The 135,219-nt window shown below is 29.4% G+C and overlaps 3 protein-coding genes and 1 pseudogene across 3 annotated transcripts; all 4 read left to right on the forward strand.

Annotated features, from left to right (window-relative positions):
* The first annotated feature begins 1,556 nt into the window (after positions 1 to 1,556).
* On the forward strand, positions 1,557 to 8,545 carry LOC113373535 (venom dipeptidyl peptidase 4-like). Its single transcript, XM_026613827.1, has 14 exons — positions 1,557 to 1,728; positions 1,792 to 1,886; positions 1,960 to 2,109; positions 2,348 to 2,400; positions 2,581 to 2,777; positions 3,037 to 3,206; positions 3,273 to 3,506; positions 3,562 to 3,782; positions 3,876 to 4,098; positions 4,155 to 4,392; positions 4,455 to 4,602; positions 5,849 to 6,009; positions 7,522 to 7,727; positions 8,438 to 8,545. The coding sequence occupies exons 1-14, from the start codon at positions 1,557 to 1,559 to the stop codon at positions 8,543 to 8,545; spliced, it is 2,376 nt and encodes a 791-aa protein (XP_026469612.1).
* A 2,121-nt stretch (positions 8,546 to 10,666) lies between these two features.
* On the forward strand, positions 10,667 to 19,942 carry LOC113373536 (venom dipeptidyl peptidase 4-like). Its single transcript, XM_026613828.1, has 16 exons — positions 10,667 to 10,786; positions 12,376 to 12,527; positions 12,848 to 12,942; positions 13,741 to 13,872; positions 14,311 to 14,385; positions 14,461 to 14,513; positions 14,671 to 14,867; positions 15,277 to 15,446; positions 15,742 to 15,975; positions 16,107 to 16,324; positions 16,399 to 16,606; positions 17,264 to 17,492; positions 17,715 to 17,862; positions 18,567 to 18,727; positions 19,379 to 19,584; positions 19,853 to 19,942. The coding sequence occupies exons 2-16, from the start codon at positions 12,377 to 12,379 to the stop codon at positions 19,940 to 19,942; spliced, it is 2,367 nt and encodes a 788-aa protein (XP_026469613.1). The 5' UTR covers positions 10,667 to 10,786; position 12,376.
* Positions 19,943 to 28,642: 8,700 nt separating this feature from the next.
* On the forward strand, positions 28,643 to 119,930 carry LOC113373537 (inactive dipeptidyl peptidase 10). Its single transcript, XM_026613829.1, has 18 exons — positions 28,643 to 28,677; positions 90,117 to 90,260; positions 91,999 to 92,105; positions 94,564 to 94,762; positions 96,793 to 96,867; positions 104,236 to 104,288; positions 105,381 to 105,595; positions 106,548 to 106,700; positions 107,830 to 107,971; positions 108,958 to 109,087; positions 109,382 to 109,563; positions 110,712 to 110,934; positions 112,828 to 113,019; positions 113,519 to 113,619; positions 115,439 to 115,624; positions 116,976 to 117,133; positions 117,237 to 117,442; positions 119,799 to 119,930. Exons 2-18 carry the CDS (start codon positions 90,147 to 90,149, stop codon positions 119,928 to 119,930), a joined length of 2,568 nt encoding a protein of 855 aa, XP_026469614.1. The 5' UTR covers positions 28,643 to 28,677; positions 90,117 to 90,146.
* Positions 32,998 to 33,581, forward strand: LOC113373245 (annotated as a pseudogene).
* Positions 119,931 to 135,219: the final 15,289 nt, after the last annotated feature.

Here is a 135,219-nt window from a genome sequence, read left to right on the forward strand (position 1 = left end):
TCCATTTTGAAAAACTAAAAGGTAAATAGACAGGTGAAATAGACAAAGAAAAGTAGAACAAATAGTAGAATAATTAATATATAATACATTACAATGTTTACAAATATATATAAATCAGATTATTAAATTCCACTAATTACGTAAAATTTTTACCATTTTACGTTAAATTTTGATAAGTTTTAAGAGGCATTTGGCCTTAAGGCAAGTCACACATGTGTATGTGCACATACCGTGTACGTGTAATTAATATAATCAATACAGATTAAGACATTTTATTGCAATTTTTGTTTTCATTAAAATCTAATCAGTACGATTTCCAATTGATATTTATCAATATCTGTAAATGTATTAATTATACCTCACAAAAGCACAAACCGCGCTTAGAACATACAGGTAATCCCCGCATAACACGGTACTTCTATAACATGGATTCGCTCTAACACGGTTTAAGAATTGATACCATCTTTCTTATAACACGGTACTTTTAAACAAGGATTCATAAAAAGTATAGTAGAATCTATGAAAATCAAACTTTATTCAATCTAAAATTAGTAAAATAGCAGTTCAATAGCTCAATAAATGTGATAAAACTAATCCAAAAACAATTAATTTCATACTTATTATTCGAGCGCGCACGTTCTATAGAAAAAAAAAACTCTGGGCTTATCCGAGCAATTATTCAATTAGTCTTGAACAAAGATCCTTTGAATAAAATGAGCACAAAATTTTAATAACGGTAACTTTGCATGTAGTAAATATATATCTTTTCGCTAAAAGCAAGTACATAATTGCAAAAATACTAATTGTTTTTGAAAAAACCATTGGTTCCCAAGCTATTGGGGACCGATAGTTTGAAAACTACCGATTGGACATATTTTTTTTAGAGAATTTATTTTTAGAAGAAATTTACATATTAATTAATTAAATTCAAAATATTAATTACAGAAATAAAGCAAGCAATAATTAAATGTTTAATTATCAATATTCGGCAACAATTTTGTAATGTATAATCAAATTTCACGACTCGCAGTTAATGATCTACTTTTTAATAAATCTACTTTTTTTAGTTAGAAAATTGTTATAACACTAAGTCTTCAATAAGCAAATATGGTTTAATTGAATTATATACTAAAGTTTTGTTTTATTATTTGAGAAATGTAACATTAAATTCGTAGGTTTATATACTCCTTTTTTAAAAAACTCTAAATATATATGAAATATATGATGAATGACTAGATTTATATGACAAAAATAACAATAAAATTTTCATTGTCAAAACAAAAATAAAAAATTTCAGTAATAAATTCAAAATTTAAATAAAACCCACAAAAATATTACAAATAAACAATAATGTAACACTGCAAGAAAAAACTTAGTATCCTTCTGACACAGGGATGTTTTTTCTTTTAAAATTTCAACTTTGGCATTTTTTGAAGTTCCAGTTATAAATTGTATTTAAATCTCCATGATTGTAAAAGAAAAGATGCTTTTTCTTAAATTTTTACTCAAAATTACTGTCTAAATAAAAATGTGTTTTTTAAATCCATATAAGAAAGATGAAGAATCTAGTAACGACGTGTCTTTTAGTATGTATGCTTGGGCAAAATTATGGCTCGCCAATGCCTCCAAGGCCTCAGAAAGTACAAGAGGAACTTCTTCCTATCGAAATGGACGATATGATTAAAGGTCGTTTCAGTCCAAAGGGATTTAATGGATCGTGGGTTTCGGGTAAAATTCAATAATGGGGTGCTTTAAATATTCTGATTATCAATTATGTTTATATTTATATAGATACAACATTGGTATTTAAAAATGAAGAGGGCGATTTGCAACTATACGATGTACGCAAAAAAACGCAGAAGAACTATGTTTGCCAAGAAGATATTGTAGGATAATTTTTGCATATGCCTACTTTTTTATTATTTAGACTACAAACTGTTATTTTAATTACATTTACAGAGAAGTGCTCTTTACCTCGAACAAGAAAGAAAAAAAGCTTCTTGTAACAATGATCTGACACCGGTAAAAGCTACGATCACAGAGAAAAAATCTACAAGCAGTTGCAGACATCATTTTTGCAATTGTTGCAAAAATGAAACTAAAGATGCAGTAAATATTTGAAGTTTATTGGAAAAGATCATACATTTATTGCAATATTAATTTGAAATGCGTGTTTCAGAAAGAATTCAATATAACAGCCTATGCCGTTTCTCCTAACCTGAAATACATTTTGTTTTATAAGGATTCAGTGCAGGTCGTAAAAATATGCTTGTATATAAAATAGATATTTATTGAAGTTCAATAGATACAATTTATATTCATTTAGTTAATTACTATATTATTTTAGGGATTTAGATATTCTTCGCTCTTTAGATGTTTCATATACCATGTTGAATCAAAGTAAGTAATTTAAAAATTTTTCTAGTAGATTCATATCATAGTATTTTTTGGTAAATACCGTCCCAAAGAAAAAAATCTAAATCTTAAATTCATAAACGAAAAGTATATTTTTTAACTTAATCTGATTGCTCCATCATGTAATTATATAATTATAATAGATTTCTTGTTTTATTTCTCTAGAGAAATTGTGCCAATAGCTTCAGATAAGCATGTTCAGTTAGCAAAATGGGTTCCTGAGAGCAGTTCAATAATTTATATAAAAGATAATAACGTTTATTATCGGCGTGGACCAGCAATAGGAAATAAAGAGATTCAGCTGACTTGTGATGGAGAACCAGGCGTAAAATATAATGGTGTCACAGATTGGGTGTACGAAGGTGAGATTGTTGTTAATGATTAATAATTGGTAAAATATGTTTATTGGCAATCATAAGTTTATATCTATTATTACAAGTTATTAATATTCGATTATTTTATGTTTTTTCTACGAATTAGTCAGCGCTTTCAAAAATACCGAAAGTATATAATTTTATATGAGACTTGTGTCTTCTAGAATAGCTGGCTTTTATGCTTTAGCTTTATTTAGAATATTAAAAAAGCGTTTAAAAATATATCGAACATCTTGTAAATTTACAGAGGAAGTATTTGCATCGGGAAATGCACTCTGGTTATCAAACGACGGTTTGAGACTTGCAATTGCATCATTTGATGATACTGCTGTCGATGAAGTTATGCATTTTCAATACGGAGACGCTGGGTCCCCAGAAAGCCAGTATCCAGAACTTGTGGAATTGCGCTATCCCAAAGTATGAAAATTAAATATATATCCTAGCATGTAGATAGTTTATTTATTTGTTTTTCTTTATATTTAGCCGGGAAGACCAAATCCTAAGGCAACCGTACGTGCTTTGCGTTTGTGTGATGTCAAAGACAGAAATGTTAATTGGGTCTCTATGCTAGCTCCTGTAGAAGACGTTGGCAAAGACCATTTAATAGCTGATGTAAAATGGGCAACTGATATAGAATTAGCGATCACATGGATGAGCAGAAAACAAAACGTATCAGTCCTATTGATTTGCCACGCAGATACTGGTTTCTGCCAAATGGTAAACGGGACTATAAATCATATTAATGAAAATTTTTTATATGTATAATTTATAGGAGCACAAGGAAGTGGCTCAAGTTGGCTGGGTAGACGTGCATAGTCCAACATTTTATCCTGATGGCAAACATTATTTAATCGTGCGGCCGTTGAAACAATCAGACGGAAGGTCGTGGTCGCAGCTGATCAGTGTGGAACGTGGAGGTGTTGCTACTCCTTTAACCAGTGGCAGAAGAGCTGTTTTATCGGTTCTTGGCATAGATTCAGTACGAGATCATATGTAAGTATAATGTGAGATTTTATATGAATTGATTATTAGAGCATATTTTTAAATTTACATATTTTTTCCTGATCTCTGACCTTTCTCTATTAGATTTTACGTAGCGACTTCCGCAGAAATGAGTTCTCATAGGGAAGTCTACATCGGTGGAATGAAAAACTTGTGTTTGACTCAACTTTTAAGCAATGACGATGGTACCATATGTCGTCATGGTGGTGCAAGTTTTAGTAAAAACTATACATACGCCGTCGTAGCATGCACGGGTCCTACTCCACCGACCATCATGATATTTGACGTCGTCGTAAGTAAAACTTGGGTAATATAAAATTTTTGCTTATTTAAACAATTTTAATTATTATTTTTATGTTGTAGAAAGAACGCAGAGTGCTTATTTGGGAAGATAACGCCAGTCTTCGCGAACAATTAGCCAAGTACAAGAAGCCACATGTCCGTGATATGAAAATTGATGTACCAAATGGTTTCCAAGCTGAAGTCAGACTCCATCTGACGCCAGATTTTGATGAATGTGATAATACCACTAAATACCCCATGATTGTAGGTGTTTATGCTGGACCAGCTTTCAAGAAAATAGTCGATGTCTATACATTAGGTGAGATAGAATTTCTGTTTAATCCGTAGAAAATTTAATCGAACTTTATTTTATTTTAACAGGATACAACAAGTATTTGCTGACAAATAGAAATTTTCTTTATTGCGAAATCGATAGCAGAGGATCCGGTTACAGAAGCAACGAGATGCTTTACGAGATCAACAATGCTCTTGGGACTGTAGAGATAGATGATCAGATCTTAGTTACCAAGTAATGAAATTTATGTATTTTTATATCTTTTGTTACACAATTCGATTTAAAAGAAACGGATTAATATTTAATTACAAGCACCAATAAATAAAAATAATTGAATAAATTTGAATTATATTAAATTTAGAAAATTAATTATATTTGAAATCATGCGTTTCTTAATATTATTTTTTCTTAATATAATATAACCGAAAAAACTTAATCGTTTATGCTACTTGTGAATAACATGCATTTTATCTTTTATTTGTAAAGTTTGATAGATTTAATCAGTAAACATATTCGATTCGATTGATTCCTCGCAAATAATGATAAGCCCTTTCTCACTAATCAATAGTTTGAAGTATAATTTTTCGTGATTCAATACATTTATAATTTGGCATGTCATATTCATTATTATTAAAAAAATATTTATTTATAAATTTCGTAAGTATAATAACCCTAACCCTATTTATTAACCTAACCCTAAGTTATAATTATGAATTAAATCGATAGTTTCATAAAATTATTTATATAAGTGCTACACGTTTATTGATAATTATGATTTTTTCATAAACATAAACAAATATTTGTAATGTTAATTTATTGCCTTCAATAAATAAAAGCGGATATAAATGGATTTAGGTATATCTAGGCTATCGGTTATGTCAGTAAATCACTAATAATAAACAATATCCAGCCATGATTATTTGAATCAGCAGATTAAAGTATTTCAGTTGCTAAATATGTACAAGATATTAAAGATAAAAGTACGCCAATTTCTAATCATCACTCATATCATAAAAAACTACGAAATATAATCATTAGATAATATTGAAAAGATACAAAGATGTTAGAAATAAGTATCTACATTTATTATATTCGCATAAAATCGATAGTGTAATAAATTTTATATTACATTTCTGTAATAGGGCGAATATTTTACTGATGCAGCAATGCCGGATGAGGGCTGTTTTCACTTGGAAACACATTGTTATCTATCTTTATATTACTAATAATATAATCGATAGTTAAAACGAATTTAAAGTTATTTCAATTGAATAATTTATACCATATCACAAGTATTAATTTATTTGTATGCCTAAATTTAATAGTATTAACTAAATAAATATATTATTAATGATAAGATTGCTTTCGACAATCAAAGTAAGTTTACCAAATATATTTGGAAGGCGGCTACTTACTGCACTTCTTTTTGTGTTTTGATTTACGGATATACCCCAATTACAATTTTTGTACTTTTTTATAGAAAATTAACCGAGATGTTCAGTTTCATCGACGCCAAACGTATAGGGATTTGGGGTTGGAGTTACGGGGGATACGCGGCTGCAATGGTACTTGTTCGTGACAAAGAAAACGTGTTCAGAGCTGGCGTGGCAGTCGCTCCTGTCACCTCCTGGTTGTATTATGGTATAGTTATAAAATTATATTAAACTTGATAAAAAATTATATTTCATAAATATATAGGAAAAACGAATAAATTAATATTCCTCAGAATATAATCATGATCCATTATATTATGTAAAAAATTAATTCGCTGATATTCTGATATAATGGCTTTAAGCATTCAATTCTTAATAGCTGTCTTACAAATTATATTTTGAAACAATGCGTTTGAAATTATGAACGTTTTTTAAAAGGGGTATAAGCTACAATGGTGAACTTTAACATAATGAATATTTTAATCATCCAATTCTTAATAGTAGTTTTACAAATTACATTTAGAAACAATGCGTTTGAAATTATAAACGTTTTTCAAAAGAGATATAAGCTACAATGGTGAACTTTAACATAATGAATATTTTTCTGAAATTTTTCACTATACATTTTTTAAATAATAACGTTTATTAAGAGACTTGAATAGTATATCTATATATATATATATATATATATATATATATATATATATATATATATATATATATATATATATATATCAAAACGAGTGTGTTGATTCAGGCACTATCATCAAGTAAAAAAAACTACTAGCTAGTAGTACTGATAATTGTTTTAATTAGTGTAGTGTAGTGTTTCATTGTTTTGGTCTGTAAGTACCTATTTTTAAGTCCAATATGTTGTATCAATTTTCTCTTCTAAATTAATAATAAACAAAACTTTTTAGTATTCCACTTATGACGGTCTCGATGAAGACTGAAACGTGTGGATTAATAAAGCTGTTTTCCTAATTACTTTAGTTTTCTTCACTTGGTGATATTGCCTGACTCAACACACTCGTTTTAATATATATCATCACCAAATTTACATAGTCCAATATATATATATATATATATATATATATATATATATATATATATATATAATTTAAGGAGAATTGTTCCTCAAAGAGAAGTTGAATTTGCTAGTTTTGTTTTCTCGACGTTTCAAGTTATCCCGAGTAGTTTGACCCCAAATTTGCAAAAAATGTGTGTATGCTGTAAGCCACAATTTGACATTTCTTAAAAAACGGCTGCACTGATTTCAAACCGATGTAAGCTCGAATAAATCTATCGAGCCATTTCTATAGAATTTACAGATGGGTGCAAAAATGTTTGTCAACGTTTTCGTAGAAACTCTGCATTTTGAAAATCTAAAAACTCTTCGAAAGAAATCATTTGGGAATCATGCTGATTGTGTTCTAAAAATGAATTTTTAGAATCTAAAGTATAATAAATTATATTACATAAATTGAATTAGTACATTCACAAATATTTGAAATTTGAAGTTATTTCTGTTCGATAGATATCAATCTAATGAATAGTTCCATTAGTTTACCGTTGAAAATTTTATCGTAATTTGAAAACTTGCTAAATGTGAATTCTTATTAAGTCGATTAATTACACGTACCGGGAAGTTCATGCACCTTGGCTTAAGCATAAAATTATGAAAAATTAAACATTCTGACTATATATGTTTTCTATTTAGACACGATTTACACTGAACGTTACATGGGAATGCCATCGGACAACCAGGCGGGGTACAACGAAAGCGACATCGTTCTGCATGCGGAAGCGTTTCGGGGAAAAAGATTCCTATTAATACACGGAAGTTCCGATGATAATGTACATTACCAAAATGCAATGCAATTAGTTCGACAACTTCAACTGTTGGATATACCTTTCGAGTGTCAGGTAACAGACATAAGATAATAATGCAGCTTAAATACAAGATTAAGACGATACATCTCTGCTTCGTCAGACTTTTCCAAACAAAGCATTAATAACTAAGTTTTAAATGTTTTTATGAGCCACTTATTAAGATATAAATATAAGGTGTCCCAGAACTCAACGTGAAGCCGAAACGGGATGATAGTAACGTAACTCACCTGAAAAAAATATCCTCACGTTGTTCTAAATTATTAGCTGTTAAGTACAGCCTAGAGCTTTGTTGAAATTGTGATCCATTTTCGGTTATTGTAGTTAATTTTGTTCATTTGAACTTCAGATCCGTAATTGTAAATTACATTTCTAGGACCACAGGCAAAAATAATAATACAATTGCACCCAGTTTTCAAGAATTAAGACCATTCGTAGAACTATAAATTTAATTTTTGCTGAATCATATATAGCGCTAAGGCAGGGAGATTTTTCGTAATTGTTTGTTGATGTTTTTTGATGATTTTGCATAGTGATAGAATCTTATTGATCTTAATGATCATGTATATCGGGATGTTCATGCAGCTGCAACGTGCAACAAAATGCTACTTGCACTTAGTTTTGTTAATTAATTTTTGTTACACATTTTTATTTATTAATTAATGCGATTTAATAATCAGTTATGTTGCCATATTTTATGTAAATGTTTCATGATATTACAAAGATTCAGTTAATATCTATTTCAGAGTTATCCGAACGAGAATCATGGTTTGAGATCAGTTCTTCCTCATGTTTATCATACAATCGATAACTTTTGGACGAAACATTTTTCATACTGCAATTTTACTGTATGATTTGTAAATAAAATAAATTGTCAGACATTAAAACTATGTAAATAAACTATATAAAAATATTGGAAATGAATAAAGTATAATACGTTGTATCAATTGTGTGTTTATTGTATATTTTATTTATATTATATTTATCATTAGTTTGTAATGTGATAAGGTTTTAATATATTAATTATTTTATACGTTTTATGTCAAACCTGACATTTCTAATATATATCATAAATCACTTTTGTTGCCGAGAAATTACTCAATCTGAAAATACAATTAAAAAAATACAAAAAATTGCGATTAAAAATATATCGGCGCATTATGCAATGTCAAATTTAATTGAATTCTTTCAATTGTTTCAAAATGAAATAAATTAATAAAAATAGTTAAAATGATGTAAAAATATTAAAATTCTAAATATAATGGAATAAATTATCATTTTCGTTTAATAAAATGAAATTTTAAAAATCAACTTTATGCATCGCAAAAATAATAGCAAGTGACAGAATAAAATTCCAGATTAGGGAAAACGACATCTGAAGATTTTTCTACAACTTTACATTTTGAAATAAAGGTAATTTCGTGATATTTAATTTGTATTTAGAAGTATGATAACAGAGATCAAATGCTCCAAAACGCTGGTTTGAATGAACGATTAATCTCATGGTGGTAAATTACTTACTCTTATGTATTTAATGGTGAATATTGAACTTTATTGTGCACTTTTGTCGCACAAAATATAATGCCTAGTAACAGAATGGGGATGCATATTCAAAAATAATGCATCATGTCTGTAATAATCTAGGACGAAATTAATAATTAAGAAAACGTGTACTTTTACCATTTAAGTAAGCCGATATTCCTACTAATAATAATCTCAATGACCCAAAAGTTTCAAAAATGTCAACATAATCTGCGCCTGTATTCAGAATTAATGGAACGGAAATAGGGACCGTCTACAATTATCTAACCATTTTTTCTAAAATCTGACTTACATTTAATTCTCATACAGTAAATAATATAATATATATAATAAGCCGAGCAGATAAGATCCGATCAGAGTTTAAAGTAAACGGTCAATCGCGTATATAAGTCGTTGAACTACGATCGGTATCAAAAACATGCATACAATCGATATAAAAACTATTTCTATATATATATATATATATATATATATATATATTTATATATATATTATAAATTATATAGAAATCACAGAGCTAGTACGACAGAAAATATTAAGACTTTGATGTTTAATGATTATATGATTTAAATGTCGTCTAGTTATATTCTTTTTAATTTCACTCTATTTTACAAATCGAATTAAATTATCTGATGATTATCGAATATGAAAAGTCACAACAGTTTTATAAATAAAATTTGTCCAAAATGTTCTAAGAGCCACTATAAATTTTATAATTAAATAGAACGGCAAATGTATAGTCAACTGAAGAAGTTCTTCTAACAAAGTTTGTTAAGACAAAGGTAGATAATTTCTTGGTAAATATATATGACCATTTTAAACCATAATTTTGAACTAAAAATATTTAAATTTAGCTTCATTCTCATTATTTACTTAAAGTTGTAGATCTTGGTATGATTTCAAGTGGAAGTTGCCCATCGTGGTCATAGTTGCAACATTCAATCATATGATATCTATTAGACGTAAGAGATAATACAAACCCTACATCGGAAATGGTAAACCGATGGGTTGCCCCTCATGAAAGATTAGGTTGTAGGTTTTTAACAAGTAACTTATAGAACGTATGAGGTAAAGCTGTCCTGATTGCTGTTGAAACAATAAATAATATATATTAACAATTATATTGAAACAATAAATAGACGACCCTTCCGATGGCGACGTTGCCATTCGCCTGCATAGTAAAAAGGTTATCAAAATAACGTAGTGAATGTTTCTCTTATGTGAGACTTCAAATATTTATGAGACAACTACAAATGTATATAAGAAATGTGAATGATTTGAATGCAAAACTGTACATGCATCTAGTACGGATATCTATATATATCTAGTAGACGTAATAATTCTTATCGAGCTCGTTGATTGTTTGATAATATTTTAGATTAACTAAAGAGCTAATAAATCGCCTATACTAAAGCAGTCCGTTGAAGTATTTCGTACGAATCTGACGCCGCCAGTAGAGCGTCAGTACCGGTCAGTGTGTGCGATAAAAGACAATAGATAATAGTGCAGCGGGTTTATCGCGGCGATAAATTAATTGACACAAACAAATTTAGGTATTTTAAATTATAATTAACAAAATAGTAAACAACATACGTAAACTTTAAAATTCAAAAACAAAACGCCCAAGTGTTATTACAATAAATGTATTAAAATCTATATGTATAAACTAAGTGTTTTAACTTGAAAAAAATGTTATTCCTTATAAAAATCACTTTTGCTGTCTGCACGTGATATATATATATATATATATATATATATATATATATATGGGTGTTCCTCGATGCAATGGTTAAGCTCACGGACTCTTGTGAAAGGGGTCGTGAGTTCGAACCCCGCGCTGCACAACCTGACATCGTGCTGTAATGTCCATTTTTACTTATAATAAAGATCAAAAATATGTTTGCAATTAAAAATAGCCTATTTTAAGCGATGTGAAATGGCAATGGGAAATCTCTAACACAAATTTTTCCCTGAATCGAGTTGGAGTTTAATTCAGCTCACAGATCTGTTGCACTAGCGTAGTACTACCCATTATTTAATTTAATATATTATATAAACATATATATTATTTTATATATATATATATATATATATATATATATTCAGAATAAATATTATCCTTCAAAACTATCTATGACATTGGGGGTGTTTATTCTTCACCTTTGTGCTTCAAATCTTAATGCTATTATTAAATTTAACAGTACTCATAAACTTAATTTACTTGTGCATAATTTTTATATTTATTCAATTTTTAACATCTCTAATTACATTATTATTAAACCATTTTGAATCGTTAGGCATCAAATTTGGAGAAAGTATTAAAATTTGATCTTTCGTGAACGTTTTCTTATCGATTCTGAAAGTTTAAAATCTATTTAACAAAACTCGATAAAAATTGTTGTTTAATCTTATGCATTGATAGTCTAAGCTGTTTTTTTACAGCTTTTACATAAGATTATTGCAACCTTTTTTGCAATATTTTCGCCGATTTTAAAATAAAAAACTGTACCTGTCGATAAGTAAGGCAGGGCGATTCTTTGTAACTGTTGAACTTTTTTTCACGATTTTAATGAAGCTTGGTACACTGATAAAGTATCATATATACATATATCGGAATATTCATGCAAATTGCCTTAAAGAATAAGTGCTACTTATACATAATATTGTTAATAAATTTATCCTATAAATGATTTTTTAATTAATGTGAATTATTTACTAATCAAATAAAACAGAACGGTTCAGTATTAATTTAATTAATATATAAAATCTATATAAGCTTAGTAAGTATTTCAAACTTGAAGAAAGTTTCATACAGATCAGTTTCGCTGCTTCTTCTTTCGTGCTTTATTTTAACAAAAGTGAAAGCAAATGAAAGTATTTATTGAGAAAAAAACACATACACATACATGCATATACATATATATATATATACACACATATATATATATATATATATATATATATATATATATATAAATTCAAATTTTCATTTCAAATATGAAAACCTAAGATCTATATATATATCCAAAATTCATTGTTTGTGTAGAAAATTAGCATTAGCGTTAATTTTTCTTATATCAACTATGGCTATTTAGTTAACCAAAACAATCGTGAATAAACCTATCATGTGTCTATTTTATAGTATGAGGTTTGCGGTGTTGTTTTGCCTGGTGTTCGGCGTGTTAGCCAAGCCTCCACCTGGACCGGCCCAGGAGAATCTCAAGCCTTTCGACTTGGTCGAGGCCGTCACCGGAAAGTTCAAAGCCAAAGGTTTCAACGGTACTTGGATTTCGGGTAAGATAAGAGTTAAAGTTTGCTATATTCAAAAAGCACCAGAGTCAAAATCATTTATGAGATAAAACCAAAACTTTGTAAAAAACTAAAAATTTGATTCAATGAATTAATCTCTCAAAACTCGATACAGCTATAAAATACATATTATAGAACTAGATTGTAAGAAAATTTATCTATCAGAATATTACAGTTTTTAGTATAATAAAAATTAACGATAATTCCAGTTTCATACATTTGAAGTAATAAATCGAATATATTTTTTAATTGTATTTCTCATTTATACAAATATTTAATAAATATTTTATCTATTTCTCTTACAGATACCGCTTTTGTATATAAAAATATCGATGGCGATCTGATGAGCTACGACGCCAAAGATGGTGTTGGCAAGACATTTGTAAAAGTCGCCGATATTGTAAGTTTAATGTAAATGGTAATTGTTTGTTACATTCTGAATGACTAAAGTGATTCATTAAGTTAATAGTATATTGATCAAATATTAACATCATAAAATTACAGGAAATTTATATTACTGAAAATTAACAATCATTTTCTTCTTTTATACTTTTTCTACTATACACCCAACCCATTCAATTTATTTCATATATTAATTTCAAAGCCTCACACATGTATTTGTATTATTATTAATAATTATTTAAGGCATCTACTCAAGAGATAATTTTTTTAATGAATGCAGTGTAACTTGTAAGCTTGGTTTTCAATTTATAATTCCATACACATCTCTATAACCTACTATAAATAAATAATGCATGACATAATCTATGATAAAACACTACTAATTCGTTTATTATCGAAGCACACAAAATAATGCAATTCCATGCATATCGAACGACGATTTAATTGCGATAACCAGAAATTTCGAAAACACATGGCGATAAATTTTAAAGTGCAATTAAATATTTATGACGAAATTATAATTATGAATTAGCATTAATTTGCAAAGGCATAATGTGTGAATATGTTTTTAATTATGACTCAATGGCGAAGTAGAAAATATTTAATATTGTCACGTAAACATAATGAAGTAGTAACTTTAAAAGTGAATTGATTCACGATTTATTTTAATCTAATTATTTCACCTATTTCGAATCGTACGTGTTATAAAAGAAATGTTAAGTAATCTAATTTAGTGATCTCAATAATTGTTATTATGAATGTGTGTATGTATGTAGTAAATATTATTAATTTTCAGCGCGAAAACTTAAAATTTGCAAAGGAAGGTAAAGATGATGTTGAAACAGAAAATGTGCTATGTAAAAAGAAAGCTGAAGAAGGGACGAGTAAAATTTGCAAATGCCATAATAAAATGAAATCCGCAAATACGGTATAAATAATTAAAAAATAAGTAAAATACATAAATTAATAGAAAAAAGAATAAGTTAATAGTTCATGAAAATAAAGCTGCATATATAGTCAAATAAATAAATAATTAAAACAAATAAATAAATGAATACGCAATGACTGATATTTTTTTTGAAAAATTCAAGAGTGTGAGAATATAATTAATTTATTTAGAGATGAAGTTGATTTTTGAATAATCATCAAATTTTGAAAATGATACGTTAATTCCTTGGATTTGTAAATGCGATCAATTTTTTTATCTGCAAGTGGTCACTAAGACAATAGAAATTAGATAAGATTTGATATATCTATAAAAAAAACATCTAGTGATGATTTACGGGCTAATAAAGAAATATTTTATAGAATATGTTTATGAATTTTAAGACTTATTAAATTTAGCACTTACAAATTATATTTTCAGAAAGAGTTTAACATAACAGGATATGCAGTCTCGCCTAACCAAAAATACGTCTTATTCAAAACGGACCCATTACAGGTAGTAAAAAATCATTAAAAACAATTAATTGAAAAACAAAAATAATATTGAATAATTATATGTATTTTATCTTAGGGATTCAGATATTCTGTGCAATTCAAATGTTTCATATTCAATGTGGAGACAAAGTAAGTAAAAACATTAATTTTTGTATAAAATTAATTTAAAAAGTAGTTTATAATTAATAGAAAAAGTTTATTTTCACAAAAAAGTTTAAAAATAAAAAAAAATTATATTTTTATATTATATTTTTCATCATATATTATATTTTTTTTATATCTAAAGGGAAATCGTCCACGTAGCAAGAGAAATGCACGTGCAGATGGCCAAATGGATCCCAGGAAGCAGCGGCCTGGTATACGTGCGAGACAACAACGTGTTTCTCAGACGGCAGCCAAATGGTGGCAGCAGGGAAATTCAGCTGACTCTGGACGGAGAACCGGGGGTCAAGTATAACGGAGTCTCGGATTGGGTTTACGAAGGTAAAATAATGGAAATTGTACCTGTGGTTTATTATGTGCCCTTGAAGACAGAACTAAACGATTTAGAACCACTAAAAACTCATATCCTGATGAAATTTTTATCGCAATTCATTAAACACATATTACTTTGAAAAGATTATGAAATTATAAAATAAATTCCGAGCAAATTTCTGAATTTTTAAGACAACATCTTCCTGCAAGTTTTATGAATATTTAATGAATTAAACTACTTATTAATTAATTTAAAATGTTTAATAGACTGTTGTACTTTTTATGAAACTGGTATCAATAAGTATTGTCTATATTTTTTGACATAATTTTGTGTTGTTAGAATTCTGTTGTATCTATTATTGTCATAATTCTGTTTAACTTCCAATTCCTTGTATCTTTTATATCAAATTCATTGCAGAGGAAATGCTTGGTTCTGGCGATGCGCTTTGGTTTTCTCCGGACGGTGCATATATCGCGATCGGTTGCTTTGACGATTCCAACGTCGACGAAATGATGTATTTCCGTTACGGAGAATCTGGTACTATTGAAAGCCAATATCCGGAATTGGTAGATCTGCGATATCCAAAGGTAACAGGAGAGAATTTATCATACAATACATAATAATAACCATGTGCTCAAAAGCATCTCACGCTGGTCTAAGATGTGATCATATTTTACCATATATTCTTACAGGTCAATTGGTCAACCTCGTTATTATAGCCTAACTATATATCATTTGCATCCTTCATCTTAGTTTTTTTTTCACCTATTGAAAATAGCTCCTGTTGGCCTTGTTCGGAGTCCATTCAGTATCAGACTACGAATAATAACGAAATATTTTATTTCAATCAGACTATAGATTCAATTATCCTTTCTCTCTTAGCCCGGTAGAGTAAATCCGACAGCCAAAGTAAAAGTTCTCCGTCTGAACGAAGCTCGTGGTCGTAATATGCCCTGGACGGAACTGACAGCTCCCGAACAGGATGTGGGCAAAGATCATCTGCTAGCCGCCGTCACCTGGGCCTCCAATAACGAGGTGGCAGTCACCTGGCTAAACAGACGCCAAAACTATTCTGTTATGCAAATCTGCAATGCAGGGACCGGAGAATGTAAAATGGTAAACAAGTGATAGTAATAGACATAAAATTTAATACAATACGTGAATACTTATTAACAAAATAATTTTCTATTTGTTTTTTAGCCTGAGTTCTGGCATGCTTGATCAATGTGTATTCTCTAATATTTCAGGAACTAGAAACTAGTATGCCTGGTTGGATCGACGTACGAAAAATCTGGTTTACTCCTGATGGAAATCGTTACATAACTATCAGATCTGTGCAATACACTGATGGATTTACATATCCTCATATAGTAGGAGCCGAAAGAAGGACAGAACCGAAACCAATAACCGGTGGAAATCGTACTGTCACCAATATTATAGGTTTCGATGCAGAACGGGATCTTATGTAAGTCAATTCAAATTGAATTTTACGCATATTCCCAATTATTTTGCTTCTACAAACTTTTTTTAATTATTAAGATATTACTCAGCAACATCGACTGAGAGCAGTACCCACCAAGAAATCATGGTAGCCGGCTCCAAAAGCTTGTCCTTGACCCGTCAACTTATGACAGAAAATGGTGATAAATGCAGATTTGGTAAAGGTGATTTTAGCAAAGAGTACTCTTATGCTGCCTTGACTTGTCTTGGACCAGACGCACCCTTTGTCGTACTTTATGACACGGTGGTAAGTAAAAGAAAGTCGGAACTTGAATCAATACTATTAGCTTGTATTTTTATGTTTTTTTGTTATAGATTTATTGTACTTATTTATCACATTCTATTTATTCATCTAAATACCGTTTATTTGCAGGTTATTTTTTAATAGATCATTATAAATAAATTAATCAAAAAATAAATCAATATAATATACTATAGTATAGTACGTATATATATATATATATATTTATATATATATATACATATATTTAAATATTTCTATGTTTAAAATAAACAGGTGTGACTAAATGCTTCTACATGACTAAAACATTTGTTTCTGTTCCGCTAAATTCTCGGTCGTGATTATTATAAAACATTGAAATTAGTATTACGTAATACCCTATGTGTTCATTCTTTATTTTTTATCACAGTATTGTACGTAATAATTTCGAATAACAAACATTTACAAAATATAACAGATTCAGGTCACGTTATAGCATTTTACATCGTTAGCAATTAAAATCTATAAAAAAAAATATTTCCAATATTAGTTGATGATAAAATTCATCAGTAATCCATATAAAAGCATTTACATTTAAGTGCTTCAGTATATCCAGAATTACTATTATTATAGCTATTACATCAACTCACTGTTTCTATAATTATTATCAAACTCTCTATTTAGAATGATGAAATACTGTCAACATGGGAAGACAACAAGGAATTGAGAGAAAAATTATCTAAACACAACAGACCGATCGTACGAGATTTGATCGTAAAAACTGAAAGTGGTTTCGATGCTCTTGTTAGACTCCAACTGCCCCCTGATTTTGATGAAAACCTTAAATATCCTATGATTGTGAACGTATATGCAGGCCCTGGTTCTAAAAAGATAGTCGATGGATTTACAGTTGGTAAGTAATTGAGTGATTTATGTAAGTTAGAAGTCAAACAGCAATCAATATTCAAGTACATCTTAATCTAGCAATATTTTTCTCATGGGGCAACCCAGTGGTTAACCACTCTTGTTTTTGTATTATTAGATATATATGTGGTAGTTTTGGCGTACCGATAACGCCACCGCTGGGCCCAAATTTTATATTAAATAATATTCTTTTGGTATTTTACCCTTTCAGGTTATCCTCAATATGTAACAACGAACAAAAAATACATCCATTGCGAGATCGACGGACGTGGCTCGGCTTTTCGAAGCGATGAGCTGATGTTCCAAGTAAACAACGCACTTGGCACCGCGGAGATTGAAGATCAAATCGCTATCACCAAGTAATTTATTTCTATTTTTAATTATATTATAACTAATATGTATTTATGTACATTATCACTATATGATTTTGCTTCATAATGCTACTAATTTTTCAAATATCAAAATTTTTTAAATACGTTTCAGTAAGCTGCCATACTTCAAAAAATTTTCACCTTCCCACTTCCATTGACAGCAGCTAAAAGTTTTAACTTTGGACCACTTTTGCACCATTCTTAAAAAAATGATCCACATATTGCAGTATCAATTTAATGTTTTAACCTTAAAATATGGAGAAATGGTGCAAAAGTGGAACAAAAAGAGAAAAAGTGTTCATTTTTTCATTCTTACTTCGCTGGTAATTAAGTAACAGTTATGCCATTCTCTGAGACGCATATGATGTAGGTTTATTTTTAATTTTTGAAAATAATTTAATTTTTTTTTATGGAGATTCCTATAAAATTTTTATTATAGGCTTTTACATAGAATGATTAGACTTTTCTGACACGGGTAAAAAATAAAACTATGTTAAAGTAAATTATATGCAGATTTCTCATCTATTAATATTGAAGTATTGGTTTTACAGACCCCGTTTAATTTATATCTAATTATGCACGCATGCAACGTGATTTCCAATAGCCCCTACTTTTCGATTAATGCATTTAATGAACCAAATTGGAACCGAGTCTATTTATTCTGTTTACTAACCAACAATCGACATTTGCAGGAAATTAACAGAAATGTTCCAGTTCATAGATTCTAACAGAGTATCGATATGGGGATGGAGCTACGGTGGTTACGCCACGGCCATGACTTTAATTCGGGACAAAGAGAATGTTTTCAAATGCGGAGTATCTGTTGCACCGGTCACCTCCTGGCTGTACTACGGTAGAGTAATTTAAAATATATTGGTTGCATAATTAAGAGCATGTTATGTAACATAAATTGAAAATTATTTTAATAAGAGAACATTAAAATTAATATTTGACTTATCGTAACGTGACCAATTCTAGGGGACAGAGTTCTATTCCAAAAAATTCAAGCGTAAGTGTTGGACGTGATCCAACTCCAGGTTATCTTTACAATTTTTCTGGTGAGAGCTTATGCTGATCAGAGTGTCCTGGCATTGCTCATTTTTTTTAAATCGCTCAGACAAACACATATATAATTTTTTACCTTACTGGGCAAAATTTATTTTAAATGCATATACATCTAGCTCTCAAAGATGCACCTATCCTTTGTGCCAAATACTTGTGCTGATTGAAATCTCCTGGCAATTTGTTTTTTAAACTTCTCAATAAATAAACAATACCGTGACGAATTATGAAGCATACAGAAATGATGATATGTAAGCATGCTAGGAATCATCAGTACAATTTTTTTTAGCCTTACAGGCCCACCGTTACCCACATGGTTGAGTAGCTCTTTGTTTATTACACGATTCATTATTTTGAATGGAGTATTAAAAAGTATCCAATTTACAAAATATTAAATACGATCTTCAAATTAAAACATTTCTCTAAATTTCAATTATTTCAGACACAATCTACACCGAACGTTACATGGGAACACCTACAGAAAATCCCGAAGGTTACAACAATAGCGACGTAACCCTTTTGGCCGAAGGACTGCGTAACAAGCGTTATCTATTGATACACGGAAACGCTGACGATAACGTGCATTATCAGCATTCGATGCAACTTGCGAGGACCCTGGAGTTGAAGGATATACCTTTCCAATCACAGGTCAGACGATAGAAACCTTGTAACATTATGCTGTTTAACCCTTTTGCTACAAGTGTCACCTATAGGCGACATCCGTTTCACGACCGTATTGCTTCAATATGAAAAACTCTGAGTTAAATTATTATTAAAAAAATCTAATGATAGAAACCTTATATTCCTGAAATTTTTTTTCTAAATGTATTACACAACTTGTAACATTTTCATCTATCTCATACCTTGCAGATATTTCAATCAATTTTATTGAAACAAATCATTTTCTATTTTCCAGAGTTATCCGAACGAGGCGCACGCTCTGAGTAATGTCCTTGCTCACGTTTATCACACCATTGACAATTTTTTCTGCAAATGTTTCATATGAAACAATTACAAATAATTTGTTAACAAATTTTCAATTTAAATTTATAATTTAACGTAATAATTAATAATTGTTCACATATACTGCATAATGATCACATAACTGTATACAAGTATTATTTTAGTTGTAATAAAAAAAATCGTATTTTCTTTATATATATTGGTTTTTCGTAATATGTGTTATTAATGTATAGAAAGTATATACTCTATTTTAATTAAATGTTAGAGAACATGTTAGACACAAAAAAAATAACAAAAATTATGCTAAGTGAAACGACACAAAAGTTTATGGAAAACGGTAAATGATATCACAAAATAGCATATGTACACAAAATTATAGGATTGGTTTATTTGATTATTATATTAATTAAACTAGAACGGTAAAAAACATATTGAATCGATTTGAAGTATAAATATACATCAAAATACCCAAAAATGCCATGTCTGAATACAAATCGAAATGAGCAAATATGTCTTTCGTCATACAAATAATACATTTAAATCTAAAATAAACAGAACGATTAAATAAATAAACATATACTTTAATTGAAATTTCTAGCAAATTCTATGATTATAATTTTCGTTCCATGCATTTCCCATTTCATTGAAAATAAATCACATTACCGACGTCATTTATCAGCTTTTCCAGCTTATGAATAACAATTTTAATTAGAGCAATATGCAAAACGTGCATAAAACATTATCCACCGGAAATTGTACATATTCTACGCATTTTGTGAATAAAAAAAATATTTATATGAAAAATATCGTTGGGAGCTTACTAAGCCGTCGGTTTACAAAATAATTTTCGAAAAATAAACGAGCAAATGTGCTATTGGTATGTGCCTTTGTACTACATATATTTGCTATGTGCAAAAATATCATTGGAAGCTTAATAAGCTGTCGGTTTACAACAGCAAAAATAATTTTTGTTCATTTTGATAGGTAAAAATATTTGTATATTATCATGTGCACATACAAGGATAAAGTAGTATAGAAAATTAGTAGTTTGCATATGAAATATTAAAATAAATATTTGTTCATTCTTGATGTTTTGTTTGCAGAATATTATCGCGTGTTCAAAAGATTTTAAAATTCATTAATTATGAAACTAAATTCCATTTACTGCAGTGGCTTTGAGTAATACGATTCAAGCACGTAATGTCGCCTACCAAAACTTCAAATATAATATGACAATGTTTTACAACTTTTTGCCATACCAAATTCAAAGTTTTGCTTCAACTTTGGACAATTAGTTTGCGGCATATAATCAATGCCACCGCAGGGTAATCTGCATAAACACGTACACAACAATCTGGAACGATTTTCTTGAAGAAAAAAAAATTGTGGGTGAATAATGATTGCTAGGTGTGTAATTATCGGCTATGAGTCGTTCCGCCGAGTTTTATTTTAATAAGAAATGTTTCACACAAAAATTTGCATATTAGGTCACGGTTTCTGTTTTCGTGAAATCAATAAAGGGTGTATGGGGATACCTAGATATTATTTCGGGCAATAAAAATATTCATTAAAATAAATTAAAAGATATGCAAATATAAGGAACTTGTAAGTTACAGCAAATATGTCTTTGTAATGACTAATCATACGCTTATGTCTCCTAATAAGTAATAGTAAATAATATCAATCAACGCCTGGGCCAATCTTTGTCAAAAACTAATCAACACACACTGCACACACATACACTTTTAAAATATGCCAGAATGTTCAAAATCTTTTTGAAACGTAAAGATATGCAAAAATGTTCATTTTTTATTTTTTTGCGATTTCTATATATTACCTAAGAAATTTTACATATATGCAAGCAAATAATATTTTGATATATACATATAAAGGTTCACAAGTTAAATTATGAACTTATATACACATATATCTAGATAACCACGCAGCACATAGGCACACATTCACGATAGGGCTCCCCCGTGAATAAGTAGTTAGAACTATGGGATTACATCAGAGTTCGCAAGTTCGTTACCTGCCTTGAGCAGCATGATGAAGTAGTGACAAAGGTTTTACTTGGAAATATAGATAGTTATATGTTTGCTGCATCGATAAAAAATTATTTCTGAATGCAGAAATTGTTTCATCTTTAGAGATAGGCCAACTGTTGCCATCTCTAAAACCGACGTTAGTTAAGACGAACCATCACAACATAAATGATCCGTAAGTTCTGATCTCTGTTTAAATAATATGTATAAAACACGATTATATAACTTATGAAACTGATAAATTCTTTGTGAATTACATCCACTCATATCATTTTTACGATCATCAACCCAATTTGTTTACGGCGCGGCTAAATATCGTGTACAAGCCGCTTGTTAAAACGAGAATAGCGCAATAAACACTCGAGGTGATTAAGACACAGAAACTGCTAGAGTATAATTTTAGAGTGGAGACATGTTCTATTTGAGTAAGAGTCCTCTAAAGAAGAATTAGTCACCACAAAGGCATGTTACTATATTAATAAAAGCCGATACGACATACGACACAGGATACAACCGTTTATATATTGACATAGGATGAGCTACTAGATGAAGTAATTAAATCTTGTAGTTAAAAAGAAGAGTATTTAGAAAAAGTAATTAACTTGCAAGCATGATATCATAGAATCATAAAACATCTAGTGTTTACTTTTTTTTGGTTAAATGTTTATTGAATTCACGGTTATACGATTGTAAATATTAGAGATTAAGAATGTATCAAAAACTTAGAGCGCTGTAAAAAATATAACATAAACCGAACAATAGTTACAGTCAAGCGCAGAAGCATTAGATTTACTTCGAAAGTAAAATAAATAAAAATAGTTTTTTTTCAATAATGGTTAAAAGTTTAACCAACAGAATCTAATGATAAAGTGTTTCCTAGAAGTTATATACAGTAATATGGTGAGTAGAAACTTATTTAAATGCGTTCTCATACAAATTAAATTACATGAGTATGTCCACATTTTTTACTTTCACAAGAAGTTCATACTCTCGCCAGAAAGTCTGATTTTCCTATTTCATGTTTTCTCGACATTTAAAGTTCTAATTATTTTGAGACCAAAATTGAAAAAAGTTCGTCGACGTTTTCTTAAAAACGGCTGAATCTATATAAAAAAGTTTGATATCGCCATTCGATGAAATCAGTTACTTAGTTTTTTCGAGACATCAGCCAACCGTGTGAAAATTTATGATATCGGTTCATGATATGGATAAAAAGCTGAGCTTTTAAAACATAAACGTATGTTTGTGAATTAAAGGTGTTACAAGTCTGTATTTAAGATTTAAATTAAAAATCGGAAGATTAGTTTTTATCGAAAGCAAAATTTTCATTTTCGAAATAAACAGTCAAAAAATTGATCTGATTATAAAAATCATTTCCCACTGATTGAGTCGACCAACAATGGTCATGGCATGATTAACATATCTAAAAATCTGTTTTTACAATTATTTTAAAAAACTATTAATCGTCAATTTCGTAACTATGTGTGATATTAGTATATACTTAAATATTATGAAGAATTTATTATAATATAATAATAAAAAGATAGACAATCAGAAAAACCTATGTGCGAGCCAATAAAATTATTATATTGACTGGCGCAAATCATATTATTTTTACCAATGATATGGGTATCAATTTTGGGTATTTTTATCAATGATATGAACAATGGGTATTTTTATCAATGATATGAGTATCCTAAGTACCGCGTTGCAGGTACATCATAGCATTTTTAAAATTAACTCTGGTTATCTCTCTATTCCAATAATAGACGGTTGCATATGAGGTAAAGGTGATCAGAAATAACCTTCTCGCCTGTTCGCCGTGGTCGGGGAGACCGACTCGACCTTTCGCAATGCCGAAAGGCTGCTCCCATCACCTACGCGAATGTCAACTGCACCATTACACAAGGTCAGAGTTCACAATCTACATTATTCGATACGATACATTACCCGATCACTTTATCACAGCCATTCTTAAAAGGATCAGTCGTGATCGAGAAGAGTAAAAGTTCAAATATTGAAACAGATTCGATAAAATTTCGCTCGATAAAATAGCACTACAACTTTTGTTTTGAACCATAACTACAGAAACTAACAGAAACCCCCTGAAGAAATAAATTTATTTATCTTCATATATATTTTCATAATACTGTCCCAATATTATAATACTAAATTTAAAAACTTTTACTACAAACGTCTTCTAATTTGATGTCCAAATCTTAAGTTTATGCAGCATTGTTGTTACTATTTATTTTATCAGATTTTTAAATATAGAAAAAATACATTTCTTTTGAATATTGAACAATTTCACTAAAAAGACGTTGATGCTTTACTTTAATGAATATAATATTAAAAGATGATATGCTATTGACGATACAGTAACCTGCAAATATGAGACACTATCTGAAAAAAAAAATGTCGAACATTTAATTTTTAAATTAGATTAACTCCAGGTACATCAATAAAATTCTCAAGCTGATATGCTCAAACAGAATGCAACGTGACTACGTGGTGCTGAAAAAATGCTACGTAGAATAAATATTGACTATTCATTTGCATTTTTAATAGAAACTGTGTAATTTCTGCATGGACAAGCGCTTCTGAACAAAGCATTTTTTGCATATATGTTGAACGAACGACGTCAAAGTAAAGTAGACATTGAAATTTGATTAGAATAAACGTAAAAAATGATTTTAATTCCCCTTGTTTAGTGTAGAACAGATTGAAAACGAATAAACTTGACCATTCGCCTACATGAAATAAAACTAACATGATTTTTTAAGAATATAATATTATAAAGTATATAAAAGTATTTGGAGAACAGCCTTTAAATATATAACTATATTTTATAAATAAATACTTGTTATATACGATTGATAAGTGAATACAATTGATAGCAAATTAAAAATTTCGTAGCGCTAGGCCAAAGATTTGAGATTACTCCCTTCAAGATACGTTTTACTTACATTTTTTATTAGAAAATTTTAGATTGTGTGAATGTTCAATTCATAAGCTAATGTTGTCAAGATATCGTGTTTGTAAATGGTTTATATGCGAAGCTTCATGTAATAATACAAAAGGAACTAAGGATTTATTACCCATTGCAATTATTGACGTGTGGGACCCATAAGTCACACGTCCTTTTATGACCGAATCAAATGCCTATGACAGCAACAGACAGAGAATATATATATATATATATATATATATATATATATATAAAATATAATTCAGCTTTTCTGCATTTATTAAATGTTCGCAAATGTTTACAAAAATGTTCGCAAAGATTTTTATACATAAGATTTCATTCATTCTTTATAATTGACATGATACATTAACTATGATTTGTGTCCTTATAGCACAAGATAAAAGTATAAACCGTCGATCAATTTTTTCTATTGTTTGCGGAGAAATAAATTTACATAAACCATTTTTCTTAAAAGACATTAATACATCCCCTTTCTGAAGAATGTTTTGCTTTAAACAACAGATCGATTTCACTCGTCGAAGTAACATAAGAGGAATAAAAGAAATCCTTGAGAAAAACAAGGCGGAATCATTACCAAGCAAATCCGGCATTTCCATTTCAAGCAGCACGGCGCGACGTCTTCTATTCGGATGCTTTTTTATAATAGAGCTTTTAAGATTTAATGCTTTCTTTTTGATTATTATTTATTTATCTGTTCTATAGAATAAATGATAGTATTTGGACATTTATTTATTATTTATTATTTACGATCTATAATTTATTTATTATTATTTATAATACCACTATTTCGCACAATAAATAACAATATAGAAATTCATTTTGGAAATAGAGCTTTTTAGTCGACTTATCGAGGCTTTATAGGGCGTTGCGTTATGAAAAGAATAAAATCTCAATTGTAACTTGCACATTTTTATTCAATATCTTCCAATATATTTTATTCATAACACCCATTCCTCTATAACACAAATTTGTCCCTTTTCAATGGTTCGTTTCGGAATAGAGCAATTCGTCGAATTCGACCGTTTGATCAATCATATGCAATCAGCAGCATCGGCTCGTGCTCCGCCTGCAATTGCCGGCCGGCCGGCTTGCGATTTATCGAGGTGCAACGATACTAGGTCGTGTCAACATTGACAAATTTCCTAACTGAGATTACTTAATGATAAGTCTGCGAACTATCGAAATGGTAATTACAGGAGCCATCAGACAGAACGATTGCTATAAGAATTTAAAATTTAACCAGCTCATGAAAATTACATTGAATTCTTAACACGATTTTGCTTTATCAATGGAAAGAGTAGGAGCGAATAAAACTTCGCTCATTTGAGATAAGTAAATTTCAGTGCAAGAATTATAACATTCTAGATCCTTCCCCCACGAAGTAATGCCTTATGGCAGTTTCCGTGTGGACCAGAGGCAACAGCAAAGCGGAGGTTTTAGTCGATTTTATACCCACCAGGAGGTATTGAGTTCAACATATCCAAACAAAAGATCAGTCTGGGATACATAAACGCATTTCCTTCGCTATACAAAAAATCCTTTTGCTTTTGTAAGCCGTTAAAAAAGTTAAATACTAATGTGTAGTCAGTTCTATACGTAAAATAAAGAGTTTAATAATAATTAAATTGATAGAATTTAATTATTTGTATAATGATTTACCATATGACTTTTGAAAAAAATTTATAATTCATGATTTATCAATAAAATATAATATTAACAGAAAGTCTATTGTTTGTTAAGTACATACTTATATTTTTTGCAAGGTTAAATTTTTTTTTAACTAATAATAGCCCTTCCCGGACATTTCTGTATCAAATTGAATAATACATAATTTTAATAATACTACCCATAAATACGACGTAATAACAAGTTTGGGGTCAACAGATCATAGGACGCAAGATTATGATTGTTGTTAAATGAGTATAAAAACATTATATTAGAGAGCTGAATGCAATGAGCCATAGAATAAACTGTGAGAAGAGATTTTAAACCACAACCACTGTATGTCCACATTGACAGTGTTTTTTAATTGGATAATTATTTTGGTCAAAGGTTTCCAAAATTTTTTGTGTCGTGAACCCCTTGGGCTCTGCCATGGATTCCAAGTGTATATTCAATTAAAAGTACAAATACTTATTACTTGTATATATTTGTTAATTGAATTTAAAAAAAAATATAGTTAAGCAAGAACATCTAATTATCGACGTTAGGAAACAAATTTATGAGGGATGATTTCTTATATCTGATGATATTCACTCTACATTTTTTATTAGTTAGGAGATCAGTAATGACGCCAAACTTTCTTTCTACCATCTATTTTACAGAGTATCCAAAAATTCTATGACAGTTCCAAAAAGCGCATATAATATTACCAAGCATTTCAATAATCAGCAAATTGGGTCTTTACAAGCTCAACCATATAGCGACCACAAATCGCTATTATGCCTATTTATGCTACAACCTATATGCATTTTTGTAAGTAAAAACCATATTTTTATTTCCATTTATAAATATTGTAATATACAAGACTTTTTATTAGAGATAGTATAATATAGGTAAATAGATATCGTGAACACCCTGGATGTTGTTATGGACCGCTGGGATCCATGTGGACCATAATGGAAGTCACTGATTTAGATAGATTAGATAGATTAATTAATTTTATTGTGTTTTTTATATGGTGTAGAAGTATGAATATATGCACATGCCTATTTATTCATTTTTAACAAATAGGCAAAGGGAACTAATTGGAATGATTAACTGAGTTCAATATAGCAAACGTCATGATGAATGTAAAACAGTATTTTATTTATTATTAAATCCGTGCCATTCATTAGTATTGGGTACAATTCGCAAATAAACAAGTGTATGGTACATAGAGACAAAAAGCAGAGAACAGAGAGCAAGAGAGCAGAGAGAGAGTGCGCGCGTAAAGAGCGGCTCGCGAAATGCGCGCGCCTGTTCAGAATAAGGTACCAGGCAAAGCGAAACAGTGCATGGAGAGAGCTGCCGAGTTCTAGTGTCTATCCGGGCGAGCCGGGTCACGGGTATTCGTGCAAAACTACATCCGAAATACAAAAATGATCTTCAGTTAAAAGATACCTTAAGACATCCCTAAAGACGCCGGTATAAATCAATTTTAATAGATTTAACAACAACAAAAAGTGTGATAAGTGTTAGTAGGAAACTTCTTGCATATGTTTATTACTAAGTTTTATTAATGCTTGTTTTGTGTCAGTGACTTTGTACAATTAGTCATTTGTTCTCTTGTTGTGCTGTGAATATTATCTTATAGTAATATCAAAATTAACACTGCCAAAATAACTGTTGCTTTTTAACAAAAAAAAATGATTACCCCTAAATAGATATACAAAACATCAACAATCAACGACAGTGTTTTACATAATTTACACTATATCCATTACCCATGTGTGTTTTATCAACTCCCGCGCTTTGTGTGACAATGGACCGCGAAGTGTTTCCGCCTGTGCCGGTTTCAGAACGAGTGATTGGCGACAATCACGGCGTCTTCGGCGTCGTCTGGTAGTGCAGGAATTGTATCGTGTGCAGGAGGAATATTGTTCTATTGTTTTGTTGTTTTGTCCACTCGGGGGACTTATCTCAGCTCGTCAGATCGGAGCGGGGCTTAGCCGCGAGGCAGCGAGTCCCGGGCGGAACTGTGCGACGGACGCCCGAGGGAGTGGAATGTGACGCGAAGGTCGAAGTTACACGGAAGCGATCCAGGTAAGGAGAAATAAGGGATAAATAACACATAGCATTTTATTTGAAAAGTATATGGTTTGTATATAAAACAGTCAATTTCTAGATGACATCAATAGAAAATGGCAACGTAAAACAGTTTACCTTAACTAAATTTGTAGAAGTTTTAACATTATAATACACTTTTACAATAACCTCGACAAATCACATGCACCAAAGAAAAAGTTTCTTAAATTTCCATTTTTCCATGTTTCAATGTTTTTGAACAATTTAAAATAAAAACATGACAAAAGTGTCTTGAAAAATAACCAACAAAAATTTTTAATATTTTGAGATAAGAAAACGACTGCATATGAAGCATATGGTGTACAAAACCCAAAGAATTGATATGATTTATATAATGACGACAGTCTTACCATTTTCATTTATTAAACCAATTTAAAAAACAAATAACTGCAATTAAACAAAAAACTCAATAAATCATTTAATTAAAACTCTTAAAATTAAAATAAAAAAAAAAAAAATAGAAATCGAATTTTTGAGTGAACGGAGCATCCAATTTGAATGATCTTAAAAACATTCAATTAGTAATGATTGGGAGAAGTGTTTATTAGTTTTTGGCAAAGGCAGGCCCAGCCATTTCAAAGATACGGAGCTAAATATGTAAAAAATAGCTGTTTTTGAGAGAATTAGGCATCCGATTTAAATGATTCTGCTTGTCTTAACAAAATAATTGATTTTGGAAAAAAAATTTTGTTTCAACTTTTTTTTTTTATTTCTTGTATATCGAAAATAATTGAGATTTTATTTTTAATTCTGACTATAGTTCTAATATACTTTACAAATAATTTCAACTTTGCAATTCAGTTTATATAATTCTTATAAATATTAGACAATGTTACAATATTTATAATAATCTGTTTGGAAACATTCAGTATTCCTCGAACATTTCGTTACGGCACGGGAGGTTCCAGCAATTTGCCTTAAGGCTCGATGCCACCCACCCCACTAGTTAGAAGATTCAGTCGCTTTTTTAAATTTTTCACTTTTTTGCCATTTGATTCTCCTTTTTGCGCCCAAAACCACATTTTTTGTAGACCTGTGTTATCTCATACACTTTTTATAAGATTGTCTATTATAATTAAAAAATTATTCTAGTACCTTTGTGAAATATGCATATTTAGGATTCAGTAGAGAACATATATAGGATGATATAATAGTTATCTAAAACATTAATCTTCAATATTTATCTTGAACTTTCAATTGTATTAGTTCAAGTACATGATATTACTACAATTACATTAGTCTCACAAATCATACGAAGTTCGAACAGAACATCTTGATCAAACATACGCCGGAAGACAAATTGAGCATATGTGCTGTTACTAATTATGTCATTAAAAGCAAATTAATTGCCAATATGAACAGCAGATATAATATCATTTAGAAATGCACAGATATGTGGATCAGAATAAATATATACTTCGTATTTTTGAGTGTTATTTTTATGTTTCTGAATATGAATAAAATCATTTTTTTCAAGTACTAACAACCAAATAGCAAATCTAACGAAACCAGAAAAATATTAAATGTATTTTTCATTTTTAACTGTATATATTCAGATAATTCAGTATGTATTCAAAAATTTCTAAGAGGATACGAGAAATATTCGAAAGCGTTTTGTCAGGAAATAACATCATAGATCGCTATTTGGAAAGTGACACACGACAGGCAGCCCAAGTGATTTTTTCTTATCTGTAAGCTGTAACAGTTGTTCGATAAGAGTTTCAGTAGACTTCCAAAGAGAATAAAAAGGGACTTACAGAATTTTTGGCGAGTTATTTAAATATACATACAAATCGAAATTCTTTGGGAGTATCAACTTTTTCGTACTTATTCAAATAAATGGCATATTTGCAAACATGTAAACATTGTGTTTTGAATGAATAAATAACAATAATTATTTTATCCATAATAGCAAATTTTAACACTAATATAAAGTGGGTAGTTTATGGTGCACAAGATTTTTCTAGCTAAATTATCTTTTACAGACTAACAAATAAAATCACAACGTATGATTTAAATTTAAGCTAATGAAAACATCAAAACTGTTAGTATTAGTTTAAAATCCTTCAAACCCCAGAAAGTCCAATACGTACACTTATATTTTATTAAAAATATTCGTTGATATTCGTTTTTCTACGCACCCAAATGTAATTATCCGTGTGTGGTTTATAAAAAAATATAAAATTCTTCCTGATAATTTATTCATTGGATTTTGTTGAAGCCAAAATAGGAGAAAAATATAGATATAAAATGTTCATTTGATGATGTGATAGTCGAAAATTATATTTATTTAATATGCAGTATATTTATATGCTAATTTTTCATATCGCAAAACATGAAACACCCAAATTTGTTTGTAAGTTAAAATTGTATATATTTTTATTTTATATAAAAATAATATGCATATGAGGTTTGAGCAACTATTCACACTATTCGATATTTTCATAGAGAAACCATTTAAAGTATTATACATCAATAGAAAGACCTCAAAATTCTTAATTTTGCAACAATTTGCTTCAATACACTACTCCACACGAATGTTTTCACAATTTTCCGGTCCTGAATTTTTCCGGTGATAAGTCCAGTGCTAAGGTCTACGTCATTTCACATATTTCGCGCGTTCGTTTCATGCCGGGATTACGTTATCTGATGTGAGTGGTTAATGTTTCTCTGCTATTTTTTGCACTGCATTTAAAATGTATTAAAAAAGGTAACGCCGCCTGCTTTTATGGAGAGCCATCAATCAGGTAGGCGATAACAATCGCTATCAGACCGAGTTGGCAAGGACGGAATTTTCTGATTTATCGCTGGTCTTGATTAAATGTACGCTTTAAATATATGATCAATTAATTTATATACATACATGTACAAATACGCATGCACATTAGACAAATTTTTGTTTGTTTGATCCACAAAGTTGCAAAAAGTATTTTTATTCTAATTTATAATTAATTCTTAGAGATGCCGATGATAGGCAACACACTATTTAAGTTTTTAGTTCACATCTTTTGATATTTAAATAAGTACATAATTAATAAGTTTAGGGTGCATTCGACTTGGACGCTTACGCGCTGTGAGCGCGCCGTGAGCGCGCTTTCATCGTTCGACTTGGCGCTGTGAGTGTGGCATAAGTACGCTCGTAGCACCATCGTAGGATGCTCGTAGCACATATTTTGCGCTCACATACGCTCACGCCACAGAGGTAGGGCAGCGTGAGCGTGAGCGTCAGTTGTTTTTACTATCTGTCATTTCATTTGTTTATTAATTGTCAAATTCATTATAATTCCGCAAAAATAGCAAGCTGTAGATCACAATTATTTCTTAATATTAATATTGATATTAATTAATTTTAAATTTAATTAATTTTAAATTTCAATTTTATTATTACTATTAATTAAGCATAAGCTAACCAAATTTCATTTATTTATTAATTGTTAAATTCTTTATAATCCCGCAAAAATGCCAAGTTGTATATCACATTTATTTTTTATTCATATTATTTATTTTATTTTATTCATATTATTTATTTATTTTAAATTCAATTAATTTTAAATAATTTTAAATTTTAATTTTAATATTACTATTAATTAAGCATAAGCTATCCAAATTCCATTTATTTATTAATTGTTAAATTCTTTATAATCCCGCAAAAATGCCAAGTTGTATATCACAATTATTTTTTAATATTAATATTAATATTAATTAATTTTAAATTTAATTAATTTTAAATAATTTTAAATTTTAATTTTAATATTAATATTAATTAAGCATAAGCAAACCAAATTTCATTTATTTATTAATTGTTAAATTCTTTATAATCCCGCTGAATGATCCAGAAAGTAATAAAATTTACACAATTACCGTTACCGCCATTTTGATGCTCATTGACGCTCACAGTTTCCAAAACGAACGGAATTTAGTTATCGATTCTGAGCGCTTATCGGCCAAGTCGAACGCTAAAAATTCGTGCTTATAAGCGTGAGCGCTCACAGCGCGTAAGCGTCCAAGTCGAACGCACCCTTAGTGTTTCCTAAACAAATGAATTCATCAAAACTAATAATGCTGTAAACAAGCTGTCAAATATTTGTAGTTACATTGTGAATAAAAAATCAAATATTAATAGAAACAATAAAAGCATTATAACTACTGCCATCGCTATAGAAATCAAATTTTACAAAATTTTGTAAAACAGATAATACGACGTTATTAAAATTATTTTGAAAAATTTTGGTATCTCGTAGATCTAATGATATACAGTTTTTAAGAACTGATAACACAATGTCAGCCGCAGTCATGGAAAAATATCTCTTCAATTTGAAATTTGCTGTAAAAGAATTGGCGCGGAACTCAAAAAGATGTGAAAAAGAAGAAATCGCGGAAAAAGCAAAAACAAAGAAAGCAATTCAAAAAGGCAATATGGAAGGAGCAAGAATACATGCTGAGAATGCAATTCGTCAAAAAAATCAAGCATTGAATTATCTTCGCATGAGTGCCAGAGTTGATGCTGTTGCTGTTCGAGTCCAAACTGCCTTAACTACCAGAAGGGTTACTCATTCTATGGCTGGTGTTGAATGAATTTGGAAAAGATCTCTTATCTAATGGATAAATTTGAATCTCAATTCGAAGATTTGGATGTACAAACTGGTTACATGGAAAATGCTATGCATACCACAACAACAACCACGGTTCCTCAAGGTGATGTTGACCAACTTATGCAACAAGTAGCTGATGAGGCAGGCCTTGAACTAAATATGGAACTACCTCAAGGAATAAGCTCAACTGCAATGGGTGCATCCACACAAGCTTCGCAGGAGCAAGAAGAATTGAATCAAAGATTGGCTAAGCACAGACAATCAAAATAACTGAATATATGAATTTTATAAAAAATTACGAAATATATAAACACAAAAATTAAAAACTAGTTTTAGTATACATTTTAATAGTTTTACTAAAAATGCATATCAGAAATATATAATTTGAAATAAAAAATCCTGCATAAAGGTTCATCAAGAATCATAAGCGTATGTTAAAAAACCAAAGATTAATTATGAACAGCTTTAACTTCATTATCAAATATTGTTGTATTGTTATTGGGTTGGTAAATTTATTAAGAACCACAGATTCTTTAATATTCAAATATTCATCAATAATTGTAGTTTCACTTTCTTATTATTAATCAAGATAAAAATATTATCAAAATTATTATTTTCCATTAAATGCATAGAATGCATTTTGCAATTTGTCAGCTTAATATCAACTTATCAAAAACTATATTAAAAACGACTTTGCTACAAGATTGAAACACGGATCTTAGTGTAGAAACTCATAACGATAAGAAAACATAATATATTTTCGTCTTGAACAAGTTTTCCGATGTTTATGCGGCAATAAATTTATAGAGTGCACGTTTACTCCGTGATACCCTCCACCTGCCCTCCCCAGAACCTCCATTGATCCTCCAGAGAACCTCTGCAATGCATATAATGCACATACGCGCCACTTCAGATCCTAATATGAATTTAATCCTCGCTACTTTCGAAAGCACAGAGCTCCATAAAGCATACACAGTAGCGTAGCTTTGTGAGCTTTCGTATTATTCGATAGAAAAGAATAACTGCCAGACGCTTTTGCATATTGGAAAACCTTTGATGTAAATATTGTATCAATTAATTATCATTTATAAGAAGCTGTGCATAAATTGTAAATATTCTGTCCAGTATGTGAAAAACCGTTTTAAAATAATTGAATTAAGTTTTGAATAAAATAATTTCTTATCAATGCATCGATGTCCTTGATATTTTCTTTACCAAATACTTTTGTTGACTCAAAAACTATCGATGAAAATTTTATTCAAACTATATACGTGTCATATAAATCCCGCACAATTCCTTGCACGAGAATAATCTATCATTATGAATAATGATCCTGCATCGCGAAACATATTGAATTTGCGTTTTGAAACTATTTACAAGCTAGTCGACAAGAAGTCTCCGTGTGATATATATTTACACATTTTAAAAGGTTTCAGGCACGAAACAACATTTTTTGTATATTTATTATAGAAAAATATACAGTGTAAAAAAGGGCTCCAAATATATAACCTAATGAATTATAGTACACAGGTTGCAAATATATATATATATATATATATATATATATATAAACATATTAACAAGACTTTCATTAAAAATCCTTTGAAAAAAGTCTTCATTAACTACTCATATCCTTTTACCTAAAAACTATGTGTTGTTATGCAGTTCTTTGGTATTGAAAGTGCAAAAACAGAAAAAAATGAGGAAATAAAACAAGTTTCTATTAATTACACTGGAAAATAAGTCACTATATTAGAAAAACGGTAAAAAACTAGAATGAGAAAAATACTTACTGCACGATAGAAAACTTACCACCGAAGAAAAACTAAATGAATTAAACGGACTAGTACGAGATACACGAGAAATAAAATAAAAGACTTAAAAGCCGAAGCATATTACATTGAAGCATAAAATCAGAAACAAAAAATATAAAATGTCGGAGAATTATTACTGAAAAATGATTGAAGCTCGAATCCACATATACGATATATGCATGTACATAACAAAAATACTGGTGTACCTGCAAGTATATATTTAGAACATTGAAATCTTCTAATTTATTTTAATTTATTATGATTATGATTTCAATATTTAATTCAATAATAAATTTATTATTTCCTACTTTATAACACTAAAATTTACAAACCTCTAACTCAATATAAATCAATGCGAACAAATCGTAAAATTTTTATTATACCAAAAGACACACACTTTATCACGGAATATAAAATTAACGCCTTGGCGACTTGCTAGAAATAAAAAAGTTTACGTCGATTTTAAGAGAAAGATTTCTTTGTCGATTTTAAGAATATCGGAATTTCAAACAATCACAATTGCACAAAAGGCGAAGTGGCCGAATTGGATATTTACTGGCGTGGAAGAGGACGTGCTTTTTAGATGCATTTTCCTAGTTGCCAACTGACGCCAGTGGCGTCTGGGAAAGATTAATGAAAAACTGGAATTGGAATGGAAATATCTGAAACCATAAGTAGTATCCAAAATTTTTATTAACAAACACACACAGACAGATGTATATATATATATATATATATATATTGTATATATAACATTCTTTTCTGATAGGTATCTATCCAGATAATAAAAATTCAAATTATTCTAACAAATATTTTTGGTCGATACCCATACGTTTCCAGTCTCTATTTGATTGTTTTCAGTGTTTAGGACCACAAAAAATTATGAAAAATAATATAAAAAAAACTAAAACTATAAAAAACTTTATTGTAAAATAATCAAAAATATTTTAAAGAAATATAACATATAACAAGCTGTACATGTAAAATTGGTTTTTGGTCAATGTAAAATGGTTTTTGGATTGTGTAGTTTTTTAACACTAGTTTAATTTTATTTTACGATAGTATACCTTCTTATTAAATATTTTATAATATTGTTGATTTTATTTTTTATATAATCTTTTGTACTTTTATCCACTAAAGTAGAGTGAAATTGGGACTCTAAGCGTATAGAAATTGATTAAAAATATTTTTCAGTAACGAAATTTAGTTTTCTTTCCATATCTATTATCTGGAAGTATGCCTGTTTGAAAATGATTTTGTTTTTATCATCATAATTATCATCTAAAAAAATTATGTATAATATATAATCATATTAATTAGCAAATGAAACCAGGACAAAATGCGAATTGATAAAAATTGAAGAAAGAAGAAATTGATTAAAAATATTTTTCAGTAACAAAATTTACTTTTCTTTCCATATATATTATCTGGAAGTATGCCTGTTTGAAAATGATTTTATTTTAATGAACATAATTATCATCTAAAAAAAATTATGTATAATATATAATCATATTAATTAGCAAATGAAACCAGGACAAAATGCTAATAAACTTAAAACACTAATAATAGTTAGAGATTTTTTTTAAACTTTTATATGATAATAATATGTAACTAATAATTTGAATGATAAACTAAAGGAGAGAAAACAATGCCCCAAGCAAAAACATGCTTATAAGTTGATAATCAAAATTTAAAGTTAATTGTAAGTGACTTAGTGAATGATGACACACATCAAGTTTCGAAACATGTTTTTAAAAAATAGTTACTTCTTTAAACTTTTTTTTAATTCAACAAATGGGCTGCTATTTATTTTATATATATATATATATATATATATATATATATATATATATATATACTAGCAAACCCGACGAACTCCGTTTCGCCATCAGATGGTTTCGTGAGAAAGATGAAGAAATTTTTTGTTTGTTTTATATTTGAAAAGGAAAAATTTGATCAGGAAGGAAAACCCGACTTATTTTTATATATATAGAAGATAATCTATTTGCAATTATTTAAAACAATTATTGATTATTTTCATTACTCGAATTTTTAATTACGCTGCGCGAAGTTGCAGCAGTTTGCATTAGCTATAAACCTTGCGGAGCCCGAGACCTTTCCAAAGAATGCAAAATTGTCGAAATCGGTTCGTGCGTTCTGGAGTTATTTTGTCAGGAAGGAAAACCCGACTTATTTTTATATATATATAGAAGATGAATGACATTTATTGCATATATTTATGCAATCTAGCACGTTAGTATAAACCTGTAAGATGTTTCTACAACAAGTACACGGTTAATTGTAGGTATTAATTATTATACACATTATATAAATCTGTCCTAAACATTGTAAGATAGGCGCAAAAACATAAAATTTATCCTTTGCATACACCAATGCTTAGGTGGCGCAAGGTAAAAACACACATGATATATGACATCGCTGCATTCCCATACACTCATAGAAGGTTCTACGTGCTCGTAGCCTGGCTACAGTTTACGAACTACCGACTCCCAGATTCAAGCTACGGGCTACAGATTCCGACTCTTCCGGACTACGTCATGATATCGAACTTACACAGGTGCACTTGTGCACTTTTAGTTTTTTTGTTATTATTCTGTGTACCTGCGGGTCACATCGCTTGCTCGGGCTTGTATCTAAATAACTAGGATCATGAGCTTGTTCTGCGTATTAAGTTTTGTTATTTTATTTATGGTTCGTGGAGTTCCAGGAATAGCACGGATGTGCACTAAAAATATTGCATAGAAAATATTTGATTATTTAGTGCTTTAGACGGTATATAGATATTTTGTTTATTTTTATCCTTAATTAAAAAAATTAAAAATATAAGATATTCTGTTATATCGACAAAATAGTTTGCCTAAATATTGTAATTCAAAAAAATACTGCAACAAAGGGGCCGTTCAAGTATTACGTAGGCACTATAGGGGGGCGGGAGGGTTGTTGATTTGCTTATTTTGGGTTGACATGGGGGGCAGGGGAGTCTGGATGATGATTACGTCGTAGGTAGTATTTTTATTTTTTTGCATTAATTGCAAAATGTTTACGTAAGCATGGGGGTAGGGGGTGAGAGCTTTGCTTATTTTTGACGACAAGGGGGTTGGGAGGGGGTAAATAATTGTAATAAATCTGCTTACGTAATACTTGAACGATCCCAAAAGTATAAATATTTTTTTCACGTATTGTAAGTATATATTTTTCAAAATACTTTCATTAATGACAATATGGTCATTTATCTCATAAATGCAATGTTTCGCGATTTAACTTGATTGCTAGTTACACTTTTGTGTCATTTATTTTAAAATAGTATTCTTAAAAAACACCATACTCGTTTTCGAGATTTTACTAGTGGACCTTCTCACCCGTGGACCTCTAGAATATTCGTATATGTATTGATTCTATCCATTACTTAAAATTATTATACTATATATTTATATTATTTTTGTACATATTTACTTAAATTCATAAAATATTAATGTTAAAACAAATATATGCATACGTAAAATGCATTTTCACATCTAACATTGAGAACCTCAGGTTTACTCCTCTGGAATTTTGACAAAACTTTGCATGCTGATAATGTTTATAGTCAAACCGAATACCTTGAAATATTATAGGGCTATGAGATGTGGTTTAATTATAAAAATAAATTATAGTTAACAATATGAAGTAAAACATGTGCTATAATTATATGCATGAACAAATATGATAAAGAAAAATATATAAAAAAACAATAAGAACAAGATTAAATGACTGGTTGTTTATTTCATTGATAAATGATTATATAATATTTCAAAATAAATTAAAATGAATTATATATAATTAAATAATAGCAGTATTGAGAACTCTGGTACGTATCTGTTTGTAATACTAGATTGCATTTTTTACCCCAATGTCTCCTCGTACACGTCGTATCAGATTTTAATGAAGGAATCTCTAATTTGTTTCGTTTTAGCCATTTTAATTATACGAGATTTTCTTTGGTAGTGAATCTTGCAAGCGATATCCCATATAAATTCTCGTTTGTCATTATCGTGAAGGGCGGAAAAAAAAACTAAACATTGATGTTTTTTGACTAATAAATGAATGTACTACAAAGTTCGAAGTTTGTAAAAGTTTATATTCTGGCAAGACAATAATTTTATATAAATAAAACATTATGAGTTAATTTCAGGAAAATTATTTGCAATTGAATAATATTTTAGTTCACTAATTACTGCCTTCCAATAAGCTGGATTATTAACACCCCGAAAGAAGAAGTTTATGTTTCAATTCATTCTGAATTGTAACCAAAACTGAAAATGGTGTGCGTAAGTATGTGCATATGTAAGCCAAATTTTGGCATTTCATAGACGTTTTCTCAAAACGTCTGCACCGATTTTAAACATGTAAAGCGACTTGATAAAAATTTGTTTCAAAAATTCAAATTCAAATTCAAAAACTGTTCAAAAGATGCCATTTGGATATATTGTTGATTAGTTTTTGATTTCGAAAATTTCAACCCTATAAGACGTTAAAGATATTTTTTTGGAGTTTTTGGAGATTCAATATTAAAAATTCATCAAATTTTGAAGTAATGGGCTGTATCAAAATTACAACCTTTATCGTAATAATTTTAAAAGCTGCTAAATCATAATCTAGTATTGTTAGAACTTGCATTAATAATATCGATAAATTACACATATCAAGATGTGTTGCAACTTGCCTTGATACAAAACGCAACATACAATTAGGTTTAGGTATTTCAATCAACTAACACGGTAGAAATTACTTTTTATATCAATCTACTAAAATCAAGTATTTTCAAGTCTGACATTTAATATTTTTATTATCAGCTCTTGGACTATATTTTTGCGGATATAATATCATTCAGAATCCACATCTCCTCATGTTCGGGGAGAGAAATGATAAAATGTATTTGATGAAAACGCAAAGACGTGACAGGAAACATGCCGAAGGAAATTAGTGGTCGTTCGGCATCATCGAATATAATTCCATATTCGAATATCGGAATCCGCATGTAGATAAGGATACATTTCCTGGTTGTTTAGAGTAATGTCGAATATCAATTGGATGCAGGAATGCGTTGCGGTTGCAATTGTAATATGGGGATACGGATATTGAAACATTTGTATAAAATCATGAATCACACGTAGTTATTTTGTAATTATTAAATTTAGTGCGCAGAATATTTCACTGATTTCATAGTTGATAAACCACATATGTAAAATTTAGTCAATTTGCCAGATTATTAAATTGTATACAGGCATTTATTACGTGGATAATTAAAATTAAATTATCGATGAAAAAGATTAACACAAACAGTAATATATTCGGCAACATGCGTAAATTGTGGTAAATATATGCAGTTTTTTTGGCTTTTACTCATCCAGATAACCTAATATCGTGCAGCATCGATGTTTATTTTCACTTGAAAATATAGATAAAAAACATGTTCCCAATTGAAAATAGCCTATTTTGGGTACTGCGGTGTAAAATGGCAATGGCAAATTTCTCACACTATTAGGCTTGCCTTAGGATAGTACTACCCATTATTATTATATTATAGCATTAAACAATTTAAAACATTTTTTATTTTTATACCATGTACATTTTGCATCGTATTCTATCCAATAACTATCCAATAACAATGTACATTATTATATTATTATTGAATTAATCATGTTATTATTACATTACCTACGTATTGATTTTTATTTACTTTTTGAATTTATATTCTTCAGTATTACTAGCACAATTTATCGGTATTTAATTCAAACTAAAAAAAAAAATCATTTAATCAATCGATAGAATACAACAACATTACTTGTCTCAGATCATTTTAAAGAGTATAAATAAAAATGACAAACTATAAAATATATAGCATAAAAATAATATATAGCATAAAAAATGAAAACTAAACGAATGTTATTAGTAAGCATCCTATAAAACATTACAGTAAATATTTTTTTATTATTATCTTTCGCTTACTGCAAAACTCTATGCTATTACTTTCATAATAAACTTCACTATTAAGCTTTTACTTTTTTCACAAAAGTACGAATATATATGGTAACTAACCTCTTAACTTTTCATCTCATTTAAAACACCCTCTCTTTTTAAATCTCAAAGACAGACTCTTCACTGCCAACGCTTCTTTATAATTCAAGCAAAAAAATCTGGGGGTTGGTGATAATTACAGACGTTTGTATATAAGAAAATAAAATACGATATACAAAAAAATATATTCATCTTATTTTTAATTATGGTGCACTTGGGAAAGGTTAAAGTAATGGAAATTGGTTGGTGAACAAAATCTTGCGCTAGAGTTCTTATAAAAATATGCACAAAAATCATATTAATTTTCAACTCGGTATGTACTATTAGTAGTAGTTTATTATGAATGTATAGCATTAAGGAAAAAATTAATGATTTTTTAAAAACTATGATTGTTTTTAAGAACACAAAAGATTTTAGGAATAGACTAGAGACAAATAAAGCGACGACGAGATAAACAAAACTATACAGTAATAAATTGATATAGGTTTGTATCAATTGCTCATACATAAAAATTATAAAGCATTAGTATTAAAAGTCAAGAATTTGAATATAATAATAATAAAAAATATTCACAAACGCGTGCATGAAGTAATATAAGTCTACCAGACCCTGTCCTATTTTTTCTCTCGTCATCCCTTTTTTATTCATTTAACTTTTTCATGTACTACCTAAAGGTCTCTCTAGTTCCATTTAAAACGTATAAACCTGAAAGCATATAAGACGTTCTCCGAGGAATTCACTAATGGAAACATGCCACTATCTTTATGTATTATGCAACTGCCAAGAATTTGCATATAACAAGAGAGAATTTAAAATTAATTTTGAAATTTATTAGGTTTCATTTTGGGATTCTATAAGGGCAAAATGTTTGTAAACTTATTGTATTAATCTTAACGTATTATGATCGTAAAACAATAGAGTACTTTGTAGTCAAAACTTATGGTAACTTTTTTATTTTTTGTTATATACAATATGTAATTGTGATAACATGCGCTTATTTTTATCAATTTATATTATAAGAGTATTCGTCAGTAACACTAGTTTAAATATTAGTATAAATTTGAAGCATTTAAATCTTATGTTGTGTCGGTGTATTTCATTTGATATAGAAGTAATAAGTTTTATTCCATTTATCATCTGCTGACAGTATATCAGAAGTTCAAACTAACGATATTGAAAATTTGAAAGTTTCATAATAAAACAATCTTAAAAGAAACTTTCGAACGAATGCAAAAGTATTCGTTTGAGATAAAGTAAGTTCAACTTTATTGCGAGCACGCTTGTATTCCGGTTCTCTATCTTGGGAATAACTTCTAAAATACTGAGATAGAGATGAATATTTTATATAAATTACAAAATATTTAAATACCTAATTGATAACTAATAATTTCAAAATAATTATCGTTATTTTTGTAATTCTGTAAAGTCTGTAAAAAATCCATAACTTCGACATGGCATAAAACCGTTGCTATATTTTTCTCTGTATTAAATTTAAACTAGTGGGACTAAAACTAGAAATATATTACACTTTAACCAGAACATAATGATCGTAATAAATTTAAAATGACCGACACAAGTAGGGACTTTATTAACCTTATGAAATATTATTTAATGATGCATACTAAATTTATAATGTCATGTGGTTACATGTAATCATTTTATGACCCACAGTGGCTTTCTCGGTGGGCAAATCGTAAAAAGCATTTAAACGTTCAAATAGTTATAAAATCATTCTAACTATATACATATATTCGAAATAAAGAAATAATGATTACTTTAATATTTCACTTTGTGTTTTCAGAATAATCAATTTCAAATAATTTTATATGGTACAGAAATAATAGAAATATGTCTTTTGAAATAAATGTTAAATCAATAAATAAAAGAAATAATAATAATCAATAAATAATAAAAATTAAATAAATATGCATAAATAATAGTAAAAAAAACTAACCTGAAAAAATAACATCGAAAAATAAAATAAATAAAACAATAATGTCGAAACAACCTGAAGAGTAATTAGAGGAACTGAAGAACTAAAAACAGATCATAAAACTAAAAATTGTTATCGAAATAATCGAAAAGCCATATAATTAAAACATAATTTAAAACATGAATGTGAAATATTTTACTAATGCAATTTTAGATGTAAGTGGCATTTTGCCTTAAAGCAAGTTATATATGAATGATAATATTTTACAATAATGTGCCTAGGTAAGCACTCGTCTATACAACTGCACAAACACGTTTATGAAAGTTTCATTCAAAATGCCAAATTTCATTTTACTATTTGCGCTGACTATCTATTAAAAACTAATCAGCTTGATTCCCAACTGGTTTTCGAAGTTTTCAAATTTTCCAAAAAAGTTCTGGATTTTTGGTGAAAATGTTGACGTGGAACTTTGCATTTTTTTAAATTGTAGAAATGGTTGTAGCGGTTTCCGGAAACAAATTGACAAATAGAACAATTTTAGCTTACACACACATGTTAGACAGAAGAATCACTCCAGATACTATTGTAGAAGTGATGCTGACAACTGAGTCTGGGTGGAACGCATGGACACATTGGCTACCAAAGTTACCAAGTCATTAATTACAATAATTAAGGGATAGAATCAAAGCATTCTAGATCCTACCCCAAGATAAGACAACAGGCAAGAGATAAGCGGAGGCTTTAGTCGGTATTGGCCCCGACATACTCAGACAAAAGACTCAGTCATTACATTTCCCAAAATTGATGTCAAACTATTCAAAATTAGTTGAAACATAAAAATAGCACATTAGATTTTTTGGCACAAATATAACCTTCTATAAAAATTGAAACTAATACAATGCTCTTAATTATTTTTTTTATAGTTATATATAAGACATAATTAGAAACTGTATAGTATAATGTAATAGAGATGGAGAAACCTGAGTCTGATATTGCATATGAACACTTTTAGTCTCAGGAAACCAGGAAACACAGTCATACCTCATGTGATTTAAATTAAAATCGATAGCATTACATGTTCAACTTATTCACTTTTGGCTCCTTTGATGCAAATAACGAATACATAATATGAAATTCGCCAGGCGGTGCGCGGCGAGTTCATCACTCACAAAAACGAATGCGAACAAAAAGAAGGAACAGAACTGTGAACAGAAAGTTTTTATTTCGTGCCCCAATGCGGATGGAGGGTCGTCGACCAAGAGCTTGGGCGTGGCCCCCATATGATCATTTTATGGAAGATTTTCATAAAAGAGAATTGTTATTGATTTAAATTATTTTTTCTTTTTTTACACATAGCATAGATTCAATAGAAGAAAAAACTCAAACCATAATATTTAATAATAAATGTTATTTGCTTTCAGTAAATATTTTATTTGTCGTGTCCACACTTATGTCAAATCATTTTTCAATTCACAAACCATTTTCTTATAAATTTTAAAGTAATGCTTTAACTTCCAAAGGTTTCTTCGTACTATATAGGTAGAAAACCATAAATGCCAACATGAAATATAAACTAACTATTAACGATCAGTCTGATTTTTTTTAAACTAAATAAAATTTTCACGATAGAACTCTAGATAGAAGAATGATAGAGCCTATAATTCGAAACTTTAATGCATTTACATAATTTTGCATTTTGGTAAGCCTCATAATAATTTAGAATGCTTAGTAGGCCTATAATAATTTAGAATGCTCGCTCAGACCACAATCATAAAAAATTACATTCAAATTACGATATTCTTCGAACCGTTTCTAAATTTAAAAAATCAGTACTAGATTTTGCATGAAAGCCAACAAAAAAATTTAAAGTTTACTGCAAGTCCTAGAAAAACTGCTCGGCCGATTGTGCCACAAACCTGAGTGTACCTATACACAGTCTATCCGTTTTCTAAGAAAACGTAGACGACAGGTCAATAAACGCACATATACTTTTTCCAATGCTCTCTCCGAATGATCCGAATGACATTAGATTGAAAAACTGGATATTCTTACGAAACCATAAACTTCTCATTTACCTAAAATATGAATTTACACTGCATTTTAAAATCATGAATACTAGTAAAATTATTCCTCATGAAAATGTTAACATAAATGCTGAAATTGTCTAAAATGTATTTTTTCCCCTATTACTTGTATAATAACTCATTCTTCTCTTGTATCGACTAACAATTGAATGATAAAGTGGCGCTTTATCAAATTAGTGACCTATTAAAACCCACTATAGATAATAGATTTATCTAGTGATAGAGCAGCAGCCGCAGCCACCTATTACAACAAAGCAAGCTCAGCCGTCGAACTAAACGTTCGCACGATGTTATTGCATGTATCTCATCGCTTTGTATGCAATTAGTATGATTTACGAGCTAATCACTGCCAAAGAGGATTATTCGTGTTTTAAACGATAATAGATGCAATTAGACCGATAAGGTTACAAACAGTTTAATTCGGGAATAGATAAGCTTTCATTACCGATAATAAATTACAACGATCGAGGTAATAAAACATATCGAAAGCGCGGTTCAATTTTGGAACTTGTAATAGCAATTGATAGTTTGGTAAATTGTTGAGTACACACTATTAACAATATAAACGCATTTTACTCATTAAATTATTTAACTATCTTTAATTAATTTTTGATCTTGTAATATTCAAAAATATCATAGCTTTTTATTATGAAAATAATTTTAAGGGTAAATAACACAACCTGTCACAACCGTTTTGATTTTTTTGATTACCAGTATTTTAATCAAGAAGATCTATAATAACGTATTTATTAAGAAAAATTGCAACCCATTACAAAAACTATTTTGTCGATATTGTGCAGACAAAATGATATACAGGGTAAGAACACACCAAGATGCTAATTTTTAGGAGTGCGGTTTACAAATATATTTTTTCCTACTCTTTGGGACATGAGCACATAAATCATGAACCAAAAGGGTAACAAATCATACATAGGAACCAATTTTAGCCAGGTTTCAAACGGGAAAAGAGAGTTTGCGACAAATGCAGGTCTCATCTTCTCACCGGTGGATCTTTTGGTCTGCCTTAGCAATTATTTTTGCACACATGGAGTAGAAGTTAATAGCTAATCACCTTTGATACGTTTTAAGAATTAAACAACAATCAATAATTAATCGAACCTCCACCAAGCACCTGATTATTGCAATGAAATACATCGAAGTTACTGGCGCTGGCATAATTTTTAAATGCTTTAATAAATATTTATATCAATAAATATGGCCCAAAACATGAGAAAAATACCCTCAAAAGCACTTTCAAGGCGCGAAACACAATTGAATTGATTACTGCCACAAGACTGTGGCAATGACTTTCAACATCTGACAAGATTGTTATTATGGCAATTGATCGTTATGTTATATAGTCCAATTTTTAATAAAACAAGCCCATTTTTAAATAAAGCCATTGTGTCACTTGGTCGATTACTCGATATATACGACTTTGTCCATCTTCCCTCTATAACATTTTAGCACGATAAAGGACCTGTAAATACTAACTACATATTTACTTTTAAAAAAATACTAAAATTGCGTTTTTTAGAGTATATAAAACAAGAAGGAAAAGATCAAATAACATAATATTGATGAAAATTTTCATATACCAAGAAAATACTATAATACTTCGTGAAGAAGTCAGGTCCACGTTTTTAACGTATGTCGGTTTATATAGATTAAAACAATATAATAATTAGAAGAAAAGAAGAAAGTAAAATTGAGTTTATATTACTACATTTGGTTACTAATTCTATTACATAAACGCTTATATTATACACAGGTATTGTATAGGACGATAAATTATGTTGTATAATATAGTGGTCAGTTGCCGCGGACGTAATAACTGACGTAACATTTGCGTCAGAGTTGGACAATGACGCGAAATCCTGGGGAAGCAAAAAGTACGAACTTTGCAAATTAATATTCCAATAAAAATTGCAGTAAAATAATATTAGTACAACAATTATTCATATAACATAAACCATACATCCAATTGCCGTGAAAATTTGGGTAAACGTTAGGTATATTACCGGACAGGTTTTCGCAAATTCTGATTGCAACCAAGTGATAGGGGTTGGAGACATTTTTTAAATATCTGGCTCAATTTTTATTTTTATTTTTCATAATGCTTAGATAACACTTGAATATTACAAACCCCTATTTTATATGAATAAATATAGTAATTACATCATTCTTCAATTCGATTTCTGAACGTTTTAGACTAAATTCGAATGAGATTTTTCAAGCTTATGAAAAAAATAAATGTCACATAGGAAAAAATTATTTCATCAAAGGTTTTCCAACACAAACTTATTTTTTAATATTAATTTAGAAATATGAACAAACAACACTCTTTTTTGCACTAATTTATTAAATAATAATTTCACAAACATTTCGAGACTAGGTTTGTCTCATTATCAGTGTGTTAAAAATTTAAAATCTAAAATATGGAAACCTATATAAGCATTATGTGTTATCAGTTACACGTCGTTCACTGTTCTCACTGTTGTTTTATTTTTTAATGTATTGGATCAATACGTAGATATAGTTCATTTCCAACATCAATCCCCTTACACCGTGTCATCTAACCTTTCGTCTTGTCGAGAAACATCATTTAGAGGTTTATGCCGACTCGAGAGGCAAATTACTGCGTCACAGGTACCCCCGTAGTCGGCCGAGAGTTCCCGCATTACGTAGGTTGGCCGCGGGTCCGCACAACAAGGTGCGGCTGACGAAAGCCGCGCTGCGTACTATTCATTTCCTTATCGACACAGGAGGGAAGAGCGGCGGACCGAGATTATAAATGAAATTACTTAAATCGGGTTCGTGATAAGATTTATATTCGTTTTTTATTCTAAATGTAATTGAGTACTATTATACTTTGTCGATACACACACAACTTAACGTTAAGCCAAAGCAAGAAGTATAATAAAAAAAAATCCATGAAAATCTAAGCAGTTCAAATTTCTGAGCTTTCAAGTACATCCTAGACCTAGAGCATTGGTCAAACTTGGACCATTTTTTAGTTATTTTATTTAATTATAATAATTTATAAATTAATTATTTTTTATTATTTTTGTTCATTTAATATTTGCCCGTGAAAACAAATAACATTTCTAGGACCAGAATGAAAAATGACATAATTTAGACTAGTTTTCTCACATTAATACTATTTCTTAAACTTTGAATTTAATTTTTAAAAAATAAATCGACTATGAGGAGACAATGATAGTAGGGCCTTAGTAAGTTCTATTGAAAGTTTGCGCATTAATTCAGGTTTGCAACATAGTAAAATACTTATCAGGTTCGTGTGAGAAGAAAAGTTTAAAAACAAAAATCTAAAAATTAAAAAAACTGCTGAAATCGGAATAGGTGTTAATTCTCTGGAATTGTACCCAAATTAAATTTTATGGAGCCTATCTCCACTCCAAACAGCAAATATTTGACACAGAAAATATAAATACAAATAATGTGGAAAAGCTTCTGCCATAATTCTAAATTTTTGTTATATTTTTTAGATTTTCAATTATAAAGGGTTTACGTAAATACATTCGTAGACATTTGTATATGTGTATATAAATCCGTGTAGTTTTATTATTAAATAATATTCCCAAATCAACATTACATAAAATAGGGTTAAAAGAGTGACTACATTTGTAAGAAGGGTAAAACTTTATATATCTACAATTGTACTGTGATCGGTTTATATTTTTTAGTATTTATACAATATTTAGCTTAATGTACGTTTTAATACTGTTTCTTAAACCTTGAAGTTAATTTTTTAAAAATAAATCGACTATGAAAAGACAATAATAGTAGGGCCTTAGTAAGCTCTATTGAAAGCTTGCCCATTAATTTAGAATTGCAAAATAGTAAAATACTTGTCAGGTTCGTGTGAAAAAAAAACAAGTTAAAAAAAACCTAAAAATGAAAAAACTTTCTAATTAATTTTACTCACAATCAGATCAAATCAGTTCATGATCAGTATTGTCTCGATCATTTCTCTCAGCGAATAAACCCCATTATTTCAAACCTTAAGAAATTTTTATAATTAAACCACTTTTTACTTTTTGTTGGTCTATTAATTTAAGGTACAAAGACTTAGCTCATATATATATAATATTTTTAATATATATTATATAATAAAACCAATATTTACGAGAAATAATAATATTCTGAAAATATAGAAAATTGTGTCAAGTGTAACAAAAATATGATAAATAATTATCAATATTTGATGATGATATAATAATAAAATTTTACAATCACATCTATAATAAAAGTCATTAATATACCATTAACCAACTGACATATATTTTCGTTATCATTGTCTATTATCCCTCAGTGGATTATCGATTAAAAATTTAAATATGGAAACAATAAACATTCAGAAAGTATCCCTCCGGCTTGCACAATGAAAAGAAGCTCTTTAATATTCTTCTTCTATAGAGAAAAGCTTCATTGTTTCAGGTTAATAGTTTCCGTGTCACGAAGCCGGTGATAAATCGACTTTTGCCGTACGTGACGAGTCCTAGGGTTACGTAACAGTTTGTAAATTGTTAGGGGCACGTGTTTAAAAAGAATTAAAAAAACTCAGAAGGCAGTTATAATGAATATAGTTCATAATGCCCATGAATAAGTAATATAACAAGTTAGCTAATCAACGGAATTTCAACAAAATAAATAGTAATATTTTTTGTATATATTAAGCATGGCAAATTAACCCCAAAGACGGTAAAAATTGAAAAGAAAAATAAAGGTAAAGTAAATTTATGTAAAAAAAGATTTTTTCAAAAGTATTGTTCGGTTGTTCTCTAGATTCTTAACCAAACTAAAAGTAAAAGCATAACAAATAATATTTCTAAATATAACTATTATCCCCAAGTAATCTCACATTTTTCTGATAACATCACAAGTTTGCGATTTATTTCTATTTCAAATGTAAACTTGTTGCGAAGGCAGTTTGTAAAGAGTCAGATCAAGACACCCGATTTCTCGACAACGTCGGGTGAACATTCTTACACGTATTTCATATGAAAATCCTACATTGATCTCGAGATTTTTATAATTTATTTAGGTGACATCGGATAGAAAGGAGATATCGAAAGCAATCGGCATAAGCATCAATAGTATCAATAAATGTATTGAGTTCGTGATAAAATTTAGTACGAATTTGTAAAAATCGAAATCCGTGATGAGTTAATCGTTGTTTCCAAATGATATTATTGTTGTAATTAATTAAGCAAATTTTCTGCTTCGATTATCATCATGTACATGTATGTATCAATGTGGTTAATGGAAAATTCCAAATTTGAGATGTCGGCATCGAATCTTGTCGATCGCCTCCTAATGGAGCGTAATATTAACGCATCCGTGAGGAAATAAACATGATGTCCCACGATGACGACAAATTTGTTCGAAAGGAGGAGTTTGGTTACGATTTGTCCAGATACACCTGATCACACAATTGAGGGTTGAAAACGTGACCCCGAACACAAATTGCTGGCTTTAAAAATATAATGTGGAGAAAACCGTCTATGATCTTCCAAAACTATCTTATTTGAAGCAACCGTAGACAAGGTTATCCAAGAATTATGTGATAAACTAAATGTTTTTATATCTGTTTAAATGTTATTTTAATGTTTTTTAATTACATAACAATGTTTATTTAAGACTCTACTATCATATATATATATATATATATACACCTAAGTCTGTTTTTACACGGTCTTTTTGTACACGGTTTTAATATAACACGGTTAAATAATTGAATATTTTTAAATTTTTTACACGAATTTATTCCATTTAGCACGATTTGAAATTTTATGTACCTAAATTTTTTTGTCAAATTAAATTTTTGCGAAGTATGTTCATATCACAAAAAAGTATTTATGAAAGAAAAAAGTCTGAAACCATCGATAGTATCGATAGTTTGCAAACACTAGCTTAAAGATTTAAGTGAATTCCCCTTTAGCGCGTACAAACAATTTTTACTGGTCAAAGCAAATGTGAATTGCACTAATTTAATTCTTGTTCTTAAAAAGTCTTGTTTTTCACCAATTTTAATAGGTTTTAGAGATTAGGAACAAATCACCCATTTTTGTATAAGATCAATGTCTTTTTTTACACGTTTTTTTTTTACACGGATTCTTCTGGAACCAATCTCCGTGTAAAAACAGACTTAGGTGTATATATATATATATATATATATATATGTGTGTGTATGTGTGTGTGTGTCTTCATGTAAAAATAATGAATAATTTTGTATTTGCTCAAAGATACGTAAATTCTTTAGTGGCATCATCATCTTTATTATCATTTTCATTCATTTTCATCCTATTCATATCTCCGAAAATAATCCTGCTTGAGCTATATTTCAATTTGCCAACAGAATCCATTACATAATTTGCCTCGAAATGAGATTTCATCTTATTAGCATATTTCTATACACGGTACTTTATTTCGACACTGCATATTAATTTTATTATGTAAATGCACTAAAGCTTTATTACTTTGCATTATATAAAAAATTTCATCAAAAGTTATTCGCATATGACAAATATGATAGAAATGACTGTATATTTATATGTACAATATATTTAGCAAAAATTATATTGTATTCACTTTTTAGGAAATTGTACTTTGCAATTGATTCCACTTATATATGCAGAACTTTTACAAATTTAGTTCATCTATATGTAATAGAAAATAGAAGTAAAGGAACTAGTAAAATTCATCATATGGCATTGGTTAGATTTTATACTTTAGGTAGTAAGTTCTCAAGTTCTCGTAGTGATTTCTTGATATATGCAGAAACTTTACTCTGTAGAAATTGGAAATAATTTTCCACGAGTTTTGAGAATTAAAGATAAAGTTCATTTGTTTTCACTAAACCGCACATTCGTTTTATGAAAATATATAATGCTCCTAGTATTGGGCGTATGTCCAAAAAACTTTAATTGAAATTTTAGCAAAGACAAATATATATATGAGCGAGTAAATATGTTTCACCGGAAATATTTGCTATTTGCAATTGATACTTTTTATAGTAAAATATGATTATCTGTTGACCTTCAGCATAAGCATGTTTGCCTAATACAAAGACTAAACGTAACTTTAGCCAATTGCCTCCGGAAATGATGCGATCAATCTGAGAACCTTACTAATTCGTCATCATGTGAGTGATATTTACCGGAAAACTGACTTCCAGCAACGTTAACCGATGTTACAACATTTTCCGAATTTTCTACTTCTGAATCTCCATAACACATTTCGACAAAAAACTTTATTATTTCGAAATATAAATATTCACAAATGTTAACTTACACAAATGCAATTATTGAGCACAGACAGTACATAAGCCCATTTATGCATTTATTCAAACTTAATTACATTTTTCAATTTACATGAATATGTACCTGAAATGCTATATAAAAATACTGAAACCTATACATAAATACCAGCACTAATTTACATACAATATTCACTTGAAACATATGTGCACGTGCACACATATTCATTGAAGGAATCTACGGATCAGAGTCAGTCTGAGCAAGGTCGACGAAAAGTACCTGCAAAGCTTTAAATGTGATACTGAAGAAGAATGGAAAATATAAAATGGACCTAAATGGTAAATGAAAAGATGCTGTAAAGAGTGAAAAAGAAAAAATTGTACTGACCCATATTTTGAAAAAAGAATTTTCTGCAGTGACTAAAAAACTGAATCGGAGTTGCTGCAGATAATGAAGACTATCTAAGCATAAAGTAAAAATACAGGTTTATGAGAACAGATGGGTGAACTATAATTTTGAAAATTAGAAAGAGTACTCACAACGTGGGTTACTCTTTGGGTAAAGCAGCAATGATAATAATAGATATATAAAATACACATTTGTATCATGATGCCTGTTTACTAAACACTCCGAGACTACTGAATGATTTTATAATAATTTTTACACTCCACGACTGCTGAACCATTCATAATATGGTGAATCAGGTTTTATCTTAATTGTTTTGGATTAAAAAAAGATATAGAAGACGTAACATCTCATTAGCCATCAAACATATTTTAAATACATTGTATCAATTTTATACAATTAGTTTCATTTTTTTAAATGAGTTGACTAAATTGGTGAACAATAAGAGGATGATATTAAAGAACAAAGAAAATGCAGACCACCCATCATTTTTAGTAGTTAATTGAAAACATATGATTTCTCATTTGTAAATTATATCAAAGCGTAATATTCTACAAACTATTATCAATTTCATCCGAATTATTGCAGTTGCTAATCCCAAACTCTAGTCTGCCCGTACAATTTCGGACCATACGACGCTGGGTATAATCCACTAATGTTAAGATTTAAGAGATATTCATGTTCGCAATGAGATTTTGTTCTCGTAGAAGTTCTCCGCTTTTGCTCGCAGCTACTGCTGAAATCGGAATAGGTGTTAATTCTCTGGAATTGTGCCCTAATTAAATTTTATGGAGCCTATCTCCACTCCAAGCAGCGAATAATTGACACAGAAAATATAAATACAAATAATGCGAAAAAGCTTCTGCCATAATTCTGGATTTTTGTTTGTTATAATTTCATGTAGCTTTGTTATTAAATAATATTACCAAATCAATATTACATGAAATAGGGTTAAAAGAGTGACTACATTTGTAAGAAGGGTAAAACTTTATATTTCTGCAATTGTACAGTGATCGGTTTATATTTTTCAGTATTTATACAATATTTAGCTTAATGTACGTTTTCTCTGGGATATGAATTCTTTATCAAGACTTTATTGCACAGACATGACATGGCATAATACAATTTATACCGTGGATCTGGCTTGCGGCCAGATACTTCAAATGGGGAAGAAGATGATGGCTTGGCTCTAGAACATCATAACTGTCGGAGAAATCAAATTTTGCTCGAAGTTTTTGCATCCTTATGAATGTTATATTGATAATTTATGAACGATAAACATAAAAAAACAGTTTATTGTTTCCAAACCTTATATTCTAATTGTTTTAGAATTTCAACTAACAACAACAAAAATGATATTGCATGGTTATTGATACTAATGTAAGCTATGATTTGATCAATATTATTATATTGATTGAAATATTATCAATAGTAAATATAATTTTTAGTATTGTTGTATTGAATTTAAATATCTGTTTTTTGCCATAGATTTATTTATAGCTATTGATCCTATTTAATGTGAGAATTAAAAAAAAGGGATGACAATATCGAAAGGGCTGGAATTTTCCGTCCCTGACGTAAAGAAGATATTGCGTAATAAATACCTTTACGTTCTTCCCATTCGAATAAATACTGAATTATACATGAGGTTATTTCGTGATTTCAGTATTGCATACTGAGTAGCTTTCGGAGTTGCTTTAGTTATCGCTTATTTTGGGGAAATATTTCAATGGAAAACAAATAAAATGAAAAATGTATTTATATATACATATACATAAGGGTAGTACTGCCCTAGAGAAGGTCCGAGAGCTGAGTTAAACTCTATCTCGATTCAGGAAAGAATAGTGTTAGAGATTTTTCATTGCCATTTGGCACCGCAGTGCTTGAAATCGGCTATTTTCAAATGGAAACATATTTTTGATGCACGATATCAGGTTGTCCAGAGTGGAAGCTCGAACTCGCAACCCAGGCAGCGCGGTAAACCGTTACGCCATAGAACACCCATATATATACAGGTATAATTAAAAAATTAAACTCGAATAATAATTAAGCAACTTTTGACATCAGTTTTTATGTTTGATTATATTTTATTTGTTTGCCGCATTATCCTTCTTATGTATCTTTTTACTTCCCCGCAATGTTTGAACTTTCGGAATTGAATTACCCATAACTATGTTTATTCTGAATAAAAATATCGACACTGGAATGCCATATTTATTTTATAGTCGCTATAAAATTGCCACCTAAAGACGATCGTAAAATTGAATAAGTTATGACTTACGCCAAAATGAAATTGGGCCACTTTGGGAAAGCGGCGTTCTGTCGAAGATTTCGATAAAAAATCATTTTAAATATAACCAGGTTCAATAAATAGAATTAAAATATGTTGAGATCGGTCCAGTTTGAATATGTCTAAACTTTTATTAAAATATTTAATCCAATATTCCGACATTTACATTATCCCGTTGAGAAATAAACGCAGATTAAATAATCTTTGCCCGGGCCCGTACCTTTATCCCGGTCAGAGATTAAAATATAATTCACAGTTAGAAAACTCTTTGCTTCGTGAAACTGATCTATCCCCAAAACAATGATGATGTTCGTATTAAATGAGATTCAGCGACTGAGTTATTCAGGATTTTGTATTATTCGAAAGGATTTTTGTTATTCTTGTCGAGAATCCGTACAACGAGTTATAGGAATCCACACATGAAACATGTATAATACATATTTACATAAAGTGCAGATCCGAAATCGCCATAATATTAACGTAATATTAATCTGAAATATTACACGATTCATTAATCTTTATACAATATTGCACATATTTAGAAATATTTAGTGCACATTATATGCACATGTACTTCATTAGGATTCTAAGAAGATCCACAATATTTGCTGCATCAACTCGACGACAAGTTTGTTAAAAACGAGTTAAATGAATCTTGTTTTCGATAAGTCTAAGTTGTTATTTCATTCCAACGAGTAGCAATAAAGTTTGAGTGAAGCTTTTCCAGGTTTCTTTCCTTTACAGTACAGTTAAATCAACAAGAACTGCTGAGCAACGATAAAACATTCCATCAACGCTATCAGAAATTGGCATTGTTTCCAAGACGTCGGTTCTTTTCAAAGTAAACTTTTAATTCGTTAAAAATCGCCGTATGCCACGATTTCGATGTCTGGCAAATTGGATACAGGGCAAAGAACAAAGAAAGCTAAATTCCAGTGTTAAACTAACACAATGTATGAGGTATGAAGACGATTTAATCAATTATATCAGCAGGTATCTCTTATTGTATGAATCAGCAAAATGTGATGGATCAAAAAAGTTTAAAAAAATGTCTTACTATTAACCCTTCCTTTGCATGCGGCGTCCATGGACGACATTCACTGTGCCGAATTTTGCTTCAACATTTAGTGCACTGAGTTATATCATTGAGAATTATAATTTGTTTTTGTGGTTTTTATTTTTAAATACATTTTTATCAATATTGATTAGACAATCTGGAAATATTTTGTGTTACAAATGCTGGAGCGTTTTACTGGCTCTTACAGCATCGTCTCTCAAGCGAAAAACGCTCTCATATCAAAAGGGTTATAATTATATTTGAAATTTAATTGCAACAAATTGACAAGATTAAATAAAGATGTAATTCAATGAATTGTTAATCGAAACAAACATAATAACTTCACTCCGCGTAAATACTTAAAAAAAATTAAATACTTTACTATGCTTTAGTACTTGAAAGCTCTTTTACGTAAGCAATTATACATGTATGTTCGTGAGTTGTTAAAAATAAATATATATAATTTACAGCAATTAGAACTTAACGAGACCTCTGAGCTGTAGCGTTGACTTCCTAATGATGTGGCTTTTCTATAGATGGAAAATTTAAACAGTTGTTCTATGTGTTTTTACAATTTCTTTAATACTACACACATTTAGAATAATCCTTCAAAAACATATCACTACCTATATTTTTAAGAAAAAACTATGTTACTACCGCTTGGCATCAGACTATCCGAGCGGGGTAACGGTACATGGAACTTTTGATAGAAAGCTCGGAGCTTTAACCTCTAAGCCACGATGGAGCCTATTCTGATTAATCGCAATGATAAAAAAACCTAATAGGGTTCAAGATTCAAAAATAGTGTCAGATTATATAAGATTTATTATACAGTATCTATAGGATATATCGCATGTCTATTCCGATCTATTGATTTGGTGTATCAAGGCCCTTCTAGATTCAAATTTGCATTGTATGTAAATATAAACTTGACCGATTTATTTATTGTGATCGCGTGTTAGCAGAGCTTTAAATCCATTTACATAATACCTTACCCTTGTAGCGTATAAAATAAAAATAACTAAGAATTATAATGCCTAACGAGTAAATTAACTGGACTGTAAAACGCAAATTATAGTTATCGCAAGATTCAAAGTTGGTTTAGAATCAGTCGTAGAAACAGGGTAATTAATAGACCCACGTTGGAGGTTGATTTAGATTGGAATCTTGATTCACCTGCAAGAATAATTGATGACAAATTTGTTGTTGTTTTATGCTTAATAAATAAACTCCAGATTTATTGTTTTTATCAAAATCCCTTTCATACGTTCAATAAAAATTACTCTATTGCGCCAAAACATGACATAATAAAATCTATCACCCAAACCGATGTCACTGAAAAATTTACATGTCATGTATAATGTACATCCACAATATGATGAATCAAAACTCATTAATCACATTTGAGAAAAAGAACGTAAAAAAACTGACGTGATCAATTTATCATTTTAATTTAATATTTCAGTATGCAAATAGTCTCGTAGCGAGCTAGAAGTCATCAGGTAGCGTTTTATCATGTTTTCGAATCATGAATTTAGAGCAACGCAAACTTGTGTGATATTACAATAAAGGAAAAGTCATTTGAATATCTATTTTACCATTTCCTCAATGAACCCCGTAACACTTTGTACTGCACACGATTGTGAAAATTCTGTACATTTATGAAAATGATTTTATTCAGAATGCTGGTGATTTTTTATACGATTCACCTTACAGTATATATGTAATATAATCACATTTCTTTGCAATAGATAGAGATTATTAATCTCCTAAACATAAGTAAATGATTATAAGATGATATCTCCTAGTAGAAATACAGGTCTTCTAATAAAAATACTTAAAAAATAAATTACTTATTTTTTTGTAATTGTCTTTGTCTTTGCATTTTTAATTTTCGTAACAAAATTAACGATTTTAATATTAAATTTTAATATATATTGTTTTCATTTCAGGTAAAATAAATTTGGGTGTCAAATGCTTACATCCTCACCCAAAGAAGGTAACCAACAAAAATTTTATTTAAACTATCCAATATTTCACAAGAATGCGATACTAATATGTTTGTGTAAAATATTACTTCAATATAAAGTAAATTAGCAACAGTTTATAGACCATATAAAATAAAATCATTTATTAAACTCTAGAAGCTTTAACTCCGACACATTCAAGATCGGCAAAGAAAAGTAATTCGTTCTGGTATATATTGCAGTACTTTCTTAAGAAACAGAAAAAGTTTTTCCATCTGTATATAAGAAGAAATCAGTCTATCTTCGGAAAATACCTTTGACTGGTGTGCAAATGAAATACTTTATTGACCGCGTTGTAGCCAAGTTTTCTTGTAGCAAGTTTATTTAAAAACTATCTGTAATATTCACAGATTTTATGATGTAAGCATAATGCAGTCATAAATATATACTTATATATATATATATATAAATATATATATATATATATAGGTAAAAACATAATTAACTGTGTAACTATACAACTCATTTCTATGCGACTTTTTATTACAAATTACGTAGCCAAAATTGTCCTTAACAGAAAGTTTCCATTATTATTATTGCTCATATCAATTAGTAATTCGAAACCAATATTAAAAAATATATGAAGTTATTAAACAGGTGTTGAATAAGAACATCCACATCTACCTCACATAAATCAGTCTAATGAGAAACAGTTGTAAATCGAATGAAGTAAATGAACAATACCCACCAAGTTTCAAAATCACATCATCATTACGGAGAAGTACATCGATTTTCCGACTGTACCCATTCAACTGTCAGAAACCGTGCAATTAGAGGTTTTCATGTTCGAAATTCTTCTATTGCCATTTCCGTGAATTTTCCTCTGATTAGAGCAACATGATTTATCGAATGAATATAATTTATTTGCTCTCTGAAGGCTCAGGGGTTACCATCAGAAAATAATTAAAAGAAAAGCTAGATATTATAGAATTTATAATGATTCTTTGTAATCAACAAAAATAAAAAAAAATAACAGCAATTAACAAATTAATTGTAGCTAGTAACTCAAATTTATACTCAATGACCCAAAGTTGTAACTAATGAGTGAAAATTATAACTAATGACGCAAAATTGTAACTAAATGGCCGTAATTGCAACTCTAAATAAAAGACATAATTGTAATTAAAAAAGCATAGTTTTAACTAATAAAGCATAGTTGTAGCTAACAAAATTGTGACTAATCGCATAAAATTGTAATTATATAATATCAAGAATTTATATCAAAATTGTAATTACAAACAAAAAATGAATAATAATCATGCTAATTTGTGACCGATAACAAAAGATATAACCAGATTCAAAATTGTTATCAGATACTCAAAATTATGACAAATGAATCAAAATTGCATTTAAAAGCTCTCCGCATGCTGATGGGTTTCACTTCAGAAAATAATTCAAGAAAAGGGTTACATAATATAAAATATATAAATACATTTTGTATCCAGATTTTTACAATTCAAATATTAAGAAATTTAACAGCAATTAGTAGATTGTAATCAAATTGCAAAAAATTATAATAATTGACGCAAATCTGTCACTAATAAATCATGTTTGTAACTAATGAGGTTTAGCTGCACTGCAACTAATTATGACTAATTGAATAAAATTTTAACTATTTCCGCAAAATTGTTGTTTTAAATAAAAAAAATTGAAATTACGACATAATGAAAAATTAAATCCACTAATTGAAAGTTATAACTAGTAACACAAAATTTGAATAGTAATTCAAAATTGCAACTATTAAAAAAATGTAATAAATCTTGTTAGTAATGCAAATTAATCGTTCTATTTGAAAATGTTTCTATATTAGAAAACCTAAAAATTATTAATAAATAAACAATTGTCAGCTATATTCTAGATTGACCAGCTCTATGTCTATTATTGCGCACGGTTGAAATAAATGTGTTTAATATAGTTGCTTGTCATATATTCCGCGTATAAAATTTCACCCCGTAGCGGATGCTAATATAAAATAATGTAATGCCCGGCGCGTAAAATATGCGGATGTAAATGTAAGACATTTATTTTTATGGCAAATGTAAAATATTACGAATGAAAAAAATGTGAATATATTCTAGTTTCTGGCAGTTTAATTGTTAGAGCTGTCACATTATTCAAGTTGTGCACTGGAAGTACTGTATACAATTTAATGAAATAAAAATCAAGAATTGCAATGCAAATTGGAAAAAGTAATATAAAATATCTTTTGCACGAACAATGGAAATATCCAACATTTCACTTATCGGGAAATCGAGGCGAACCAGAATTGTGACATATATAATTTAGCATTAAATAATAAATATAAATAAATTCTATCGAGAAATAATCATAACAAAATCGTGCCTTTAATCATAATTATGTCTTGTATAAAAAAAATTTCGTTCCTCATGATCTGAATTTTATATTCATGCGTGTGTTGTAAGAACATACATATTCATTCTCATAGTGTATATTTATTTAATGTATGCCTACGTTTGCTACTATAATAATTAAATCTAGTGCAAATTTCGAAAGCTCCTAGAACCTCGTATACGTATCTCACTATCCGAACATCACAATAGTAATTATTCAGTCTGGCGTGTTAGCACTCACTCCACGTAAAATCTCAATTCAATTACAAATGGAACTGTGTGAGGGCTCAATATAAAGTCAGTGAACGTAGAAATGTAAATGGATATCTTTATTATGAATATATATTACAGATTAACGTAATATAGATTGAACTAAGTAGGTACTTCTAAGCAAAGCAATCCAAACTTACAAAGATTGCTAATTTTTGACTACCTTCCAAAACAAAAAAAAACTTTATTTATACAATTTTGTTGAAATCTGCGGGACATCTAGTATATATATGCATATATATATATATATATATATATGTATATATATTTGATCCCGTATCTATTTTCATCACCCATAGATTGAAAGTTGTTCCACAATCCCAAAACACGGTCGCATCGCCGTTTACCATCGATGCGAAAAACATTTACATATAAATAAACCGTGCAAAGTAAATACTCGTTCACGAAAAAGCAAACAAACAAACAAAAATATAACAGCAAAACAGAGACAAAGTTACGAAATATCAATAAATTCAAATACAGACGACAATTATGTGGATCCTGCTCCCTCGTTTTCGAACATATTTTTTGCGTACACGCATTCTACGGGTTTTATATTCATACTAGGTGGGCGGTAAAAAAGCGCGGATTTGTAAATTCAAACCGCGCTGTTAACCGTCAACCTAGAGCTTTTACATGAATTCAAATTACTTTTGTGGTAATACAGAGATTTTGGGTTCGAAGTTCACGTTTGCAAAGAATACAACTATTAATTTCATGCTTAAAAGACATAAAGCTTCGGAAATGTTGTGTTCGGCAGTAATCAGACTTTTCATGAATGGTGCAACTCAATTCTTAAATAATATATAGTGTCCTAGAACTCAATGTCTGGGTTTAAACAAAGTGATCAAAACTATAATGTAAAAAAATTGGGAAAAAAATCACACGTAGTTTGATAATTATGAGCTTTTAAGCGCAACCTAGAGCTTTGATTTATTTAAGCTAGGGATCCATATTCGTAGATAACACTTAGGACCAGAGTCAAAGATAATGATACAATTGCCCCAAGTTCTCATGAACTAAGACTTTTCGTTGAACTATAAGTTTTAAATTTTCAATATTAGTCGATTTTGAGCAGCCCTCCTTTAAAAAAATGTACTAAAGTGTGTTGACAAATTTCATTAAGTTGGCGTTTTAATCAAGATTGTATAATAGTGAAAAACTGTTCAGTTTCAAAATAAAAAAATCGAGTAAAAAATTTAAAACCTCCAAATAACATGGTTTTCGCTTATGCTTATGATTTGGCTATAGCAATCCGATGAACATTTTGTTCGATTTTTTTTCGTTTCTAGTTTAAAGATCAAATCCCAGCAGCATCGTATTCTCATAAGCCAGTAAAGAACTCGAGTATTTCACTCTGTAAGAATATATCTGCGTCGTGCGTACGGCGGCGGCGGCGGTGGGATCGATATTTACCCCGGAGAGGTTGCCAAAATACATCTCCCTCCGCCGCCCGGAGCGGCCGAATATCCACTCCGGGACGGGAGCGCCGACCGATGAGACATGTAGCAAGGCCCTAGAGGCATAGGGTTGTCGGCGCGACCGCACGCGAAATGAAATATCGCCTAAAATTTTAGGGTAACAACATTGCGACAATAAATGCTCGGATGTGACTTTAATGCAGACTGATATATGAAAAGTTTAAGTTATGACCACGGTTGGGTAAAAGATTTAGTTGGCGGGAATCAAAATGGAATAAATACTCTTGGACGACAATAACTTTCAGCATAGGTCGGATGTTATCACAACTACTTGACCATTAAATTAAAATTTTGATAAGCATTGAATATCCACAAGTTTTCATAAACACAGTTTTTTATATAATTTGCATAATTGGCGAAATAATAATTTTATATTTTATAAAAACTTGTCTCTTTATATCGAGATTTTAACCAGATAACTGTGATTTTGTCCACATAACTAATTACCAGATAACTTTTCCATGACAAAAATTCTAGTCATGGAGAAGTGGCAGAATTTTGTATATTGAAGAGTATACTCATAATGGGTCTAAAATAGTAAATCAATTGATATATAAATTAAAATTAAAATAAATCGGACGCTTAATTCTCTCAAAAACAGCCATTTTTTAACATTTAGCTCTGTATTTTTGAAATGACTTGGCCTACCTTTGCCAAAAACTAACAACCACTTCTCCCAATCATTACTAACCGAATGTTTTTTAGATAATTCAAATCGGTTACTCCATTCTCTCAAAAACTCGATTTCCAATTTCTGGACTCTACACACACACACACACATACACACACAGTCATCCATATTTTCTCAGGTATGCCAAAATGTTCAGAAACCTTCAAAACAATGTAAAAATTACGAGAAGTTGAAAAAAAAAACAAAATATATATCGAAATGTCAAGATAATTAAAATATTTAAAAACTATCACATTATAAATTAAAGCAGTTGTAAGTGCATTTTGCCTCGACATAAATTATTATTAAGCTAGTTAAATAATATTTTATACTGACAATTTTGAAAATAGTTTTTGCTGTTCATCAAAACTTTAAATTTGAAACATTTTTAAATTTTGAAAATTCAAACTATATTTTTAACTTTGCGTAGGGTGTGTAATTGCAAAACATTCTGAAATACAAAAAAATGCACTTTTCAAGAGTTTGTAAATATTTTTGCAAGTATGCATGTGCATGTGCAGATAAAATTTTTCGTCGACGATTTCGAGACACATATTAACCGATTTGTTCATCGGATATCTCTGTGATTGACAAATATCCTCGTCATGAGCAACAATTCAAAACCAACAAGTAATTAACAGATTTGATGTCAGGAAATAGTCATACAACCTGTGCAAGGGATATGCAAAATCACAATTTCGAATTTTACTACCAACCATACACGTAATACTATACATGTCAGAATTTGCATAGCTTAGCAAACCAGCACATGTGGCAAACTGGCCAATTAGTTAAGCAAATAGTGACGTTAGTTATATAATTACCATTGAATTTAATTAAAATGTCGAATCAATAATATGGAATTAGTATAGTAGAATATAAAATAATTCACATCATCTATGTCTTAAATTTCTCTAACATTTCCATAAGCAAAAAAGAGCATATCATTTAAATTTATGAAATAACGAAAAAATCAATTCACTTTATAAAATAGTGAAAATGTAAAAATTCACAAATTCAAATTAAATTTAATATACACACCCACGCACATTAATTATATATATATATATATATATATATATATACGTTTATAAATACCACTGTGTGACTTCAAAAGAAATCTTATCATTTCCATTGAAATCCATTAAAAAGCAGTTTCTAAAGTCTGTGGCTGCAAATGTATCAGTGAGAGCATTCACGGGAGTCGTGGGATCAATGAAGACGTGTTCAGTGGTTTGTGAAATCACCTCGGTAATAGTAAAGCTTTTTTCGTCATTTTTCGACAAGTTACAACATCAAGTCACAAAAAAGCTCTCGAGCTGATTTCAGCATGATTTAACTAGATTTAAATAAATTTAGTCTGCATCAGAGCACTCGATGCGGAGGTGTAACAATTAATAATTCCAATCATAAAAACGTATTTAGAAATCATATGATAATATTATATATATATATATATATATATATATATATATATATATGTGTATATCATAATAAAGAGATGTGATATTTGCTTCGATATTCAGTTGCAAATGTAAATAAAAAATAAAATCATTACAAGATACGTGTCTTTCAATAATGGAGGGATCTACATATAATGTTTGCTCAAGAACGGCAAGGAATGGTCATCCATTTGCGATCCCAATTATATTTTCATTTTATTCATGTAAATGCATTTGTTAAGTCTACGAATAACTTCACTTATTCTTATTTATTACTATTTTGGTTTGAGTAGTATAAGACTTTACTATAGATGTAAAATTTTATTCAAATACAAACGTTTCGTTTTCGGAGACATGCCGCTGGGTGAAGATAATGCACATGTGCGCTTTTCCGACAGTTGGAAAGTTTGGCCGTGTTCTGGAATGATTAAATATGAAATTCGAATGTAGGTTTTAGAAAGTCCAAAACTTTCCATATTAGTTACATTTTGTGAGCTTGGGGAAGGTGCTTCGTTTAATTTGGTTTGATGCTTGATGAAAAGCTGCTTTATTTTATATATATTCAAAGCTATATTCTATGTTATACAAATGGACTAGACTAATATTTTCAGCATTATAATTAATCACTAAAATATTTTATATTTGTTTGTAATGTAACTATCTATATTTTTAACAATTTTTACATAATTTCTTTGACTTTGACTTTAATTTCTTTTAAGAATTATCACAAATATTTATTTGCTTTCAAATAAAAATTCAATGAAATTAAAATATGCAGAATGTACAGAATTGAACGTCAAAGCAAAGCTCTGGGTGATAGTATAGATTGATACTATCATTAAAAAATTAGAAAAAAAAGATCTGATAAAGTTTGAAACTTATGAACTTTCAAATGCGAGGCAGAGCTTTAGTCGAACTTTGACAATTCTTCGGTTATTTTGGTTAACTTTTGTTATTTTTAGTCATTTAAATTCTGCAACCATAACCGTGAATAACATTTCTAGAACCACAGTCAAAAATAATGACACAATAGTCAGTTTTAAAGAAATAAGACTTTTTTTTAACTATGAATTTAAACTTCAAAATATGTCGATTTTAAAAATTTTATCAAAAGTTTACGTATTTGAGTTATAATATAATGATGAAATTCTTGCTAGTTACACAATAAAAAATCTCAAATAAAAAATAAAAATCTGAACACGATTTTTGCAAGTGCATTTCGCTTGTATATAAAATTTACCTATCTTGATTTTTGTGTATATTAAAAAGTTACAGCATTTAGTTTCACACTACCTACTATAATTTTCGAAATACTTGCCCAAGAGTGAAATAATTCACATGATAGCACATTCTGTAGTAACTATGTCGTCACCACAAGTGCTGTGAACTACTTTAAGAGCGAAAACTTAAGTACGGAACGTAAACCGAAAGATACCGAATTACACGTTCCTTTAAGAGCTCCCGATGGAATATTCAAAAGTAAAACCTGGATTTTAGTAGACTCTACAGTACCTGAGGTAGAAAAATGTAAAATCTGAGCGTAGTGTGACCAAAGATAAAAAAGATAATGGTTACATAATAGGTTTATTTCATTAAACCTACACATATATTAAACGCCACATGCCCTCAAAGAATCTAATCTAATCAAACTTTCCACATCATATTATTATACAGGCATACCAAGGAAATACCACAAATACCATCAAAGTCCCGCAGGGTACCAAAATAACGTAAAAGGAATCTGGGGTTTCTCACATGAACCATCGTCATTCATAAATTATGTAAAGTTTTGCATCTCACATACATCTAGGTCGTGTGCATACGGTAAATACATGTTTTCGCGAGCAGAAAATAGCAATACATTCATTTTCCCGAAGTCAGGAGGTAATGACAGAAAGAAATTTATCGCTGGCAATTTCGACAAATGTTGCGTAATTGAACAGAAAGGAAAGCGGTTGATTTTGGGCATCGATTGGGTCCGAGTTTCGTGATATTATTTATATCAAGATAAATGTCAGACGTAAATGAAAATTGTAAGAAATGATATTACACACACACATACATACACACACACATATATATATATATATATATATATATTTATGATCACTTTTTATTTATATATGTAATCCATACAGGTAGAACTATTATTGATATAGAAATAACAATGACTAATTTAATCAACTTATATTGATAACGATCAACGCGCTCTGGTGCAATTATTGTTATTATGAAGAAATAAATAAACCTTCACACGATAAATGGAAGCAATAAACCCGAGTAATAAGTTAACCTGAGAGAAAATCTAGGTAGGTAATCAGTGCCGGTCGTTTCGCTTTCCCGGGGGCGCGGCCCTAGGACGGTGAAGAGTTCGGATAATACGTGGTAAAAGCAATAGAAGGGCTGATATCAGGGCTACACTCTAGAAAAGCTAACTAAGGTATTCGTAATGATAATGAGATATTTTAGGAAGCAGGGGTGGGAAGAAAATCAACTATTAATTCGAAAATCTGCAATCCTAAGGCATTGACATATATTTTTAGGAAACATTCACCGGGTATAATATTTACATATTATATAGTACATAGTATATTTAAGTAATTTGTAATTACTTTGCATTACATCAGTTGTGGGTATTGCCTATTTCTTAGAATGCATATGTATTCATTTATTCTTTTTTTTATATAGTCGTGCCTGTACAAAAATATTCAATTGTTTAAACTCTTACTCTTGAAATTAGTTTATCAAGCATATTTCTGATCGGGTCACAGCATAAATCATTCAGATACTTTTCTATTACAGTATATAAACAACAACCAAATTTTTTAAAGTTTCCCTTGTATGATAATAAATTAATAATAATGAAGATGCTCATTGTCGAGTATTACGTATTGTACCCAATGGATCGACCTAACAATAAGATAAAATCAATAACAAACTGTTAAATTGTTGTTGATCACCAAACAATGTAAAAGCTTACAACTAAAACCCTGGTCTCTTACAAATGCAAAACACGTTTGCAATCGATAGAAAATATCTCTATATCTAGGCGTGCCTTGGAAAAGAAGATAATGTCTATCTACTTAGCTTCCTGGGAATTAGAAGAAAACCCTAATGTTGATAACTACGGATTAAATACAACGTAAAATGTGCAAGAGGGCGTGATATGTTTAAGAAGTAAAATATTGTAAAACCATAATATAATGTAATAGTAACCACTATATAGTTTGCAGTACAGCCATCATATATATCTGCTAAAACAGTAAATAATATAAATTTGAGCAAACTCAAATTATACTAAGGCACAATATAGTATTTCTGCAAAGATCTTTTTTTAGCCTACACAAAAAAACAGACATGAAGTAAGATTTGCTTGAAAAAAAAAGTTCCGCATTACGATCTCTCTTGCCTCTTATCCGGTGAATCCGGTGAATCCGGCGGCTGAGAAATCAACAGGCCGATTCAATTAGACTAAATCCCGTGCCTGTTGATCAGAGGAAAGGGCGACTGATGGTTGTCGGATAATTATTGGAGCTTTGCATATTATCAACTGAAAAAATTAAACGCCGGAAAAAAATAGCCATAGTAAATAATAATAAAACAAGCATTCGGTTTCAAGTAATATCAGTGGTTCATAAATTGAAGTTGCGTTTATTGAAAAAAAAAAATAAAATGCCGAATTTAATTAAAAATAATAGATCTGATAAAATACCATAATAAAAAAATCGAATCAAACAAAAACGTGTCAAATATTCAAGTTTTCACTGTTTTACGATTTTAGCAATTTAGGATGTTCTAATTTTATCAAAAAAATTCTATTACACATTGCACAAAGTTGTACTTTTTTATATCAGTTGTATACTTTTTACACTAGTGTAATCGTTACAATAATTAATCACCTACAAATGATAAATTATACCAAGAAATCATTAACAAAGTTAAACCCTAGTGATAAATTGATTGCAATTCGAATTAGGCGACTAAATGCATTCGACGAACATTTGCAACGCTCAATGCGCACAACGTCATCGACGTTATATTGTAACATTTCATTGAATGTACGAATGTTGACAACGTTAACAATGTTTTCTCATTAATTCATTTGTAAAGTTTAAATTAGATTTGACAAAAAATATTTGGATTGAAATAAATCAAATTACGTCCTATTCTACTTGCATTTATAGCGTTACATATTTAAGTGTTCGCTATTTGCTTTAAAGATATAGAATAATAATGCGAATTTATGGAGTTACAAAACAGCTAACTGATAGAGATTAGATGGTAGAGTCTTGGTTTTGTAAATATTTTGTAGAGCTTTGAACAAAGCTTTCAAAAAGTAATAAAAAACAGAAGTTTTCTAAAAAACTACTTATTTACTGTCGACAATTCGGAACTAGGTACGTTCCATCTTCAGAACATCTCTCAAGAAACATGATTTTGATAATCTTTAAACAAACAATATATTTAAGAAAATGTAGATATTGGTAGATAAATGAATAAAATTGCGGAAGATTCTTCGGTTGTAATGCATCATAACCTGAGACACTATTGCAAATTATTCAATTTTGTGCAAAATATAATAGAATTGGAGAATATAATATTTAATAAAACGCCGAGTAATCAAATCAGATTTTCTAGCAAAAACAAGTATCTTCGAAGTTAATAATAAAAAATAATTAAAGTGGTAAAACTGAAAAACAAAACTACAGTTATTAAATCATCCCCGACTACCTTTAAATATCTAATAATTCGACAGGAACAATAAATAATTAAATTCTGTAAAATATTCAATACATGGTAACATTTTCTACATCTTTTCCGTTATGTATACAGAACACGTAAGAATTAAATAAAAATAAATAGCCCGCCTAAAACGAACGCTCCGTTTATTTCGAGCAGTTCCTCGGTTGATTTGCGGTATGTGCTGTTACTCATAGTTACGGAAAATCGTGGAAAAACAAAGTAAAAAGGATATATAAACGAAGGATACCGCAATCAGGAAAGAAAAGGATGTATAAATCAGAAAATTTTCAAACAACAACGATACAAGTTTGGAGGAAAAGGCATCAGCAAATTTAGGTAATATAAAGAAAGAGTATTCCCAAGCCATGCCTTGCAGTAAAAAGAAAGAAAACAAAACAATATATAAAATTTATCGATAAGTTAATTGTTATATTTATAACAATTTGTTTTGTTTGTAGTAATCATTGAGAAGTTTTACTAGTTTCAATTTCATATGCAATAAATTTTAATCGATTAAAGGTAAGAATGCAGCATATTATACATTTAGGGTGATAATTTACAAAAAAGTTAAAATTTGCGAATGTACTAAAACATGTATATATATATATATATATATATATATATATATATATATTAATAAATGAAGAAAACACATGTGTTGATAAACTGTGATAAATGTCAGCTATTAAAGGGGTATTCTACTCTAGAATTGAAAAAAGAACTGTTTCTGGATATTTTCAAAGTTTAACTCAAGATTTTACTCAAGAATGTATGTAGAAGAGGACTTTTGAAATTTTAAATTAATTTTCGAAATATGTAGCTGTTTGACCACGATAATCCTCTTCTGTTACCTCCCTACACGTTTTGTTGGATACGACACTCACGGTTGCTCCAATTATTCTGGAACGATTTACGTGAAGTATTTACAAAGTTTTCTTCAAAGACTTTTCTTCAGTATGAACAACGCTCATCCGCAAATTCAGATTTTTACTAAAGTTAAAAAATTCTAAAATATCCGAAAAAGTAGTAAAATTTTATTCAGATTGTCACCATTTTGTGAAAAATTATTATTTTAACCTAATGACCCTAGTTCATTATATAGCATTATTCTAGATTAATAATACATCCTTTTTCTATTTTTTTTATTTTTTTGAGCACCAAAATCAGGGGCCAATTTTTTCAGATCACCAACATTGACCTTCTGTGATTCACACCTTATGGCTATTTTAAAATTTAATAATATAATAATTAATTTTAATATTCTCAAGCATTTATTAGTTGTAGAAAAAATATAGCAAAGAATTGTAATAATTTTTACGGTCTTTGAAATATATTGCATAAAATTCATGCTTTCATACCAGATACCAGAATACACACTTACAAAACTTAATAATGAAAACTTTTATTAAATAAATAGTAAAAATTATGTAGTGCATCATATTTAGATATGTATCGTGAGAGACTGTAAGGTTTTACTGAAAAATGTCTTGAAATAATTGAACTAGTATTGTCTGTTTCTGAAGTTATGTATTCTTTGTAAATAGTGAATTCATCATTCTGAAGTGATAAAAGTTAGTTTTATTTATTTTTAAAAATGTACCTATTCTTGTACCTATTGGATATGTATCATGAGAAACTCTGAAATTTTACTGAAAAATGTCTTGATTTTAATTAAACTATTATTGTCGGTTTTTGAAGTCATGTATTCTTTGTAAATAGTAAATTCATCATTCTGAAGTGATAAAAGTCAGTTTTCTTTATTTTTAAAAATGTACCTATTGGATATGTACCATGAGAGACTCTGAAATTTTACTGAAAAATGTCTTGATTTTAATTGAACTAGTATTGTCTGTTTCTGAAGTTTTGTATACTTTGTAAATAGTGAAAACATTATTCTGAAAAGATAAAAGTAAGTTTTTTTTTTTAAAAAAATGTACCTACTTCTTGTAAAATTTTTGAACCACGAACATTTTTCCGATAAAATCAGGGTGCTTTCACAGTGGCACCATTATCTAAGTTGCTAATGATATGCCTATAATGTACTCGCTCTTCTCCAAAGTATTTTGTCTTGGATACACTTATTAATATTCACAATCGGGCTTTCGGCAAGACTTTCGTTGAAGTAATGTGATTACGTGCGCACGGTAGGACACGTCGATTGCCTCAGCTTTGCGCGACGCGAGATGTCATTTGCCGGCGAAATTATTATATACATACATATATATACACACACACATTTATACATTTATGTACATGTATTACATATCCAAGTATGAATATATGTATACCATGTATTTTATCAGCCAATTTCATACATGAGATCATACACATAGCCGGAGAACAGAAATGACATCAAAGCGATTCTTGAAAATGTAGCTACGTTTCAGAATCACGGCAATGAGGCAAAATGCGTGGTAGAATTTAGACATAAAGAGGATAAATAATAAGAAAAACTATCTAATGTTCATAAAAAAAGTATTTTACACCCCTAAGAATTTGGGAATAGTAAATGCGTAGATAAGGAATGTATATATAATATGTATATAAAGAAATTTTCTCGGAATTTGGAGCTGTGTTATGCCAAGATTTGATTAGACGAATCGAGTGGATGAATCTTAAAATACATCTCCGTCTCATAATATTTATCACAGTTGGGCAAATTTTAAATAACTTTTTTTTGTAAAATTAAGACACCAAAATTCACTTATATCTATTTCATCTATTACCCATCTCACAGATTTAAATGATGGCTAATTAGATATTAGTTTGAGGCCAAAGATATATGTTTGAAAGATCACTAAGGCTTACAGCAAGGAAGGGACTTCTTAATTACAACAATTTGACAAATTACTACTTGAGGTTATATGAGATGGCATGTAATATAAACACATACCCACATAATATATATATATATATATATATATATATATATATATATATATATACACGTACTCGTATATATACAGGGTGTACCAGAACTCAAAATCAAGCCGGAACGGGGAGACATGAATTGTAACTACCATAAAAACAAATTAGAAGAACATTATCTCATGAAAAGTTAGAGCTTTAAGGTTGTACCTAACGCTTTGGCCAAACTGTGACCATTTTTCAGTTATTGTGGTAAATTTTGATTACTTTTGCCCATTCAAACTTTGAAACTGTAACCGCAAATAACATTTTAGGGCCTAATCAAAATAATGCGTTCAAAAAATAAACTGGTGACGCAGTTATTAATTTCAATATTTTTCGATATTGGAATGCAATTATATTTGGAGGACAAAAACTTCTGCATACAAATCATTTGAAATATATCGTATTTCCGTCCGATTTGACTTTTAACAAAAATATACATAAAAAACAATCTATTTACTAAACTTACCTTGGATGCCTTCTCCAGATTTTTACCTCAGATCGTCGCCAACCAAACAAATCAAACGACTGCGAAGGTCGCAATATAATCAGGGTCATCCGTATTAATCTAAAAATAGATAGAAATACTAAGGATACCATATCTATTTCGGATTCTAGGTAAAAATAGATAAATATGTGTCACAGTACATTTGGCGGAAGACACCGTAAATATTTTCACGATTGATCTGTGTTTATTTTCAGAGTTCGGCGGGATTTTGTGGAAGAAATATAGACCAAATACGAAAATTTATTAATAACATTTTTTTCAATTGAGAAATTTTGATTTTAAGCAACTGATCCTAAAATGTGATCAACTTTCGTTATCTTGATCATTTTTAGGATAATCTCTAAATTTCTCTTTTATAGATAGTACCATTTGAATAGCCATGGTTGTAAAAATGAAATGTTGTATAAATAAAGAAGCAGTATTATATAAATAAATCTTATGTTGATCCATTACTTCAATCCTAAGTCAACAAAAGTGATATTATATAAGTCAACAAAAGTGACGATACCATATATATAGCACTGTGGACTATTGGTACTTATAGTAGCAACCACATATCTATTTATTTCATCGTATTATGAAAATCCTATCGGCGGATGAAGCAGAAGTACGAAATTGCCACAGTCGAGCTCTCAAATCAATTTTTGTTCTCTTGCACATAGGCAGGTGCGACAACGACAATTTGAATATCATATCCATAAAATTCATACTAAAGGTGTTCATGCAGAGAACACTCGTATATAGAAGTGCCTTGTTCATATTACACAGACAAGAGGATTAGGGGAAAAAAGATACACGGCAATATTGAAGAATAGGGTTGAAGCAGCGAAAATAGCTTAAGAGATAAACCCTTAAAATAACAATGGAAATATAAATGTGATCTTGAAGCAAAACACGTTAAAAGCGTATTAATTCTTCATGACTTTTTTATGAATTGCATGCCAAATTGATTTCGATAAAATTGTTGAGGTTGAACTTGAAAAAATGAGGGTATATATATTTACAGAATTTTGAAAATTTTTGTTGCCAGATATACTAAAATATAATTTTATGTTATTCTCAGTGAAAATTAAAATATGAGTAAACATAATTTCAAGTACACCAGGCACAAAAGTACTAATAAATGTCACTAAACTTGTAAACTGAAATAATCCACCACCTTTGTGACAAGTTGCCTCTAATCTCTAATTTGAAATAACATTACGTACTATTATATTTAGTGGATTATTTATTTAGTTGTAGTGAATGACAAGTTTAGTAACGTTTATTAGTGCTATTTACATCTGTTACACATTAATTTAGGAACACTCATGAAAAAGAATAATTTTTTGCCAAAACGTGTAGCATAGATTTTTAATATTTGATTAAAAGTAGCTGCTTTGAAGATTTTTTAAATTCATTTCTATATATATATATATATATATATATATATATATATGCGTGTGTGTATGTAAAAGTATACATAATTTTTATCAAATTTAAACAATAATCTATTTTTCTAACTTTTTTTTAAATGCTTTTTCATGCTCAATTTCTCCTCGTATCAGATAACAATAAATATTAACAATAAGTATATTTTTATATTAAAATAAACTCACCTAAATAATGAAAATAAAAATTATGCTATGAATTCAATAAATTATTAAACAATAATCGAATAATCAATTTTTATACCTAATTATTATCAAGCAATAGTGCCATAACACGTGATAACTTTTATCGAACATTACTAATTTTAAATTTATTATAATTGATAATTAAAATTATATGATTATACTATCAAAACTCATTTACACAATTACATTGCACTAAAAAATACTGTTAATAAATAATAAAAATTTTAACTATATATATATATATATATATATATATATATATATATATATATATATTATCTAAAAAATCTAAATCTTATATATATATATATATATATATTTATATATAATGTATCAAGTAAATATAATTAGGTATATATATTTCTGACTAGATTTAAGGGAGATATAAATTGTGAAACTGTTCAAATTGAAAACCTCTCCTTCGACTCATCCTTATTTTTATGTACAGAAGTACTTAAGTTGCCAAATATATATTTCTGACTAAATTTAGGTGCAACATAATTTGTCAAATTTTATCAAATCCTCTCCTACTCATCCATAGTCGTGGTTGGGCAAAACCGCCGATTCTACAATGCGTTCAACGAAGCGTTCAGAAGGCGTCGAAAATAAAACGAGCATAATAGAATCGCATTTTGAAACTGCCTACACGAATTTCGAGTCACATTAGAGACACGATTCAATATTTTATAGAATTTATATAAAAAGCCCGAACGTTTTCATGAACCGCGGCGATCGAACCGTGAAATTGTGAATAAGGCGAAATGACGAAGCGAATGCAATCAGAGGAATCGAAGCAAATTTACAATATATTCTTGTTTTTGTAATAATATTGGCCAGTAATATGGTGATTTATTTAGATTTTTTAATAATACTATATACCCGTAAAGTTTTTGATGCCAAATTTGACTTGGCTGTTCTATTTTCAAAAAATTGTAGTGTATCATCCAAGACATGTTTCTTCTAAACTTTTCGGTTTCCCAATACCATATTATTGGGAGGTATGATTATAATCATATAGAAATTAAAAAGATCTATTATTAAGGATTATTAATGTATATGATATGAAGATGTAAATTAGTGCTTAGTAGAAATCATTGAATTTATATTCAAAATTTATGTATATCAACATCGTTGAAATAAGGTTAAAGGGTTAAATTAAATATCTAACCTACTTATCCTATTCAACCTACTTTGAAAAAGTTATAGCTGGAAGATCTATTATATATAGTGATACTAAATGAATAATACTATACTAAATATAGTATAAAATACCTATGATGATTAATAATCAGGATGGCAATAAATTCATACAGCTTAAAATAAACTTCATTAAAAGATGCGGTTTAATGACAATAAACGTTATCATGTTTTCTAAATTTGAAATATTTCGAATTATGTCTAGAAATAAAATGCAGTAATATAATAAATATATAAATCCATCCCGAATTCTCCGACTGGGCAACCGTCTTGCACAAAAGCAGTTCACTTCTATAATACGGATATTGAAATAAGAATACCAAGTTAAGATATATCTTTTCGTACTTGGAAAAATATTGCGCAACAAAAACTACAACATTATTCTCGAACAGTAGAAATTTGAAAAAGTAGAAAAAGTTTATAAAAATGTTCCTTGCAGTTATATTATATTATACACACACACACACACACACACATATATATATATATATATATATATAATAAATTACTAAAATGCATGTTTGAATGTATACCATCATAAGATGTCCAATCACTGGATTGACATTCGATTTAAACATTCTAATTAATACCAAAAGTTTAAATTAAAGAATAAAAATGCAGTACCTACTGAAAAGACTGTTTTTGTGTGATAATTACGATTTTTAATTATGTCGGATTTCAGTTTATCCGATTTTTTGGCCATTACAGTAAATTTAATAAACATGTATAGATATGTTACTTCAATGTTATTTGAAACTGATATACGTTAGAATCATGCCCAAATTTAAAATTGCAAACTGACTGACATTTGAAAATAACACCAGAACACTATGGAACTGAACCCTAAGAACATAAGAATAAACGCAGAATAATTGAGATCAAAATGACAAATGCGAAAGAGTAAATTGTAAAAATAATAATTCCCATGCGCGTCATGTTTCGTCTTTTTGTTTCATCGATTTTGAATAGCGCCTTTCCCAGGGTGGTCCCGGGTTGCGCGACTGCTACGGCGGCTACTACGGCACCGTAGCATCGTGCGTAGACATCGCTCAATGGCGCATCGATGGGATTTTGGCAGGCGTAGAGGGTTACAAGATCTATTGCTTGGGTCTACGAGCAAGACCTTAGACCCTGGGGTATCCGAATGATCATACGGAGTCGACTAAAGCCCATACTTAAAACCCTAAATCTTAGATGAAACTCTTGTCGAGGACCCCATAATTGGAACCTTAAAATTAGGTAGTACTCTAGAGCTTGATTTAACAACTATTTTTAAGAAATGCAAAACATACCTTATGAAGCATATCTTTATATAAATATGTAACGTGACATATGTTGCCGGATTGATTAAATAGTTATGAAAAAAAATGTCTCAGTACAAAAATTGTTTAATTCAATTCGACGTATCTTTGATTAAGCAGTAATATTATAATAGCCTTATTTAAAACATTTAGAAAATTAATTGTTCAGACAGATTCTAAAAAACAATTACTATTCTCAAAATTTTGCAAATATTGTAGGCAAGCAATTACTATGCTATGTTCATATTTTAATTTCCGTATTTTTCGAATAGTTTTCTAGACTAAAAATTAAAATAATAAACTAAGTAAAAATTAAAAAATTAATTTTAAATAGTTATTTATTCGTGTTTATAGCTAGCCTAAATGTACCAAATACTCTTACATATTGTTTTTGGAAATTTGGAAAAATCAATCGGAAGAAATAAAGTAATATTAGAAAAATGTTTCAGATACAATAATATTTTCATAAAAAATTTAGCAATTCAGTTATTTTCAAATGTTGAGATTATATAAATTTTTCAAAAAAAATGCAATGTAGTAACAGACAACAACATAATTTGCTGTAGATTAAATATGTATGAAAAAAGGTCCCATGGAAATATTTTTATCATTTGGTATCTGTACGAACCCATAAGATTTATTTCATAGGACTATGCGATATCTACTGTGCGAATAAATCATACGAACTTTTTTTGTCCCCAATCATAAAAGTCAGCAATAGATATAGTATAGTATTATACTGTAATAAACTGCAGTATATAGCACTTTTTGGTGTAAATACTCGTATATTTATCCAATCAATCTATTTTACGGATTATTGCTGACCAACTTTTTGCATATTTTGACTTTGTTATATGTTTAACAAGTTTTTTAAGAAAATAGAATGAAGTAAAAAAATCTTGGAGAAAGAAGCAGTACAAAACATTTGCCGCCACTGAAATGAAATATGATCCAACACACGTCGCAGCAATTCTTTTAACTTGAAAGTTGGCATTGTGCTGCCGCAGTAAAACCAATTAGTTTTGTTCTCTATATTTTGTTCATAGTCTTCAAGAAAGCACGGGAAACTTTATTTTGTTATGGTAATTTTAAAAAAAACATTTATTTTGAAATGAATAAATGAAACTAAACAAATATACAGATAATAAACAGATATAAAAAAGCAAATATACATATAATAAGCTAAACTTGCAACTGAAGTTTTGTTTGAAATAAAAATGCTTTGGGATGTATATTTTCAAATTAGGCAATTTGCTATAAATAATTTATATTATAATGTCAGTAAATATGCAATTTGAGAATCTTTGAGAAGAATATAAATGATTTTATTAGCTACAAAAGGAAAGTTTTTTGAACGGGTGCCAAATGCGCGCAACGGCCTATAAAATATACAAATACTATAGATATATTTATTGCATATATTGATTTATCTTCAGTTTTATTAAAAATAAAACTGATTCAATATTTCTATCAAAGATTAAAATATTAATTTAGTGCAAAATATAAATGAGTGAGCTAACAATAAAAATTAATTTTAATAAATTTCAGAAAAGCATAATATTCAGATAAATTATTAAAATGATATTAAATTGTTGACTTTTTACATAACATGGCAGGGAAGAGAAAAGAATGATATATAAAATAATTTAAAATTATTTTATTAACTCATAAACATATTCCTTAAATTTTATTTTCTCATCAAATCTTATGAAATGATTACGTATTTCGAAAATAAAATTAGTTATTCACAATTTTTGAGACGTCTATGAATGTTTAATTAATACTTTCTAATAATTTTTTCTCGATAATAGTTTACTCACAAATGATATAAAGCCAACAAAAACATTTACTATTTGAGAAGTCTATAAATGTTTAATTAATATTCTCTAATAATTTTTACTCGATAATAGTTTACTCACAAATGATATAAAGCCAACAAAAACATTAACTATTTATCTATTCATTTTTAAGTATTTAATGGAAATACTTAAATAATATATATTTTCATATATAATTTATCTAATTGTAAGGCATAGAGGTCAGAGTACAATATAAAGCACCATAAATTTAGCTTTCCACTTGTGCCATTTAAAACGCTTTATTTACCAGGAAGTGACATTCGTGTCGCCTAAAACTTGTGAAAATTGTTTGAGCAGAATAATTCGCAAAAGTCTATGTAATATAGGTCATAATTTTCACTGCCATAATAATGTAATTCCGGCATGTGTGCGGTATCAACTCAGGATCTCGCATTGCTTCAAACTACTTAACAAAATTACACACAACAAACTCCTGGGATGTCGTATTGTTGTTTTCTAACTCGCTCTTGATATAAAGTTAGATATAAAGTTAGGATAAACGTATTAAGATGTTTTATTCATCACTCGCACAGGACGACATAACATACCACTGTGCTAGACACAGTAATAAAATCAAGTTTAGTTTTGGGGTAAATTTCAAGTAAATCTAATAATGGTTATATAAATACAGCAATTCAAGATTTTTCCGATTCTTTCAGTATCTTTAAAATAATGCATGCAAAATTTTAAATAGGTAACGGTTATAACACCTAACCAGAAAAATCACTTTTTGTTCCAAACAGGAATTGTATATTTATTATTAAAGATTTCCGAACCAAATCTCAGCTAGTAATAAATATAAAATGGTCCCATAAAAAATTAATCTCAATCCACGAAAAGGTTATGTAAATAAACGCACGTCGACCGCCAGACTATCCGCAAAGGTTTCCAGCTGAAAAAAGTTGCCAGAGCGCGCTCATCAAACAAAAAATCCGCAGAGCTTTCACAAGAATAATAATGAATTTTCTTAAGGGAAACATTGAATATTGACTTAATCGAGATTCCGTTTTTTATGAAAGAATCCGCTGAATAGGATTAAAATTTCTTGCACGGAAATATTGAGAAAAACGGAAATTGATACGTTTTTATTTCTTGGTATATTGGTTCATTTTAATAAACATGTTCTTTATTATTTTCATATGCTTACTGTATTATTAACGTATTAATGAGGTGATAGATTTGCCTATTGGCTGGGAAAACGATATTGAGTGACAAATATAAACTGCTGGCATTGATACAAACATCAGACTCACGGGCGCTCCATTAGACGTATCATCGTATGTTTTGCACGCAGCGGTTTGTATTTTGTCAAACTATTTCAATATGGGAGCAAGTAATAATATTCTAAGCTAAACAGAAATCTAAATCTTTAGCATATTCTCTGGTATCAAGATCAATCTGGTATAAAATTTTGGTTTATTCACATATAAAATCAATTGCTTATTGGATGACTTTTTAAAATTGCAAAGCCAAATCGATTGCTTATCGAATACGTTTAGGGTAGTTTTGAATGTAATATGCATAAAAAAAATGCAAATTATATATTAGTGAGTTATCATTATTTATCACAAATCAATTCTCAATTAAGTAATTAAAATACAAAAATAATATAATACAAAAACAAATTTTCTCAAAATTGGAGCTGCTTTTGAGGATTTCCTCATATCTTGTTTTGTTAATAGAATATTCATTTCACCAACATATATTAAATCCGTTCCACAATTAATTTTAAATGATTTATATGAGCTCAAAGGTGTAAATAATTGTATTATATGATACTCGCTTCGAGCAGCTCGATGTCAAGAAGTAGTGATGACATCGGTTTTCATTTGAAAATATATCTAATGATAACAATAAGCTCCCTAGTGGTAATAGCCCTTATCCGACATTGCTGTAACAATAAACATCTATCGCTATTGCCAAAATAGTAATACAAAATTCAGCACAAGATTTAGGAGCAATCTATTAAAATCTGACCACCTTAAGTTCCTATTGCTGTTCAAAGATAATATTGAAAAATAATAATAATTTAACAACAATTTTTTAATACTTATTAATAATAATTAATGAAGATAATAAACAACAGCAAATTTTACCATTTTAAATAATTAACACAGAAACCTTTTAGGTGATATTATATATTATATGCCTATGACAACATAATTTATGTTACCTTTGGACGTATGTTACTACTAATTACTACATTTTAAAATTCAAATCTATCAATGCCATAATAATTTGTAATTTACTGAGACAATTATTGAGAAATATGATTTTAAATCTCTGACGTATTAGTTTAAATTTGTCTAGTATATCCATAACAGTGCTAAACCATCTGCATTTGTTTCATAGTAATAGGCTAATCTGTTTCCTCATTATTGTATAGAAATTAAAAAATGATTCATTTCTAAAGCTTCTTTATATAAACTTTCACTAATAAGATTCCTAATTCTGAAGTGATAATTTAAATTTGTCTAGTATATCCAAAACATTGCTAAATCAATTCACAACAAGGCTCTCTTTTACCATCAGCATTTGCTTCATTGCAATAGACTAATCTGTTTCCTCAATTATTATTATTGTATAGAAATAAAAAATGATTGATTTCTAAAGTTTATTTAGATCAACTAACATAGCAGAATGTTCTCAAATGAATAATTCGACCAGCTCTCTTTCTATTCCTGTCAGACTATCTGCTATCTTTGCAATTGTAGCAAAGCTCGTTCGTGAAAATTGACAGCATATCTCTTGGTTCGAAGAGAAGTGCGGATGTGCAGTCTGCAATCAACTTGAGATCCTGCAGACAGGCATGGTTTAAAGACTTCCAATACCGATATACCAATACCAAATATCGATACCATTACCGATATTCAGTTCTCAAAAGCATACGGTGGAGCACTGAAGCATTCGACACCATGTGCTTGCTGCCAGATGTATCGTAAACTGATAGTGTTTGGGAAAACTGTTTACAGAGACAAAGGAGACAATTTTCCTTTGAAAAGTGGTTTAATTCTATACAAGCTTTAAGAGAATAATTAAATTATATTACGGTGAAACAACGTGAAGTGAAATACTAGTGATCGTAAACATCAGACCAATAAGTGCTAACTAAAATAAGCTGGTAATATGATTAATAATATATATAACAGACAAATTGTAATTTAATTAATAAAAAATCCATCAATTTATTTTATAGAGTTCGTGATACTTGAAATTTTCCAGAAAAGCTAAACCAAGTGTAGTAGTGAAGAAATTTTAAGTATAATTTATCATGTAACTGTGTAGTAAAATTATTTCACACTTAAACTATTTACATGATTTTTTGTGTGTTTTGTTAAAAATAATTATTTAATTTTGACAAACAAAATCTAAGTGCTTCAACTACATTATGAAATTATTATAATACAATCAAAGTTATTTGCTATAATTATAAACATATTTGTCAGAAAAGTGTTCTGGAGTGCTAGTGAAAAATAATGATCTACAGGAATAATGCCATGCTCTTCTATGTATTTGCACAAAGAGTATAGTCAAAATACTTGATTGGATTAGTTTTGAGGTACATCCATAAGTAATCCAATGTATGAATTCAGTCATTTTATGTGTTACTAGTTTTTCTGAACAAATTATTTTCCAAGAGCACCAATCCTTTATCTACCCAACTTTATATCCATTTGATCTTCTATCAATCTGTATTTTCTCTTTTTTTAAACTCATCAATTTCAATGATAAGAAATTGAACTGAACAATATTTATGGTTCGGCAGAAACTTTGTATAATTTTCGAGCATCCATAACACTCCAAATTTCATCAAATAGTTTCATTACATTTCCATTTTAAAATTGAATGTATTTTATTTCTATGTAATCAGCTGTGATATTTTTCCTTGGCAGAGTTCCGAATGTCATCTCGAATATTATTCAATGTAATTGGGTCAAGCGCAAATGGTTTGTCAATAAGAAAACGGATTAGAACTTACTCAATGTCTTTTGTGAAAAATTATTTTAGAAAACTTAATTAAGAGTCCGAAAAACTTTTGGCTAACGACACAATGGAAAATCTTTATGGGTAATTTAATCAAGATTGAGCGTGATTAATAGAAATTGGTAAATTTTAATTAAGAAAAGATGAGTTTTATGAATAAGATCCAGGGAAAGGTTACTTTAAAACTTAGTTAAGGTATTTTGATCATTTGTCTAAAATCTTAAAAAAAGTATTAAAATGAATATATTAAAAAAATATTTCTAATAAGCAGCTATATAAATTAACATAGGGTGTTCCATGTCGGAACGGGCTAAAGGACGGCCTAGTGTAGGCGGAATTGCTATTCCAAGCTCCCGCTCGGAAAGCTGCATCGGGCAGCAGCAATGTTCATTTTTACTTGAAAATATGCTTCCAATTAAAAATAAGCCCATTTCGGGCACTGTGGTATAAAATGGCAATGAAAAATCTCTCACACTATTCTTCCCTAAATCGAGTTAGAGTTCAACTCAACTCACTGACCTGCCCTAGGGTAGTACCAATTACAAATTAACATAAGACTTTGCTAAGACCTGAACAAGGATATAGTAGTAACTTTCACTGGCATTATATATTAGTTTCCAATTGCAAATTGCGATAATAAAATACAATATTATTGCTATAAAGCCGAGTAAAATAGACCACTATAATAATATTTCAGGTTTAGTATGAATCAAATCTATTTTATGAGATCGGTGAAAGAATTTGATGATGTTGTTTACGGTGAGAGGATTCGTGTGATGTTGAAGAGATGACATAAGGAAATGGAGTGTCATTCACTTGGAAATCGATACTGCCGACGTTCTTGGCACAATAAAGACGACAGATCAATGATAGAAATGATTATTGTATATATATATATATATATATATATATATATATATACATATGTATATGTATGTATGTATCTTACCCCCTAAGGAAATAGGTCTGCAATATGTACTATTAGGGCGCCTAGTCGCTTTAGCACCTATCTACTACTAAACGACTATTTAGAAATCTCTTTAAAATTTTTGTATTTCTTTAATTAATGAATTTTCACATAAAAAATAAAATAATTAAAAATTATTTTCATTAATTATTATATATCATGTTCACTTCGTGTAGATAAAGAATTTCTAAGAATTTTCTAATTTCTAGCCTATGGGACTGTCCTTGAAAAATTATTGGTGAAAGTCTTTTGGCGTTTCACTTTTTGTGAAAATTCATTATTCCTTTAGAATAAATTCATCACATTTTTTTTTGTATTATTACTAATTGTCAGAGTAAAATCATGTTACTAATAATACTGATCTTGCTAGATGTATCTTATAAGTATATTATAAACACAACTCGGCTTTGTTTATACAAGAATGCGTATTCAATAATGTATACAAATTATTTAATGAATACGAACGTAATTCGTTTTGAGTAAGAGGAAAATGATGCCAAACCGCAAATAATAAATATTTATCTAGAAATCAACAGTGATTTATTGCAAACTACTTTGTAAATAATTGTTGATGAACATAATCGCGAGGAAAGATGCACACTTAATATTCACTCAAAATTATAAATAATTTGAATGAGAATAAAAAAAAGCATAACTACCTAAAAAATGGTTGGACTTATGAAAAAAATTAAATTAAATCTCAATCTAGTATAAATTTAGAATATTATAATAAACGATTTCTTGAATTGAAAAATAAAAGGTTTATTGTGATTATTAAAGTGATTATTGATTTGTCACAATTTTTGGTGATATTTTACCAAAATTCCTGAGCATATTGACAACTTATATTTAACTACTCTCAATTTATAATATTTTTGCAGACATAGCAATATATTTTATAGGAGTGTCCTAATAATACGATACTACTATTTATATACTATATATATATGTGAATCATTGAGTTTTTCAATGGGGTGAAATCATTTGATATTTCATATCAGAATTTATTTTAGCAATTAATTGTCCGATAAAAACTTCCATTTCATCATATTCTTTTGCTCTGAATTCACGTAGAACATTTATTAATCAAATATTTTCGCATACGAAAAAATATATAATGAATAAAAAGGTAAATATGGGCCATGTACTGAACCCACACAAATACTGACCCATCGAATGCATATACAACACTTTATTATTACTAAATTTATTACAATGCTAGACTAGAATCTATAAAAAAAATGAAATGAATCTATAAAATAAAACACCTGATTTAGGGTTAAAGGATTTCCAAAATATCTATATATCCTTGGTTATATTATTTATTCCATGTATACTTTCGAATCCGGGTTTTGTTAAATATGGCACTAGTTATAAAAATGATATATTTTTATGAAAAAGTCCTTCGGCATAATAAAAAAGGGTATCAAATCTCCTGTTCGAGTTAGTTATACAAAAACCTTTGACCGTGTCCGGTTTTGTTTTTATGGTTCCGGGAACGTGATATGCAGAGATCGTTAGCACATTTATTTTATATATTGACAAGATAGATAAAAAATAAATATATTTTTATTTTAATTGGATGTAAACAAAAATATAATAAAATGACAAAATATATATATATATATATATATATATATATATATATATATATTGTATAAAAAAATAAGTTACCTGTTATTAATAATTACTGTTAATAATCAAACTACCTGTTAAAATAGTCGAATGTACTGAGTGTATAGTTTGCTACGTAAAATAAAACAAAAAAAAACAAAAAAAAACTGATATTACCATATACTTCGTTATAAACTAATTCTATACTTTTTCCATGCAAAAAGAATTGTCAGCCAACAAAATCAATTTATAAATTGCTTGTCAATATATAATTGAATTATCGATTCTGAATAAAATAATTTCACTGTTATAATAATATTTCATCGTGATATTATTCTTCAATTTGCCTTATGCAATAAATTTTCCACGAAAACGGGAAATTACTTTTCAATCAAATCGGTTTATAGAAAATACAACAAAGTGCATTTCTTCTATTTGAATAATGAGAACGAAATCAATCATAACAAATCTACTTTAAAATATTTCTGTTTATTTTGTGAAGAAATTTAGACTTTGATATACAATTTACTCTCTCGTTAGAAATTGTAAAGTAGAAAAATAATTATTTTGCGCAAAAAAATCTGTAGCGGACTTTATCATCAGTAAGTACAGTAGTTTTAATTGAATATAAAGTTTAGATAATAATGTGTACATTAAAAGCAATTATAGGTAATTCAAATAATCGTTTTGAAATAACAAAATACTAGGTATCAGTGACAAAAAGCAAGTTGCAAACACTTTGCGATATGTGTAACTAATTCACATACTCAGTACGAATCGTTAATCAGCAACTTTTAAAATTGTGATAATGAAAGATTGAAATTTTGATATGGTCCATGATTTCAAATTTTACTGTGTATTTATAATTAGACTACTCTTGATAGTTCCATATTACATGAAATTAGATTGCTAAATTAATTGAGGCGCTGCAACATTTTCACAGGGAGGTACCAAAATGTTGGAAATCACTTTTTTCGGACGTTTTTCAAGACCTAACTTCGATTCCCAATATATCTCTTCAATGGTTTTTGAATGTTTAAAGTCGCTACTACTGAAAAATTGCACTTTACTGTAACAACAAGTTACAAAGAAAGGAAAATTTCTTAATAATACCCATATGTACAATTACACAAATTTCAATAATTGTAAAGAAAGTAATTGTCCAAGTCATATTACCAGCGTTAAATACATATAATCATTTCGTTTCTAGTAAAGTGTAAAACAATGTTATCAATCACTGTAGAATTAGAAATCAAGAACCGATGTATCGTACATCAGTTGATGACAATTCACAATCCCTCTGAGATTTAATTCATCTCATAAATCCATCAACGCCTTGTTAGGAAATAGTAGAAGAGCTGGACGTAATTTAATTTAAACAAAAAATCAGAACAAGCAAACTGCCACAAACCTCAATTTGAAAGAACAAATAAATCAACTACAAAACAACTACAATGCCACAAACCTTGAAAGAACAAATAAATCCTTTGTTATTGATATTTTATATTTGGACAATTTATAACATCGATTGCGGAGAATGTATATATGAGAGAAAACACTTTCTGCGATTAACAATAAATTATTGTATTTCTTTTGTCAATGGAAATCGACACTGTGTATTTTTGATTGAATATAATGAAGTTAACAGTTGTAAAAAATGTATATAAATGCTTCTAACCGACTACGATAGAAATTGCTTTGATTACGTTTTGGCATATATGCATCAGTTCTTGGTCCATTTTACATTAATAAAATAAATTGTTTTGATTTTACAATCTTTATACAACATCAGTTATCAATAAAATGATATTTAGAGCACCATATCCTATATACGATTTCGCCGACTTTCATCCCCATGATCTTTCCGTGCCAGAAGCGTTGTTTATTGCTTTCCGTAGCCAGACGGAGCGCCATGGGGGCCCGCAAACGCTAACGACACAACAAACGCGACCTGCTCTTCCAAGACTCCCAAGAGTTAGTATTATCGATCCCGGGGGCTCCCCGAGAGTGGCAAGAAACAATAACATCACGACATACGGAACCCGCATTGGTTGCACAATGAACCATACGGAAAAAGGAAGATGACAGGAGCTAGTATCATGAAATTGTAATTTAACACATGAAGATTCGTTTATACGAATAATGTCTAACATTAATTATTGTTGAAACCTTCTTCTTTAACCATTTCGCTACGAGCGTCGTCTATGGACGACATCCAGTGTGACAAATTTTGTCTCAAAATTTATCACTCTGTATTAAATTATTGAAAAATACAATCTGTTATTGTGTTTGTTAGTTTACCCGAAATGTAACTTTTAATTCTTAAATAATTTCTTATCGATCATGATTGCAATATTTGAAAATATTTTGTGTAACAAATTCTTGGGCGGTTTCATTGTCGTAGCGAAAGGGTTAATAGATAGATCTTTATATCAGTGTTTTTACGGGCAGTGTTTTATGCTTAAGATAAATAAATTGGTAAATAACTTTATTTAAACAAGTTTTGCTAATTATTATAAAAATATTGATGATATTCATACACATAAACTTACGTGGACAGCTATCAATTTGATTCAGTTAAAACGGTTCAAGTTCAATTGAAAAAATTAGGTATTTACGTTTGTTATATTTATATAAATTCTTCTTCAAATAATAGCAAAATAGCATCATATAGTTAAGTTGAATAAAGTGAGTATAATTATCATTAATAAACTTTAGGCTAACTTAAGTACTTGGTACACCTTAACTTTCAAGCCGGGGTAAAAACTTTATGAAGTCACTGAAGTCCAAAATATGTTATGAAACCCGACTATTAGTTTTTTTCTTGTCGTTGTAAGCTCCATCACTTGAAACTTTTATATTTTTTCAAGATAATGTCGCAAGCTTTCGTTATGGAATGAGAATGTATAAAACATGTGGTGCTTGAGATAATTTTTCTTGGATGGCGGAGAGAATGACAAAATCTCAAAATTAATGAAAACTTTGTGCGAATTTAACATGTATTGAAAATACATTCATTGCGAAGGTGATGGCATTTAGATAAGATAATCAATACTATCGAAAAATATACGAAAATTAAAAATGGCCTATTGAGTAACCAAATAGGTGCTTGTGTTGAAGGCCAACATAAAATCCTTTCATCAGCTTTTCCACATATTAATCCTTAATTTTAAAATTTAATAAATAATAAGCAGATATTTGTTAACAGTCTGTAAAAGTTCTGATAATACTCAATAAATGCATTTCGATTCAGAGGTTGAAAACAAAAGATATTCAGCATCCTTTCTCTAAAATATTACTATATATCAATCCATCTCTATCCAATTGAGCTTAAAGCTCAAAAGCACGTTCCATTAATCTATACCCGTTGTCAAGATAGAATATCATAGTTGCCTGATAGGACAAAGATAATCTTTCAACTGGAGGTTCGTTGGGGGTTTGGGGGGGGGGCGCATCATATAATAAGTTAATTAACATCGGAGTGCACGAGTCGCAATTAATATCCGGAATGCAGAGAGATTATCTCGATAGACAACAGAGAGGCAAAGTGTGTTCGGCCAAATTGAATAATAATTGAATAAACCGTTAAGAATTACAAATTTGTAATTAACCAGTTTAAATAGATAAGGATAAAAAAATACTTGATAATGGTAATGAACAAGTTTCGTAATTGTATTGAAAATAAATTGCTAATAATAATAATTAGTATAATATATATATATATATAATATATATATATATTATATATATATATATTATATATATATATATATATATATATATATTACAATCTTTTAGAAAATGATTTAAAACAGGTACCTATATTCAACTACTGAGTAACAATATTCGAAGCAGCGCCATGTATAAAAATATCAATCACCAACTCGCAAATAGAATCTTTAATTAAAATCTTCAGGGAAAACGTCCTTTGAATTTCAATTTCTCTTAAAATCGGAATTAATTATATCAAATGGCCTGTGAACACGTTTAATCAAGACTAGAATTCAAAGAGATGTCAGATAATAGCAAACTGATGTCATTGAATTGAATAGAAACGCGATCAAATGTATTGATTTATAAAATAATGCAAATTTTAGAGACAAGTACTACGCTTACTAGCTTTTCTGAATAATTTAAGCAATAAAAGGAAATAATTAGGAATTTATAAGTAGTACAATATATGAAATATTTACGAATAGTTTTAATTAATATCATATGCTGTAACATAATATACGATACAAATCAAGAATTTGTTAACTAGAACAACATTCGCACTTGTAAAGACTATAATTGTTTTTTTAAGTTTAGGTATTTTAACAGCAAGTTATAGCAATTGCAAAAAAATAGATAATGAAAATTTATGCACATCTTCACGTTTTATCGTTCAACGTTTTTTGAACATTTTTGAATATCTTAGAAAAAATTTTAGTAAGTGTGTGTGTATGTAGTATGTATGTATGTATGTCTGTTCGGATACAAATGTTTGTCGTCGTTTCCGAGAGCACGGATCAATACAGAAATTTGAATAATTGAAAAAAAAAAATTATTTGAATTGATGGGGAGATGTGTTGATTAGTTTTTGGCAAAAAGTAATAATTATAATAATTTCAAATAGAAGTAGAGTTTCTATATTTTATTATAAACTTTTTTTATATACTCCTAATACAAATTGGATCATATTTCTTGTTATATAACTATAATAACATAATCTTATTAGTGTATATAAATTCTAAATATGTTTATTCATATTCTGGTATTTCTAGTAACTATTCATTATTGGTCACAAGTGTGATTCGTCGAGTTTTATTAAATACAATTTTGGTACGATTAAGTATAACATATATAGGGACAAGTTATTTTTATAATTTTCGTTAATTTTTAATGTAAGATAAATAAAAATTTTCCTTTTTGTCTATTTCAGGGATCGCGTCTGTGGTGAAGTGCGTCTGTGATGCACGCCAATGTGCACACGGACCGCGGCGGCGGAGGCGGAGGCGGCGGCGGATCGTGGCGGTTACCGCCGGACGAGACGCTTCAAGTCGCAGATCCCAAGTCGAAAGAACCGGTCAGTTAAAAAAATACTAAATTATTATTACAATACCTTATCATTTAAAAAACGACTTTAAAGTTTTATTTTACTATTTAAACGCTATTTAAAACGAAACTAAGGTGCAAAAAAAGAACAGTGATTAAACGTTAGAAATGTAAATTACAGTATTCAAGTTAATTAGGTGTTATAATTAATTTATCAGCAAATTTATTAGTGCGTCTTAATTTAAGTTTTCAATGGTACTGCAAAATCTGAAAACTTCCTGTGAGTTGTTTGAATTTTGTGAAGTCTCACTAACGTTAATCCATTTAATTATAATTTGATTTGAATGCATCTTAACCATATAAGTATCTGTTAAGCAAGTCACAATAATATTAAAACAAATATTTTAAACTGAAATAATTGTTTGATTTGCATATTTTGATATCCGATTTTAACTTCCGTATTTTACATATTTCGTCTAATACAATATCATCAAAAAGCTTAATTCATGAATACAGATTTTTATAACCAAATAAACTTGAACACTGGTTTAAGTAAATGAGCAAATTTACCGCATTATCTCATATTCCGCATTATATATGACGCAACTTATAGACAGCACGTTGGTGAAAAATATATTCATCCCAAATTAAGAAAGAAATATGCTAAGTTAAGTTTTTATGCAAAATTATGCAAACAATCCTATTATTATCGAACAATAACAAAATTGAGGCATTAAGTACAGCACATGATTGAATTTTTAATGATAAAAACGATTGACTGGAGTTGAATGAAAATGGAATCGTTCAAGTATTACGTAAGCAGATTAATTACAATTATTTACCCTCGCATCCCCCTTGTCAGCAAAAGTAAGCAAAGCTCTTACCCCCTACCCCCATGCTTACGTAAACATTTTGCAAATAATGTAAAAAATAAAAATATTACCTATAACGTAATCATCTTCCAAACTCCCCTGCCCCCCATGTCAACCCAAAATAAGCAAATCAACAACCCCCCGCCCCCCTATAATGCTTACGTAATACTTGAACGGCCCCAGTGAACCAAATTCACTTGCTATTGTGAGAAATTAACTATATTTTGATCATTCACTAACAAAAGTATTATATCTCGAATTTGAAGAGATTCAGTAAGCAAGCGTATTGAATCTATACTCGTATAGATATGCAGAACTATAATCGTATAGTTGTAATGTAATCGCCCAAGACTATAATAGTCCTGCTATATTAACAGGCTTAATTGAAATACACAAGTCATAACAAACAGAAACTAAACTTTTAAAATTAAATTAAGTACGCATATAAATCCAAAAGTACAATTTGATCAAGCCAAAAATTAGAAGATTAGAAAGTAAATGAATCAGCGATCTGCCGCAATCTGCTCAATGAATTTTCTATACTATACGATTATTTATTGTTATTTTTATTTATTATTATTTTTTTTTTGCTTTTATATTTTATTCTCTGATTATGGTGTTATAATCTGATTGTTAAAATTAGAAAGAATAAATTATTAACAAAAAAAAATATTACAAAAAAAGTTATTAAATGTATGGCATTTCAAATAACCTGATCATTTTTTTAGTAGTAATTCAACTATTCCAATTAGGGAGCAGGTTTAGTAATTATCTATAATAATAGTCTATATAAAAATGAATTAATGAACAGTCCCCCAGCCTGCAGTCTATAATAGCAACCCCCAATTCATCATTTTCATTCATTTCTCATTCGTTTCGTTTTTCTTTCTCTTCCAGGACCTAATGTACGGTGGAGACGGACACAACTGGAAGAGCATCATTTTTTCTCTCCTGGTTATAGGTCTGGTCATTGCCGGAATCGTCACGGCCATTTATCTTCTGGGGTAAGTGTTTCACATTTTCATCACAATAAAAGAAAATATGAAGATTATTATTTATTAAATTTGTTATATCCGCAACATTTGTTAATCAATTATGCGGATGTAATGGAAAGTTATTGCGATAATATATATGCATTATGTTTAAGCTGTTAAGTCTTGAATATTTTACGTGGAATATTTATTTAGATCAGCACATTTTCGGCAACCCGGGTGGCAAGATTTGGAAGGCAAATTTCCACCAGTATGGGATTTCAGGTTTAGTTTTTGTACAAATTTATTTTTGTGAATTAACAGGTTTGTTTGACAGTTGGCACTCCACAAATTTATAATATGCAATTTTTTAATTGTAAATACAAATTTTGATGTTTTGTAATTTAACCGTGTGTTATTTTGAGTGTTTTTCGAGTTTTAGTTTTATTATTGTAACAAAAAATGTGTTGATTCATTCCTAACTATGTTTTTTATATACTCTTATTTAATTCATTAGCAGCAAGTTATGGCAGTTGTTGCGGATAAAAATTTAACCATAATGCAAAATTCGCAAAAATAATGTTAAACTTAAACATAATCATTAGAAATGTATATAAAATTAAATGCTCGTGATTCTGTATGCTAATTAAATAATAAAAAACAAACTAAATCACACAATAGAGAGTGATATTATAAATTAATAAAACCAATAATAAAGATTGTTATAAAGAAAATGAATAACATTACCTTGACTTTAACATTATTTGATGAAAATGCAATTGTAATAAATTACTAAAGAAATTAAAATATGATATAACTTCAATTATTGAGCAAAATAAAATAATAAATCAAAATGAATACAATATATGAATAAAACAAATGTAAACAATTATCAATTTTTGTATATTTTAATATGGCAATCATATTAGCAAGTCTTCTGCAATTCACGCTCCAGTTTCATTAGAGCAAATTAATAAATATAAGAAAGTCATTTGTTATTGATATCGAATAACAAAGGATATATTGAAGTATTTCCTTAGCTAAAAGAGCAGATGACGAATGAATATCGGATTGATACAGGATAAGAGAAAGCTCATACATATTGGCCTGAAGCCCAGAGCAAATCTCTCATATCTAAGATTGGTTTTGAAAGTCATCTTCTGATATATGAAAAATTGCGAACTCATTCGAGGTCATGAGTAGAATGGAGAGTTGCCGCTGCCGTGATGTTCCTTAACAGGAAAGATTTGAGGAGCTTATAAAGTATTTTGTGAATATAATAGATTTACATAAAAAAAAAACTTGAATATATCATATATTCAACTTATTTTGAAGAATTACCATGCAATCGAAGATTTACGTAAGAAATATATTGCAAGTTACATTTTATAACCATTTGTGTATTGTCAGCTTTGACGCTAGAAATATGGATAAATTGATTAAAATATATAAAATATAAAAACTCTGGTAAAGAGTTCATTCGTTCAATGAAATATTCGGCCAATCTGACACCTCTTTCTCAAAAATGGAAATAGTTTATAATTACAAAACTATTGTTAAAAGGTTCAAATGTGCATCATTTAATTTAATATAGTATATAGTATAACGATCATTTAATCTTTAAACGCGTTTTTCTCGAAACAGCATTTTCCGAATTTGCTGCAGCAATTACTCAAAAACAAATGATCCGATTACTATCAATTTTTTTTACATCTTCCATATATAGTTCTCCATAATATGAACTATCGATTTTTTGATCGGATCAAAAATCGAATTTTGGCAGTCCAAAAACGACCAAAATTTTGGGTAAAATTCGACTTTTTTTTAAAAAAAACGCCGTCATTTTTACAATTTTTTATTTTTTTTCTTTATCGTAGTTCATTTTACAGACAATATTATCTAGTTTAACGAGATTTTTTTTTAAAATTTTATCCACGTAGAAGGCCGGAATCACTGCAGCGGTAAAGGGCCTTTTTTTGTCGCGCCGTTGTAGATCGACGATAGCTTAAAAAATATTTAATTTTTTGCTTCAAAAATTTTACTATGTATTCTTAAAACATGTATAAATATATTCCTAAAATTTTGAAATGATTGATAGAGTAGTTTTTTTTAATATAAATTCACAAAAATCACTTTTTTTCTAGGCGGTTACACTAGTTGTGCCCCTTAATAAAGTATATATTATACGGATTCATGAAAACAACCTTGAAATTCATGAATTGCCAAGTGAGGGAATCGAATTAAGCTCCCGATTGGAATTATCATTTGATTATAAATGGTAATTTAAAATTAGATTAAAAGAAATACAGGCATCAACAATGAATTCTTATTATAAAAGAATACTGACGTTCAGAGATTGATGGCTCATTAAAACGGAGTTTCCTATTGTTTTGTTTTTACAGTTTTAAATGATTATATCTAAATAATTGCATCCCCAATTAAAAAATTAACTCATTTTATCATAATAATTATCTAATCATTTTCCCCCCAGATACGTGGATGAGTTGCTGTACTGGTCCGGTCGCCGAATGAAGCTGGACGAGTACCTGCAAGGGGAGCTGTCGCCGCGGCGACTGCCGCCCGCGTGGGTCTCTCAAACGCATTTCGTCTTCCAGGCCGACGACGGCGGCCTAGCCGTTCTAGACACGGCCAACGATTCCGTCAGCTTGTTAGTCACTAATCACACGCTTGTGAGTAAACAACCATGATGTATGGAATTTTGTTGAAATTATTTATAGAGTCAAATATAAAGTATTTAAATTAACGGAAAACATACTGCAGGCTTAAAGATTCTTTTATTATTCCTTTCGTAACAGGTAGTATAACTTTATAAAAATATAACTAATACAATTTATAAAAGGCTATTAAGTCAAATTACTACACGATTTACATGTTGATACAAAAAATAAATAACTACATAAATTTTCAATGTACATTTAATCATATGCACATAATATTGAAAACATGTGAGAAATTTGCTAAAACGTGGCTAACTAATCTGAGATTAATCATGGAGTTTTTTTTTTAGTCTAAGAAATAAATATCGATCATTTATATATCATTTAGCAGAAGAAACGGAATACTACAGGAAATGCATAACACTAAAACAGACAAAATTTAAAACCCTGTATTTGAAATTCGTTAGGTATATTTAAAAATATAGACCACTATAAAAATGGTTTGTAAGCAATATGCCAGTTTTGCATCTATTACATTGTATTAGAAAGCTGGTTTAGGGAATTTTCAAAAATCGATTTTTTTTTATATTTTCAAAATTTAACTATACAGTAATATGTGTCGAAAACATTCCAATTTTGATAAAATGCTTTGAAAAAATTGAAAAGGTTCGAGCAGAATAATCCTCCTGTGCCTTGCCCCGCAAATCTTCAAAACGAGCTTTTCCCGAAACTGTCTTTTTTGATACGATTCCCATGATTTCTCAACTTCTACTTGCCGAAGTACGTACTTATAATTTTGACAAATTCTTTATAGACTTCTCTTTAGTTTAAAAATTAGGCTCATAGCCAATTTTGATATTTACTATTTTAAAAATTCTAGAGTATAAAAAAGTTGTAAATTTTTTCAGACAATCGCTGTTTTGTAAACTATATTTTAACTTAAAATTTATTGATATATATATATATATATATATATATATATATATATATTTCAGATTATTTGGAGGGCTATAATCATGTATACGATCAAGTGCTAATTTTTGGAGACTCTCCACTTCAACTTCTTACTACTAAGACCACTAAAACCTTACGACTAATTTCAATTTTAATTTTTAAAACAGCAGTAAAAATATTGTTTGCCTTTCTTTTACGGCATTTCAAAAATCTCACAAAATTTATGCCTCTACAGCAGAATACTTACTTAATGCATTTGAAAATATCTAATTTCAGCGGTATGAAAAATAGTTTTTAAATCGAATTTGTGATAGTATTTTCTAATTTTAATAATTCTATAATCCTCTAATTTGGAATACTCTAAAGAAGACCAGCATAAAAAATAATACCATTTTATACTTTATATAGAAATAATAATAGTAATAATTTATATAAATCGATTCGATTTTCAAGATTGCATAAGAACATTGTTCGATCGTCTTATTTTGACAAAAATTTTAAGCAAGACTAATGAGAACAATTTATTGTTACCTTCCACCTATCCACTATATATTTATAATATGAATGCATAAATCACAGTTTGTTATAACACCTCTATCCTATAATATCGTTTAAATTAAATCAAATCGCATGTGTCAGATTTGACAAATTGATATTGCACATAACATCTGTTGTTCGCGCATGTTATTTTTTGTCATATGAATAGCGTAGCGGGTGGAGGCGCTTCTCGTACGTCAAGTAGGGCAAAAACCGACACAAGTACAAGCTCGGAAATTCCGCACCGCAAGTTATTAAAGTCGATGGAGGAGTTTATTAGTTTCGCCTTAGGAGATAATAAACGAGCACATGGGATATAAAATGTTAAATGAAACTTATTGGTAGATGAGGACATTTAAAATAATACATACAGTAATAATTTCAACTGCACATGCTGAATTATTGAACTTTACTAAGAGATAGATCAGATACTTTTTGTTATTCTTGTTAGAATAAATACAAATTTTATTAAATTTGATTCTTGATTTATCTTATATATTTAATTATTTTTTTGAAAAGTATTGATTGATTTTTGTCTTTTTCTATTCCAGAGGCAACTTAATGTTCGAGGTTATCAGTGCTCATCAGATCTACGTTATGTTCTTTTCAAACACGATGTTAAAAATGTAAGTATATCATTTATTTTTATTTGATTTCATTCTGGTAATAATTATTTCAGTGTTCTTTGTTACTAATAAGAAATTAGTACAATACAACGATACAGAAGCCGTGAAAAACAATTGTGTATGTATGTAACCCGATTTTTGACACGTATTTTCAAAACCGGCTGAACCAATTTCAAAAATTATACGTTATATATAAGTATACGCACACATTTATAAGTTACTCTATGAAAACTCAAGAAGTTTTTCGATTCAGTTTGTTTTTAAAATTAGATGATAAACAAAATTTTTCGTCCACTTTTTTCTGAATCGATTCGTAAAAAATTCTGAATCGATTTTGACTAAACAAAATATATTCGAATGATATCATTTGAGAACCATGCTGATTTGTTTTTGGCTTAGATTGGTCGAGTCGTTTTCTTCGTAATAAAACGATAATTTTTTTCGCGATTTTAATGAAACTTACAATGACGTTAAAGTTCATGGTCTAAGGGTCATCATCATCTTAGACTCTCAAAGAATTTCTTAAAAGATTATAGTCATGTGAAAAGTGATCCAATTAAAAAAAAAAACTTTAAGTATGGAATATTTGGCCACACATTTAGAACATATATGCTCGTGTCAGTGCACAATAAGTAATTTAATTACTGATTATAAGTTTGTTTGAAACATGTCAATGATTAACTCACATTGAAATAATCAATTTTCACGCACTGTGGCGTGAAATGACAATGGAAAATCCTTCATATTATTCTTCCCTGAATCTAATTGGAACTCAGCTCACGGATCTGAACCCAGGATAGTATTGACCCATTTATTATTTTATATATAATATATGCAAATATAATATCGTTTTGTAATGTTTTTTTTTCTAAGTATCTATCCAGTTCCGCACTTGTTCAGGAAATGGATATCACGTCAACCCCGATTGCGATTCAAAGTAATTACTACAGCAGAATATATACTTGAAGGAACCGCGATAGATCAACGTCACATGTACGTTAAGAACCCTCAGTCTTATCTCTGACTGCGTTTAATCTTCGCGAATATCAAATGACGAACCACCTTCAACAATTTATGCCTCGGGAAAAGTTCAAAACGATATAAGGCAGAGACTCTTTAACTAAAACCCGGACATCCGATCCGAGACAGAGTGATTAATCATGATTTTCCATTGGATTACATAAATAGCGTAATTTGAATTATTTAGGATGCGCTATACCGCTAGAATAATTGTATACTAATTATATCACATATAAGAAGCAAATCCTAACTACATGCTTAGCCATTGTAAAAATCAAAAGTTTTAAAAACCGATTTTACCGCTAAGGGGGTATTCTGGTCTAGAAGTATGAATTTGATACAATTTTTGAATGGTCTTAAAAAAGTCAAACAATATTTTTACTATATATATATTTTTAACGAGGTCTTAATTAATATTTTGAGAATTTAAAAGCAAAATTTAAATTCAAAATAGTCATGAAGTTTTAAGTCTAGAAGATTATGATATCATATATAATATTAATCTAAAATATTGTCGCAATAGTATGAACTATAGACAAGTTTAAAATATGTTTTTTCACAAAATAGCTACTGTCTAAAACAACATTTTTATTCATACCTGTATATGGGATTCTCGAGTTTTTTTTAAAAAAAATAGTAAAAATCAGAATTTTGTAATGAGCGTAGTTTATACTGAAAAAAAGTCTATAAGGCAAAATATGTGAAAATTTCAGGTGAATCGGTATAGTAAAAGTTGAGAAATCGTGGGTATCGGCAAAGATAGTTACGAGAAAAAAACATTTAGAGTTTCAGAGTAGAAAAGCCTTAGTCAAACGGCTATAGCTTCGAAACTAATTCAAATTTTGAAAAATTTTCTTGAAAATGAATAGTTTCAATGGAGAACTTTAAAATTATGGAAGAAACATAATCGTTTTTTTAAATTCTAGACCAGAATACCTTTTTAATACATCACATATTTAATATAAAAGTAACATTAATTTGATTAAAAACTCATCTAAAGGATTATTTTAGTCTAACAAACAATTAACTAAAGTGCACTATTTGCTCGCTGATCCTCTTTATAATCTGTTACTACATGGATAGCGTAAGTTGAATTATTTAGAAGACGCTATAACACGAACTAAATATAATTGTGTACTATTTAAATCACATATACGCAATTCTCACTATAAATCAACCCATAAGAAAAATGAGAAGTTTTATGCAACCTTTGAAAATCTATTTTGACTTTTAATATATTTTGCGTAATACTAAAAATAATCGTATTAAATTTCATCTACAAGTCTAATATTAATTTGATTAAAAACTAATCTATTTACTATCATAATCTTAAAAGGATTAATTTTAATCCAATATACAATTACGTAAAGCGCACTATTTGCTCGTTGATCCTCTTTCTAATCTGTTTTGTGAACAACTAATCCTTCAAGTACCAGAAGCACTTTGAAAAGTTTAGTGATGGACGAATTCATTAAAATGAAAATTAAATTCGGCGAAAACTATTATCTCGTTGCTGAGCAAAAATTAATTCCAACTGGCAAAGTGGGGAAATAAAATTAATATATCGTTAGGACATTTTAATGAAAATTAAGTTACTTCATCTGAAGCCCACTATCGAGGATCTTCAGTTGTGCTACTACTAGACTTATTCTACTAGGTCGCTAACATTTAACATTTAACGACATTCAAAATATAGAAGAAACTACAGACAGTTTAACATAGTTCAATAAGTAACCATTGGACTTTTTTTAGAAAAACGGAAAAGTACTAATGGAACTTAATAGTTCTGAGTTTTAGGGTTTTCTTATACAACTTTATAACTTCCTACCATCAATTTGAGACATAAGATATTGTAGAACAAAATTGGCCATTATCCGCAGTTCAATATATAACGATTTTAAATATTCACAAGAATCTTCAGCTGGCTTTTATTATCGTTTAACACTACGTTCATTTTCTCCGAGGGCTATGAGATTCCTTCAGAAACGAGCCCGAGCTCTTTTCTTCCTACTCGAACACAATAGGCTCTGTCTAATGCTTTCGGATTCCGAGCAGCATTTTATTATGATGATTGCCTTTCTGTTCGTTCATTCAAACGGTTTCGCAAATTACGAGATTCTGCAATAATTTATAAAATACATATAGCTATACAAAAGAGATGATCGAGATAAAGGAAATTTCGGATAATACTCTAGATAATGTTCTTTGATGCAATTCTTATGACAAGATATTTTTATTATATAAGCGCAATTTATAGTTATTGATGACTTAAGATTGTGTTTTTATTATATAATAGTTTAATAGCGTTTTCCATTTAAAAAAATTGGTCGACTGGAAATTGCCTTAATGTTATGATACACAGATCGAGAAGTCCATGTAACTTTCCTTTACACAATGCAGCTTTTTCAATCAATTTAAATGTATTACATTATGTAATGCAGTTTACACTTTAAGGAATTTTTACCCTCAGGTATTACACTCTAACATACCACTGTAAATTAAAAATACTATTACATTTGATTTTTTATACAATAGTATGTATTATCGGACATGTAGAAAAATAAATATGTTTGACAATTCTTAAGGAAAAATCACTTGACAATAGCAAAATAAATAAATTTTCAATTACAGCTATGGATTAACCAGGATATAGTTTGGCATGGCGCCTGAGGAAATGCCACCTATACCTAAAATATTATTTGAACAGTTGCCGAGGCATAAAGACTGACTGCTTAAAGTTCATACTGATTTTACAATTTACGTTATTAAGTTATTTTCATATTAAAAATTTATTAAGTTTGTTGAAAGTTCCTAAAGATGTTCAATGGAAGAAAAATAAAATAACTGTACTATAATGTTTAAATTGTTTAGTTTATCATATTTAAAAAATGAATTTACAAAATATATGTTATTTTCAATATGAGACAATTAGTTGAAATAATAGAGTGAATGAATATAAAGTTAATCACATATCTGAAAATTTTTCAGCCCGATATTCACGAGTAGCATGCAATATGTAATCAGGGTTTTTATAATTGGACAATTCCATTAAATTTCAAGGATTGTTTTCTATCCATTTACTACTAGAAAATCCTGCAATTTGCATTTCCACGTCGGAGGCTTCGATAAATAAATGTGTATAGGGATAGACGGACCCGCTAACTGCCGTAAATCACGCTTTTCGCGCTCGGCGACTCTTATCGGACTCTCTAATCGGCTGTTTCTAGAATAGAGGTTGTTTGCCGAACCTCTGCATCTATTATTATCCTATATTATATAAACGATGGACGTCGGTTCCTTCGTCAGAAATACGAACAAACAAGGACGACGGGAAGTGTTTGCATTTCATTTTCAAACTGACGTTTTACGAGAATTTGACGCGCGCGATCGCTCACTTCGGAAACGTTAATAGGATCGGGATGATTAGGTTTTGATGATGGACGGAGGATGATTATTTTTAATTATAATACACTAGGAACAGCAAAATCTGTTTACTTATGTCATGCGATAATATTTATGTTAGTTATGGGTCTTCATCGTAAACTAAACTCTGCTATAAGAACGTCAACCCTCCTATTAGACTCAGGATACGCGTCTTCCATATAGCGCAATCCTGAATTTGTGATACCTCCTCAGTATAGTACTTCTTCCGCACTGTCTATGTATGACTAACTCTAGTAACTAGATATTTTAGAAAATTGAATTGTCGTCTATTTTATATCTTACAATATATTCATATAAAAAAGCCAACGTATCACAGGATGTAGGAGAGTTAGTAACTACACCTGGAAGAAGCTTTAGTTGAGCACCCACTTCAAATGCATAGATAACCGTAAATATGGAAACAGAATAGGTTCAAAATGTCAGAAAAGCAAATGACAAAAGTGAAGTTAATTAACCTTTGTACATGTCACCAATAATATTATTATCTATAACGAATTGAGTTAGCAACCATGTTTCGATTACCAAACCTGTTCACAAATACATTTTTGCATTTCCCAAAACTACCCATTTGTAAATGTAAAAGTACATTCAAGACTTTTACAACCTTGTCGCATCCATAACGACAAAAGACACGCAGTAACATGGTGTATCTCGTTTCATGTTGTGCTCCATTCGAGTTCTCCTCCCCTGTCCAGATTTACAGTAATGCACTATCCGTGTAACGGTGCAGAGCCGAGGCCGCTATCATTTTTAAAACAGCAGCAGCCGCTATTTGAATTTATGACGCCGAGGTTTTAGTGCGTCGTTATTTCAGATATTTCTATCACTGTCGTAATGTATTTTGTCACTGAACCACCACTAGCCTTATGATGGTAATGAATTCAAATATACATCCCGGAGCTACATTGTACAGATATCAAAGAAATCTCTATTGATAAATATGGACATACAAGTTATTGGATTAATGAAGATAGCGGACTATTAATTAAAAATGCAGGACAAGCCGCAACTAATATATATATATATATATATATATATATATATATATATATATATATATAATATGTGAATAATCAATAACGTTAGTATTTCTTGTAACTATACAAACAAAGCCATCTTTTATTTTAACTTCCTATAAAAACTGAAAAGTACGCCAGTTTATTCTCACATGATACCATAAGTACAGTTTTTTTTTTAAAAGTGTTTTCTTGTATGTAGCCGAGTTTAAAGTTTTACCACGTACTACGTTCTATTTTAAAACATTTAGTACTACCAAAACTTTAGTACTACTATATAATATATAGATACTTTTAATAAAAAATATAATAGATACAACATATTAACATATAAACTTATAAACTTCATGTAAATTGTATTCAGTAAAGTAGCCGGCATATATATATACAATGTATATTATATATATATATATATATATATATATATATATATATATTATACATATATTTATATATAAATAGTGTGATTGCACGTAATCACACATAGGTACATTAATTTGTATAAATATTCAGTTGTAAATACTTAGATAAAACATGTTTTAAATTCAAAAATGTACAATATACCAGCATAAATTTATAATTAATGAGCATTCTATTTTTAAATGGCATTTATAGAATATATCCATGAATGTCCTTTTAAAGATACTCCACGTTCTGGAAAAAAGTTTCGATATAATTTACATGGTTATCTCTTGAAGATAAATTAAGTTTTACTAACAAATATGACGTCTTTCAATAGATAACTTATTAACAACTACGAGGACGTGTTTTCCAACGTTCGGATCTTTTCCTAAAAACTTTTAAACGAAGTTAGTTCTCGAGCATTCGACAATTAATAATATACCGAGTTTTCTAAGGAAAAAAGTTTTCTAATGGAAGTATAACAAACTTACATCAAGAACCTATTATAACCTTACGAATTTTATATAACCGTTTAAAAAAAACGAAGAAATTTAAAAAAAATATCAACAAAAAATATGATGTGTACACTTCTGGTAAAATAAGATAAATATATGTATCGTTTCTAAATCCTTAAATATAGGATTACATAGATACATGCAATACATACATATAGATACATATAGGTATTTTGCATATTATGTGAAACGTATAAAAAATTTAAAAATGCAAAAAAAGTTCATTTGTTACGTGGATAATTCTAATTCAAACACAACACACACGACTTTTTCCAATGTGTTCCAAAAAAATTCAACGTAACTCATACTTCTTGAAGTTGGATTTATTGGAAATTTAATATTTTGGTATTATAATGAAACTAAGTACTTTATAAATTATTGCCACCAGAATAACTTACAACGTCGTAGTACCTTCAAGTACATGTAAAATAATTCAATTAAAATAAAATAAATTTAAATAGAGTCGCAGCACAATGCTGCTGTTGGGCTTCGCAGAATATCATCTCTATTGAGTTCGAATAGGAACTGTTTTCCAGAACACAATAATTCATAATGCATTGTCAACGAAGGCATGTTTATCATATATACGTTTTCCTGTAGATGACATTCGAGTGTATTTCGAATGAATAGTTTCATGTACAATTCTAGAATCTGATATGAGAGGCTGTTATAAATAACAAGTTTGTAGACTAGTAATTGCAATATCGCAAAAAGTCACAGAAACGGATATTTGTTACTTTAGTGTGACTTTATATGAATCAGCAAATAATTTAAAACTTGTATTTTTCTGTGTTTTTAATTTTTTAATAAAATAAAATTAAGTAAGTAGTATGGATCAAATATTTTTGTAATGATTTTAATTTGTCTTGCAATTTATCTTTCTTTTTGTGTCCATATAAATTACTTTTGTCTAACTCAATTATATATTTTTTTTTAAATTAAATTAAATTATATTATTTATTTTGTTCCAGGTTTACCGACAATCATTCACGGCTCACTACACTGTGTACGACGTGACAAACGAGTAAGTATATTTTTTTATATCATGCAACATCTTTAAATAAAAATCAACACATGGGTCATTTTCTTATTTTATAAATATTATTATTTTTAATACAATCTATCATTTTCTACGACATGACGATAAATTTTCTACGTCTTTGTTGCAATTGTTAGTATTAACCCTTCATTCAACCATCATAAATGATGACTACTAAATCTGTATCAAATCCTTTAAAAACCTCTATAATATTTAATGATACTTTGTACGACGAAGAATTTATATGATATGATCGTTGATATGCATGACGTAAATCATTTCGTGTCTTGCCTCGGATGACAATCTTAAATGTATGAAGTTTTAGATTGAGTTTAGAGAATGATTAACTCACATCCATTCTAATTAACTTAGTTAAGAACCCTAGAATTCAATGCACACTAAGAAAGCGAAGCGTAATACTCATGTAGATATAAGATTTATTAGAATTATTATATCGGTTCCAAATGTTCTACATTCTAGAAAGTCAGAAAGGCGAGACTTTGGTAATCAAACAATTAAATTTATAAAATTTAATTAAAATGTGTTTTTGATACATGTAGAATTATTCTAAATTTTTATTAAAAAATATTATGAAGAGTATGTAATTTGGTAAAATTTGTTGTTTTAATATGAAATTAATTTTCTAAATGTATGAATATGAAAAGTAACAAATTCTGAATATTTAAAATTGGCCTAAAAACCCACTTGTTACCAGTTTGATACCCAATTCAGTCAGATTGATATCAAGCAATACTGATAGAAGTTTCACTTGCAATCTGAAATATGATGTCAATTGAAAGATACTTTTCAGGCATTAGATTTTTAAATATTTTCAAAGTAAATAATTGTTAACCATAATTCTATCCTATTCTTTGTTTAAGACACTGATTTAAAATTTGTAGAATTAATATGTAAAGAAAATAAAATATGTAAAAAATGTACCGAATAAAAGTATAGAAAAACATCGATATAAAAGATATGAAATTATTATTAAAATTATGGGAAAAATATGTAATATGTAATACGTTTCATTATTAATGAATCAAGTCTAATCTATTTCAAACACATTTTTTTCAGTCACCACATGCCAGTTCGGCTGAAAGATTCGCCGAAGGTGCAGCGTTCTCGGCTGCAGTATGCGGGATGGTTGGGAAACACCTCGGCCATGGTGATAGTCGCCGACAACGACATTTACCTTAGACTTTCGCCTTCCGAAGAGGAGGACTACAGACTTACAAACACCGGAGTGCCTGGCCGAATCTACAACGGCGTACCAGACTGGCTCTATCAAGGTAATAATAAACCATGATAGTAATACAGTCGAATATTCTATTCAAATTCATTCGTATCAATCTATTTTTTGCCCTATCTTTGTTCCGGTATAAACGCACAACGTGCTCTATTTGTAGTATATGTATTTCTTATTGAGTACTGTATGATACTTTTATTATCCATTCTTAACAAAGACTCAACAATCCCATCTCGTCCCTCTATAATGTAAGTGAAAGAAAAATTCCTAAATACATTATATGATGCATAACGAGCTAATAACAAACCATATTTTATGCTCGAATTCTATAGCCGGATATAACCGTAAACGAGGAGGTCATAAATAAAATATATAAGTCGTCCTTGGATAATAAATAACAAAAATAAAACGAAGATAACATTTTAATACCATCGCTACTTGTTATGGGCCAATTCGCTTAGATAAAAAGGATTAAATTGAAATCCGTGGAAAAAATATAATTTTGCATTCTATACAGTGCGATTTGCTAATACTGATTATCATATTATTTGAAATTTTAAATTTAAGCATATATTTTGGTTAGAATGGTTGTGATAAAAATCAGCGTAAAATTATTAATTAAATGTTTATTTCATTTATAGAACTAATATGCGTTTTCTAGCAATTAAATTATCCTTTCACCTCTATGTACGAGATAACGGTTTTAATTAAAATATTATACGGTCCAGTTGCTACTGCAAGCGCCATTACTTTGCTAAGCACCCATAAGCACGAAACTAGTTTCCAAAATTCCTACTGCATTCTCCTAATGCTTGTTGGCAATAAAATCACTTGTAGTTGTAATACATAGATGATGATTATTTCCATATACGACATTTAATACCTCATATTTGTATAATTGAATTATTTTCCCATTTTGATGATTTAATAGAGGGGTGGCCTTCATATTTTCTTTAAGAAGAAATTTTAATAAAATTCATCAATCTTTTTTATAGAGGAAATATTTTCGAACGTAGAAGCTTTATGGGGTTCGTCGGATGGCACGCACCTGTTGTACATGTCTTTCAACGACAGCGCCGTGGGCACGATGACATACCCATGGTTCTCGTCAGCGTCTGTGATAGCGGCCGCGGGCGTCAGCGAAGGAGGTAAAATTTGAAAAAAAAAATTCTATATATACTTTATTCATATTTGAATAATAAAGCAACACATTCAAATTCTAATTAGGATTATTAGATATTGAGCTACTGGTAAGATAGTAGTTAGTTAGTTTTACAATAAAAATAAAAATTGCTGAAAATGTTATTATCAGAATGAAGCCAGTTAACGTTTCTTCACTTTATGTTCAATGCCCAAACCTACCTAGTACTTACTATACAAATTCCGTGGCAAAAACTACCTTTTAGTTTAGCCAACTGTAATTGTCTCATATTTATAGCCCCCCGTTGTACTCCACAACAACCAAATACCATCTCAAGACCACGCTAAATATTTGGGAATGTACCTTGACAAAAAATTAAACTGGAAGACGCACATCCACAAAAACGCGAACAACTCGAACTTCTCCGTAAATCCATGCACTGGCTTCTAAGCAGCCATTCGAAGCTATCGACATACAACAAAATTCTTCTGTACAAAGTTATCCTAAAACCAGTGTGGACGTACGGTCTTCAAATATGGGGTTCAGCAAAGAATAGCAACATACAAATAATCCAGCGCTTCCAAAACAAAGTATTACGCCAAGCCATTTGTGCCCCCAGGATATGTGCCCACCTGGCTAATCCACCAAGATACACGTACTTCCACAGTAAAAGAAGAAATCAAAATTGCCCAAAGCTACAAAAATAAAATCGATGGACACTCCAATGTCCATGCAAGTCTATATGATGTCACGCATCAAAAAAGGCTGAAAAGGACGGAGTTATCAGAATTGACACATTGATTGCATATCTTCATTGTTCTTCATTACATTCCTTTATTATTTATTTTTTATCTAGACTAGGATAGTTATAGATATGAGTTTATATAGCATTAGTTATTTAAGTACTTATATAGTAATCAACAAATAGTAACAGCATATATCCACACTAGAAAGAATTACCATTGGGTAATCTTTCTAAATAAACCATATATTATAATGTACCAATTACTAAATGTCTTCACTAAGACAGATTGTAATTTGAATGGTAAATAAAAAAAAATGTAAATAAAAATATATCGTCTCCCACAGTTGCAAAAAAATATCAAAGTTTTTATATTTTCCGGTATCTTTTCCAGGTACGTTTCCGGACTCTCGTACCGTCCGCTACCCGACTCCCGGCACGCCAATACCTAAAGTGAAGCTGTGGATCGTCGACATGACGAATTTGACGGATCTGCAGATGTGGGAGGTTAAGCCTCCACTCGCCTTGGAAGGGCAGTAGGTATTTTTTACTTTATTACGGAAATCTCATTGTAACAATATGTCAGTAAACAATTTTATGAAATTTAAAATAGTAAAGTGAAATATATAATGATACTATAAATAAGAGAACCAACATTATCAAACCACCTTCGCATATTCATAATTCTTCTTGAGTGTAAGAGTATATAAAAACTGTCATTTTTTGTTATTTGTAAAAATTGGTTTTAAAATTATATTGCTTTCAGAACTGTTTGTTATGTTGAAAATCTAAACATTAAAACTTTAGTAAACGATAATTGTTATAGTATTTTTGAAATCATTTATTTATTTATTTATTCATAAGCAAGCCGTAATCAATAATAATAAATATTATTTCAGGTCCTTGTCAAGCTTATTCATAGTTAATATTAAAAACATAGTAATTTTATAATAATCATAGTAGCTGCATGAATTTCGCTTCTGAAAAAAAGAGCTGAAAAAAGCATTCGAACATTAAATGCAATGTTCATCATCAAGTTCATCATATTAAAGTCTATTTGACCACCAGTCAAGCTCAAAATTCTTGCACAAGGTTGAAAGTTATACTCATTTAAAACCGTAAAAATGTTAAATTAATAAAATAGCAATAAAAGAAATTTAAAAAATATGGTTGTACAGGCGATCAAATGGTCAGACTACATAGATAAAGGATAAGGATTAGGCAAGAAAATAGTTATTGAAATCAAATTGAGAAAATTCAGTAATGTCATAAAAAGCTAATTCTTTAAAAAGTTTAACTAGGGAAGCATGATATTTTTTGCTGTCTAAGTTTCGGATGTTGAGTGGAAGTTTATTCATAAGCTGAATAACTTAGACCGTCGATCGTATTGAAAGAGCTGCCTAATTTATATGTGCGCGCCTTAATAAGTTTGTGTCTAGTGTTGTAGTTTCATATAATTATAGAGCTTAAAATAAATATTTTATTGCTTTAAGTACATCTAAGCCCGGTTTGTAATTTTTAGGGATTTCTACCTCACGTCCGCCAATTGGATCGGACAAAACAATCATCAAGTAGCCGCGGTGTGGATGAACCGCGCGCAAAATCATAGTATCATAAGTGCGTGCCTAGCGCCGAACTGGACTTGTATCGAGGTAAAAAAAAAATAGTTAGAATATTAATGAAAAAATGTATATTCTGAATACTAGATTTTAACAAAATAAATACAAATACAAAGTAACATATACAATGTTTTTGTACGTCAGTGTGTTGACCCATAGATGGTAATTGCTATGTATGATTTATAAGAAGCACCAACTTCAAAAAGACGCATTACGTAAGCATCGTATTTATTTACATATATTTATAACGAAAAACATCAGGATTTGAATTTGATACTAGTGCTCGTAAATAAAATTTTCATCGCTCTATTTATCTATAATTCACAGACGCATTCGGAACGAGCGCCAGAGAATTGTTGGCTAGATATCCAACCCCATCCCACGTTTTCACCTGATGGGGACAGTTTCTTGCTGCTCGCCAGCATACAAGAAGGCGGCAGCGATCACTTTACTCACATAAAACACGTTACGATAACACAACAGAGGATAGCCGTACTTAGTCACGGAAGGTGAGGATAAATAATAGTATCATTTATATTTTTTTGTTTTTGGAATTAAAAAAAATTATAATTTTGAATATTTGATGTATTGCGAATTGTAAATGCATGTCTATGCAAGGAAATGGGAAATAGTTGAATTATTACTTATATAAAAATGCAATTCAAAATAATTGACCATCGATCATTGATCTAACGATCTAATTTTTCGCATGAAGTTGTTGATATCATCATTAATCAATTCATAATGCAGATTTAAATTGGAGTTAAAAATTGTTTAATAAATGTTTCATTTTGAAAATATACGTGAAAGTTTTCCATGTTTTCCACGGAAAACATATGCTAACATGTCTAGTTCTTTTTAGACGAGCATACTAAGACATATAAGTATTTCAGTAAATCGTAAATTAAATGATTCGAAATGCAATCGCTCCTCGATTTTTATTCTTATAAAATTTATCGAGTTACCTCAGATACCTTTTATAATTATCTTACGTTAAAAATGATATAAATCCAGCTAGTGTATGCTATATTAAAAATATATAGTTTAATTTAATAAATTTATAACTTTATTTATTTATATTATATTTATTTTTTATAAATTTAATTAATTATAACTTTAATTAATTTTTAAATTTAAATAAATTATTATTCTTTGGGGTGGCATAATACAAGTTCGAATAGATCATTACTATCAGTGAACTAATCTAATTGTTAAAACCCAATTTTAATAGAATTAAAGATAGCAAATAGTCAATTTCACTCAGTACTAGAAATGTACCAAAAACTACCGCAAGATCAGTATTAAGTCTTTCAAATCTTCTACGAATTAGATTCTGCAAGTCCTCTATATTCTATCATTTCTTTTGCTAGTAAAGATGTTACAGGTCCTGTGATAAATTTTATTTGAGGTGACGTGTTATTAGCACAAAAACTTTCCCAATCCAAGTTTACGTGTCACGGAACGCAATTAGGGTCCGGGATCGAAAACCTTTAGTTCGTATAGCAATCGTGGTTTCAACTTGAATGATTAACACCTCATAGGAAAAAATTGAATTAAGCATAAATTCACTTCTAGTAGAATTTGCAATTCAGGCGCGTCTAATAGCAACAGATAAGTAACAGTTTTTCAAAAATCTATTTTATTTTCTTTCCTCCAGATACGAAGCCACCAGAGTGTTGGCTTGGGATTCGTACAATCATCTAGTGTATTATTTGGGCACGATGGAAAAGCGACCCGGCCAAAGGCACCTGTATGTCGTAAAGGACCCTGTGCATGATGACCCCAGGAGGACGGAACCACAGTGCATAACTTGCGATTTGGGAGAAGTGCTTTGGAGCAGCCGATACTATTATAGTAATTGTACACATTTCAATGCAGCTGTGAGTAGAATGGAAATATATTGTATATTACTGAAAAATGATTTACCCGCAATATTTTGTCAATCTTTAATTATTTCATAAAAAATAATGTAGATAATGTATAACCCTTTTCTTTGATCTCTATTTATTTGTTCCATATCTTTTTCGAAATTTCTTATTATGTTTAATCTGTAAGTGCAATTTTGTAGTTGTTTTCAAATCAATAATCAACAAAACTAATTATGTTTTGGTATAACAGCGTACTATTTCACGAAATCACCTTTCAATTATTAATTCATTTTTGTAAAGCCAAAAATAATGAAACATTACTTTCTAATATAAATTATAAAGTATTTACTTGTGTTGTTATATATAAGATATAAATTAATGGTACGGAATATAGTTTAAAATTCAAATCGCGATTAAATCCCTAATTAGCTTGTGGTGGTTTAAAATCTTTTTAGGCTCATTAGCGTGAATAAATTTAACGTACAAATTAATTTGAAAAAAAAAGCTCAGGAATAAATTTTTGAAGACTAATTGAGCATTATAAAAAAAAGTTTTTAGAAAAAAAAATAAGTTGCGTGGAATATTTCAATTCATTTAAATCGATTTGTAATGCAACGAAACTCCATTACTTTACATAAAAGTCTATTTATTTTCTACTTCATTTCTTTTTTTATTGAATTCGGCCAAACGGGGAGTAATAATTTAGGCACTGATTAAAATTAAGCGAAGTAGGACATTAAAGCAAAACGAAAAGTAAAGACAAAAAACTTGGAAATGTTTTTTATGTGTCAGCGAAATAGGCTTTAAACTGACGCAATAATGCGGTTGAAAGTTGCTGCAGGAATAAAATTCATTTTAATATAATGAATACCTTGGATAATAACATTTTTATCATTTTTTTTCATTTTACTTCTGAAATAAGTAGCTTTAAAATTTTTTAAGATACTATATAATAATACTCTGAATTACCTGTTCAACCTCACGCACTAAATGAAAGTTTACTTATTTTTTTACTACATCTTTGCAATAACAATGAAGGTATATGAACTATAAATAAGTAATAACTATATACCGAATATACTATATGGTATAAGCAATGTAAACTTTCAATACCGGCCAAGCATGAACAATAACAAAATAAACAATCAGAAACTTTCAGCTCCGTTTTTAAAATTGAGTGAAATGTTACAAAAGTATTTGATTGAGTTAGTGCGTTTGTTGTTGAATAAACAATTCTCACTATATACAAAAGTTTATATAAAACGTAAAAACATTTTAATAAATAAAACTCTTAAGTTTAGAGTATTGCGACGTGAGAAAAATATACAGGATGAAATTGAATTTTCTCGTTTGCTTTATGGCAGTATCCAATCGATCCATTGGTTTGACTAATTGATTGATAGACCATACAAAAAGTTATTATATGAAATTAATTTTCTACAATAAGATGCTGCATGGTGCTATGATATTCGAAAATTTTAGGGTTCTTATAAATTCAGCTTCATTGTTATTAATAGCACAGCGTGCTAAATATGACCAAATCAGCTATAAATTAAAACAATTAACAACTCCACGACTCCGACAACTTTGAAATCGAAATACTCGACACAAATGTGTTTTATAGTGCGTTGTTTTATAATGCATCTAAGGTTTTGTCAAATTCCATTTAATTTTCTGAAAAAAAAAACGTATACCTAAAAGGTCATAAAACCGCCTATGAGACGATAAAACGACAGCTTCTTTCCCAAAGCAAAAACGCAGTAATAGATTTAGTACCAGCTTAGGGAAGTCGGATATGACAAATCCGACGAGACAACTCCACTCGGATTCACTCTGAAGGAGGAGTTGTATCGGAGTGATAACTCCGGAGTGAGTTACCATCTCTAATATGTATCTATTTTTCAGGTAAGTCCATCCCTCAGGCCCATGGAGCACGGAATGTCGTATTACGTTCTCCAGTGCGAAGGTCCAGGCCTTCCGCTAGCCGGGGTTCACTCTGTCGGAACGCACAGGTTGTCGCGGATTCTATATGACACCAGGCCTCAGCGCACGGCCAGGCTCAGGGAACTGGCTTTGCCCACACAGAGGTCATTCGAGGTAAGAAATCGAGTGGATAATAGAACTTTATTTTAATTTCATTATAAATTGTTTAATATCGATGAAATTTGCTCTTCTCCGATACTTCTCAGCCGATAATAATAGCCTTTGTACTACTCATAAGGTGAAATTTGTGCAAAGTTTAATTGTTTTCTATAGAAATTATAAATAATGAGATTAGATGAGAAATTAGGATAATGAGATACTTGGCATATCTGAATAAAACTTAATAATGTACAGATTTTCTAGTATCATAACAACATAGTTGTTTGCTTTATTAAGATACTTTATAAAGCACACTCATTATCTGTGAGTCTATAAAATAACATTTTCCAAAATTACGCATATATAAATGAATTTAAAGAAAACTATATCCGCTAAAAACAATTATACGAGCTTTATTTGTATTAATTCAAATTTCATCGATGCAAACAAGGGTGATGAAAATAAAGTTAAAACAACAGACGTTCTAATTTTGAAATTGATGTCATTTTTTCAGGTACAACTGCCCCAAGGTTGTAGGGCCCAGGTGCAACTAATGCTTCCGCCAAGTTGGAGAGAAGAACTTAGGGACGCCGCATTTCCCGTACTCGTGGAAGTGTGAGTTTATATATATATATATATATATAAATTTTATCTATTATAACTGTTTATATTCTTGTATTCTTGTATGTATCTCAAAACTAAATTCCGTAACCGATTATTTTCAGTTCATAAATATATTTTTGTATATAATTTCTGCCCAAAATAATCGACATCTTCATTACTATATCACAAAATGTTTTGAACTATTAAAGTTTAACGTAATTTTACTAGTTGCAAGTCTCCGAACACTAAATTACATATAATACAATAATACAATGAAACGAAATTTGCAACACGCAAAGTTCCTCGGTTTAGAGAATTCATTCGAAAATTATATTACTTTATCGACAACTGCCTGACAGAATAAATTGTACATTTGATTAAAACGGGAATACGGTACATCTATGTACTATATATAATATAAGAGAAGATACTATTATCGATCAGAATATAAATAACTTTTTTTAATTGAGGTACTGTGAGAGATAAAATACATCATGTGCTGCATAAATTGTTAACTAATGTCTAAAACTGTCGTGTGCCAAGTGTCTGTCTGCTATTATTTTATTTGTCACAATTATTCTAAAGCGAGCAATTGATTAAAATTCTGCACGCGTAACGTTCCTTGAAATTCATCTTGCACTATTATCGCGAATTTAATAGAGAATAGTATGAACAGAGATAAAGCTGCGAGAAAATATAAATCTACTATATATTTAAGATTTGATAAAACTTATCAACATATCATTTGTTTCCCCTAGCTTCCTGATTAAATACCTACTCTGAATGATAAGTTACGCTTATTTAGATAATGCCAGGATTTACGGAACTTTTGAAATATTGTTGATGTTGTTAAACTTATGTAATGCGCGTAAACTTCGCGTAGAAATTCAAATAAACGCACATTTCTAAATGTGTACACATTCATATCTGCCGTTTATTATGTACAGAAGTGTAGATGAGAATTATATGCACTGTGTACACAAATTACCACAAAGTACTTTTTATATGAGTTAGTTTTGAATTGAGATAAATGGGAAATACTGGGATTGTAGTTATGAAAACTACATAATATGATATAAATTTAATTCCGAGTATATATTTTTAAACTCGATTCAAAAGGTTTGCGTAAATATTAATTTCGTATACCAATTACGTTTTTCATTAAAACTTGTATAGTAAAAGCTTTAAAAAAAATCTAAGTAAGCTGCAAATTAATTGTTGTCTTTTACTATTTTTTTATGAGCAATCAGAATTTATGTTCTATGGGCTCCTTCCTTACATCGTATTTATAGATTAATTATAAATATATATACAACGATTATGCATCTATTTTTGAATATTATCTATATTATTAATATCATTAGAATTTATCTAATAGGGCTGTGAATTTATTTACTTTCTATTTACTTTCTGCATATAGTTACTAAATACTCATAATTACTTTTATCTGCAAATTAATACCAAAGTTTAATGAATACTGGTCACTTTATTTGATAAGTAACTAAATTAGCGGTTTATTCAACCAGAAAATACCTTCGTTGTACACGAACTTTTGTTAATAATTTCTCAAATCTGGATCAAAATCAACGAAGTTGAATGTCTATCAAACTTTTAATAAAACATTTTCATCATAAATACTTGTGGACTGTAAACGAGGCATGGAAATAAGGTGCTTACCATTAAATGAGATTAAAATTGAAACTAAATGCAGCGACATTTTAATAACTCATAAACCCCGAACCAAAATAATGTGGTTTAGGAAAACCAAAAGTGTACAATAAAGGACTACCTATAAATTAAATATGAATTCATACATTTCCGGACCTTTCAGAAATGGACGTCCGGGAAGTGAAGCTGTATCGGATCGTTTCAACATAGATTGGGGAACTTACATGTCGAGTCACAACGATGTGGTTTACATAAAGTTGGACGTCAGGGGGGCCAGGGGTCACGGAAAACAGGCGCTCTATAGACATCTAGGTGGGGTTGAGGTGCAGGACCAAATCACAGTCATGAGGTAAACTGAAAATGTAAAAAATTGAAAATAAATTTATTTATGATCTATATTTATACCGATACATGGTCATTTCAGAAATTATTTAGGAGCTAATTCTGAATATATTTCTTTTAATTTTTTTATTTCTGCTTTTATTACTTTGATATTTGTTATCTATAAAAATTATATTATTATAAATACTATTAACAATTACTTTATTAAATGATTTTAAAACGGTTGTCTTGTAAGATAGGGTAGGGCGGGGCTAGTTGAGCAAATTTTTACTTAAACGGATGTAGCTCCTCAATGAAAAGTCTCAATAAATTGCTATATAGGATGTATGCTTATGTACCCCATAGGTGGGGCAAGTTGAGCACTAAGAAAGTATAATGAAATCATAGGTTCAATGTCGATTAGTGATGAAATAAAATAAGTTTTTAATAACCAGTTCTATATTTATAGTCTTTATTGACAGAGAAAACTAAACTTAAGTAATTTGCTTTGAATAATTAACGAAAAGTAGAATCAACAAAACAATATCGTATCTTAGGAATTATTTTACCATTATATTCAGTATTTTTGTTTAAAATCAGTATTTCTTTATATTATTTCTCATAGACTTAGCTTTGATATATCTTAAAAATAATAATTAATTTCTGGAAGTTAATGGTAATTGTCTTAGTGACAGAACAAGTTTAACAACTATGCTCAACTAACCCCAACTCGAAATTTCAAAATAAAAGTGAGTTTATAAAAAAAAACGTGAAAATTATACCCAGAATCTCTGTGCATATTAAAAATACTATAATTATATGGAAGAATAATATTTATTTGATTAAAAATAAATAACAATTGACTAAACCAGACGAAAACTCGTGATGAATTACTTTTTTACTTTTTGGTCTCAAAATAAACAAAACGGCCGTGAGCCTCACTCATTTGTCCAGCGGCCACTAGCGATCGCGGGATGTTTATTTCTCCCAAACCTCTATCTTTCCGCCATACAATGCCTAAACAAACGGTGAATAGTTTTCGAGATATTTTGATTGCTCAACTTGCCCCTATTCTCAACCAGCCCCGCTCTACCCTAGCTAAAAAAATCTGAGACTAATCGAAAATAAATACAATCATTATTTTAAATTTTTGAACTACAAATTAACAATGGTATGCTATGATCAGAATTGTATAGTAGTCATATTATGATAGATCAGATGCGATTCTGCATATTTTGTTTAATTTTCTGCGAATAGAAGTTGAATGTTAATTAAGTATCAGCTAACACCGTATAAATCAATCAAATTTTCGATTTCCAATATTAATATGTCTAAATATATTTCGCAAGCAATTTTACAAATACCATCTATATTTTTAGGTATTTATTAGATACTTTGAAGTATTTGGATGAAACTCGGGTTGGAATCTGGGGTTGGGGCTACGGTGGCTACGTAACAGCCATGGTTCTTGGTTCGCAACAAAATGTTTTTAAATGCGGTATTTCCGTTTCGCCTATAGCAGACTGGCTGTATTACAGTGAGTATACAAAATAAACTATCCTTAGAGCAACAATGTTATATAAATAACGTACTGTAATTTTTAACGTAGCTATCTATTCTACATGTGTATTTTATCTCAGATGCCGCATTTACGGAGCGCATTCTCGGTCTTCCCGCCGAGAACTACAAGGGTTACGTGGAAGGAGACGCGACTCAGCGCGCCCGACACATACCGTCCTACTCGCTGTACCTTCTGCACGGCCTGGCCGATGTTACGTCTCCGTACTACCACGGCGTAGCACTGGCGAGGGCCCTGTCGGAAGCCGGGGTCATATTTAGATATCAGGTAAATCGACATCTTTGTTTATTACTGTTGTGTGAACCATTCACACAACTTGTACAATGATCAACACTTTGGGGACGGCTGTCTACCTCAGTGGACAAACAAACTCTGTGAGGCACAGGCTATTTTATAAACAATGACTCAGTTTGCATCGAAAAGTTGAATAAATTACATATCGCAGTGATAAACAGTGTTCTATTTTAAAATAATTTCAAGTTATTTTAGTAGTATATTTAGCCTTTTTCTTTGCTACATAGTCTGTTTTTTAATATTTAAAATGACCGCGCTTTTAAATATGGCAAAACGACTGGTAAATTTTGTGAATTAAGCAATAGTGAAGATGAGTTTCAAATAGACATTCATACAGACAAATTTTACGAAATTACTTTTCGCACCGAAGATAGTGATGAATGTGATGATGATATTATCCAACGAACAAAAAGAAGTTCGACAAATTAAATGAAGAGCGGAAAGACATTAGCGAATGTGCCGATTCTCCTCCAATAATTCACCCCGACTACAAATACCAAGTAATATAAGACATCCAATAGATTATTTTACATTATATTTTACAAATGAATTATTAGACAATATAATAGAAAAAACAAACCGTTTTGGCAGCACAAAAATTAAGAAATATACTGACTAATCAGTGGCATATACTAAATGCTACAGAAAGAAAAAGGGATTGTATTATCTGCTCTGCCAAGAGAAGGCGGCGAACAACATTTTACTATAAAACTAAAAATCAACCAGCTATTATTATTTTGAACGTCACCATTCTTTAAAAAAAGATCAAAAATAAATTATTATAAATGTATGCCCTTCAATGACCACAAATTTTTATCAAATAAATTGCATAACATACAATCACGTTTACAGTCAGTAAATTGTTTTGAAATCGGTGCCGTCTCGTAAGTGTTAATACCAACGTGAATGGTAGAATGTAGAACGTCTAAATGTAACATTTGTGGTAAATTTCTATTTACCTAGAAAAAATTCCTATTTAGTTAGATAACATAGGCCAACAAAGAAAATGGTGCAAACGATTTTAATGCTGTTTTTAAGTATATTTGGGGTGCTGATTTCAAAAATGAGATTGGTTTTCTTCTATGAGCTTTAGTTTTCAAGATATGATATATATGATATATAAGGAATGAAAGTACCTACAAAATAGTAATACAATTCAGAATTATTTTAATGAGATATGCCTACTCGTATATACAAACTTACAAGACCCATTCGGCCTTAGTTGGGACATTAGTTGACACTGTGAAAAGTTCTTTTCCTACAATGGACCTGGTTTCGGCAACTTCTTTCCAAGTTCCAAATTAGAGCTGATACAAAAAAATGGTTTGCAATTTGAACAGCGCAAAAAATACTATAAGAATCAGCTCTAACATTTGATGCACCAAACAAAAAAAATTTTTTGTAGGCCTGTGTATATTAGACAAAAAGTATCTATAGAGCTTTTGTAAGCTTCATATCCATGAAATTTACTAAAATTGATTATTACATATGTTCATATTCTTAAAAAAAACAAATGATACAATTATATATAGGTGGCCCTCGTAAAACACGGTTGTCACGTTCCAAAAAAGTCCGGTTTATGCAAAATCGAGTTACATGAAACACAGGACTAGTACAAAACAAGGGGTTACGTTCCAAATAAAAAATAAATTATGCCTACCAATTTTTTGTAAGAAGTGATACATATTAATTAATTAAATGATAGATTAGAGTCATAACTAAATGCTATTTAATGCGAGCATTTTTTTGACAAAATACCATCAAAAGTAAAGAAGGCGTGGTGTTGGAGATGCTCTAACTGTTTATGAAGAACTTTTAACAGAATAATGCAGGAGAAAAGGGCAAACAACATTAGATGCTTTTGCCACAAAAAAGCAAAACACTGAAAACGCGGAAGGCTAACTAAATATGATGCTTTTGTCACAGAAAGGCAGAACACTGAAAACTCGAAAGGCTAACTAAATATGACTAACTTAGAATTTTATTTGTTTTTTTTTTAAGAATATTCGTTTTGTTATTTATACTTTGTTTTAATTTTGCAAGAAATAATAATTTATTAGTTTGGGTTTTGTTTTTTATTTTTGAAACAAAAATAACTTTTTAAGTGTGGTAAACCAATTAGTTACCTAGTTTAAGAAATCCATTTAAAGATAATTTCTATTGAAACAAACATACTTTTTGAATTTAGTACCTAAACCAATTACCAATTACCTAGCCATCTTTCCCTAACCCCTATATTTCCATGTAAAGATAACCCCGATTAGCGCTGTTTCGCATTATTCTCTACTTTGGTGAAACATAAAATTTTACACAATTAAATCTATTACAGAGTTATGCAGACGAGGGTCACAGGTTGATCGGCGTCTTAGACCACGCTTATCGCTCCATGGAAGATTACCTCCGCGAGTGTTTGAGTTTGGACCCCGACGATTCCAAACCGTCTGCACCCCCTGCGGCGTGATAAAATCGCTTACAAATTAACATTTCATTTATAATAAAATTTCAATTACCCTTTATAAACAAACACTATCAACGTTCAACGAGTGCTGATAAACAAAAACTTTCTAGAGCCATAATCACTAGCCAATTTCAACACATTTGCAAATAGGCTCGGTATAGTTAAAAAAAGTTCTGTTAATATCATTAGACATAACGGGCAATAAATTTAAATTTTAGTTAAAACGAATAAAATGTGAGGTTTAAATAAGGTTGTAATAATTCATAACCCATATACGTCATGTCAATTTCGTATGATGATTATTAAATATAATTCATTTTCAGTGATGTATGAATGTGATAGATATTAAGTATAATGGAATAATAGTATACTAAAATGTTATGTTTATACGTATTTAAATAAAAAAATAAAACGCAATCTCGATTTTGGGCAAATTAATGCAAAAGATACACATATGATATATGATATATATATATATATATATATATATATATATTATATTAACATTTAAGCCTAAAAGTTGCCGAAACTCGAAGATTACAAAACAAAACGTGAAAATTATATTAGGAATTTGTAATTTATAATTGTTATTTAAGATTTAAATAGTGCAATTGTTTAAGTTAATATTGAAATATGAAAAAACAACTTTCTAAATGCTTCCTTGAATTAAATACAGATGCTTACTATCAGTGTAGAAATAAATATTATTTTCGTAAAACCATATGTACCTTAATTATTATGTTTCTAGTGTCATATCGGAATAAATGAAAAATATTCACTTAAATTCAAAGATTTTTTGATTTGACCTATTTTAATTGTAACAACATATTGAAAAATTTGATACTTAAAAATTGAGTAAATATATGAATGCACAATATATATTAACCCATGTCAGCCGACTGTACTTTATGTAGTAAAGCAATTACAAACCAGATTCAATAACTTATTATATTGTACTTTTATACGACAACATATAAATAAAGAAATATAAACCAAAATATATAAAATTAAATGAATGTTTTCCATAATCAATAAATGCTTAATAATTTGAAAGAGTTACGAAAAATGAGTATAAAATATACTTTACAGAAAAGTTCTAAAAACTATTTAGGAAAACTTACAGGCTAATATGGGTTAAATCGATTTTTCAAAATATAAATGTCATTATAAATAATAATTACAGAAATATTTTAATAGGTCTTGAGATGTCAATTATTTCAACAAAAATCTAGTCAGGGCTATTATTATTATTTTATAATTAATAATACTAACAATAGATATTCGATAGAAAGTTTAATTTATGAAATTTTTATAATAGTTTTTGCTGAATAACAATCAAATGAATGTTGAATGTAATTTTACATAGTTTAAGTAGGAAAAATTGTATACATTTTATATAAATAATGATTCATTAACAAAAACTTAGCAATATGATATAAAAAAGTTATCTGATTGTACATATGCTGTTTCATTAAAAGTTTACACGTCACTACGTTTTGTATCTTTTTCAGAATAAAAATTATAAATATTTTTTGCTTATCCAAAATTTAGCAACACTAACATGTTGAATATTCAAAAATTTGAGAAGATTTACTTATTCATAAGCAAATATAAATTATAGACGTACGTTTTTAAATAAAGTATAAGAGTAACACAATCAGTTTTCACCAGGGTTCGTGTATAGCATGATACTCTATTGCCATGTTTATAAAAATTATTTATAAATTAAAAAACTAGGCTAGCAAACAATAAATAAATAATTACAATTTTAGAACAATATCAGATACGATATTAAATGTTTGGATGTTGAATGTATCAAATGTTAAATGGATTTTAAGAAATTATGAAAAAAATCTCAAATCAAACTTTTGCCTTGTTAGATTAGATTAATAATAATCTGCTAAATAAATCTAATGTATATACGTTAAATGATATATATTGAAGATAGATTTATGCACTTTTATGTATCGATATAATATGTATGTTGGACTCAAGGGGTATTTTGTCAATCTTGAAAAAATATGGTTATATGAATTTGTTGAAATAATTTATCAATTGATAAATTTATGTATTCAAGAAAATATTTTACAATATATAATTTATACATTTATGTACAGATTCAAGAAAAATGAAAAAAATCCCTTGTGAAAACATGAACTTCCGTCAAATATTTTTATATCATATTTAAAAATCAGTTTATCAATGCACTTATTTGAAAAAGAAATTAGTTAAATTTCAATTCCACATAAATGTGCTTAGAACTAACTTGAAAATATACTAAAAACTAAATATAATATGTACATTGTTACCGTTCATGATTCATATTGCATTTTAGACATGTAGAATTATGCCAAGTTTATAGAAATTGAATGACGCAGAAATCGAAAATAATAACATTTTAAGTTGAAAAAAATTAGATCTTGAAATTTTCTAATGCAGTTTTTGATTTTTAAATTTCCTAGTATAGAAAATCAAATTGATATATGCAATAATAATACAAGCAGAATTATTATAACAAATATAAAATATATTGGTATAAGTTTTTTTTAAGAAAACAGTTTAGATCTTTGCAATATAATATTTAAAATAAAATCATCGCAACGATAACAATTGCATAAGGGCAAGCACATATAAAATTAAAAATGAAAACACAGAAGGCGATTTGAAAAATCCAAGTATATCAATAAGTGTGCACATTAAATATATAAAAAGGATTACCACCTTAACTAGGCTTCATTAAAATATACCCACCATTTCAATGTCATTTCTTCATACCAATAGCTGGTTTTGAAATATTTTTATGAAAATTATTGTGGCTATATATTCTAAAAAATAATTGAATGTAAAATAAATCAATATTATTGCACTCTGAACAATATAACTGACTTGATTCCAAACGCAAAGAATTATCAAAAACAAATCCATCTGGTTTTTGTGCAGTTGAAAATTTTTAATTTACTAACGCTTGGATTTTTCTAAACCGCTCAAAGATTATTATGCATGTTGGCTCAAAATCGGACAAAATTTTGTGTAGAAGACCTCATGTGTGTGACATATATAGTGCCGAATAAAAAAACAAGTGAAAAAATGTAATTTTTCTTGTCAGGGTCGAATTTAAGGGCACTATATATAGACAGTTATAAAAAAGACTATAATAAAAGTAGATATATTGTTAGTAATTATTGTAATGGATAACGCAAGATACAAATATGAATAAATTACTCATAGTGATATATCATATAGACATAACTTTTCTCTTTCATTGTTTACACATTGAAATTTCATTTGTTTACACCACAATTGTTTAAAAAAAGCACTTTGTCTAGATTTTTCAAATCGAAAATTTTAAGATAACTGATTGGATAATTCATACATTAACTTAAATTTAAAACATTCCTGTAGGTTATTGGTTATTTGCTCTAAAAGTATTCAAAAATATTTTTAAAAAACATTTCAAACAATTCATAAATAAATATTCTGAATATTGGGTAAAAATATTGAGATATTACATATTTTTTTAAATATATTAGGATTTTAAATATTTATAGATATGTATTATTTTAAATATCAATATATTTAATATTTTAAATACTTAGAAATGTTTTAAATGATAATATTTTATGAATAATTAAAATCTTAATATCGATCTAATTTAAAATTCACATGATTGTATCACATTTTTATCGTCAAAATATTAGAATATTAATTATTCGATTTATAAAGAAGTTTGCATCGCTAAATTAATGTAAAAATACCTTTTAAATATTTTTAAACAGTCACAAGCAAATTGGCCGAATTTTATTTATTTCAATGAATTATCACAAGTTATTATAATATAAAAAGTTTTAGTTTTTACAAAATATGTATTTGTATAAGAGAGGAATTAAGCAAACACCAAAAAGTTATGTAAAATTATGATGTAATTAAGCGGCTACGTTAATTGATATAACTAAATGTTAATAGATTTTGTTTTTGTATTACATGAAAAAAATCAAATAATAATGCAAAATGTTTTCAATAAATTGTTATATATCGGAAAAAGTATTTTTTTATTATTTCAGTTTTGACAATTCACTTTGCAAACAAAATTATTATTATACAAGGAGGCATAGATTTTTTCGAAAACAAATTTCAATTCACTTGGTGATTGAAATATTTTAATTTTTATACTGAACTGAAAAAATTATATTTTAAATTTGTATTTTGATAAAAATTTTGATATGACTTGATTTTTGTTACGACTATCGAAAATACCATGGACAGAAAACCAAATAAACATGTAAGTAATATTTCGTAATTTTACAAGTTCAGATATAACTAGTTGGTATTGGTATTTTGCCTTGAGGCAAGTTACATGAACTTCCCGATATGTGTAATTGATCGACTTACTCAATAAAAAATAAATTAATTTATGAATGATTAAAAGTATTCCTAGTGGATTTATAACACTTAATTGAAAACGAACAAACTCGTTAAATTGGAGTATTTTCTAAAATCAAATTTTCAAAAATCAATAATTTTTATAATTGAACCAATTTCCATAGGACATTAATGGTTTAGTATGTTCATTAAAACCAAGTGCTCTATCGTTATACCAAGTAAATTGTCTAATTTTAATTTTAACAAACGTCAAAAAAACTCATTTTCTCAAAAAATGATGAATTAATATTTTTTAAGCAATATTTCAGTAAGTTCTATAAGACCATGATATATATCGCTAAAAAAGTTCCATAAAAATCGGCTTCGATTTTTTTTTCAACAGTTAATTGCAAGAAAACGGCTCGGTAGATTTTCACCTAAAACTAATAAGTACCATTCCCAACTAATATCTTTCGAACAGTTTTTGATTTTTTAAAATTGATTCGGTAGTATGAGCTTAAATGTGGACGAAAAGTTTAATACTTTTTTCAAATTCAAAGAAAGGGCTCGGCAGACCGTCTCACAAATCTGAGAAACGATAGTCCTCATTGAGATACATCAAATAGCTTTTAAATTTCTGAAATTGGTTCAAGCGTTTTTGTGAAAGCGTCGATCAAAGGTCTGATTTTGACAAATGCCAAAAAACGATACTAATTTTAGCAAACTTTAAAGAATTTTCAAAATTAAACGGATTGTCGTAGGGCCGTAATATTTTAGTATAATCTACAAGACTATGGTATCTACGTCAAAATAAAAATCATAAAAATTGTCGATTTTTTTTTTAAACTTTATTACAAGAAAACGGCCCGGCCGATCTTTATTAAAAACTAATCAGCACGATTCCCAACCAATATCTTTCAAACGGATTTTGAATTTTCAAAATCGATTAAGAATTACCGTAACAACTGTGGGACTGCCATCAAATCGCCTCCAGATCAGAATGCTCATAAAGACAAACATTGCACCAGCAACGGCACAGGTGAACATCCATAAAGAGCCTCCAATATGGTAAAAATTTGGGAAAATTTTACCAGAAGACCTTTTTTTGCCCACCCCCTTCGGTCACCACATGCTTGAGGCCGTGCACCGTACAATTTTACGCAAATTCTTTGGCAGTCTTTGGGGGAAAAAAATCTTATTTTTATGCCATATTGATCGGAATAGCGAAGGAAAGATATGAATATTTATTAATATTATTACCTGTATCAAACAGTCCATTAAACTGTATTTTACAAATTGTTTATTTTATGCAAAATTAATACCTTTAATTTATAATAAATATTTTTTTAATATTCTTTATCGTTAGACATGCACGACTGAATTGATTTTCAAGAGTGATTCTTTGAATCAATTCTAAGTAATTAGGTGCCCTTAATTAAAAGTCTAAGTCGATTACTAATTACACACTTCGATAATTAGTTGTCTGAATTACTTAATCAATTAAAAGTGTAGCAATATTTAATTGCAAAATAAATCCCATTTGCTTTTAAAAGGCAGAAAATAGTTCGAAGGTAAAAGAAGTAAAAAAGAAAACTTTAGTTCTTTAACAGCTAATTGATATAAAGGGTCTGGGCGTGTTTCCATACAGAATTGGCCCCAACCTGGTATTTAAATAATTTTCGAGAAAATTCGAAATACCAAATTTCAAATCCGTAGCTCATCATTTGGTTGAGATATCAGTGAAAACATGTGAAAGTGGCCCCTTTTTTCAAACTCACTTTTTGTCGGAAATATGAGAGATATCGAAAAACTGTTAACGTCATTCTATTTGTACTGATCTTTTACATGTTTTTCATTACAAATAATGTGAAAAAATTATTTGTTAGTGCGTGAAAAGGTAAAAATGATTTTTCATTTTCCATTTCTTACCAGTGCAGCTTATTATATTAGCATCATTCGAAAGCCTGTACATTTTTCTTCTATTATTCAAAAATTCATTTAAATCTAAATGGAACTTTGGGAGATAAGTTGGAAAAACTTAAGCTAGTACGCGCGCTGCCGATACAAGAACGCTCATTTAATAATAAAGTCGCTTTGCAAGAGCGACGAGCAAGCATAAGGCTCGTCGTTATCGCGCGTCTCGACAAATGCTGTATATAAGTATGGAAATATTTATTAAAAACCAAAATTTATTCATATCTTATATATATAAGTATATCCATTAGTCATAATAAAAAATCCAACGCGCCGAATAAAACAATAATTATTATTATTGATTATTTTCATTCGCCGTATAAGTTCTGACTAATATATTTCAATGTATGAAAAACTTAAGATATCAAAATTTTTCAGATAATAAAAGTATATTAAAAAATATATCTCTGTGAGCAAATTGTTTACACATAGCATTTCACAAATTAAACTTTTTTGAATCGATATTAGTTTTGCAAAAAATATATTTTCTTTTCTGTGCACTATTTATGACTTGACTGAAATTGCATTAATTTTATGTTTTAGAAACAATTTTATCATAATATCGAAAAATTGCAAGTATTATAATAAATATTTACATAGAAAGAGAATTAAATTGAGAAAACTGTGAATGATGCAGAATTGTATAGTAGTTACATAGAAAAAATAATTATAATTGTTTTTACTATTCGCTGAAAAAATAATAGTTGTCATTTGGATATCGATGGATAGCCATAATAATTATAATTTTAACAACAGAGATGTATTTTTTCTAATATTCTTTTAATACTTAATATATTTTTAATACCTATATACTTGCGTTGAATAGCTATGAAATGATTCTGACACATATCTTTATCGATTTTTTATTTAATGATAACTAAACTTATTACTAACTTACTTCAATTTAGGATCTGATATACTTAACATATTGCTACTTTAATAATAGTTCTCTATAACATATATTTGTAAGATGAAAGTAAACTGGACATCCGCAAGGAATAAATGAGAATGACGTTCTAATGTATACTTATGTAAACAAACGAGAAACGCTCGCACAGTCATTATATCAAGAGTGTGCGTGGGCTCCTGATAACTGAAAAGATCTAAATAATTTTTCGAAGTACCAAATGCGTATGTATAAATGTACCAGTCATTGATGTTATTCAATTCTATTGAATTTTAAAACATTTAAAAGTGTTTATAATATAATTTGAATTAAATTTTTGCACTGCAAACTTGAAAATTTGAAACTGTTTTTGGAGTATATCTCGCGAACGGTAAGAGGTATTTTAAAAATTGTTATACTGGGTCAAAGATCTTTTGATTTCGAATATTTCATCTGGGAACATCAATGTCCTATGATGTTTCGTTCAAAAGTTATAGGCGCTTAAAGATTTCACGAGTAAAAATGCCCAAAAAATGGACGAAAAATTAGTTAGTTTTTTAATTTTTCACACACTTCCCGGGCACGTAGAAGCTTCAATTAGACGTCAGGTGAATTGTCTTGTGGGCTAGAATAACGTAAAAAAACTGCATTTTAATATTCTCAACAGTTGCCGAATAAATAAGAAAAAACTGAATTTATAGCATGATGCTAGGGTCACGTTTTTTTTCCGATTTTGGATGAAAATTTTTTGTTTCCGATTTTGATGATTTTCACAACGTTGATACCTTATGACATAAGGAAAATGCTATTAAAAAATTTCGATCGCACTTCAAATAGTTTTCGAGAAAAACGCATTTTTAATATGTGAAAAGGAGGCGAATGGTTTTTAGCGAATATCTCGGGAACGGTTGGAGCTATCATAAAAATTTTTGCACCTACAAATACATATTTTAAATGCGCATATTTCATTCATACACATCATGATCCTATGTTGAATATTTTCCGAGATATTGGCGTTGAACTGTTTCAAACATGAAAATTTGAAACTGTTTTTAGGGTATATCTCGCGAACGGTAAGAGGTATTTTAAAAATTGTTATACTGGGTCAAAGATCTTTGATTTCGAATATTTCATCTGGGAACATCAATGTCCTATGATGTTTCGTTCAAAAGTTATAGGCGCTTAAAGATTTCACGAGTAAAAATGCCCAAAAAATGGACGAAAAATTAGTTAGTTTTTTTAATTTTTCACACACTTCCCGGGCACGTAGAAGCTTCAATTAGACGTCAGGTGAATTGTCTTGTGGGCTAGAATAACGTGAAAAAAACTGCATTTTAATATTCTCAACGGTTGCCGAATAAATAAGAAAAAACTGAATTTATAGCATGATGCTAGGGTCACGTTTTTTTTCCGATTTTGGATGAAAATTTTTGTTTCCGATTTTGATGATTTTCACAACGTTGATACCTTATGACATAAGGAAAATGCTATTAAAAAATTTCGATCGCACTTCAAATAGTTTTCGAGAAAAACGCATTTTTAATATGTGAAAAGGAGGCGAATGGTTTTTAGCGAATATCTCGGGAACGGTTGGAGCTATCATAAAAATTTTTGCACCTACAAATACATATTTTAAATGCGCATATTTCATTCATACACATCATGATCCTATGTTGAATATTTTCCGAGATATTGGCGTTGAACTGTTTCAAACATGAAAATTTGAAACTGTTTTTAGGGTATATCTCGCGAACGGTAAGAGGTATTTTAAAAATTGTTATACTGGGTCAAAGATCTTTTGATTTCGAATATTTCATCTGGGAACATCAATGTCCTATGATGTTTCGTTCAAAAGTTATAGGCGCTTAAAGATTTCACGAGTAAAAATGCCCAAAAAATGGACGAAAAATTAGTTAGTTTTTTAATTTTTCACACACTTCCCGGGCACGTAGAAGCTTCAATTAGACGTCAGGTGAATTGTCTTGTGGGCTAGAATAACGTAAAAAAAACTGCATTTTAATATTCTCAACAGTTGCCGAATAAATAAGAAAAAACTGAATTTATAGCATGATGCTAGGGTCACGTTTTTTTTCCGATTTTGGATGAAAATTTTTTGTTTCCGATTTTGATGATTTTCACAACGTTGATACCTTATGACATAAGGAAAATGCTATTAAAAAATTTCGATCGCACTTCAAATAGTTTTCGAGAAAAACGCATTTTTAATATGTGAAAAGGAGGCGAATGGTTTTTAGCGAATATCTCGGGAACGGTTGGAGCTATCATAAAAATTTTTGCACCTACAAATACATATTTTAAATGCGCATATTTCATTCATACACATCATGATCCTATGTTGAATATTTTCCGAGATATTGGCGTTGAACTGTTTCAAACATGAAAATTTGAAACTGTTTTTAGGGTATATCTCGCGAACGGTAAGAGGTATTTTAAAAATTGTTATACTGGGTCAAAGATCTTTTGATTTCGAATATTTCATCTGGGAACATCAATGTCCTATGATGTTTCGTTCAAAAGTTATAGGCGCTTAAAGATTTCACGAGTAAAAATGCCCAAAAAATGGACGAAAAATTAGTTAGTTTTTTTAATTTTTCACACACTTCCCGGGCACGTAGAAGCTTCAATTAGACGTCAGGTGAATTGTCTTGTGGGCTAGAATAACGTGAAAAAAACTGCATTTTAATATTCTCAACGGTTGCCGAATAAATAAGAAAAAACTGAATTTATAGCATGATGCTAGGGTCACGTTTTTTTTCCGATTTTGGATGAAAATTTTTTGTTTCCGATTTTGATGATTTTCACAACGTTGATACCTTATGACATAAGGAAAATGCTATTAAAAAATTTCGATCGCACTTCAAATAGTTTTCGAGAAAAACGCATTTTTAATATGTGAAAAGGAGGCGAATGGTTTTTAGCGAATATCTCGGGAACGGTTGGAGCTATCATAAAAATTTTTGCACCTACAAATACATATTTTAAATGCGCATATTTCATTCATACACATCATGATCCTATGTTGAATATTTTCCGAGATATTGGCGTTGAACTGTTTCAAACATGAAAATTTGAAACTGTTTTTAGGGTATATCTCGCGAACGGTAAGAGGTATTTTAAAAATTGTTATACTGGGTCAAAGATCTTTTGATTTCGAATATTTCATCTGGGAACATCAATGTCCTATGATGTTTCGTTCAAAAGTTATAGGCGCTTAAAGATTTCACGAGTAAAAATGCCCAAAAAATGGACGAAAAATTAGTTAGTTTTTTTAATTTTTCACACACTTCCCGGGCACGTAGAAGCTTCAATTAGACGTCAGGTGAATTGTCTTGTGGGCTAGAATAACGTAAAAAAACTGCATTTTAATATTCTCAACGGTTGCCGAATAAATAAGAAAAAACTGAATTTATAGCATGATGCTAGGGTCACGTTTTTTTTCCGATTTTGGATGAAAATTTTTTGTTTCCGATTTTGATGATTTTCACAACGTTGATACCTTATGACATAAGGAAAATGCTATTAAAAAATTTCGATCGCACTTCAAATAGTTTTCGAGAAAAACGCATTTTTAATATGTGAAAAGGAGGCGAATGGTTTTTAGCGAATATCTCGGGAACGGTTGGAGCTATCATAAAAATTTTTGCACCTACAAATACATATTTTAAATGCGCATATTTCATTCATACACATCATGATCCTATGTTGAATATTTTCCGAGATATTGGCGTTGAACTGTTTCAAACATGAAAATTTGAAACTGTTTTTAGGGTATATCTCGCGAACGGTAAGAGGTATTTTAAAAATTGTTATACTGGGTCAAAGATCTTTTGATTTCGAATATTTCATCTGGGAACATCAATGTCCTATGATGTTTCGTTCAAAAGTTATAGGCGCTTAAAGATTTCACGAGTAAAAATGCCCAAAAAATGGACGAAAAATTAGTTAGTTTTTTAATTTTTCACACACTTCCCGGGCACGTAGAAGCTTCAATTAGACGTCAGGTGAATTGTCTTGTGGGCTAGAATAACGTGAAAAAAACTGCATTTTAATATTCTCAACGGTTGCCGAATAAATAAGAAAAAACTGAATTTATAGCATGATGCTAGGGTCACGTTTTTTTCCGATTTTGGATGAAAATTTTTTGTTTCCGATTTTGATGATTTTCACAACGTTGATACCTTATGACATAAGGAAAATGCTATTAAAAAATTTCGATCGCACTTCAAATAGTTTTCGAGAAAAACGCATTTTTAATATGTGAAAAGGAGGCGAATGGTTTTTAGCGAATATCTCGGGAACGGTTGGAGCTATCATAAAAATTTTTGCACCTACAAATACATATTTTAAATGCGCATATTTCATTCATACACATCATGATCCTATGTTGAATATTTTCCGAGATATTGGCGTTGAACTGTTTCAAACATGAAAATTTGAAACTGTTTTTGGAGTATATCTCGCGAACGGTAAGAGGTATTTTAAAAATTGTTATACTGGGTCAAAGATCTTTTGATTTCGAATATTTCATCTGGGAACATCAATGTCCTATGATGTTTCGTTCAAAAGTTATAGGCGCTTAAAGATTTCACGAGTAAAAATGCCCAAAAAATGGACGAAAAATTAGTTAGTTTTTTAATTTTTCACACACTTCCCGGGCACGTAGAAGCTTCAATTAGACGTCAGGTGAATTGTCTTGTGGGCTAGAATAACGTAAAAAAAACTGCATTTTAATATTCTCAACAGTTGCCGAATAAATAAGAAAAAACTGAATTTATAGCATGATGCTAGGGTCACGTTTTTTTTCCGATTTTGGATGAAAATTTTTTGTTTCCGATTTTGATGATTTTCACAACGTTGATACCTTATGACATAAGGAAAATGCTATTAAAAAATTTCGATCGCACTTCAAATAGTTTTCGAGAAAAACGCATTTTTAATATGTGAAAAGGAGGCGAATGGTTTTTAGCGAATATCTCGGGAACGGTTGGAGCTATCATAAAAATTTTTGCACCTACAAATACATATTTTAAATGCGCATATTTCATTCATACACATCATGATCCTATGTTGAATATTTTCCGAGATATTGGCGTTGAACTGTTTCAAACATGAAAATTTGAAACTGTTTTTAGGGTATATCTCGCGAACGGTAAGAGGTATTTTAAAAATTGTTATACTGGGTCAAAGATCTTTTGATTTCGAATATTTCATCTGGGAACATCAATGTCCTATGATGTTTCGTTCAAAAGTTATAGGCGCTTAAAGATTTCACGAGTAAAAATGCCCAAAAAATGGACGAAAAATTAGTTAGTTTTTTTAATTTTTCACACACTTCCCGGGCACGTAGAAGCTTCAATTAGACGTCAGGTGAATTGTCTTGTGGGCTAGAATAACGTGAAAAAAACTGCATTTTAATATTCTCAACGGTTGCCGAATAAATAAGAAAAAACTGAATTTATAGCATGATGCTAGGGTCACGTTTTTTTTCCGATTTTGGATGAAAATTTTTTGTTTCCGATTTTGATGATTTTCACAACGTTGATACCTTATGACATAAGGAAAATGCTATTAAAAAATTTCGATCGCACTTCAAATAGTTTTCGAGAAAAACGCATTTTTAATATGTGAAAAGGAGGCGAATGGTTTTTAGCGAATATCTCGGGAACGGTTGGAGCTATCATAAAAATTTTGCACCTACAAATACATATTTTAAATGCGCATATTTCATTCATACACATCATGATCCTATGTTGAATATTTTCCGAGATATTGGCGTTGAACTGTTTCAAACATGAAAATTTGAAACTGTTTTTAGGGTATATCTCGCGAACGGTAAGAGGTATTTTAAAAATTGTTATACTGGGTCAAAGATCTTTTGATTTCGAATATTTCATCTGGGAACATCAATGTCCTATGATGTTTCGTTCAAAAGTTATAGGCGCTTAAAGATTTCACGAGTAAAAATGCCCAAAAAATGGACGAAAAATTAGTTAGTTTTTTAATTTTTCACACACTTCCCGGGCACGTAGAAGCTTCAATTAGACGTCAGGTGAATTGTCTTGTGGGCTAGAATAACGTGAAAAAAACTGCATTTTAATATTCTCAACGGTTGCCGAATAAATAAGAAAAAACTGAATTTATAGCATGATGCTAGGGTCACGTTTTTTTTCCGATTTTGGATGAAAATTTTTTGTTTCCGATTTTGATGATTTTCACAACGTTGATACCTTATGACATAAGGAAAATGCTATTAAAAAATTTCGATCGCACTTCAAATAGTTTTCGAGAAAAACGCATTTTTAATATGTGAAAAGGAGGCGAATGGTTTTTAGCGAATATCTCGGGAACGGTTGGAGCTATCATAAAAATTTTTGCACCTACAAATACATATTTTAAATGCGCATATTTCATTCATACACATCATGATCCTATGTTGAATATTTTCCGAGATATTGGCGTTGAACTGTTTCAAACATGAAAATTTGAAACTGTTTTTAGGGTATATCTCGCGAACGGTAAGAGGTATTTTAAAAATTGTTATACTGGGTCAAAGATCTTTGATTTCGAATATTTCATCTGGGAACATCAATGTCCTATGATGTTTCGTTCAAAAGTTATAGGCGCTTAAAGATTTCACGAGTAAAAATGCCCAAAAAATGGACGAAAAATTAGTTAGTTTTTTTAATTTTTCACACACTTCCCGGGCACGTAGAAGCTTCAATTAGACGTCAGGTGAATTGTCTTGTGGGCTAGAATAACGTGAAAAAAACTGCATTTTAATATTCTCAACGGTTGCCGAATAAATAAGAAAAAACTGAATTTATAGCATGATGCTAGGGTCACGTTTTTTTTCCGATTTTGGATGAAAATTTTTTGTTTCCGATTTTGATGATTTTCACAACGTTGATACCTTATGACATAAGGAAAATGCTATTAAAAAATTTCGATCGCACTTCAAATAGTTTTCGAGAAAAACGCATTTTTAATATGTGAAAAGGAGGCGAATGGTTTTTAGCGAATATCTCGGGAACGGTTGGAGCTATCATAAAAAATTTTTGCACCTACAATACATATTTAAATGCGCATATTTCATTCATACACATCATGATCCTATGTTGAATATTTTCCGAGATATTGGCGTTGAACTGTTTCAAACATGAAAATTTGAAACTGTTTTTAGGGTATATCTCGCGAACGGTAAGAGGTATTTTAAAAATTGTTATATGGGTCAAAGATCTTTTGATTTCGAATATTTCATCTGGGAACATCAATGTCCTATGATGTTTCGTTCAAAAGTTATAGGCGCTTAAAGATTTCACGAGTAAAAATGCCCAAAAAATGGACGAAAAATTAGTTAGTTTTTTTAATTTTTCACACACTTCCCGGGCACGTAGAAGCTTCAATTAGACGTCAGGTGAATTGTCTTGTGGGCTAGAATAACGTGAAAAAAACTGCATTTTAATATTCTCAACGGTTGCCGAATAAATAAAAAAAAACTGAATTTATAGCATGATGCTAGGGTCACGTTTTTTTTCCGATTTTGGATGAAAATTTTTTGTTTCCGATTTTGATGATTTTCACAACGTTGATACCTTATGACATAAGGAAAATGCTATTAAAAAATTTCGATCGCACTTCAAATAGTTTTCGAGAAAAACGCATTTTTAATATGTGAAAAGGAGGCGAATGGTTTTTAGCGAATATCTCGGGAACGGTTGGAGCTATCATAAAATTTTTGCACCTACAAATACATATTTTAAATGCGCATATTTCATTCATACACATCATGATCCTATGTTGAATATTTTCCGAGATATTGGCGTTGAACTGTTTCAAACATGAAAATTTGAAACTGTTTTTAGGGTATATCTCGCGAACGGTAAGAGGTATTTAAAAATTGTTATACTGGGTCAAAGATCTTTTGATTTCGAATATTTCATCTGGGAACATCAATGTCCTATGATGTTTCGTTCAAAAGTTATAGGCGCTTAAAGATTTCACGAGTAAAAATGCCCAAAAATGGACGAAAAATTAGTTAGTTTTTTAATTTTT

The sequence above is a fragment of the Ctenocephalides felis genome, unplaced genomic scaffold (assembly GCF_003426905.1).
Source record: "Ctenocephalides felis isolate EL2017-DRISC unplaced genomic scaffold, ASM342690v1 CF-g0.4_SCAFFOLD_01604, whole genome shotgun sequence".
Classification (NCBI taxonomy): domain Eukaryota; kingdom Metazoa; phylum Arthropoda; class Insecta; order Siphonaptera; family Pulicidae; genus Ctenocephalides; species Ctenocephalides felis.

What these genes read in the sequence shown, in the direction of transcription:
- LOC113373535 (XM_026613827.1), top strand. Translation starts at nt 1,557, where the DNA reads ATGAAGAATCTAGTAACGACGTGTCTTTTAGTATGTATGCTTGGGCAA. An exon ending in ATGTTTGCCAAGAAGATATT is followed by an intron (nt 1,887 to 1,959) that starts GTAGGATAATTT and finishes TTACATTTACAG; the next exon opens with AGAAGTGCTCTTTACCTCGA. An exon ending in ATATACCTTTCGAGTGTCAG is followed by an intron (nt 7,728 to 8,437) that starts GTAACAGACATA and finishes TATCTATTTCAG; the next exon opens with AGTTATCCGAACGAGAATCA.
- LOC113373536 (XM_026613828.1), top strand. Translation starts at nt 12,377, where the DNA reads ATGAGGTTTGCGGTGTTGTTTTGCCTGGTGTTCGGCGTGTTAGCCAAG. An exon ending in GATCAAATCGCTATCACCAA is followed by an intron (nt 17,863 to 18,566) that starts GTAATTTATTTC and finishes CGACATTTGCAG; the next exon opens with GAAATTAACAGAAATGTTCC. An exon ending in ATATACCTTTCCAATCACAG is followed by an intron (nt 19,585 to 19,852) that starts GTCAGACGATAG and finishes TCTATTTTCCAG; the next exon opens with AGTTATCCGAACGAGGCGCA.
- LOC113373537 (XM_026613829.1), top strand. Translation starts at nt 90,147, where the DNA reads ATGCACGCCAATGTGCACACGGACCGCGGCGGCGGAGGCGGAGGCGGC. An exon ending in TAGTCACTAATCACACGCTT is followed by an intron (nt 94,763 to 96,792) that starts GTGAGTAAACAA and finishes TTTCTATTCCAG; the next exon opens with AGGCAACTTAATGTTCGAGG. An exon ending in CGCGGGCGTCAGCGAAGGAG is followed by an intron (nt 106,701 to 107,829) that starts GTAAAATTTGAA and finishes TATCTTTTCCAG; the next exon opens with GTACGTTTCCGGACTCTCGT.